General features: G+C 40.2%; 4 protein-coding genes across 6 annotated transcripts; 1 reads left to right on the top strand and 3 right to left on the bottom strand.

The window, feature by feature from the left end:
- Positions 1-1,110: 1,110 nt before the first annotated feature.
- On the bottom strand, positions 1,111-16,028 carry gnai1 (guanine nucleotide binding protein (G protein), alpha inhibiting activity polypeptide 1). The gene is made up of 9 exons (XM_080886020.1): positions 15,571-16,028; positions 9,616-9,658; positions 7,594-7,735; positions 7,118-7,275; positions 5,400-5,528; positions 3,999-4,128; positions 3,642-3,795; positions 2,812-3,033; positions 1,111-2,310 (listed from the first exon to the last, which is right to left on the bottom strand). Exons 1-8 carry the CDS (start codon positions 15,686-15,688, stop codon positions 2,843-2,845), a joined length of 1,065 nt encoding a protein of 354 aa, XP_080742146.1. The 5' UTR covers positions 15,689-16,028; the 3' UTR covers positions 1,111-2,310; positions 2,812-2,842.
- Positions 16,029-19,736: 3,708 nt separating this feature from the next.
- cd36 (CD36 molecule (CD36 blood group)) lies at positions 19,737-26,572 on the top strand (the record flags this gene model as incomplete). Its single annotated transcript, XM_080887451.1, has 12 exons — positions 19,737-19,859; positions 20,240-20,400; positions 20,534-20,678; positions 23,624-23,779; positions 23,863-23,954; positions 24,126-24,175; positions 24,286-24,355; positions 24,585-24,772; positions 24,886-25,004; positions 25,102-25,175; positions 26,005-26,059; positions 26,155-26,572. The coding sequence occupies 12 exons, from the start codon at positions 19,737-19,739 to the stop codon at positions 26,326-26,328; spliced, it is 1,407 nt and encodes a 468-aa protein (XP_080743577.1). The 3' UTR covers positions 26,329-26,572.
- A 2,683-nt stretch (positions 26,573-29,255) lies between these two features.
- Positions 29,256-78,632, bottom strand: sema3c (sema domain, immunoglobulin domain (Ig), short basic domain, secreted, (semaphorin) 3C). 3 transcript variants are annotated; one of them, XM_080886511.1, is made up of 18 exons: positions 78,448-78,631; positions 74,210-74,385; positions 58,006-58,166; positions 57,278-57,340; positions 48,668-48,787; positions 46,326-46,416; positions 44,018-44,137; positions 43,786-43,928; positions 43,587-43,701; positions 42,969-43,038; positions 41,086-41,230; positions 40,566-40,788; positions 37,612-37,700; positions 36,062-36,103; positions 35,653-35,810; positions 34,693-34,760; positions 33,796-33,926; positions 29,271-31,835 (listed from the first exon to the last, which is right to left on the bottom strand). In XM_080886511.1, the coding sequence occupies exons 2-18, from the start codon at positions 74,343-74,345 to the stop codon at positions 31,413-31,415; spliced, it is 2,298 nt and encodes a 765-aa protein (XP_080742637.1). In that variant the 5' UTR covers positions 74,346-74,385; positions 78,448-78,631; the 3' UTR covers positions 29,271-31,412. The 3 variants fall into 3 exon arrangements, with proteins under 3 accessions (XP_080742636.1, XP_080742635.1, XP_080742637.1); XM_080886510.1 differs by having other exon boundaries at positions 29,256-31,835; positions 43,587-43,928; positions 74,210-74,382; positions 78,448-78,632; XM_080886509.1 differs by having other exon boundaries at positions 29,256-31,835; positions 43,587-43,928; positions 78,448-78,632.
- Positions 78,633-108,704: 30,072 nt separating this feature from the next.
- On the bottom strand, positions 108,705-110,110 carry fam180a (family with sequence similarity 180 member A; the record flags this gene model as incomplete). The annotated part of the gene is made up of 3 exons (XM_080887258.1): positions 108,705-109,215; positions 109,597-109,694; positions 110,077-110,110. 3 exons carry the CDS (start codon positions 110,108-110,110, stop codon positions 108,886-108,888), a joined length of 462 nt encoding a protein of 153 aa, XP_080743384.1. The 3' UTR covers positions 108,705-108,885.
- Between the last annotated feature and the right edge of the window lie 34,069 nt (positions 110,111-144,179).

Genomic DNA, 144,179 nt, shown 5'->3' on the forward strand with positions numbered 1-144,179 from the left:
ACAAAATAAAACTAGTACCGGTACCGAAAAAAAGAAGATTTATTCATAACACACGTGAAAAGACCCAGGAAAACAGAGTTAAAGATAAAAACGATAACAAAATAACGCTGAAAACCGATAAAAACCCTGAAAACCATACATTTCACACCTGAGCCTCAACTCTCGCGGCCCGGTACCAAACGACTCACGGACTGGTACCGGTCCGAGGCCCGGGGGTTGGGGACCACTGTCTTAAAGCCATTTCTAAACAGCAAGTTCCAAGATGATCATTTCCAACAACTGCACAATAATACGAGTTATTTGGCTACAGACCACTTTTATTCCAGACCACTTTGCCAAGGTCTGAAATAAAACCCAAATGGTTCCCCTAAGATTAGAAGAAATTAGGATGTTCAGGAGTAACCCAGGAACCACCAAGGTTCAAACCTGCAATTCATTCCTGGAACACCAGGAATACATCACTGTCCACAATAAAGTTTTCGATCTTTATGGACTGAGTTTGCTGACTAAGGAAAAAGTCCCTGTTCCAAAACAGACACCCTAAAGCTTCAATGAAATTTGCCGCTGCACATATGGGTCAAGCCAAATGCCTTCAGGAGTAAACCTGAGGCTTTCAAACCCAAGTACCACCTGTCAAGCATGGTGGTGGTAGTATCATCCCAAACACAGATCCAAACTCTTTTTGGAATGGGAAGCATCTGAAATGACCTTCCTGAAGACCCAACAACCCTACTGAAAGAAAGCTCTGTGGCAAGAAACAAATCAATTTAAATTAACTCCACCAATTCTGCCAAGAGTGGTCAACATCCGGCCAAGTGTGTGGTTGAGTTGCAAATTGCTAAGGGACTAAATTTGAGCCTATATGTATACATTTGATTGTTTTTTTACAGTAATTAAAGATGTATGTTGTTTGATCATGTAAAAAGCCCCAACTTACCATGACGTTCGTGCCCATGAATGTATGTAACCTTTGGTAGACTAGAAAAAAAGATGTTTTTAAATCATTTTAGTAACCCTGTAAACTTTAGTCATCAGGGAAAAAAAAAAAAAAAAAAAAAGAAAAGCCCCCAGATGTCAAAGAAAGTCATTATATACGATACAGCAGCCACATTGTTTGTAAATGGTTTTTATTAGCAAAATAAGGGAGATGAGTCTACAAAGATTCTCCTTCCACGGAGAACATACATACACTGACAGTTGTGGCAGTTTCTTTATATGAACAGATCCAGGATGACATTTTACATCACTCTCTTGCCAAAGTATTGCTGATCTATGATAACAGACCAGGCTTCCTTGACCATCACAGTTTCCAGGATCCTCAAGCAGTGTCTCTACTCTCAAAAATCATCATTAGCCAGGATCCAAGAACAGCGCCTGAATTTTAAAACATTTCAGACCTCATCCTCACCTTCATAATCTATTCTGAGATTTAGTTTCTCTTCTCAACACCAAATTCTCCATAGCCCCCCCCCCCAAAAAAAATACATTAAAATATACAGTAAAATGTGCCTACTCTGGTCTTAGTACTTAAAACACTTAAGCATATTATAAGCTCAGTGCCTCAGCTAACCATTTTTTGAATGTTTGGGAAGAATGGATATTTTACAGATAGTTTAAAAACCAGGACCCCATATTTGTGGGGTAAATGTAACAATATAGATCGCAGTATTGTACTGTGTGATTGGCTGATGAGGCCTTCCATTGTCAGGGTGGGTGGGAATTAGGGGACCGTGGAGGCTACATGTTGGTCACAATGGAGACCCATGTACCTTATAAACTAGAGGTAAATCCTCCTGAAAGCTCAGTGGTGTGCACACAGAAGATAGCAGAGACACTAACATATGAAAACAGTTTACCTCTTAATGACTAGAACAATTCAGCAGGCAAAAGAACAAGCATTTGTACTACGACCGCAGTAAAAGGCATGCGAAGGCACAAGTACCAACAAACTGGACTCAAAGGTTGCACCCCTTTTCTTCCCTTTTGGTTGCGGGGAAGGGAGAAAAGAAGCATTTCCATCAACAGTGAAGTTTCATTTTCCAGAGACAGTGGCAGAAGGAACAGCAAAAAAAAAAAAAAGATCTTTCTCAAAAACAGAAAAACAAAAAAGATGAAAAGAATTTTGCAGTGACGCCTTTACAATGATACAAACATCCTACACAAATGTAACGCTAGTTCCAAAGGTTCCAAGACGAAAAACATAAATAAAGCTGTTAAAAGTGGCATATAGTACAGCACTGGTCCGTGACTGATTTTCCCCATTCTTCTCATCTTCCCCACTAAAGATGCACAATAAGCTGGCTCCACTGCCTGAGGACACAAGGGGAGAAATAAAGAAACATGAAAGACGAGTAGATGGAGGAGGGGTGGTGGTTTAAGGAGAGGCTTTGCAGACCTCGACCTTGCCGCTATCGTTTCACATGCATCTAAATTAAGCAGAAAATGAATTCAAGCCTTTGAAAATAAGACGGCACAAATTTGCACACATCATTGATTAAATGATGGATTATTTTCCTTCTTTATGCTTTGAATACTTATATTCTGGAAACAAAAACACACACACACACACACACACACACACACACACACACACACACACACACACACACACACACACACACACACACACACACACAAATATATATGTGTGTGTAAGTTTTTAATCATCATGGAAAGATGTAGATATTCAAATAAGGCTCCAGTGGTTTACTCAACTCCCACTCCATCCTGGTGAGCACATAAGCAGTTGTATTCCTTATATGTGCCCTCATCCATGACACACGTGTGCGCCACATGTGAGGGCTTACTTACCAATAATAATAATAAAAAAAGGTTGTCATCTTCAGAAGAGTCCACAGTCTTTCAGGTTGTTCTTGATAATGACGTCAGTAACAGCGTCAAAGACAAACTGCACGTTCTTGGTATCTGTGGCGCAGGTGAAGTGGGTGTAAATCTCCTTTGTGTCCTTCCTCTTGTTCAGGTCCTCAAACTGACACTGGATGTAGGCAGCTGCTTCCTCGTACGTGTTGGAGCCTGAGAAAGACGAGGAGGTGGAAGTGAAGTAGCCCGGGAAGTTACCATGTAAGGAAGGGACAGGGAAAGCGTAATTTTTGTACGGCGCTAGGAAATGAATAGCATGGCTGGGCTTTATCCTGCTAAGTGTGCTTCCTTTGTATGAAAAAAAGAAGAAGAAATAAATGGCTAAATTGTTATGCCAAATGCTGGTATGGCCCTACATCATGATCAGGACATCCCTAATGGCTATAATGCTTTGATAATCCACTAATTAGGATGCATTTGAATTATTGTGTATAAAAAGCAGAGATTGAAAAGAAAATTCGGCAGGTTTATGTAGACGAACATGCTGGGTTGAAGCAATAATTTGAGAAGGTTACTGGTGGTGGCCAACAAGTAGTCTGGCACATAGATGCTACACAAAAACAACATTTGGGTTAAGACTGATTACTGAGATTCAAAGATCGAGTGGTGGGCAGATTATCTCTTAGCTATAACTTTGTATTTAGCAGGAAAGTAAACAGTTTTAAAATCTGCCGTAAGACTTTGTTTTATAACAACACCAACTGAGGGTATCCTGAGCACAATGTGAATCGATGAAAAAGGCTTTTTACTGCCAGACTCACCAGCGTATTCTGGGTAGCAGATGGTAAGAGGGCTCTTCTTGATTTTCTCTTCAAACAGGTCCTTCTTATTGAGGAAGAGGATAATGGAGGTGTCTGTGAACCACTTGTTGTTGCAGATGCTGTCAAACAGCTTCATGCTCTCGTGCATTCGGTTCTGAGGAGAAAAAGGAAAGTGACGATGGGTCTTTGTGCTTCGCTCAGTGATCCACGAAGATGTCACGAGTGGAACCGATCCTTCGCTTCTACTTCTATGACCATTGTGATTATAATACGCAAAGACAAAGTTCCTGCTGTGTGTGAACATAGAGTGCCTGCTATTATGTCATGTTCCATGAGTCACACAGCTGAACCACTCACCATCTCTTCATCCTCAGCCAGCACCAAGTCATAATCACTGAGAGCCACGCAGAAGATGATGGCCGTCACACCCTCAAAGCAGTGGATCCACTTCTTCCTCTCAGACCGCTGACCTCCTACATCAAACATTCTGGGTTGAAGACAGGAGTGGGATCGTGTGAGCATGTTCCTCAGCATGACAGCTTACATTAGAGATAGTGCTTGTGAAATCCAGAGGTTTACAAAAAAAAAAATGACTACTATGGCGAGTAGTGATAAAAGTACAGAAAACAAATGACTTTGTGGTTATAAATGAAAGATGAACTTTAAAAACATTACTACAGAAAACACTGAGGCATACAACAAGTATAAACACAAAGAGAGATTGAGAATAACCAAGCCAGGCAACTCGTACTAGTTTCCTTTTCATGCAATATTACAGTGAATTACACATTCAACTTGCTAACTAAGCTAGCTTCATGAGACTAGTGTTATTTAACTCCACAGACATACCCTTATGGTAACATCTGGCTGACAAAACAAAACAAAAATAAAAAAACAAAAAGACAGCTAAAGCCAAAATGCCAAGCTTGAGCCAGATGTGATGGTGGCTACTTCCATCTTTCATATACAGGCTATCAGAAAAGCACTTTTCTGGTTTTACTTGAGAGGGCAATGTAGGTACTTCAATTCGTGAACAGGACTATGATTTTCAATTAAGGCTCATCACAGATATCACTTTATATCTACAGTTTTTTCCACATTTTTAAGAAAATCAATCTGAGCATACATTACGTGAGACACCTTTGTGCACCGATGTACAAAAACACACAGCTGTAGTGCAATAAGAAATATCAAGGGAACCATTCAAGGCCTCATTTAGCTTCTGTAATAGCTCCTACTGGTGTATAAAACTGCACAAGTCCCATCTGGAAATACTTTAGTTTTAAAGATGGAACAGGAGGCGGGCTTTTGAAAGGAAATTAAACCATACTTGGTGTTCAGATTAAATTGGAAGCAAATTCAACCAGATGAGTACCTAAACTAAATAAATACTTTGTTCTTGAGAAAACCTGTAAACTCCCGCATTACATAAAGCAATATCTACTTTGGCTTTTGTAAGTGAAGTGTGCTTTTATGGAGCTAATTACAGCGATGTGACGCTGAATTGGCTAAAAACATTCCTGGTATCATGACATCACCAAACCTCCTGCGCTCACTTCCTGTCTGTGTACATTAAAAGAGGGTGACAACTGAGTCATCGCTGATGTGCGCAACACCTTCGCAGACTGTGTCACAACTTACAGCTGTGAATGCATAAAGGGAATTTCTTTTGGAGTGAATGAGTCAGTAACAGGAAGGAAAACTAATTAAGACATCTTGTAAAACACTCTGAGCCAGTTGTTACAACAAAATTCTCACTTGAAGTGCAGGTCCTTAAATGTGAAGTGCGTCTCAACAATGCCCGTGGTTTTCACTCGGGTCCTCAGGACATCCTGCTGAGTTGGGATGTAGGTGGCCTGGGATATCCTGTCCAAATCGTTCAAGTAGCTGAGAGAAGGACATAAAGAAAAGGACATGAGGAGGGGAGGGTTGGAGAAAATGGATCAAGGTCACCTGTCTCTGCTCCCAGTGCAGGGAGGTGAAAACCAGGTTAGATTCTATATTCTGGTCGTAAAACTAGTCATTTTATGTACACATTTCAATACAGCCCTGTTTTACACATTTGAATTCAGTTTTTCAGTAGAGACAAAACAACAACAACAAAAAAAGAGGAAGCTAGTGACAGTATAGAGCATTTGCCATTGTGTCTAAATTTAACAGTGGTTTTGTGGTTAGAGCTGTTGCCTCACAGCAAACAGGACCTTGGTTTTAATCTAAGTCCTGCTCTTTATTAGTGGGGAGTGTACATTGTTTTCGCTGGTTGCGGGGTTCCCTTCTATGTGCTTTGATCCCTCCTACAGTCCTAACAACTTGCAGCTGAATTGGAAACTCCCTACGTGTGAGTGCGATTGTCTCTGTGCATTAGCCCTGTAATAAACCAGCCATCTGTCCAGGGTGCTGTCCCACATTTTGTCAAATAAAGTACCTGCTGGGATAGACTCTCATTACCTTGTATGGGAATAGCTGTGTACTGAAAATAGAAGGGTGGAATTCTATTTATTCTTTATCACTTCGAGTAGGTTTTTGCTTTCTCGACAAAATTCTTGGACATCAGTGCAAACAAAAACAACATTCTCTGCCGACTGTAGTGCTGCAACACATGTATGAAGATAGAACATTTTGCAAACAGAGTAGAAATATTTTTAATCTTTTAAAATATGCAATACCGTTAAGTATATTAGACAAACTAAACACACTTTGGATGCATTACGTTTTAAGTTGATACCTCAAGGTTACTGGTGATAATTTAAAAGGAAGGAGGGGGGATTAGTAACCTGTAGTTGTTAGCAGAAGCAAAGTAATCTCAATTTCATGCAGACAAGCCTGCTGTTTGTCCTGCAGGATATTATGTGGAGTGAAAAAAAAATAATTCAGAAAAGCCCCTGGACAGCAGGATAAGCGGAACTAATTAGAAAATGGACAACTGCTGCAATATAACTGCTGATGTTTGCTCTATAGAAGCAAAACAAGGTAGATGGCTTTCCAACCCTGAAAAATAATAAAAGGAAAAAAAAAAAAAAGCTGCCTTGTGATAGAATTTGTTGAAGTGCCAGGGGCAATATATGCTAGGTTCCAACTAGTAAAGACATGTTCAGCTACAGAAATTTCTTTTTTTTTTTTACTGAGTTTTTAAAATCTTTAAGCATGTGCTAAATGTTCCTGTGCTGAAGGAGAAGGTCAAAGATTAAATAGTCTTTGCAGCCATCGCTCTTCAGGCACGGTAGAGGAAAGTAAATATTGACAGATTAAAAGTCCAGACACATCAGCCATACAAGTAGCTCTCTGAGTATGGTTGAAGGTTGGGGCAGCGTGTGTCTGGCTTCTGTGTTTACAGTGGAAACGCGCTCATTTTGGGCTCCTGGTCATCGGACGTGAAAGACTTTGTCATCGCCCGTCTTTTCTGCCGATGACTCACGGCTGTGGTGAACCCGGCGATTATTAACGTGGTTGCTTATGTGTTGGACTGCGTGACTCACTATGCTGCCGAGTCGTTGAGCTGATATTCGCGGGAGCGGCTGAAGCAGGCTTGAACACCTCCGTCCTTCCAGAGTCGCTTGATGACACCGGCCAGCTCAGCTGTCATGAAGCCTTCCTCTGCTGAGCCCGCCAGCACAAACAGTTGCCGTGCATCATCCTGAGAGAGGAGTCGGGGTGGTGTCAATATCATAAATCAGCCATCTCAGTCATTACACCACCATTGTGATTCACATGAGCTATCAAGCTAAAACACCAGTCACATTTTAAATACATCGCAGGGAAAGCTACAAATTAAAAGACCCAAATAAATGACCCTACTATTTTTATAATGTTATGTTGAAGGGCGTGTAAGCAGACTATTGTTCCTATTGACAGTGATCACTTAATGTAACTACCTGCTTGTTTCCCCAACACCACAAATTTACTTTGGGTTTCTACTCTAAACAGACCAAATTACAATCTTCTCTCTACTCACAGCTCTTGCTGGGTCACCGAAGTCGATCTTGAGGCGCCCCATGGCTCTGATGATGGCGATTATGGACTGGATAGTGTTGCTGTAGACCACAGCCTTGTACTGCTTGCATTCCTCTTCTGAGTAGCCTGCCTCATGGATGATCCTGTAGAGAAAGGGGGGGGGGGGGGGGGGGGGGGGGGGGGGGGGGTACTGGTTAGCAGTGGGCCTAACCAATTCTTCCTGCTGAATGATGTACAATTTTTTTTAATCATTTTTAGAAATCCTTCTTCCTCTTTAGCTCAAATTTAGTATCACTTAGAAAAAAAAAAATCCCCATCTGCACAAATACTGCCTGGCCACAGTGGCCCTGAACTCTTTGCTCCTCATTTCTGGCTGCAGGAATTATTATCCAGGGAAAAGAAGCTTTTATTCACCCTCTTATAGTTGCACTCAGTGTTGGTTACTAGACAAAAGCATCAGCTGAATTCATGCTACGTAAAAATAATATCTTGAAGTTCTTTCAGTTTATTTCGCACAAAAATTCTGAATAGAGCTTTGGTTTTGCTGCTCAGAAGGAAAGGCTTTATGCCATACTTCTGGCAGTCTGCAAAGCCACCTAAAAGCCCCAAACCAACAATGCGTCAGTCAGTCTTTCGGCAAATTCCATCTTCCTTACACCATCGCTGGCTTTCAGCCCTGAGTCCATCTTTTGCTCCTGAAGATGGGAGCTCTTTTAATGTTGGTTAACTTAAAGTGCCCATTTTCACTGAAACACGTCACCCACTGGAATCAGGTGGCTCCAGTGTTTTGGTCTGTTTTTGAAGTGCTTAAAAACATGATAGTGCAGATGTAAGCCACAAGCAGAAAGATTAATCTGCCTTTTATTTTCTTAAATATCATTTTATTATTATCATCATTTTGTCTATAAAATAATAGAAAATCGTTAAAAATGATAATAGTCATTTCCTAAAGCATTTTTTTGGTTTTGCAGATTAACCCACCAAACCCTCACAAATTGGAGCTGAACCTCAAACAAAACCCAGAGAAGAATGGTGGTTGCTGAACCATGAAAAATACAAACCAATGGTATTACAGCATTGACGTCTAAGCACAGAAAAGGTTCATAACATCCTTAACTGCGTGATGGTGGTCACATCTACTCATTATAGTTTAGATATTATATTCTGACTGTATCGTTAGCATGATCTTTGTTAAAGAGTGCAGGTCGGGGGAGACAGAGACGCCGATCACATTGGGACTGACTGAAACTGACGCTGGCTTCAAAATAACTGCCTGGTTGCATTACAAAGAATGCTTCAGTGGCAAGACTTGCTCCTAGAAGGCTTTAATTTAACTAATCAAATGACTAAAGAGCCTTCAGCCAGTTATTTGAACTGTTCCAGCTTTACTTATCAGATGATGATAAGATGATGTAATTATTCATTTTGTCTTTTAACTGAATTTCTTTAGACCAGCTACAAACACACAATTCAGCTCTATTAACACTACACTAAACATAATGTAAACACTTTCCTTAAATCACTGTTTAAATCTGTCTGGGGACTGAATGATGATCTCTTGCTTGTCAATAACAAATAAAGTAATATTACAGTAGGACAGGTGCTGTAAAAAAAAACAAAAAAAAACAAAACAAAAAACCCAAAAAAACTGTACAAATATATTGTGCTTCTGAGATGTGGATGGCTGGTGATTGACGATGCAGCCATAAACATTTATCAAAAATGCATTTCATATGCAGGACATTCGCACGCACGCACGCACTGATGTATGCTGCTGTGTTGTTTCCATGACCATTATGCATGACACCTGTTTGTACTGCAACTTGCAGGGCGTATTACCACCCATAGAGACTATGATGGGTGTTTGACACTGTTTAGCTGAGGAAAATGAATACTCTTCCAGTGTGTAATCTAGTGTGGTGTCAGTTGTGCATCTCATCAGAGAAGCCAGTGGAAGAAGAAAAAATAGAAGCGAGAATGGAGTTCATTTTGCTCGTTCAGTACAGGAGAGAAATGTACTCACTTCATCTGCTTGACAATTGTGCTTTTCCCTGATTCGCCAGCACCTGGAAAAGACAAACATAAATAAATAAATACAAAAGTGGACTTTACTTGAATATATCTGAAACCAACCCTTATATTAACCAGCCCACGAAAGTCTATGCCTTTACACGAGGATTCAGTGCGACCAAACAGCATGACGGGAAACCGTGAAAACGCAATCTGATACACGATCACGTCAACCAAAGGACAACTCCTAAACAACACTGTGATTGTATGAGTGCGCTTTGAGGTCTGTGCATGACTTTAGCGTTTAGGTTAAAGATTCTCTCTCAGCTCCGGGCAGTTACAGCCTCTAATACCCTGATTCTTAAATCCCCAAAAATGGGACTGAATCTGTTGCACTGTAAGCTGAATGCTCGCCTGGGATTTCTATCAGCATTTTGTTCACTTGGTATGAAGGCCGTGGGCGCATAACTAATGATAAGGAATTATTGACAGCAGCAGTGAGGTGCCTTTTCAGGATGGCAAGACACTAGGCGCTGACCACTAATCAGATTGACGTCAGTTTCCTTGATTGATGAGACAATACTAGTGGTGGAGTAGCGGGTGCTCATGAAGAGAATGCAACCGTCGGCATGGCTTTTGTGGATCTCGAAAACCTCACAGTGTCACGATGACTCCTCTCGTTATTTCTGAGCCACAGTCACCTGAAGAGACCATGTGGCTCTGTGTGGGTCACATGTGGGTTTTGACTGCAAGTCCACTACCTATAACACATCCTTCTGCTCCCTTTCCTCTACCACACCAGTCCAGTGGGTGCGCCCTTTTACTGATATTTCTCTTTCACTGATAAAAGCCCATATGCGATATCTTTACAAACCACATTCATTAGACTTGCGTGTTCTAATGGGTATTACCATAAACTACATCAGAACTGCTAATGCACAATCAATGTCCTCATATTACATATATATAGTGAAGCAATTGGCCACTTCTTGTTGACGTAACACTCCTCTGCCAGTAGGGAAGGTGTTCCTAACCACTAAAGCGTGGCCATTCCCCCAAGTAAACACCCACAGCTCCTCTCTGTCAGCCCTAGAAACAGAATAAGAGGAAGTGGAATCATATCATGAAATCTACCACTATCTTTTACCTCGTGATGGAGTCAGCAGGGACAACATGGTGTGCTCTTGCATAATAAATCACCCACTTAATCTAGTTCCACTTTCTTTGTGATTGCAAAAACAAAACGACGAAGAAGAAGAAGAAGCAGAAGAAGAAGAAAAAAGGGACATATTGCATTTTTTAGTGCCACTTCTTGTCCAGCCTGCCTGTATATACACATATACATATACATATACATATACATATACATATACACATATATACACACACACACACACACACACACACACACACACACACACACTTACTGCAGTATACACAGCTTGTGACTGCATTCCTGCGAACTTTCCTTCAGTAACAGCTGCATGCTGGCAGAGCACTGGCACTTCACCTTCAGTATAATTGGACGAAATTCACCTGAGGACACATTATTTTAATTACGTGTCACCACTCGGGTGCTGGAGCGCCCCTGAGGGGGTTGACGGTGCAGTGGCAGCTCCCCGTGCTCCGAGGCCAAAACACTCGGCTGTGTGAAGCCCTGCAGGACTTGCGCACAGACGGTGCAACCGCTGTTGCCTGAGCATGGCTTGCTGGTGAGCTGGCACAGTTGCACCCCTCGGCCTGCCCAAGACCCATTTTGACAATGTCGCTGGGAGTACTTTCCTACAGAAAGGTTGCACTAAGCATGAAATAGTTCAGAGCTGAGAAGAATCAGTTAATTAAAATCAGCAATTACTGATCATTCGGGATTAAGAATGACCATATTTCGGTACCCTTTTAGAGGGATTCCTTCATATTCAAGACGACAAATTATCAGTGACTCTTGAGCGAACTGTTGCTTAAATTCAGTGCAAATCACGAGAAGAACTTTCTTTATTATTACACCAAAGAAAGTTTAAAAAAGACATCTATGAAACATAAGCCACGTGTTTATACAAGTGAATTGACCCTGGTGTCTCAACAGCGACATAATCAGGGTGTGGCTTTCGTCAAAGTCTCACTATTTGAGGAACATAGAGAGAAAGTCGAACCGACTCGCTCTCTCCTTCACTCACACACACAGACCTTTAAGGGTTACTTTAGAACCACGGGCCTGACCTATCGCTCTTCATGCAGAGTCATGTTACACGCCCACAGCTTTGATACACCCACCCTAAAACAGCTAGAGTCAGAACCACTGGAGCAGCTGGTTTCTGTTTCTAGTGGTTCAAACTATTTTAGGAAAATTCGAGCAAACCCTTGCAGTGAAAATTGTGGTTTTCTTCCCCCCCTCTCTACTTCTTCCACTGAGAACAGAGCCGTTTCTATCTACTGACCGCAAACACATCTTCCCTCCTGGACCCTAGTTGGTCCTTTCCTCAAGTAGGGAGATGGGGAGGATATTTTAGAAGAATGTGATTAAAACGGCTGCCGTGGCCGGGCTGTCTCATTTATAGATTAACCATATGTTGCTGATAAATGTTGTGGAGAATGAGTAATGCGATACATGCAAACCAAAATTGCAGTTAGTAAAAATTCTCTTCATTCGTGCTGGCTTTGGGCTCGGATCGATGGCATGAAGATAAATTTGTGTGGGTCATGGGGTTTAAGCAGTTCAGGGGCTCAAGGAGAGCTTATGAAGTTTGGCACAATGTGCTAAACACATTAGTGATGCCACATTAGCAGCAGGAGCCCAACACCACGGAACCCTTCCCTCTTTTAGTTTTCCACTCTTATTCAGCTGCACGCATGCTTCTTCCTCTTTTACATTCTCCCAGTCTCCTATAGTCATTTTCTCTTTATGATTTAATGTTCCTCTCACTCACTATCCAATTCCTCTTTTCCGCCCCCCTCCCCTCCTTCTCCCCCTTTCGGGGATTTAAGTATGAGTCACTTGTGAAGGATTCCAGGAGCCTCGGAGAGGTGCTACCCGCCGCGGGAAACGACCACGCTAAATCACAGAGATCGATCTGCCAAAAAAGAAAAATCGACAACTAAAAGATTGCTTACCACACGCACGCTGGCACAGACTGACCCATTCGATGTCTAATGTGCTTACAGCAATAAAAGAGTTATTTAACTACTTTGTCATCTCTGTTTACTGTGAGATGGGGGCCATCTTCAAGCCATCTTGCAAAACTGGTTTTATAATTAGTAAAAGAACAAAAATACGGGGGGAAAAAATGAAAGAGAGACCGATGACACGAGTCAGAAAAAGCCCGAGGTTTATTAATAAAATCTTCCCACAGTTGCGCGACAGCTATAGAACGAGTAATTAGGCTGAGGAGATTGTAATCTATTTTAGCATGTCGATATGAATAGTAGGATAATTGGGTCCTGGAGATGATGGAAATAAAATGAGAGCCATATTAAGACTAGAGCTAAATGAAAAATATGTTTCGCAGAAAAGACCACATTTCCTCACTCTGCGAGAGACACCTGAGCCTGCCAGCTGGTTTGGACTTGACGCCCTACAAAGATTCAAATCATTTTTTTCATGCAAATTGAGTTTTGCTTTTTTACGTCAAGGCAATTATTCTTTGCTGCTGACAGGGAGAGACCATGAGCCTGTAATTAACATTTAGGACAGCGCTTGAAAACCAGGTGGTCATCACACCAAATTGTGGCCAAACTGTGGCCACCTGTTGTATACAAATATCTCGACACCGGGTTGAGGTCACCACCACAAGCTGCACAAAAGATTTAATGTTCTTTGAGTGCATCCAGAGGTATACAACAGCATCCCTGAATACACTGTTGACAGGGTGTGTTTAGAGAAAAGTATACTCATGAGTGGCTTGCAAATCACCAGCCTCAAGTCTACTCAGTGACTGTTTTTCTGCAAAGTAAACAATTCAAAAGCCCGACTCGGGTCCCCGTGCTTCACCGCACCGCAGCTTTTTTCATTTTTAATGCTCTCGTCATTAGCACTGTTCTCGTCTTACAGGTCCTCTTTTTCTTTTCTCCTGGCATCTCAAACTCTGTGTGTGTGTGTGTCACTTCAGGCAGGAACCTGAAGAGGCCGAGCGGGTTACCTGGCTACCACACTGAATGGATCAAACACAGATGACAGGCGATGGAGCCAAAGCAGCCACGAGTGGCGCCACGCGACCTATTCTATCAGAAACTGAGAAGTGCAAAAGTAGTGCCACATGTTTTTGTGTATGATACATGTTTAAAAAAATTAAAAAAAAAACTAAACTAAAACTAATATTCTTCCCTACAGCGACATAGCAGAAACTTGACCTTACTTGCTTGCTTTTACTCAGCAAGCCCCATCTGGCCTCCAAACACCGAAGGAATGCAACTGATCTGTAATGGGAAAATATGCACCTACTTGTACAAACAAAACCATACCCTAGTAAAAGCCAATTGTGTCCCATCAAGTTTTACACACACACACACACACACACACACACACACACACACACACACACACACACACACACACACACAGTTATCTTCATTCAAAAATTAAAAGTAATGGTAGAAAATCTGCTTCTGAATTGTGTGTGCCTTCTGTTAGGTATTTGCCTGCTACTGGCATTTCCCTCAGACTTTGTGTCCTGCTAACCCACATACCACATGTGTGCATGTCAACACTTCCCAAAGTGAGCCACCTAAAAAGGGTTGATGGAAAAGTTTTTCACCTGTGGTCTTTGTTTACAAGCAAAACAGTGCTTCCCCACATCTCAGCAACACTTTTAATCTACACACACGTCTAGCTACTAAATGGAAACCGTTCACATAATGGTACACGCAGGGTTGTCAGATGGAGCTAGGAAATGACAAAACACATGAAATAAACGCAACAAATCATAATTATGAAGTGTAATAGTTATCAGTGGGTGTGCTGTGCCATTTAAATTACATCTCTGAGGTCAGTGGCAATTTAACACAGCAACAGCATATACTAGGTGGATTCGGGTACACAAATGAAGATCAATCAAAAATGATCACTGCAAAGAAGTGGCATGAGGCCACTATATCTACATCAGCATCTAACTTCATACAACTTCGGTTGTAAGTTGATCGGTTACAGCTTTGTTTAAATGAGTTCTGCTAATGTTTATGTGGCTTCTCCTAACTGAATCAGCCTTTATTCTGGCCTCTTGATTACTGTAATTTTCTGCATTTGTTGCACAAGCTGTGTGCCTATTGCTTGCAACACGCCTGCTTACGTCTTCAGATGAGAACAAGGAAACAGTGTTATAAAATAGGAAACAATAGGAATTTAACCTATAACGTCCTGAAACGAATTAAGTAAAAACAAAAAACAAAAAAAAAAACAAAAACAAAAAAAAAAAACAGTTTTCAGTCACTCTGACTCAGGCCTGGGCCCCTAATGAGCCAAAGGCCTATTTTCACTGCACTGAACCGGACCAGACGAGAGGAAATGTGCCATTGTTGAAAGGATTTAGTCAATAAATTCTCCACGGAGACGGGCTGAAAGAATTAACGCCAACAGCTGGCAAAACAAAGAAAGAAAAATCTGCCATGCATGTGTAACCAAACTACAAAACTAACCCCTTAAAAAGCCAAATAAACGCAAAATGACATATCACTGGTATTTCGGCCACACTGGTGTCGTTTTTCCTTTTAAAAGGACAGGTTGTGTTACAAGTGAGAAGATTGGACGCTTAACTGTAGCTAGCAAGGAGGAGGGGTGTAAGCTAGCGATGCGGAAACTCAGCAACACTTCACAACTAATGTAATCTAACACAACCCCAACACTGACCATTAACCAGGGTGGTTAACGTGGGTTTCACAGCAGGGTGTGTTCCCAACCGTATCCTTTGAACTAGCAGTTCTGCGGGCGAACACACAGCGAAGTTCGTTCACCGCCCCCCTCCACCCCAATCTTCCTTACCGAGCAGCAGAAGCTTGACCTCCCTGGCTGCCTTCTCCCCGTCGTCCCGCAGATTTCTGTCGATCATTTTACTGCGCTCCACCGCAGCCTTGTCCTCGGTACTCAGTGTGCATCCCATCCTCGACTGTGTCCTTTAGACCCAGCTGGTGTCAAAGAATGTCTAAAATATCATATATACCCACATTAATTGGTTAATGCTGCCTTCACCCCGTACACACGCCCTTTTTTTTAAATGACTGGCAATCGAGCTCTTCAGGGGGAAAGGGAAAGCGATTCGACTTTTCTTAAAAAAAAAAACAAACAGCAACAACTCAGTTTTTCTTCACCCGACTGAAATGTCCTCAGGTTGAAATCCGAGGGAAAGCTATTTCGACAGCGAAACAATTCCTTGCTGATGTCTCTCCCACCCGTTCGCCTCCATTCGTTGCAGCGCTTAGTACTGTGTGTGCAGTTGCGGGTGGTGCGCGCTGTACTGTGTTCCGAAAGCAGCAACGGAATCAACACTTCCGGCTTAATTTTCCACAATAAAAGAAACACCTTTAAACTGCATACAAAATCCCTTAAAATAAGCTTTATGCTATACTTTTACATATTCCGTGCATCGAAAATCAATCATTATATATTTTTACAAGATTTTCTTTCTTTTAATCATTTCATTATTATTTTCTTTTAGCAAGAATAAATGTCAAGCGATTCGTATGAAACTTTTATTTTGAAGGCAATCACCGTCAACTGGAAATGTGATCAATTGAAAAGCATTCCCATAGCACACCCATAGCTTACAACTGCTTGCCCAAATAATTTTATTTTTTTTCTAACTTAAAACTATTATTTTGATTAACAGTATACAACATTTTTATTTCACCATATGTGAAAAATATATATTTTTTTAAATAACCATGACATGTTTACAGTACTATGCAGTGTTTCACTTTAGTTCAATATTTCACCACATCTGCTTAGACTTATTGCAACTGGTTAGGCTACATAACAAGCATGTATTGCTCCCATGGGAACTACACCTCTTACCATAGCAGTCCCATCCCCCACCCATTCACAGCCGGTCACAACCATTGTTTGTGGCTTAAATAATTTAGCCTGGCAGACAAAGTCTGAGCATTCAAAGTAAGCAATGCACTTTTGTGCACACATTCCTGCGGAGCAAACGTCATTTCGTTGCCTTTCTGTACAACTTTTATTTACAAATGTGACTTTTTACGAGTACATGCAAATATACAACACTGACCTTTCTATTTTAGTCCTGTTTAATGTGGAGATTGGTTATGCAGCTCATCTCCTGCATACAGTTTGCTAGTAGATTTTAGGTTGTACACCCTAAGCAGTACTACCACTAGTACTACTAAAAGCTGATATAATTTTATACAAGAAAACAAAGTTATATGGATGTAATGAAAGAGGACAGAAGACTGGTGTGACAGAGGGGGTGCTGGGGATAGGGTGAGATGGAGGCAGATGATCCACTTTTGTGACCCCTAAAGGGAGAATTTGAAAGAAAAAGACTTAAAAAAAAAAGTAACCTATAAAATACTGTATGGCTGTGGTGCATTCATATTCTTCGAAAACATGATGACTAGACATAGTGAAGATATATACCTCAGTTTTTAAAAAAGAAGAAGTTATAAAATACTTTCCCGGGTTTTACTTGCAGCCATAAGCACTGTATCTATTTTTTTTCTCTTCGTTTAACAAATCCTGTAACTTTCTGTGCTTAAAATAGCTGAAAATGTTCCAAAACTACTTGAAATTATCATCAAAATATGAAGAAAGTACAACTTTGAACACATTTACTGTAAAGCATTACCAGTTTGTACCACGGGATGGTGCAACAAGTCAATGTAATGTGTGTCTAACCAGCCAAATGAAAAAAAAGCATTGTTAATTAACACCGGTGTACCCCACCTCATGTCACCTTATGAGACTAGGGAACCCGTCCCAACAGACACACCCAGTCCTGAACTGCCCTGAAGAAGATGATGGATAAATGGATGGACTTTTAAAATGTTTGACTGTTCCAGATTAAAAAAACAAACAAACAAACAAATTTGCTTGTAGGTGTAAGGTGACCAAACATAAGTCAAGGAGCTAGAACAGAATTAATATTTAACATATTTAACAGCAGTACCATAGTGCTAGAAAAGTTACATTCTGTTTTGAAAGTCGCTTCTGTTTAATTGAAGAAGGTGACAGAAAAACATCCTAGACTCTTCAGAGAGATGAAGTAAGCCAATCTTACGGAATATATTTAATGCCCTTCTTTTTAAACATTGCTTACTGTTTTGTTGTGCTGCTCTTCACAAGACTCAAACCCCCGTGGGAGCACTACATGGCTTTTAAATCAATAAAGCCCTTATAAAGGTGTACATTTTTAAGAAATACAGACCAATTTTGTGTGCATCCAAACAGTTTGCTAGTAAGTTTTTTCTTCCCCTAGTTTTAGACATTTTATGATTAAAATTACATGTTTCAAATTAGAAATAACTAAAGACATTAAAGTAAAGAAAAGAAAAAGCCTGTAGGTGTAGTGTGTGCCCATGCAAAGTGAAATCCTGGAGTCACACTTGCAATAAACAATGAAGTCAGTCAGGTGAGATTCATCCTGTTTGACAACTGTATTTGTTTAAGCAGACAGAGACTGGCCTTTGGCAAAGATATGTAATGGAATTATTGTGTAAGCAGGCCCACTGTGCTGAACGTGCGGCGAGTAACGAGGCAAAGGTGGTGCTGCCCTCTAGTGGCAATAACACGTAACTTCAGAGTGCATGTGGTGGAAATCCTGAGTGGATATTTTTTTGCACAGCACCAAGCTGCACGAATTCAGAACGTTTAAAAGAGGCACTCCAATAGATTTACACCTAAGGAGTAATTTGCTTGTCAGATTGGGTAAAATACCCCCTTTAGAAAGCAGTACTTTAATGACTATTGTTACACTGGAAGAGCTTTCTGTAATCGGACAAAATTACACCTCATCATGTCAGGGTGATGTCATAGGGGCTGTTATGGTTTCGGCTTGAAGCGTCACCTTCATAGCAGAAAGCATTTTTAGAATCTGTGTGCTTCCCAGGGAGGGTCTAAAGGCAGTTGCATTATGGGAAGTGTAGTATTCAGTGATTCTGAATAAGGCCTATAAGGAATGAATTTCAAAACAAATCCACGCTAATTTTCTTTCTCACCGCTTATAATATTGAAATGGCACACCAGGCATGCAGTCTTTTTTAGCACGTAGTCCTGTATAGCCAGAAAGACCCATCTATTAATCTATTAACTAAAACAAGTGTGAACGATTTTAGTGCTGTTCACCATGCCAGACTATGTAATTAAAGAAACACAAAAGATAACAACAACCTTTAAATGATTTTTCCATCCTTGCATGATTGTAATCAATATTATATTGCTGCTGAGCAAGCTCCAAACAAATAATGACAATAGAAAATTATTTCAACATAGACTCATGATAAGCATGGGGGGAAATATCTTTGCGAGATAACGTGCAATTCATTTCCAGCCACACAGACACAAATACAGATAAGGCATTATAAATGCACTGTGATAATGGGAATATTCTTAATGATTTATGTGTTTCTTCTTTTTGAGCTTGTGTGGTCTTCCCCAGGACTGTAAATGAGTAGAAGTAGTAAAACAGGCTAGAGATGACTAGATATACATATGGATAAAATATGGATCAGAATAAGAAAGGACTGCTATTATATACTCTTATACATCTTTGTCAGTGGTTTTATTATAAAATTTGCAATAAGAATAAACTAAAATCTAACAAAATCATGTACAATAACAACCTGCTCACGTTATACTCGCACCCCATGTCCTGTTTCAACCTTTCTCCTCAGCCAAACTGTTATCACCTTGCCAGAAAGTGCTTACTCATACCAGGTTAAAACTCCTATCAGCTGAACCATAATCCTGTCTTGTCATTATATAACTTAATTTATCTGGCACCTGCAAGATATGTGTGTGCCTTTACCTGGCCTTTGCTGTTCTGTCAACTCCTCTGATAGTACCGCCTGCCTGTGCTGCACACGGGCAAGCTGCACATACTAGCACACACCACAAACACAGAGACAGAAGGAGAACAAGCAGCCAGGCAGCCAGACGGACGTACGGTTGGAAGGAAGGCAACACACACCACCATGGGCTGCTTTAGCATTAAGTGCGGGCTTTTAGCCGGATCTGTGTTTGGGGCGGTGATAGCCATCCTGGGAGGCATCCTTATCCCAGTGGGGGACATGATCATTGAGAGGACAGTCAAGAAGGTATGGTGCTCATGTTTCACCCTTGGAATCAGGATAGGGAGTGATAGAGAGTGTGAGTGTGTGTATGTGTGTGTGTGTGTGTGTATGTGGAGATCAAGGTGAATCAGGTGAAATGAGAGGGAAGAGGCGTATGTTGTGGAAAGCTGCTCCAAGCACTAAACAAGAAGCCGTGCAGAAAGCCAGGCGTGCCGTCTTGTTTTCGTCTGTCAAAAGCATGTGTGATTTCTTTTTAGACATTGTAGAGACGGTCTAAATCTGAACGATCTTTTAAAATAACAGAGCATCCTCCTTTTTCATGTATCAGGGGAGCTGCTGGCCTGCTGGCAGTCTTGAGGCATGTTAAAAATAGATTGTGTGTGTGTGTGTCTGTGGGGTTTTAGGAAGCTGTCATTGAGCCTGGAACGACAGCTTATGACAACTGGGCAGCTTCAGAGATCGCAATTTACAGGCAGTTCTGGTTCTTTGACGTGAAAAACCCACAGCAGGTCGTGCAGGAAGGTGCATTTCCAGAGGTACAGGAAAAAGGACCGTACACATATAAGTAAGTTGGATTTGTTTTCCTCCTGCATATCATTTTAATTTCAAAGTCATTCGGTATAGTGATATTGTTTTAGTCCTTTATCACATTTATCTCATGGCACACCACATGCATTCATGACCCTCTCCTCATTAAGGACAAGATATCTTCCCAAAGCGAACGTCACATTCAACCCCAATAATACTGCCTCCTTCGTGCTGCCCTTGGGTGCCATCTTCGAACCATCCATGTCAGTGGGACCAGAGGAAGACACAGTCACCTCACTCAACCTGGCAGTGGCCGTAAGTGTCAGGGGCTGTGCATAGTGATTCCCAACTTGTGTCAGCTCTGCTTTTAACAGTTTCTGTACCCTCTTTTTTTCTTTTCTAATGCCAGTACGAGCACATGCCAAGGCAAGCTGTGCTGGCTTGCTTTTCAAACATTAATTTTAGATTCCAAACCTTTTTTGTCTTATGACCCTCCGTATCATTTTGTTTATAACGAAAGAAGGGTTACACTCTACCTTCCAGGATGGTTCATTTAAATCACAAATGAAAGCAAGGATAAAAGAAAGGGCTCATCAATGTATTGCAGAAATTGTGTATTTTCTGTTTCTATTTCATGAACTAATTAATTAATTTATTTAAATTTTTTTTTGTGATACCACTGAGGAACCTGGGGCCTGTTCAAGGAAGCGGATTTATTGCAAACTCTGAGCTTGTTAACGTTGACATAATGGAAATCCTGAGCTTTCTATTCCAGAGTGAGATCTTAAACTCTGGTCTGCTGTGAACATAATAAGTTAGATGTTAGGTGGTTACTTGTTATATTTAGACAGGGTTTTGTTACCACAGTGACTTTATGGACAGCACATCAGCTATACACTAGACTGAAACATTTACTGTACATTACTCTAATAATCCCTGCAATATACTAATAACTTTAAAATAATAAAACGGGACACACTGTAGTTTAAAGGGAGTTATTGAGTCTAGGCTACACATGGTCTGTTAGCATTTTAAGTTGAAAATGTTAACACATATAGTCAATAAGTAATGCTGAGCAACATTTTAAAATGTACGACAGATGTATGAAAAATGAAATTAGTAGTTAAGAAAGGCTTCAGTTACATAGATTGTCAGCGACCGCCTCTGGAAACCTTGAATCGCTGGGGAAAAATGTATATTTCCTGACTGGTGGTTCTTTGTGTCATTCTGAGTAGTTTGGGAATGTTTGCAGCCAAGTCAGTGTCTTCCATGAAAATTACAGGTGACCACTGCACCCATTCACCTTCACTTTTCCTAGGACCAAACCAGTTTCTGGGTGATTTTTGGTCCAGTACCGTATAGATATTTGGGATCAATTTCATGTGTACGACTCTCACCAACCTCTAGAAATCACCTGTACTCATTTTAGTACCTTATCCCAGGTACTATGATCAAATTGAAAACTCTGAAAACTGTGGCGAGTGATCCGAGTAGGTACTAATGGAAAAGGGGATCTAGAGAACAGCTGTTACTACGGGATCACTGATCGATCTGTAGGCCTGTTTGACGAGATCTTTAGTTTCACAGCAAATGCCAGCAACCGCTAGCAACCATCTGCCAACCAGTCAGGGAATACACATTTTTCCCTCAAAATGGGTGGTTTCATATGGTCACCAACAGGTCTTTATGCTCTTTCCGTTTACAGCCTATTCATTACATTTAAAACTGGAAGGTAAAATTTGACAGGATTTAAGCCTTTAATCTCTTAGGGGAAATTTAAGTTGGGTTAGAAATGACTGAGTTGATGATGCTGAAAGTTACAATTCCTCTTTTCCCCCTGCTGTACAGATCCACATTTACTTTCTTCAGTCCACAGGACAAAAATAGAGACTGTTCAGACTGTGCTGAAATTAACTAACTAGCTATTCTGGAACCCAAAAAGCTGAGTTTCCTAAATCAGAGTTAATCAACTCAGAGTTAAGGGTTAGACTGAGAGTTCATTAAACACACCTGCTGGAACAGGGTGCTGACCTCCAGGTCTGTCTGGAACAAGTGCACAAATTGGTAACTGAATATTGAGGGCAGCATGGTGGTGCAGTGGTTAGCATGGTGGTTGTTGTCTCTCTGTTAGCCCCGTGATAGGTTGGCAACCTCTCTAAGGTGTTCCTTGCCTCTTGGATAAATGGAAGAGAATGGATGAAAAATAGAATATTACTTGCTAGATGAATGGGGCTTTGATTAGCAAAGAAGTTGACCTGAATTTGAAATGCATTTAGCTGCACTAAAATAGCAAATCTACACTAATCTTAATTTTAACATTATACATATATAACCCAATATACTTGGGTTGGTTAGTAAGATGTTTACCAGCAGATAGTATATGGTATAGCCAAAAAAGCTAATATGGGAAGCTAATATCTCTGACAGCTCCAACAACTTACTCTGACAACTTTAACGCTTTAAATGAATAGGCGGCTTAACTGCCACGTTGCCCTGGAAGTTTGCAAAATATACAACATGTTTGCATATTCACTCACACTCTAAGAAAAGGTTTTGAAATGCTTAGAATAGCTTTAGTGGTACTTCCTTTTATAGAGGCGTAAAAAAAAAGTTCTCAAGAATTCTCTTTTATGAAAAATTATAGACACCTCAGTGTTATCTAGTATCACCTTTATCATCACTATCTTTAACTAATTGTTCTCTGTATGACTTTATCAGTCTGTCACGCTGTGTTGGGAGATTTTTGATCCACTTTACTTTATAATGCTGCTTAAGCTCATCTTAATTTATTGTCTAAACTCAGTTTGATATTCACCTTTATACTTACACACACACACACACACACACACACACACACACACACACACACACACACACACACACACACACACACACACACACACACACACACACACACACACACATCTCTTACTGTGTTTGAGGGTGGAACATACAGACAAGTGGCAAGTCAATGGCAATTTTTCTTTATGAGCAGTTTATGAGTGTTCTCTCAAAACTTTGATAAAGCTTTAACAATGAGTGTGAGTTTGCTTGTAGTGCTTGCAAGTAATTAAGAAGAATCACTCTCATAAAAGAGGATTATTTTCTGCCTTATATCCTGAGACAACAGCTGCTCTTGTTTGCACATTTAATATATGTACATAATACATATGGAACCATATTGCTTTTTTGTGTGTGATACCTTCATTGATGATAGCATTTTCCAAATGTAAGGGTTTGTGTTTTGGATTTTCTTTCAGGGGGCCTATTCATTGCTTCCTCCAGCATCACATATCTTGCTAGACATGGTCATAAATAGCACAAATTCTTCCCTATTCCAACACCGTACAGTTAAGGAGCTGTTGTGGGGTTACCATGACCCAATATTGAAAGACACCATCGGCCTATTTTCACCTGTAAGTAAACACTTGTACCAAATGCCAAATGCAGCATAAAAATCAATTATTTAACAAATTTGAATGAAATATGTTTTCCACAGTATAATGGTACCACTGATGGCCCCTACAATGTCTTCACTGGAAAGGATGACATTTCAAAAGTGTCTGTAATTGACAGATGGCGAGGAGAGACGTGAGTACAATTATGACTAAAAATACCGCATTTGAAGTCTGTAACTTTGATCAAAATTAGTTTAATGGATAATTAGATGTTACATTTTAACTACAACCATTTATTTATTTTTGTTGTTAAATCCAATTGTCAATTGTCAGTGTTTCTGACAAATTCAATCTTGTCCCACAGGAAATTAAGCTTTTGGAATGATACATATTGTGACATGATCAACGGGACAGGTACGTAGGATAAAGTAACATGTGTTCATGTACATGTAACGTATTTCTACAGCTCCTGATGCAGATGAATTACCCTTATGAACAGATTTTTCCCTGATTCTTTTCCTTAGATGGTTCTTCCTTTGCTCCGTTTGTGGATAAGGATGTACCCCTCTATTTCTTCTCATCAGACATCTGCAGGTGATAAATAATTTCATTTGTAGGTAAAATTTAATTTGATCGTGCCTGATATCAAGATCTCTTGGTATTTCCTGGAAAGGCAAGTGTTGGAGCTTTACTGTAACCTTTGGACTTTATCCTATCAGTAACCACTAGGGGTCAGAACTTTGTTATATACTCCTGTGTGAATAAAGTTGCTATGTGGAGCCAAAGATGAACCTGAATTGACTTCTTATCTGTTTGTCTTCAGGTCTGTGTCAGCTAGCTATGAGGCAACTATGAATCTTAAAGGTATTGAGGTCTACCGCTACAGCCTCCTACCATCCACTCTAGCCTCTCCTGTGGACAACCCAGACAATAAATGTTTCTGCAGAAATTATGAAACCACCAAAAACTGCACCTTGGCTGGAGCACTGGACATGAGTTCCTGTTCAGACGGTCAGTCAGCATACAGCATATCATGATTCAATTGGAAATTCATGCATCCTAAAGTTATAAGGATTTATCAGTCTGCCCAGCAGCTTTTAATTCTCTGTTTGTCATCTTAACAGGTAGACCAATCTTCATCTCTTTGCCCCACTTCCTTCAAGGCAGTGAATATCTACGGGAGGTTGTGTTGGGCCTACACCCAGATGAAGAGCACCATAAAACTTTCCTGGATGTGGAACCTGTATGAACCAATGCTATTTTATTTGATGTTTTTTTACATTTTAGGAACAACAGGAGTTTGTAGATGCTAACTTTTATTTATTGTATATTTCCACTAGATTACTGGTTTTACCCTTAATTTTGCCAAGAGAATTCAAGTCAATATGATGTATGGACCAGCAAAAGACATTACGTAAGTTATCATTCACCTTTTTAAAGGAATTAAGAGGTGAAAATTTGCTGTTTGTGTAGATTCAACAAATATTCCGTGGAAGGATGCAGACAGACAGAACACAATTATGCCCTTCCAAAGCAATTTGTAACCCTTACATGACTTTTTTCAGTATGAAGGTGCCTTTTTGCAATCTTGTATGCCAGTTAAAGAATTATGAAAAATGTCCAAAAGGCTACAGTGTGGTGGGTTGAGTTACCAACAGTGTAAAGAACCCAGGACTAAGCAGTCTAACTAAACAAAAAAAAAATAAAAATAGAGCTACTGAATCAGGAGAAAATGACTTGGGCTAAGGAAAAATGGGATAACTGTGGGATCCTGGCAAGTGTTAGGCTATTATTTAAGTTAAGCTCAAGCATTTGGATAGCTTGTCTTGCACTGGAATGTGAATAATTTAGAAAACTATCGGCTATTGTCTTTACACGTGCCGTAGCTAACAACATCAGTTTGCTAATACATAGCATTAACCATCTTGGAGTTAATTTGACTTATGGTGTTACAAAAATAGCAAAATTAAATGTTTTTAGACAGTTAGAGGCATTTTACTACTGTTTCAACCAAGCGATAATTGAATATAGTTATTTAGGTGCTTTTTATCTGTCTCAATGCATCTCTTGCCATAAGCTAACTATGGCTAATGGTAGCTTTAGAGAAATTACATGAAAGAGCTATTTATATTCTTATATTTATATAAGAAAGTGACTAAGCAAATTTCCTAATCTTTAAAACTAGCTGAAGAAATACATTTTAAGAGCAGTGAATATGAATTAATTAACTCTTTGTCCTGCAGGGTGCTTAACAAAGTGAAAGATCACACGTTATTACCTCTTGCTTGGATGAATGAGGTACGTAAAAGTAAAAAATTATGTGCGAAGCCTGTTTGTTCACTTTTTTTTTTAATAAGTCGTTTTTTCATATTCTGTGTCCTTTGTGTAACCAGACGGCAACGCTGGATGATAAAACTGCTGACATGTTTAAGAGGGAACTTCTCTCCCGCATTGATATGTTGGAGATAGTACAGCAAGTCTTGCTGATTGCAGGTGTGATCATCTTTTGTGTGTGTTTAATTGCCTTCTTCTGTGTGAGGAGGAAAAGCAAAGCAAACCTTGGATGAATGAATCATTCATTTTACTGTTTGTTGTATGAGCACAGTGCATTGAAGCTGCTACATCAAACGTTTTGATATAGACTCGCACTTTTTTGGAAATTTTTGCGTTATTTTGAATTATTATACCTCCTGTGATAACTGGGAGGGATACTGTGATTTTGTAAAGCTGTAAAGAACTCATTTGCCAAGTATAATTTTAATTGCAAACACTGTAATATTAACTGTATCAGGGATTTCTAGAGGGAGAGCACATGGAAACTACTCTTAACTGTCAGGTAATGCATCAGACCTCTGAGAAGAGAGACATGGAATAGTTTGCCATCATATGAAAGAAATGTACATGAATTTAAATATTATGTGAATGTATGCTTTGCTGAACTAGTGTATTTAAAATAAATAAATACTGGAAAAGAGAGACTGTTATCCAATACCCTATTCCTGCATTGTTCTTTATAATTACCAGGATATGAAAGCAGATCTGCCGTATATCCCTTTTGGTCAGGATACAGCTTGCATGGCCCCCATGGCTAAAACAAATCTCTGCATCACTTGCTTTACCTTGAGTGGCCTATAAATCAGACAGAGTGATAAAATAAAGCTGGTGGGATCACTATACTCTGGTTGTGAATGGAACTTGTGATTGCTTGGTAGGAAAACAGTATTTCTGCCACTCTTTAGTAGTTTTAAATGACCCTCTGCAGGGTCCTATGGGTGTCTTTGAGTCTGCTGTTCCACACGAATCTTGCTTGTCACTTATACTGAGAGACTGCTATGACACCACAGACTGGGATGTGCTCCTGAGCCCACATGGTGAGGACATAGAGGGGGCGACACACTGTCTTACAGACTACCTCAACTTTTGTGTGGACACAGTCGCCCCTGCTAAGACGGTACGGTGTTATCCTAATAACAAACCGTGGGTAACACAGGAAGTCAAAGCTGTCCTCAACATGAAGAAGAAGGCTTTCAGGAGCAAAGTGAAGGAGGAGATGAAAGCAGCACAGCGGGAGGTGAAACGCTGCCTGAGGGAAGCAAAGGACACCTACAGGAGGAAGGTGGAGCAGAAGTTGGAGAGGAACAATATGAGGGCGGTCTGGAATGGTGTGAAAACCATCACAGGCCACAACACCAAGAAAAGCACAGTGGGGGGGACTGTGGAGAAGGCAAACGAACTCAACAACTTCTTCAACAGGTTTGACCAGCCCACAACCCCCCCACCCTCACCCTCACCTTCACTACAGAGTCCTCTCCCCACTCTCCTACCTCCCTCGCTTCCCCCCCTTCCTGACACCATGACACCCCCCTCCTCCAATCCCTCTCTCAGCAGCAAGACATCTCCCCCCCTCCCCTCCTCCCAAACATCTCCCAGTGTCACAGTGGATCAGGTCAGGAGGCAACTGAGGAAGCTTCGCCCCAGAAAGGCAGCAGGCCCAGACAAGGTGTGTCCTAGGATGCTTAAGGCGTGTGCTGCTGAACTTGGGGAGCCGCTACAACGAGTCTTCAACCTCAGTCTGCGACTGGGGAGAGTGCCCGCCCTATGGAAGACATCCTGCATCGTCCCGGTCCCCAAAAAGAACCGGCCCAATGAGCTGAATGACTTCCGACCGGTGGCACTGACGTCACATCTTATGAAGACTCTAGAGCGGCTCTTCCTCAACCTCCTCCGACCACAGGTACAACATGCCCAGGACCCACTACAGTTTGCATACAAGGTGGGTGTCGGAGTGGAGGATGCCATCCTGTACCTCCTACACAGAGCCCACTCACACCTGGATGGGGGAAAAGGCACGGTCAGGATCCTGTTTCTTGACTTTTCCAGTGCCTTTAATACCATCCGGCCCTGTATGCTTCAGGAAAAACTGAACAGGATGGAGGTGGACCCCTGCCTGGTGGCTTGGATCTCCGACTACCTCACCGACAGACCACAGTACGTCAGGCTGAAGGACATCACGTCTGACACAGTGGTCAGCAGCACAGGAGCACCACAGGGAACTGTGCTGGACACTCTGGTGACAGTGGCAGAGAAAAGGACACTAAAGAAACTGATGGACATTATGGACAATGCTGGGCATCCTCTGCACACGGCCATAAACAATCAGAAGAGTCTGTTCAGTGACAGGTTGCTTCTCCCCAAGACAAGAACTAACAGACTTAAAAACTCCTTTGTCCCACACGCCATCAGACTGTTTAACTCCTCTCTGGAGGGGAGAGGGAGGGGAAACAGGAGGACAAAGGAGGGGGGAACAACTAAGCTGCAGTGCCTCTGCACCTCACTGTACAATACCTTGTGCAATACTTTTTGTAAATAGTCAACAGTGCAATAGACTCAATACTTGAAATGTGCAATTCACTTGTATTTTTATTTTTTATTCCTATTTATTCTATTTATCCCCTTTGTATATTTTATTTATATTGTCTCTGTATTTATATATGTGTGTGTGTGTGTGTGTGTGTGTGTGTGTGTGTGTGTGTGTGTGTATATATATATATAACAGTTCTGTAACTGTAACTTCGGTCGTTGCTGTGCTTTTTTTGGAAGTCGAATTTCCCAGAGGAACCCACCCGAGGGATTAATAAAGTTCTATCTTATCTTATCTTATCTTATCTTATACTGTAAAGCGTTTTATTGAGATTAAAAAAAGGCAAGTCTCTTTGCACTTATATTTGAGATTTGGTGTACAAGGCCTGTTTGAAAGTCTGAATCCTCTTAAGTTTCAGAATCAGAATACTTTATTGATCCCTGGGGGAAATTATTTTTTGTTACAGTGCTCCATTTTAAACCAACATTAAGACATGACAGACAATACGCTAACTAAGAATAGTACAATATATACATATATATACATGTTTCCATGTCCAGGTATGATCTAAATATTTGGCAACTTTTAATGTTGTCTGTTTGTGAAGTACAGTGCTGTTAGTGCTTTTGCTACGCTTACATCACTCTTGGATCTACTCTTATATCCACTTGCATGAGTGTTTCATGTGATTTCACCGTGAACTTTAAATTGAAAGTGAAACTTAATGTCTGTGTCAGGCTGTCCAAATCTTTGAAATAAGCATCAGTGAATACTGGTGATGATATTTGGTATCCAGCTACTACCCAGAGACTAAATTGCAGTTTTCAGTGGAGTCCACAGGGTTACACACCAGAGGTTCAACAAAAATTTAATTTCAATCTCCCTACTAAATCCTCAGGCGAGCAATTTTGTCCACTCAGACAAAGCCTTCAAACTGGTACAGGAGTGGAAACTTTTGAAAAAGAAAGCATGGAGTCCTACTTGAAAGTTTTCTTGCTAATCCATGACTGTTGGCATTTTATTGTGTTTTTCTATCCAGGTATACTATTGCATAGTGAATCAAAATGTGATGGCACTTTAATGCATTCATAATTCCATTAATTTTCACAAGACCTCCAGTACCACAAGCTGAAATCCAGACCCCCAAACAATGACAGAGCCTCCACCATGTTTAATGGATGGCTGCTCACACTCATTGTTGTACCTTTTTCTGTACATACTGATACACTTTGAACCAAAAATGTAAAATTCAGACCCGTTGCCAACTTTTGTACAGTACTGTAGTATTAAAAATGTACAGGACCATTAGAAGTTTGTCTTGTGCTGTGGTTGTACAGTAAACACTAAGATTTGTTGGTAAAACTGGGAGTGATCTGAACAAATTTATTCAGGCTACCATGACATTAATAAATAGAAATACATATTTTTCATAGGACTAAAATTACACTGTTGACATGATGCTGGAGAGATCTGTACGAGAGAACGCTAGAAAGTCTTTTTCTCAAAATCAAAATAATACTGTATGCCTCTACAATTTGCAGACAGTCGCAGTTAGTTGGCGAAATATGTTGAAATTATATACACATTTAAAACACAATACCTGGCACGACATTAAATTAAAAGAATGAAACATCCAAACAAACAGAGAAACAACAACAAAAAGCTCTGTACACAAGCAACAAATAATCGCTATCTACATTAACTATGCTTAGGAGGAAAAAATTGGCTTTTCACATATGTTGAAGGCTCTAAATCACAGACTACCTCACTGACAATTACTACTTCTGAATTAAAAGTATGTCCAAGTTGCTGGAGATAGCTCAGAAAATGTGGATCCAATAACGGATACTGTCGTGTTTCAGCAGCTGCGTAGTTTTACACTAATTAAAATGTGCGTATCTGCTAGCTTGGTTGCTAAAATCTAACCGAGGCGAGGATTTAAGACACCTTCTATGAACATGCGTCTGTGTTGGAAATGAGAGAATTATGATACAATATGCAGATTAAACATGAGGCACATATTCATACAGCACATGTACATCTGAGTAGTAGGAATAAATATAGACGACATGTATGCAACAAGAATTGCCATTTGGGTAGCATCAGCACTGGACGTAAAGCTTGGCCTTTGAACTAATAGAGTTTTAACTTTCGTCCCTTCAACACCACACTTTTTATTGCCGTGGGCTCTTAGCATGACCATTGTTTTTGTAAACAGTATGCTAACTACATATATTCTCAAAGTCCTGTAGAGTGTCCCATAATTTAATCGTTTGGTTAGTTAAAAAATAAAATATTCAAAAAGGAGTAGCATCTAATAAACATGCATCTGCCTATTGTTTGTCCCTTTTCAAACAGCTCCATTTAACACGAGCTTTTTAAATGACTTTCCTCTTCTTTCAAGAAGCACAAATTGACTGTGAGCTGTTGTCCAACTAGTTCAAATTCTACTCCCGCTTTAAAATATAGCGGCGACCTGACATGTATTATGGTTAGCAATGTCAGCAGAGACAACAGATTCTTAGTGGCAGTCATAATAGGGCTGCTTTGATTTGTGTTGTGACTGTGAAAAAAAAGAATGGCTCATGTCACAGCCTTCTGGTCACAGTACCTCATGCAAAAAAAAGGACATATTGCTATATAACATTTCCCCATGCTTCTCCCTCTAATGTCTATCAACTACAGAGCTCTGAGGTTGAGATGAAAGTTGGAATATGGGGATCTGTAACTGTTTTGTGGGGACTATAGGAAGTTGTGCATGTCTGTTTTTGCAGCTGCAAGCTCCTTCTGTCAGTCCTCTGGGTGATTGCGTCTATTGCGGCTCTTCCTCCGGTCCAGCAATGGTTTCAGTTTGGCCAAATCCCCTCTGAGAGGTCCGGGCGGCTCCGATGGCTGCTGCTGCTGCCTCTGTTGGAGGTTCTTGAGCTCCTTTCTCTCTTTGCAGTATTGTTGCACTGCCAGGTTCTCTGCGGGACTGAAGGCTGCCAAAAGGACCTTGGGGTGCAAAGAGCTGGTCCATGCCCAAGGCGACTGCTGCTTGTCTGTCAGCATGCTCACCATGGCTTCACTCAGCACATGCAAACGGATTTTGGCGACAGTGCGTTTAAAGCCATTCTCGGAGGTCAGGCAGTAGTAAAGACCCTGGTCGGACAGCTGCACAGAGCGGATGAGGAGGCCGTGCTCGGTGGAGAGGACGCGGTCACTCAGCTTAACCTGCAAAAATATGCAACAAAAATCCTGGCTAAAAAATGCAGATTTAAGGGATCACTTAATGATTAATAAGATAAGATTCTTTATTGTCGTTATTCAAGAATGTACAGCAAAATTATGGTGCACCGCCAGGATAAGGACTCTTTGCAATCAGCTAATGAACACCTATGAGAAGACTAACATTTTTAACATTAATAAAGGGACTATTGCTTGTAAGACCGTTGTTTATTCCTCTAGTATGGTTATTTTTTACTTTAATTTGTCACTCAATAACGTAGGGCACAGATTTATTGCATGACTGGAGACATTATAGGAGAGAGACTCTTAAGAAATCCTGATAAGAAGCCTGTCAGAAAATTGTGCAATGGCAAGGATGACCGTTGTATGACTTGTCACACCCTCAAAAGTCAAATTAGGAAACATGTTTATTCATTTATGCATGTGCTTTTATCCACTGGCTAAATAAATGCCTGTAATAAATATCTTGGTGCTATCAAGAGGGATGGCGAGTGGCGAGACTTGACTAGGACATTCAAGTCTCAGTTATTCATGATTACTGATTAGAAGATCGGAAGACAGCAAACTGTGAATGTATATTTTTTTTCTAAAAAAAATTGAAGTACCCCAAATTTTATATGTGTTTACTGCTCAAAATTATAGTCAATAATGACTAAAAGTACGCCTGAAATGTTAATTTAAACCTAAGAGCTGTGGGAAGTTTAAGTGTTGGTTTGGCCACCTGAAAGTTAAAGTTAAAGACTTAAACTTCATTGCAAATGCTTTGGTCACCAGGATATTGATGTCATTGCCTGTACTTTATATAGAATGCTTCTTACTTGTCTGTAAACCCCTGCCAACTACTTGCTAAGCAGTAACAAAACTGTGAAGAGTGTGACTTAAAGTGGAAACAAAGACTATTTGTCTTCATAGCAAAAGCTGCTACATTTAAAAAGGTGTTGTTACAGCAGTAAGGAACAACCTTTAATTTGAAGGCGGAAATTCTCTGATTCAGATGTGGTTCGCACTGTTAGAAGTTTAACTATAACTCAGAGGTTAGTTAGCAAGTGTTTGCAGACAAGGCCTTCCATGCAAACTACAAGCCACTGTGGCAATCTGTGCGATCAATGCACTAATAAGGGAGTTTTGGGGGCAGTGCTCTCCTTGCAATCGATTTCACCAAGTGACAGGCAGCAACCTACACCAACCACTTGCCAACCAATTAGGGAACACACATTTTTCCCTAGGGACTAGAGGTTGCCAGGGAGTCACTGCAATGACAGGTATTTTAGATATATGTGCTTGAAGCGCTTGAAGCTTCATGAGACTCGTCCTTACAGCTTACCACTGCATACAGCATACTACTTCCAAATCAGTCTGGCCTCAATTTGGAAAAGGCTCCAGTGATTACACATCATAAAACTGAAGTGATTTATTTTAAGATCCCCCCCCCTCCCCCATGCAACCCTGCTCGACAGAGGTGAGAGCTAAATGCATAAAAGATGTGTTTTCATCATGCCCAGCTTTGTTTAAACTTTCGCTGCCTTTTAAAATGCTCCCTCTATTTAAGTGCCGTCAAACATTTGCAAAATGTTTCCCCACTGAGCATTGAGTGTGTCGAGCCATTAGTAAAGGCCCATATCATGTTTGATCTGTATCAACACTTATTACGATGCTCCCCTGCCAATAAGCATTAAGAGTGTCATTCCTCAGGCAGTGCACATCCTGATAACTCATATGAGCTCACTGGATTGTTACGACATGTTTAATCTTTGCTGTAATATTTAACCAAACACTGGAGCAACCCCCTACGGGCTGACAACAGGACATCTAATCAAATCGCTTGCATCGTGAAGGGTTTATCTTGTTAAATTCTGCAGCTAAAGTGGGCCGTAACATTGACCTCTTGGAGGTCAATGTTAATGGAATTATGAATGCATTAAAGTGCTTTAAATGTCAAACAGACCTCTTTTCTTCTGTCATTGTCTCGCTGAATCAGCCAGCGAATAGACGCCTGAGGAGACTTGGGAAGACACTCCAGAAAAGTGGTGTTGTTTTTTACGCCGTACTGTGTCATCTCCACTGCGTTCCTGTAGGCTAACAGACACAAAGACACACACGCAGACACAGGCAGACACATGCACAGGGTCAAGAAAGGCAATTCATACGTCATTTGCTGACAGACACAAAGAGCACAGATGGACTCAAATCTGTCTCAAGCCTCAACAGTGAGAGCGAGATGTTGACTCAAAGCTTAGTCTGACACCTGCGGCACAACCGAACCCCACCCCAGACTTCATTTTCCACTAACAATATACACTTTGACGTATCAAACCAATTCACTTATTAACTGTGTCATTTTTCTCCTATCTAAACGGTTCATCACTCAGTCGGGTGTATGACAGGGTTGCGACTAATTAGCGGTAATGGCCATATGGCTGGTTCCCCACGCTCGTGTTAATTTAGTAAAGTAAACTGTTCATGGAAATTGAACACTCTGGGGAGCCGATTCTCTCCTCTCATTAAACCGCACCTGCTAGTGGACTGGATATATATTCATGAAGAATGAAGTCTGGAGTACGAACTCAAAAATAGGCCTAAATGCTAGCAGAACACACACAGAAATATGTGCAGGCACAGGCTGTGTGTAAACCTCAAATGAACTTACATTAGGGAAGAAAACTTACAAATCCAGTTTATCAAAACAGCATTAGCATTCATGAAGAGTCATGTTTCTGGCCACCTATACAAATATTAGTCTAATAACTAAACCTCTTTTAGCTCTGTTTTGAATCTTTCACATTAATCAGGATGCCTTGAGCCATTGTTACCTTTAAAAGGATATTTCCGGAGCTTTAATTACCTTTTAAATTGAATCCTCTACACTGAGTGAGTGGATTTCCATGCATAATATCCTGCCTTCTGCTTCTCCTGAAAGAAGGAGGGAAAAAAACTTGGTCGATGGCTTACAAAATAAAATACACAATCATAACAACCGTCCGTCTGTCATATTGAAATGGTGGAAGAAGCAGTCGCTGCCAAAACAATATGAGGAAAATCTGACCATGTTCTTCCACTCGGTGTAGAACACTCATATATAACAGCTTGAGGAAAAAAGCAAGTAAACAGCTGACACATTTCAGAGACATTCTCTGCAGAAAAACAGAGACGCGCCTTTTGTTCTACGACCAAACTAAATTTGGCCTGCGTCTGACTGAACTGTCAGGAGACAGGCAGCTGGTCCTTAAAGGAACCAGAGAGACACCGGAGCAGAGGCGAGGTGTCGCTCATACCTCCTCGTCTGTGTTATGTCTAGGCGCCGGAAGGGAAACTACAAAAGTGGAATCTGGCTTACACAGAAGTGTGCACTGAAGGATTGCAGTCATGTGATCTTTTGGCCTTCACAAGTTTTGAGCAAAACGTTCTATTCCAGTTTAACGTATAGCACATCAGTTGCTTCCCATGCTTTGGAAAGTCGATTGGTTTGATATTTGCTGTAACTTCACTGGCTACTGTAAACCTCACTGTAATAATCCTGCAAATTGCAAAATGTTAAGTATAATCAAAGTGAACAAAAATAGTGTTTATAATTGAAAAATGTAAAAGTCGCTAATGTTTATTTAAGACTCGTGAAAGTTTTGCCTCCATGAATGGGTTTCCTGTCAACACCTATCAGTGCTTATTACCACTGAATAATTTGTTTGGGGGCTTGCAGAATGTTTTTTCATGCAATACAAGAAAGCAATCCTCACTGGGTACAATTAAATTTAATACTAGCAGGAAACTGTAGCTATAAACCCTCAAACTGGAAACGTTTGTCTACCTTTTGCCAGTGGGGTAGAAGCGGGAGCAGCTCAGTCCATCCCAGGCACAGTAGGGGTCTCTGGCGAGGCAGCAGTCAGCGCAAGCTGAGCCGTAAGCCTGACAACGGTGCAGGGAGACCTGCGAGACCCCGAACTCCGAGCTGGCGTACAGCTGTTGCTGCAAAATAAACAGTTCAAATGTCAGCAGCCCTGTTTGTCTTAATAAGTGGCCGGCTGACAGGAAAATGAGGCAGGGCGCAAGAAAAAAAAAAAAACGGCTTATTATTTCCGTGCCTTTGGGAGGCTTATCACGCACAGGAGATTACTGTTGAATGCATTACGTAGTGGCCTTGGACAGTGAATGTTTTTAAACAATATAAGTGCACTTAAGATAAGCAGATGCATACATAACATATTCAGAATGCTTACTTTTTTAGAGGATATTCTTAAGTTTGTAACAGGAGCCTTATTCTGAAAAACAGCAAAGACAAAAACAAAGTTCAGAGTTTGTGTGTTGATGAAATAAACGTAGAACTTTCTGGAAAATATACATTTTAATTCACAACACTTAGATGAGAAAACAAATACCAGACTTTATGGTAATTATATAGCAAAGAATGGGCGCTCTCAGAGTTCTTGTTTCATGAAATACAGTCCAAAATAAATCAGGCCCTATGAAGCTATTGCCTATAGAGTGTTCTACAGGAATAGTTCTCCAGGCGTCTTGAAGGAACCTCAAAGCTCTTCGTTGGATGTTGGCTGCTTTTGTTTCTATTCTGTGTTATGATGATCCCACACTGCTTCAATAATGCTGAAGGAAGTCAGGGCTTTGGGGAGGCCAGTCCATGACTGATAGTTTTCTATTGTATGTTTTTCTATCCAGGTATCCTTTTGCTGTAATGGCAGTATGTTTGTGATTGTGTTCATGCTGGAAGATAAAGCTGTTGCCATCTGCTTCCCAGATGGTATTATTAATGCATACTCTCTGCATTTATATTTCCATCAATTATGATAAGATAAGAAGCCAACAATCAGTCATGAAAGAGCCTCCACCCTCATTTGCCAATGGCAGTAGACTAACTGTTGTACCTCTTGCCTGACGTCTTCCCTACATATTTATGATGGGGTGAACCAAAAAAAACGAAAATTGGGATTCATCCCTTCATAAGACCTAATAACCTGATATTTACTTTACAGATGTTGATATTTATGATATTAACTTTATAGACTTCAAGACACCTCTTGATCTTGAAAAAGAGCTTGCAAAGCAAACATAATCACAAGGACTGCAATGCTGGTGCAAAAAAGCACAAATCAGTCTAGAACAGGGGTAGGCAACTCCAGGCCTCGAGTGCCGGGGTCCTGCAGGTTTTAGATATCACCCTGGGTCAACACACCTGAATCAAATGATTAGTTCATTAGCAGGCCTCTGGAGAATTTCAAGTTATGTTGAGGAGGTGTTGAGGTAATTTAGCCATCTGAATCAGCTGTGTTGGATCAAGGACACATCTAAAAACCTGCAGGACACTGGCACTCGAGGCCCGGAGTTGCCTACCCCTGGTCTAGAATAACTCTGGACAGATGTCTTTAGTAGCCTGAGAAATAAATTATGTCTTCTAAAGAGACAAATCTCTTTAGATTGAAGTCTATGTGTGGCACCATTTGGTAGAAAGATCAAAGGAGACTTTTTCTTCTGATCACAGGTCTATCACCTAAGATAAAGCAACATATGCAAAGGTTCACTTGAGGGTGACTTCCAGACTTGGAGTATGCTAGCATGTTTCTCATCACTCTACACTGCTCTGCACTACAGAACATCCATCTCGCAAATGCCACCCTGCCTTTTGTCTGTCTGCCCTTGGTCTTTGTGTAGTGGCCAAACACATCCTCCTCCCAGTCCCTGCCTTTGATTTAAGGGGAGAAAGGGGATTAAAGTGAAAGAGAAAAAAAAAGAGAGAAGGAAGAAATACAGAGCAGACCTTAAACACTTCCAGCTCCTCCAGGATCAGATCGTCATGCAGGGAATGGTTGCTGGGTAGCACAATCACCTTCTGTATTGTACCTTTGTCTGAAGGGCAAAAAAGCACACGTCTCATGAGTTCCAACCACACACATGCATTTAACTACCGTGTGAAACAGATACGGCTACGCAGCAATGAACCTCTAGAGTTGTGAGGCATCAGTAAAAGCAGAACACGACTGCTGGTGGAAAAAACCCCACCAGCTCCACCAGCAGTCTGTTTGTCTTTGCCCATGTTTGCTTTTGAATTAGGCATGATAGCCATGACCAGTTTCCAAAAACAAAATCAGCTGTGACAGGAGTGGGAATGGAAGCTCTTAAGGCAGGTCAAGGACCACAAAAAGGGCAAAATGCAGCTCTATCCTCATCAGTATGGCTCTTTTGGCCTGGGAATTTGAGCAGCAGAGCAGGGAGGAGGAGGAGGAGGAGGGGGGTACAGTAACAGCTCCTGGAAATGCCTGATAAGACCGTCTCCCCCATCCTTGAGACAAAGCGCCATTTCAGGAGCAGATATGGGTACGCGGCACTGGCTACTCTTCAAAAATCAAGGCAGGAGGAACAGAAAGGAGAGGCTGCTCGATAAACACCGGCAGCTGGGCGAGAGACTCCCAGAGCAGTTTGCTGAATGCCAATGTTCACACGTGGACAATTACAAGCATGAATGCACACGCACTTCTGCTAACAAACACACATTTTTCTATTATCTAAATCTGGTGTTTTTAAGCACAGAAACACACTGGCATATATTCGACAAATATTCACTACACAGCAAGCTGTTGCACAATATTGCATGTCAACTAAATCAGAACTGTAGAACCGTTTTGGAACTGCATCACTTCGAATGCTTAAGTTATACTTCTGCAGCAAAACTATGTAGAGCCTATGCAGCTAATGTAAGTGACTGATATTGTTACCAAACTTTATGTTTCACATATTAGTGTTAGATTATGGTATAGGCTGCAGTGTAGGGTTTCAGAAGGTTTTGCACTTATGATGCACCGACAGCATAGATGTAACGATTTAATGGGTCTGGCATTTTTCACTTTTTTTACTTTGTCAGTGAGGTTTGGATCATTGGAATATTTGTGATACATGACAGGTTTCTGGAGACTGGGTGTCATCTTGTCAGCCAGTATTTTGGTATATCTGCTTATGGCATTCATGTTGTTGTCTGTAAATATCAGCCCACCACTTCCTCAGCCTTTTGTACTCACGCAGCGCCATAAAACGGTAGCACCACCATGATAATACTGTTATCACGTGGGTCAATGGGTTGAAAATGAGAAAAGTGTTGATCATACATTTAGGCTGATGAGAAAATAATCACATGTTACTCTGCTTTATCTCAATGATCACATGCAACTTTTAGCATTACATTTTTTTCTGTCAGGCCTTTTTTTTATAGCATAATTTGTTCATAAAAATTATTTCTGCAAGTGCAAGCCATTCTAGCATTTTCAATGACTTGACATTTAAGTGATGTTTTACAATGGTGTCCCTCATTTAACCTTATACTCAGGAGGTAGCGACTTTCTAAAAAAGTGGCAATCCATTATAGATCCTCCTTCCTTATGTAATGGAAAAAAATCTACTTTTAATGGACTTTATCTTTTGCTCTGATCTATCTGTGCACTGATTTATACTGCATGCAGCGCCATGTTGACCTGTTTGAGCTGAGTGGCAACAACACAAGTACTCCAGCTTATCTGTGTATCTGATAACCAGCTGTGTCATTGAGTTTCCAAGCAATAACCTGTTCAGAAAGAAAATGTCACTATCAGCCTCTGTGTACTGCATGTCATTGTAAATGAATTTATAGTAGCACTTAAAGCTCACCTTCCTAGAACAGGAATATGGTGGTGCCACAGTCTTCGGAAAAGACGATGGCTATATTTGAATGTGCTGATGCCACGATGTAGGTCTTATATGGAATCCAGTTTGTATTTATTTTATACACAGCGTCTTTGCACCGCAAACATTGATCTCACTTCAATTAAATATATTTAAATGAGCTAGTAAAATTAAAATATTGAGATGCTGGTAGTCTGGCTGGTTCGTTTTTATATTTTTTTGTGTGAAGAAACAAAGAAAAATGCATCCCACTGCTCTTTAAGAGGCAAAACACCCATCCTGTAATACCTGGACTATTATGCCTCTACTACCAGGGCTTTGTTGACCTCACTTGGACCTCGTGCATCTTCTCATCAGGTGGAAAAAGCCAGAGAGGGGCTTAACTTCTTAAGGAAGTTAAAGCACACTCACCTCCCTCATCACCTGCTGAGCTGACCCTCTACTGGTCAGCAGTAGAGAACCTTCTGACCTGCTGTTGCACAGCAGGAAACAGGAAAGATCTGAAACAAGTGGTGAGGGCAGCAGAGTGTATTATCGTCTAATATAAATAAGACCTTCCTTTGGTTGTGTTTACAACAGCTGACTGTAAAAGAAAGCTAGTTGTATTATAATGGACCACACCCACCCCAGACATCAGCCTCTGAGGAAAAGATTAAGCTCAATCAGGTCCAAAACTAACAGATAAAAAAAAAACCAGTTTCTCCCCATTGGCAGTAACCAGTAAGCCCCTCTTCGCTCCCTAAAGCTCTGTTGACCTTTAGCTCTGTTATCTTTATAGTATAGTCTCTTTTTGTCTTTTGCTGTCAAAACAGCTGAAGAGCTACGAAATATTTGTTCTTTGTTGCACGAACAATGACAATAAAGGACTATTCTATCGTATTTCAACACAAAATTACATCTATCGGAAATATTCTGCATGAGACACCTGCCTAAGGTATTTTTTAAATACCAGAACTAATACCAGAAAGCTGAGGCCTGTAGAATGCAGTCATATTGTTTTTGTCACATGTGTACAAAAACCATATTTAAAGTGTTTCTGTATCTGAACTGCAGAACGCGTACCTGTGCCAAGGAAGAGCACCTGGTAGTTGCCGTCAGCGGCCATGACCTGGTCCACAGCCACTGCCGTGTATTTATAATCAGCATTCGTACGAACCACCAGGGGTCTCCTCCCCACCGGATAGATGGCGTTAAACATTACAGGATGGTTGCGGACAAAGGTCACCACATCATCTGGGAACTCCTTTGTTGTCTGAATGTCAGGTGTGAAGGCTCCACCAGGACACTGCAGAAACATAGGGCGGGTTTGAACAGTGCAAAAACAAAATCTCATTCATTCATTTCCACAAGTTCTTTTTCTTTTTATCAATTAATGAAAATTTAAATAAACAGAAAATAGTATTGCAAGTCCTGCTGCAGAGAAAATACCTTACTTATTGTTTAATGGCTTTAAATTGTTTGGAAATGTTATTTAGAATATAAAACAATATGATCATACGCTCATATGTTAGTAATTATCGGTTATCTTATCATATCATGAAAAAGCAATAAAAAATGACTGTCTAGCCTAAATGTAACTTACAGTTCCAGGCCTTGGGTAGGGGATGCGCCCCTGGAATGCAATCCACTGAAAGTTGGGCCCTTCTCTATGAGCGAAGGGCCCGTTGAAGACTGTGAGAATGTCCGCCATGTTGTACACGCACACTGCTGAGCCTTTAAACACGGAGCTGAAACGACATGCACAACCTGGGTGAGACACTGCAATAGGAACCAGTATTCACCATCTCAAGACCCTCCCAGATGAAATATTCTGAGGTTGTTTATTAAGGTCTCCTTTTCTGAGTTGAGCCTGGGTGAACTTGCTGTCACGCTCCGCTGACAACAGCTCACCTATTTCCTCCTCGATGGTCTGATGTGGTTTGGCTCAGCCATTTAAAACCACACTGCTTAACACATAAAAGAGACTTTGTTGAAAAGGCGAACAGAAGCGTATTGTGCAAAGTGGAGAGAGGGAGGAAGAAAGCAGGAATAACACAGAGCTCAGAGACCTCGAGGACCTCAGTGTTTAGTTTGGCTGTTTTTTTTTGAGCCAGGAGACACTACTGCAGGCTCTACAATCCTGAGGTAACAAGTGGATCGAGGGTTGTGGGAGTGTCACACTTGGTTAAACAAACAGACCCAATTAAAGATCTGACCAGAAGTATCGAGTGATCACTTTTTCAAACTTCCAAATTTGCCTTGTTGCCCTGCTGGCTGTGCTTTCTGCTGGAGGAGAGCAGTTTCAGTAATCAGTTTGTTGAGAACATTTTTTCAGTTACCACAGAAGCTCATGGATTTTTTCCTTAATCCTCTTTCTTTGTGTTTTTTAGTATTTTCTTTCCTATTATGTCATCCATGTCTTTTCCTCTTTTTCACTTACTGAGGTCCCCTGGGCCATGTATGTGTTCACTGTTTTGGTTTCTATAATTTATTTTCACAGTTTTTGCCTTCATTGACTTTTGTTGGTCAACTTTCTTCCTTCCTGCAGTGTATTTGATTTCTTTTTGTTCTTTTTTTAGTTCTTTTTGGGCCCATTTTAACAACTTAAACACAAACCTAATGATCTTTCACTACTAAACTCCTTGTACATATCTGAAACTGTCTTTAACTTTGTATAATTAAATGAATTTTAATGCTTTTTTAATCCATCCATCCGTCCGTCCGTCCATCCATCCTCTTCTGCTCATCTATTTTAAGGTCACAGAGGTGCTGACAGTGTAAAACATACATATAACCTCCACATTGGACAAATGAACTCAAGATCTTCTTGCTGTGAGGCAATAGTGCACCACTGTGCTACCCTGAATGCTGAAATGCTAGACATATATACCATACTGTGGCTATGAAATGAAATGAAAAAAAATATTTCCAGGATTTCAAAAATTAAATAAGTATCTAAAGATTTTTATGTTGTTATTTCTTAAATTTCTGATATTATAAAAATACTCTGTGATATCAGGCTATTGTCTTCCAATATTTTTCTCAGATTTTTTTTATAATGTGTGTTTATCTAGTTGCTAAAAACCATGGCTGGGTTTCAGCTATTTAAAAAATGCAGTAACTAAATTCTTTGTGCACTCAACAATCCTACAGAGTATGCTTATGGAAGACATCCAACAACATCATGTCATATGAATTCTAACATTCACATGTGCTATAAATGTATCCCTCGCACTTGGTCTGCAACATGGCACAATGCTGCAGAGGATCTTGAGGAAAGAAAATCAAGGAATACCATATGGCCAAACCACCAGGACACTGTAATTGATAGTTCATCATCTGAATAAGCTGTTCTGCCACGTGACACATGATATTTATATGTAAGTGGCCCTTTGACAAGCACATCCCCATCTGCTGATATCCCCTGAATGATTACCATACCTCCGAGGCCTACAGGAATGTTACAGTTGGCTTCATCGGCCTTACCTTGTGGAAGTGAACACGCCAAACACCAACAGGCCCTTGGGCAGATCCGTTTCCAGCAAAAACACACTTTCTATAAGGGAAAACACACAAAGAGAAAAGCACACACCTTCCAGTTTAATACCTTCAGCAAATTCCCCAAATCTCATTTCACATCATCCTACAGATAAAAAGGCCAAAGAGAGATGAATGCCTGATAAATGTACATGTTGACAGATGGAGTCTGGGTCTCAAATGCTACATGCTGATGTTTGAAATTTGAGGCTAAGGCGAAGAAAGTACTGGATGTGCTTATAGTTGAATACCAGGTAACCAAAAGCAACAGAACAATTGTTTTGAAACTGGACAAACGGCTGAAATTCTTATCCAGACCAAACATGGGACGTTCCCGGGATTGTTTATGGAGAAAGCAATCTGTTTGAAACCTTGGAACATAAATAGCAAGCTTTTGGAAATTAGCAATCTCTTTGGTTCTCGGCATTATATTTTTCAAACAGTAAAATTTGTTTAAACTTGGTCCGCAGACCATGAAGACCCCGAGCATGAAAATGATGTGTCAAAAGTAATACATTGATAATAACAGGGTGCATTGCTGCAAGTATGTTCTTCTGTTTAACTCACCAAGTTCATCAAAATGGGTTTCCGTGCCATCCTCCTCCACAACTGAACAAACCATCCTGGCTTTAAGAAAGGTGGTCCATTTATTGACCAGGCTGCGCTGTCCGCCAATATCATTCTGCCGACAAAAGCCGCACATAGCAACGCAAAAACACAAAAGAAACTGTGCTGGTTTATTTTGGCGAAAGCAAAAGGGACTTACCGGACACACTCTGGCCACCATGGTGTGGATATTCTTAGTATTTCCACTGTTATCTGTTAGCCTCTCGCGGAAGAAAAAATACAATTTGGAGTCATTGGGGTCTGTTCCATCTGGTATGAGGTGGGCGTCGATGAAAATGGGCTCTGAGTGAAACAGTAAAAAAGGTAAGAGGCCTTCTAGATCTTATTTGTGTGAATTCATACTTTACATAGAAGCTCTGACATGTGCTCACCACTAAGCCACTTAGAGTTGTGCTGATCTGTCCGCACTGCATTTCTCTTGGTTAGGCTCCTGAAGATGGCAGCATCTGTCCCCATGAAGTCAATGTACATGCCTGAGAACAGCTCCTGATCTAGAAGAATGCACACAAGCCCAATCAACAACATTCCCACACAACAATCCTGAAAACATTACCACAATACACATAGAGCCTTGCATGACTTTGGTACATTCAGATGCTTTAGTAATATATTTATACCATTATTATTTTTTGAGAATGAACTCAAACCCAAACGCCTATAGCACTAACGGCACTTACACTCTGCGTGTGTCCTGCTGTTAATAAGCATGTTCCTCACAGCTGCTTCATGCTTTTTAGCATTCCTTTTCTCTCACTTAATCGTCTATCAGTTTCGGACCATATGTTTTGGAGGATGTGGGGCAAGTTAGGGGAGGATTAAGGGTATGTGGCCCGTATCCAAGCCAGCTAGCTAAGGGGTGAGTGTTGACAGTACTCAGACAGCGACACAGGGTCCAAAACATGAGGATTTGGAAATGAAACACAGCTTTTTATTGAGCCCAGACACTGCCTCAGATCTTTAGGGGCTCTGCGTGCTGCATCACTGCTTTCACAGCACTGCCTTTGACCCTGGCTTTGGATTATTCTGCACCCTTCCCTCTGGCTCCCTCCCGGTGATCTCTGACATCGCTCACTGGCTGGCAAAGCTGCTGCTGACATGGCAATACTCAGGTGTCAGAAAGCAGAGCTGAGGGTGGACTGTTTCGCCTTTAGACATGTCAACAGCAACCAAACACCCCTTGGCCAATCAGAGATCAAAGGAAGGAGAAGTGGAGAAAGGGATGGGTTTAGCCTGACTTGACTGAAGTATTAACCTGGGGATTTCTTGTGTATTAAAATTAAACTACAATTTTAATTCACTTCACTTTTCTAGTGAGAAGGTGTAGGCTACAATGTTTGTTTGAATTCGTAGACCCATTTTTCATAAAAGGAAAATTTTATTTTTATTGCATTTCATATTGTGCAAACTGCATTCTGGATATAAACAACCACATTATATCAGCTCTTTGAAAGCACCTGCACAGAGAGCATCCTCATACAGGCACATCACGTCTTTAACAGGTAACAATCTGTTTTTGCCTGTTCATGTTTCTAAAGTAGAATCACTGTGGTGTTCATTTTAAAGTCTCTTTGGGCTGGTTTTCATCTTGCTTTTGATGGCCGCTTTGTTTTATAGGAAAAAACTAAAGAAACTGCGTGTCCTCTTTAGGGCAGTCATTTGTTTTGGTGTGTTTGAGTGTAGCCCAATTGGTTAACTGGTAATTATGTATAATACATTTTGGGTCATTTTATGAAATAACAAAAAAGTAATGTAACAAGTAGTGTAACAATTAATTCCTCCAGCCGAATTACTTTGAAAGAAAAATGATGAGTAATGTGAAATACATTACTTTATTTGAGTAACGTCCCCAACACTGCCCATGGCAAACTGACGTTTGAGGTCAGAAGACACGCTGCTAACTTTAGCAGTGTGCAAGTGACATGGCACATAGCCATGTATATAGAAACTTTAAAGAAAGGTTGGGTATGCACACCAACCTTATAAACAGTACATTTGCATAATGACTGAAACTAGCACCACTGAAGGAACAATGGGCTGGGAGGTCAGTTTCTTCATCATAATTATGCAAATTCTCATGACCATTGATCAACAACTAGTGATCAAAATATTTCCCCCACTTAAAACGCTACGTCCAGATGAACAGAATCAACGTTTGGAGACAAATTAGCTAATCTTGATTAGCTTTTGGAGACTAATTATCTATTGTTGATATTATTTGTTCAATACTTGCTAGCCTCTATGAGCTAGCCTCCAGTTTGAAAAAGTGACGCCAGTTTCAAAGTACCTTCCATCGTATAACTTCTATTTGTTCATTTGTTCAAGGCTCATTTGATAATTTGCCTAAGTAAAATGTTTATCAAGGACTCTTGAACTTCATTTACAGCCAAATAAATAACAATGCAGATTATAACTTAGGGTGTAAACCATAGTCATACGGCTGCATACGAAATGAGCCTGTCTTTGGTCGTCACGTCACAACAAAGGTATAGAAAAAGATTTCCCAGGCAAAAGGTCAGAGTGGCCATCTTTTAAATCTAGTGGCTTATGCATACTCTTGTTTTTGCTTCAAAAAGTTCACTCCAAAACAAAGGAAATGTAATTTTGTGGTGAAAAATAATGTTGTTTTCAGGGGTTTTATAAAAAAACAAGAAAATAGTAGATAGCGATTGAGGCACCTACTGAGCATGACAGAGACTGTATTCACTTGTGGATTGAAGGAGCACCTCCCTTTTCCTGACTCTGTCCTGGAGTCAATGTGAAATACTTGTTCCTGCCACAGAGAAAAAGAGGAAGTCAGACATTTTGGAGACAGTTTTATATGATACGTTCTTCTGTCTTGTGCTCTCTACCGCTATAAAACTGAATATTTGAGTGCAACAGTGTATTTTGCGTCCCACAGAGTAGCCCTGCTCAGAGCCTCCTTTAAGGAGACACAGAGGCTGTCCTGCCCTGGTCTACCTTAACTGCTCCATGTGGGATAGTAAAAGAACATTCCGTTTGGGAGGAGAAGAGGAGGAATTTCCCTGCTTATTTGTTGGACAGCCAACTCCTCTTCTCAGGCGGAAATGCTGCCAAGTTTCAACAGCCTCCTTGCGGCAGACTGGACAGTCCAAGCACCGCAGCAACCTAAGTAAATTATAGCACTTCCTGTCCCATCTTATTTAGATCTTGCCCATGGCGATGGTGCAGCTTCCTTGAATGGGGATGACGTCAGCTAAGCACTGTTATTCCAGGAAAATATGCCTGTTCGCCAAGAGGTTCTGGAAGTGGATAGACTCCATCTGGCAGGTCCTGTCATTAACCTCTACACTGCAAAAAATAGCCATCTTATTAATTTTAAAGCCCCTCTCATCTGAAAAAATGTCTTATTTATTTGTAATTCATTTGGCTCATTGACCTTTGTTAAGCAGCGTTGTTCCAAAAAATTTGCACAAAGATGAAGGGATAAACGTGCAGTTCATCATCCACAGATTATTTGATATTAAGTTCAGATTGTTTTTTTCCTTTTATTAGAAGGAGATCTATAAAGTAATTTTTTTTTCAACAAATAAAAAATGCTTATACCTCAAAATATGCTATGTGCACTCGTGAAAAAGCAGACTTACGACACCATATAAAGATTTAAAGACTAAATAAAAGATTATTTCCCCGACTAAGACTGACATTTATCGCAGTATGTAATTCACTATGTGTTTTAGGAGTACTTGAAAAACTAAGGCCGAAAAACACTAACACGTGCAAAAAAATCTTGTTAGATCCATTCAACAGGCTGCAGCACGTTCACAACCTAGAGCAAAGGTCCATGATGAGAGCTCACTATCAGCTTCCCACTACAACAGCTTGTTACACTTAACAGATCACTTTCTTTGAGACACTGACATGTTTGAGTTCAGAAGTTGCAAACATAGCAGTCTGCCTGTCAAACAAAAACCCCAAATGACAAAAGGCCCCGCGGTGAGGAAGGAGCCTGGTTTGCAGCTCTCTCGCTCTGCTTATTAGTGTTTGGCAGCAGCTGACGGTCTGTGGCTGAACGCTGCTCGCTCGGTGAGCACTTTTCTCCTGGAGGGCTTCCCCGCTCTTACTTTCAGGGCTGTGTGGCTGGAGATTAGAGCTCAGAATACAGCCATCCATCCTTGACACTAGACCTCAATTTTCTCTCTCTCAGCCTTAGCATCTCTGCTCTCATGTGGCATCAAATTGACTACATGAAAACTGTGCTCAAAAAAAGTTACGAGATGTATGTTTTTTTTTAACCATATGTTGACACTTCCAACTCCTAGGAGATCTGTGAAAACAATGTTGTGGTATGATTATAGCCATTTTTTCTCATGCACCAATTGACATCAGCTTAATGTATTTTCCGCACTTAGCGATTCTGAATTTTGCTGTTCTCATTCCAACAGTCAGTAATACAAGGAAAATTCAATTTTCATGTTATTATAGCAATCAATCAAAAACATGTCATGTTGGGTTCAAACCTCTAAATAATTGTACATAATTTGATTTGTTGCAAAAAAGGGGTAAACAGACCTCTTGAGGCATTTTTTATGATTACTGTCACACAGTGAATAAGATTCGCTTATTTTCTCTGTGTGCTAGTACTCACACTAATTTCACTCATCGCACATTGTATTAACAGTCGACTAAAGTTTTCAGGAGCTAAATAAATTACATCATTTTAATGATATTTGCTCAACATAGTTGACACAAGCTTGTTTTGGAAATAACAGAGAAACCAAAACTTCCATAAACTTTACAAAGTGTCCTTAGCCTCACTTGTGCACCATTACAACCCAGTCATTTACAATATATTTACAGATGTACGAGAGTGCTAGACTTTATTTTATTTTTCCACTCTTGAGATCATGTCTGTGTATAATCACTCTGCACAATGAGAATTTTAATCTGTAACAGCTGTTACAGTGCCAGTTGCAATGATCACCTACTCGGTGCTCCCCCAAAACATTTATTCCTTCATGAGTTTGCTTTTCTAATGAAGTGCTTCCTTCATTTATACCCACCTCTGGTCTGCGGCCCCTGTTGACATACACACAGACGGGACTATACGCTCCACTGCCACACATGAACAGATGAGTTCTGTTATAAGGCTGCACCACCCGGATGAAGTTCCCACAGCCGTGCTAGAAAATAAGGATAAACAATGAGAGGCACATGCTAATGTAAGTGATGTAGATTTAAGAGAACAAATGAGACACTTTTTCTCTAAAAAATTCAATTTTGAATTCATAAGCTCTTGCTTAATTTAATGAAATCAGGGATTTAGCATCTGTATCCTTTGCTGATCCAGTAAGAAGGGGCTTTCTGGTATTAAATGTAAGCTAATGTGAACTAACTGACTTTATGACTCTACTTAGAGAGACCTCAAATAAACTAAACTAAATGAAACAACTGAACTGACTCTTTAGACCAGTGGTGTCAAACATGTGGCCTGAGGGCCAAAATTAGCCTAGCAAAGACTTTAATTCTGCCTACTGCCTTTACAATGCGTCCACAGTGAAATAAAGAACAAACAGAAAAATATTTAACAAAAATGTTGTTTTATAATTACAGGGCAGTCTGCGAAATGAGCTATCAAAACTTTTTCTGTAACTTCAAAACATTTTTCTTCCAATTTAAGCACAAAGAGCCATGCTGACTAATTTATTTCATTAAATAGAGCATTATTTCTTTATCATGTACAAAAACTGAGATGTGCTGTTGAAATCACACTTTTCCTTATATTAAGAAATCACAGTGATTTTAATGTGGAGATAAACTTGAGATCAAAGTGTGCTGTATGTGGTCCCTGATGTAAAATAAGTTTGACATTCATGCTTTAGACTGTTCTTTACTTAATTTTAATATTAATTATATCAATAAACAGAGGAAAGGTATGTAGACTAAAGAGATTTTAATACGGTACTATCTTTAATCAAAGGCAGCCTCAAGTGGCCGTGACAGGAACTGCAGTTTTTAGGTCCTACAGCACTGGCTCAGGATTGGTTGTGCCATAAGAAAAGTTGAATGTTTTAACTGATTTTCATTTATAGCCATGGTGCACTTAGTCCCACAGGTATTCATATTTGAAGTTATATTTAATCTTTACAGTTATTACAGCAATAACAAAGATAATCACTGCTGCCTTTTTTCTTTAATCCCACAGATTGGACCAGACCAGCCACTGAGGAGAGACCTAATTCGTGTTATATAGCCAAGGAGACACACAAATAAAGAACCTATTTGTCGCTCTGGAAGTATTTCTTTCCCATATGCGGGAGTAATTCAAACTTATCTCACTGTTGTTGTGACGGTTATAAAATCACATGCTGCACAATAAAAGGATCCCGGAGCTCACAGGTCTGGTATTAAGGGCAGTGGAAAAAACGTGTCAGCGGTATATGTGACATATCTAGGTAAGACTGACTACTACTCTCACTTCATCTCTTCATCTCTGCTTCCACTTTCCAAACCCCACAGCTGTAGGTGTGCTGGACTTTGTGGCTAATTAAGCCCGAGTTTGCAGAAAATGAGTGGAGAAGTGAGGAGAAAGAAGTGGGGAGAAGAACACATGTCTAGGGAGCTGTCAGGAACTTGGCCAAGGCTGCTGGAATGACAGCTGCTGCGACGCATGGTCACTGCACAAGGCTCCACTGAGAGCGATCAATGCAAAGTAACAAAACGTTTTTACTGACACGCACCCACATCTATCATGTTTCGCACTGTTTTTTTTGTTGTTGTTTTTTTTTTAAATCTAACTCTCTGTCTGTCTCATCAAATCCTTCTGAGGCCTTTCAAACTCAAATATATATGAGCTATCATGTTTGATTTTATGTGTCCTGACATAAATACAGCCTTCTTTTAAAGTTGATACATTTGACAAAGCAGCAAACAGACTTAATATCCCCCATGATGTTACATGCGTGACCACAGATCGTACTGTAGAAGGGAAACCTTATATTTATAACAATAACATATGTACAAGGGCTCTGATAAAAGAAGAAAAAAAGCTTGTGAGAGGGGAGACTGTGTACGAGAGAAAAAAAAAACTGCAGTGTGGTGTAAGAAGAAAAGAAAGGGAGAGATGTTAAAGGAGTTGGAAAAAGTGACCAAGGAAAAATGGTAAGATGGAAACAGAAAGTAAAATCTTTAAAGGAAAACTCGCAGGGATTCAATAAGAAAAGGCATGACAGAAGGGAGAAGAGGCCATCAAGTGGCTCCACACAGAGATGGCTCACCCAAATATTTGTGGTAGCCTGTCTGCAGCAGGCTTGCTATGAGTCAGCGCAGCACAAATCACTCCATGACTGGAAACAGCTTTTTTTTCTGTATCTGCAACAGCATGTTGAATAAAACCCTGGCTCTGTTAGCCCAGGGCCTGTCAGATGATGCAGAGATGGTGGAGAATGTGTGAAACCATGGAGGACTGGCAGCAGATTGACTCTTTTTTTAGTTACATTAAAAATTAGGCCTTTCTTTTGTGTAAAAAGTTAGTTTTTCTCTTTCCATTCGCATGTCCTCAGCCCTGCTGTATATATAGACAACTGTGCGTGCACTTGTTTCAGAACAACCCAATTAGAGGAAAACAGATGCGGAGGAGGAATAAATTGACTCTCGCTGTATGTCTTCATTAAACCTTGTTGTAGCTAACAAGTGCTTCTCAGAACCAGGGTGGCTTATGAAATATCTGCGTCAGTAAGCTTTGAGTCTGTTTTTTTTTATTTTTTATTTTTACACTGATCCGTGGCATTTCAATCGCCTCCACACCTCGATCTTGCACTGACTAACTGTGACGATGCCACAAGGACTCCAGGCCAGGCGGTGACCCTGCAGACATCTGCTGCTTGATAGAAATACAGTTGGATCTGACGCAAACTCACAGATGCGAGAGGGAAATCCCAGGAGGCAACTTCCGCTGCAGACCCACTTGGAGGAGCGGATCTTGGAACAGCTGACTAAACCTTTAGTCAAGATTAGGGGTGTCAAACTCATTTTAGGTTGTGGGCCGCATACAGCTCAGTCTGGTCTTAAGTAGCCTGTGCCAGCAAAACTATTGCTCAGTAACCTATAAAATTCTTCATGTTCTTTTAGTGTGAAGGAGTTTAACAACACGTCTTAAGAAAAAGAAGAGTAATTTGTCCCAGTTTTAATGACACTGTAGTAAATCAAAGAAACCCTGTCATGTTGACTCTTTGGGCCCAACTTTGTTAAATAGGATAGCTCATTATCTGTATTTTGTCCTGTAATTATCATAACTCAGACAAAGAAAATACGTAGAAGTGCTGCAAAGGAAACCAAGGAAATTGTACAGCAGGTAGTGAAAAAACAAAACAAGAAAAAACCCCTTTTTTTTCAAAGCGGTAATAGGACAACGGGGGGTTCGGGAGGTCTAGATTGATTCTTGTCCACCAAATATAATAATAAGGAGCTTTTTTTTTGCCTTAATTCTTGTCAAAGGGAAACAACTTTCTTCTTTCTTTTGTTACAGAGTATAGCATGGTGGAAAAGGATGGAGAGAATCCCCCACTAAGCTTTTGGGTTGGCATTTCTTTAGATTTTGTTTTGTATTAATTGCATGCTTTGGTGGTTTTTTTGTGTTTGATGTGAGGTGTGGGCCACACCCATGTGGGAGTGGAGATTCTACTCTAGTCCAGCTGCCAGCTATTTGGAGTTGAATACAGGGAGCAGCTGATTGGGGAGGATTGGAGCCCTTCTCTATAAAGGGGAGAGGAAACAGGAAGTAGGGGTTGTCGTTGTTTTTTTAGTAGGACACTGGTGAAGCAGGGAAGCCTCGAAGATCCAGGATGAAGTGTGCACATTTTAATGGAAAAGATTTTTAACCTGGCCTGGTTTTGCTTTTAAAATAAACTGAGGATGTTGGAGGGAGGACTCATTCTTATTGGGATGTGAGTGGATGTGCTGGAAGGCAGGAAAACAAACACTGGACTGGAGACTCTCTGTGCCCCTGACAAGGAAACTGGACCAGTTTTGGGGAAGTTCCAGCTCCCAGGATGTGATGTGGAGACCCAGCCTCGAACGAAGTCAGGCCTGAAAAGGTGGGTGGCAAGCCTTTTTGAGGAAGCTGCAGGATTGATACGTTTTTGCTGCTTGTTCTTCCAAGTGACCACCTTTCCCCTGTTTGTAACCAGGCTAACAACCCTGACCGCGGTGGCCTTGGGCCTTGGATTCCTGGCCAGAGTTGTGTCTTCAGCCAGTAGTTTTACCCGGAGAAAGAACAAATAACTCTTGTGTAACCCATTACAGTGTGCGTGTGGTGGTTCGTTACTGGTCAATATTAGAGCTACCACTTTCTTGTACGGAGGCCATTTTCGGCCTTACGTAACACTTTATTTGTGCATTTACATTCAATTTGACAAATAAAGAAATAAAGCTTTCAATGAAAAATATTAGCAAAAGTAAATGGTAAATGGTAAATGGTCTGTATTTATATAGCGCTTTACTAGTCCCTAAGGACCCCAAAGCGCTTTACACATCCAGTCATCCACCCATTCACACACTGGTGATGGCAAGCTACATTGTAGCCACAGCCGCCCTGGGGCGCACTGACAGAGGCGAGGCTGCCGGACACCGGCGCCACCGGGCCCTCTGACCACCACCAGTAGGCAACGGGTGAAGTGTCTTGCCCAAGGACACAACGACCGAGACTGTCCAAGCCGGGGCTCGAACCGGCAACCTTCCGATTACAAGGTAAAAAGTATGTTTTTCTAATCATACTTTAACTGTTCTTATTGTGGGACAGTGACAGATTTAATGCTGAATGATCCAAAAATGTTTAAAAATGACCGTTATGGGATTGTGATAAACAAAACTAAATATTACATTTATTGTTTAGCTAGATAGTGATATAACTAAATTTGAGCTAAAGGGTGCTAAAGAAGCTAAATAACTTCTAAATACGCTACCTTTTTTAGTTAGCATTGGGGATTTAGTTATGAATTATTAGCGGTGTGGCTACCTTGTACTAACTAGCTGTCTGCTAGCAATGTTAGGCTTCTTGTAGGTCACCAATTTCACTTAAATGTTTTTGTAGTGTTGGTTCTTAATATGGCAAATAATATGGTGTGCTGTAACGTTAATTTCATTTACATACTGTCAGACTGATTAACAGATCAGTGATGTGTGTGACCCATCTTTGATCTACAGGGAGTGCAGAATTATTAGGCAAATGAGTATTTTGTCCACATCATCCTCTTCATGCATGTTGTCTTACTCCAAGCTGTATAGGCTCGAAAGCCTACTACCAATTAAGCATATTAGGTGATGTGCATCTCTGTAATGAGAAGGGGTGTGGTCTAATGACATCAACACCCTATATCAGGTGTGCATGTTTTATTATTAGGCAACGTCCTTTCCTTTGGCAAAATGGGTCAAAAGAAGGACTTGACAGGCTCAGAAAAGTCAAAAATAGTGAGATATCTTGCAGAGGGATGCAGCAGTCTCAAAATTGCAAAGCTTCTGAAGCGTGATCATCGAACAATCAAGCGTTTCATTCAAAATAGTCAACAGGGTCGCAAGAAGCGTGTGGAAAAACCAAGGCGCAAAATAACTGCCCATGAACTGAGAAAAGTCAAGCGTGCAGCTGCCAAGATGCCACTTGCCACCAGTTTGGCCATATTTCAGAGCTGCAACATCACTGGAGTGCCCAAAAGCACAAGGTGTGCAATACTCAGAGACATGGCCAAGGTAAGAAAGGCTGAAAGACGACCACCACTGAACAAGACACACAAGCTGAAACGTCAAGACTGGGCCAAGAAATATCTCAAGACTGATTTTTCTAAGGTTTTATGGACTGATGAAATGAGAGTGAGTCTTGATGGGCCAGATGGATGGGCCCGTGGCTGGATTGGTAAAGGGCAGAGAGCTCCAGTCCGACTCAGACGCCAGCAAGGTGGAGGTGGAGTACTGGTTTGGGCTGGTATCATCAAAGATGAGCTTGTGGGGCCTTTTCGGGTTGAGGATGGAGTCAAGCTCAACTCCCAGTCCTACTGCCAGTTCCTGGAAGACACCTTCTTCAAGCAGTGGTACAGGAAGAAGTCTGCATCCTTCAAGAAAAACATGACTTTCATGCAGGACAATGCTCCATCACACGCGTCCAAGTACTCCACAGCGTGGCTGGCAAGAAAGGGTATAAAAGAAGAAAAACTAATGACATGGCCACCTTGTTCACCTGATCTGAACCCCATTGAGAACCTGTGGTCCATCATCAAATGTGAGATTTACAAGGAGGGAAAACAGTACACCTCTCTGAACAGTGTCTGGGAGGCTGTGGTTGCTGCTGCACGCAATGTTGATGGTGAACAGATCAAAACACTGACAGAATCCATGGATGGCAGGCTTTTGAGTGTCCTTGCAAAGAAAGGTGGCTATATTGGTCGCTGATTTGTTTTGGTTTTGTTTTTGAATGTCAGAAATGTATATTTGTGAATGTGGAGATGTTATATTGGTTTCACTGGTAAAAATAAATAATTGAAATGGGTATATACAGTGGGGCAAAAAAGTATTTAGTCAGCCACCAATTGTGCAAGTTCCCCCACTTAAAATAATGACAGAGGTCAGTAATTTGCACCAGAGGTACACTTCAACTGTGAGAGACAGAATGTGAAAAAAAAATCCATGAATCCACATGGTAGGATTTGTAAAGAATTTATACGTAAATTAGGGTGGAAAATAAGTATTTGGTCACCTCAAACAAGGAAAATCTCTGGCTCTCACAGACCTGCAACGTCTTCTGTAAGAAGCTTTTCTGTCCCCCACTCGTTACCTGTATGAATGGCACCTGTTTGAACTCATCTGTATAAAAGACACCTGTCCACAACCTCAAACAGTCAGACTCCAAACTCCGCCATGGCCAAGACCAAAGAGCTTTCGAAGGACACCAGGAAAAGTATTGTAGACCTGCACCAGACTGGGAAGAGTGAATCTACAATAGGCAAGCAGCTTGGTGTGAATAAATCAACTGTGGGAGCAATCATCAGAAAATGGAAGACATACAAGACCACTGATAATCTCCCTCGATCTGGGGCTCCACGCAAGATCTCATCCCGTGGGGTCAAAATGATCATGAGAACGGTGAGCAAAGATCCCAGAACCACACGGGGGGACCTGGTGAATGACCTGCAGAGAGCTGGGACCAAAGTAACAAAGGTCACCATCAGTAACACACTACAACGGCAGGGAATCAAATCCCGCAGTGCCAGACGTGTTCCGCTGCTGAAGCCAGTGCATGTCCAGGCCCGTCTGAAGTTTGCCAGAGAGCACATGGATGATACAGCAGAGGATTGGGAGAATGTCATGTGGTCAGATGAAACCAAAGTAGAACTTTTTGGTATAAACTCAACTCGTCGTGTTTGGAGGAAGAAGAATACTGAGTTGCATCCCAAGAACACCATACCTACTGTGAAGCATGGGGGTGGAAACATCATGCTATGGGGCTGTTTTTCTGCCAAGGGGACAGGACGACTGATCCGTGTTAAGGACAGAATGAATGGGGCCATGTATCGTGAGATTTTGAGCCAAAACCTCCTTCCATCAGTGAGAACTTTGAAGATGAAACGAGGCTGGGTCTTCCAACATGACAATGATCCAAAACACACCGCCCGGGCAACAAAGGAGTGGCTCCGTAAGAAGCATTTGAAAGTCCTGGAGTGGCCTAGCCAGTCTCCAGACCTCAACCCCATAGAAAATCTGTTGCGGGAGTTGAAAGTCCGTGTTGCTCGGCGACAGCCCCAAAACATCACTGCTCTCGAGAAGATCTGCATGGAGGAATGGGCCAAAATACCAGCTACTGTGTGTGCAAACCTGGTAAAGACCTATAGTAAACGTTTGACCTCTGTTATTGCCAACAAAGGTTATGTTACAAAGTATTGAGTTGTATTTTTGTTATTGACCAAATACTTATTTTCCACCCTGATTTACGAATAAATTCTTTACAAATCCTACCATGTGGATTCATGGATTTTTTTTTTTTTTCACATTCTGTCTCTCACAGTTGAAGTGTACCTCTGGTGCAAATTACTGACCTCTGTCATCATTTTAAGTGGGGGAACTTGCACAATCGGTGGCTGACTAAATACTGTTTTGCCCCACTGTATTTGTTTTTTGTTAAGTTGCCTAATAATTATGCACAGTAATAGTCACCTGCACACACAGATATCCCCCTAAAATGGCTAAAACTAAAAACTACTTCCAAAAACATTCAGCTTTGACATTAATGAGTTTTTTGGGTTCATTGAGAACACGGTTGTTGTTCAATAATGAAATTATTCCTCAAAAATACAACTTGCCTAATAATTCTGCACTCCCTGTATAGCTACATCTTGCTAACCAAACTTAATGTTGCTAACTGATAAATTAACGCTTCGTATTGTTGTTAAAATTTGGTCACTGCTGGTGCCAAAAAACCCAACACGGTGATACGCACAACACTAAACTCAAAGCTTCAAAACACAGGGTGATGTTATGGTGACCAAAACTATCTTTTATATAGAGTCTTTGTATTTAGCTGAATGCTAAAAACATGTAAATGAACAACATGCAATCTATGCTGTAATGTGTTATTACAGTAGTGGGAGTCTAAAATAAATCAAGAAATCAAAGAGGTTTAATCTCCTTACTGTAGGGTCCTTGCCTGCCATTTGGCATTCTTCTATTTTGGTTGTTGAAGCAGGCCAAAACAGCTGATGGTTAGAAAAAAAAAAAAGGCACATCAGTTAAATTAGCGACTAACAGATTGAAAGAGGCGTAACATCAATATGCTCATGAGGTTTCATTATATCCTAAGTACATGGGCAAAAAAACACTGTGCAAAATGAGTACAATGAATGCTCGGACATTTTTTAGTTTCCACACAAGTCTCGGTGTCAGTGATTACAGCTTGCTATCATCTGTGGAAATGTGTGTTTTCAAACCCGGGAGAGGTGCTTAAAGGTCGCTCTCAATGAATATATCAAGCAATTTACTTGACAAAAATGGATGCGGTGCAGCACTCTCTGGGGGAACCTAAATGCTTTCCCATCTGTTTATGCACTTCATGCCTGTCAATTACACAGAAGATGATTCCTTCGCTGCATGCGGAATTAGTTATAAGTGAGCATGAGCGTTTTTATGGCTATTTTGAAAAACCCTTAAAGTGTACGGAGGATAGCAAATGCATGGTAATTTGCACACACATTACAATAATATCCTCAGCAGTGGTGTTGTGTTGTCTCTTACACAGTGTTTTTACATAACATTCATGTTTTCTTCTTTGTGCCTGTGAGAAAAAAAAATAGCGCACCATGATACCAACGCTGCAATGGCATAAAGCGTTTCTGTTTAACTGCAACAATAAGCATCTGCTGACCTTAAGTGTGCCATGGGTGATGTTGTTGATGTCCATGGAGAGAACATGGTCCTTGCAGCCCACATACATCCTGTCCTGGTCCTCATCCATCTGCAGCAGCCTGTAGTCCATGGCTTTGTCTGATATACTATAATGTTCAAATGACTCAGAGGCCTGCAGGTCTAAAAGGCACACAGAGAAAGCTGACTAAGTATAACATACAAATAAGCTTGTTTAAACACTGTCATAGGAGAAGCTTTTCCCAATTCTACTAAATTAAACACAGAGAGAGACAGATACATACAAGCCCACACTGATCTCTTGTGTCCACACCGGCGCCTCAAGGATCCAAAAAGAAAACTTTTTAACATTTGGAATCAGTTTCTTAAACACACCTTATAAAAGATAACCACAGCTGCTGCAAAAATATTTGCTTCAAATGCACTTCTAAGTAGCACAGAAGGTTGCTAGAAGCATCAAACTGCTTAACATTAACATTCATAATCTCTCTTCTTTGTATTAGAAACATGTGCAGTAGGGGCAATTCTTGATATAGAGAGGGCTGCAGTAAAGTCCACGCAAGGTAACGCCTAGATAAGATCACATGCCAGACGTTTACAGTGGAGACCCAAACAGACTTGAGGCCGAAGAAGCAAAACCCGACGTCTGAAATCACTCAGATCTTTGGATTTAGAAGTCTCAAATGCTGTTTTGTGACTATATCAACTGATTTAACTTAGAGGGGGAGAGGTTCATATTCATTGAAAGGGTATGTGGGAGCAGTGTGCGGTTTTGTACAGCTGCAAAGGGGGAGCTGGGGAAAGGAGTGTTTAAGGAGCAGGGCCAGTATGAGCTGAGTTGTTGTGCTGTGCTAATCTATCCAGTCGAATGCTGGCTGCTAGGACTTGGGCTGCCACACATACCAACCATGCTGAGGGAACACCAGGCCTGTGCATTACTAAGGATTAGTCATTTGTTAATTTTATGAACTGTATGTGCTCTAAAAGTGTTGAGCAATGTCAAACGTCCGTGTGGTTGGGTGTAAATAAAGACGTTACTTCAGCAGTCCTGCCTGAGGTTGAAGCTAAGCTCAGGGATACCACAGTTGTCGTGCTTTGGGTTTTGAGTTTTTGGCTTCTTTTTTATGTATTTTTGGTTTGATTAGGATTCTGCATTGTTGGAATTTAGCTTTCTATCCACAGTTATTTCTTTTACATCTCTTCCTGATGCTTCATACAAGTTCCTTCTAGTGTTGTTATTCCATGTCCTCGGTTCTTAGCTTCTGTTCCTGAGATCCTTATTTCCTGCTAGATCCAGATTTCCTGCTCTGCAGATGCTTTGAACTTTTTGTACTCTTGCAAGTTAACCCTTATGATGTTAACAGCATTAAAGCTGTTTTCAGAGTTTATTCCTTTTTCCCTGAGCCCTGCTTTCACACGCTGCCTTCCCCACAGACAGCCTTTGACATCTGGAGTAGCAGCTCCTTTTAAAGGTCACTACAATGATTTCACTTTACATAATATCAGAATAAAAAAAACAAAACCCTTAACTTCCTCAACCACAGACGACATATACAAAGTAGACAGAGCCACCATAATGCCACCTGTTGGTTTATGTCAGGGGTAGGCAACTGCAGGCCTCGAGTGCCGGTGTCCTGCAGGTTTTAGATGTCCTTGAACACAGCTGATTTAAATGGCTAAATTACCTCCTCAACATGTCTTGAAGTTCTCCAGAGGCCTAGTAATAAACTTATCATTTGATTCAGGTGTGTTGACCCAGGGTGAGATCTAAAACCTGCAGGACAGCGGCACTTGAGGCCTGGAGTTGCCTACCCCTGAGGTTTATGTACACCGATTCTGAAACCCATAGTTTAGCAATTTGGCACATTGGGTTTTGAAACCAATAATAATAACCAAGCACTGGATCTGATTGACAAATCCAGGATATGGCAAGCTTTAATATTAGGGATTTGTGAATCACCAGCCAAAATAAGGCTTTCTCTAATTGGCTGGATGCTGTATTAAACAACTTGAATAAAGTAATAGAATGAATGAATGAATGAAGTCATCATGAAAGTGTTTATTGAGGTCATAAATCCCATGAGGAGTAGAATCATCATTGTACAAGAGGAATGTTTTTGCAATTAAATGAATTGCCTGCTGTTGGACATTTCCATATTGGCTCCTATTTTTTGTATGCAGTCTTTGGTTGGTTTCGCTGTAAATCTACTGTTTACAAGTTCAATCCCAGTTTGCTGGATCATCAACTGTCACTTAAAATGGAGAAGGCCATTAGTACTACAGAGAACCAGGGTAGCTCTATGTCTATCTTTTATGTACACTCTGTGGTCACAACTTGGCACTTTCACTCCTCTAAAACAGTTTTAGATTTTATGGCTCATAAAATGGTGCAAACTTGAAATCACTTTCCCCCCCTAGTCTGAACATCGAGGACTGGAGAACAAATGACCACTGAAATGAATCTCACTATAATGTATCAGTAAAGATCTATGATTTTTAACTTAACTTTAATCAACACAGTTAAAGGAAAGCTGTGAGCACAGTGCACATGTTCAAGGCAGATGCCGCATGCGGGTATGTTTAAATGCATAGAGTATGGAAAAGTCTTCCTACAGACTCTTTTCTACTCATTAAAAGTGAACATTGTTCAGATGCGCACAAAGTAAACCTTCTCAGACAGTTATTTTCAGCCTATTTGCTCCAGAGATAAAGAATTCTCAACCATACCATCAAAGGCCTTCACTGTCGAAGCCAAACTCATGCATATTTATCACTTTTTCAATCTTCACTGAGAGCAGGGGGTATGGGGGTGGGAGTGGGGGGCACTGTAGATCTACACCCTCCATTTCCTTCCTTCTATTGACCCTTTCTGAGCTCTCTTTGCATTCCCTCCTCTAATCAACAAACAGGTTGTCTATACTTTGCTCCATTGCCTTCGGCTAAAGTCACATTTTCATTATTGTGTGACATATGCTTTTGAGGCTGGAGCCTTTCATCTCAAAGGAGAGTGGCTGTTCTGTGGCACCCCTCGCTCTCATCCCAGGCTGTTGTTTGGTGCGTTGGCCACGTAAAAAAGCCTGGAGTATTTAACTTTAAATAAAGACGAGTTAACCACTTCAGTCACAGGCGAGTTTCCCACGACTCTTCGCTCTCTATTCCAACTATGTTTAGGTAAATTGCCTTACATGGTTAATGTCTTGAAGTGGGAGAGCTGGGTATTTTTAAACATTGTATCATCCGAGTGAGAGCATCGTCTGGTGCCTAATGAAGAACAGGCACATGAACACGACAGTGTTTTTACCTGACTTATGAGAAACCAAATTAGGAGGGAAGGTGTCCTGTCAAGAAGATTTGTGTTTAATGAAAGAAAAACTTTTAGGATCACGCTTCAAAGCAACCATAAGGATAGCATCGTAGATAGCATCACAGAGTGAGCTCTGTGCGGAGGTAATATTCTTCTAATGCTGAAAAGGCTAATGATGTTACACGCTCTGCTCTGGCACAGTGCAAGCCACCAAGGGTGAAAGACTAATTAACAGCTAATTAAAAACAGGCAGGATTCCAGATTATTTAAAAACAAAACAACAACATTATATTAATCTCCTGAAATAGTTTCTTGGATGATATTCTAGAAAGACCTAAATATTCTTCAAGATCTTAGTTTTGTGGAGCATAAAAGTGGCAGCTGTATTTAAAACATGCAGCTCTTCACAATGGAGGGACTAAGTAGGGGTTTAGGTTTTACAGTCATACATTATAGCCTATCCAGGCAAGAATAATCTCAGTGGTTGAGTTAAACCTCAGTGGGTGGAAACTAAAGGATCAGTTATGTTAGTTGTGGCCTTTAAAAAGAGTAGAGGTGGCGAGGAGAAGAAGAAAGACAAGTATATGAAGTTTGGACAATCCAGGGTTATTATATTTAAACTAGCCATAACTAACAAAGACAAGATTTAACTGCTATAGAAGCTGATTTATTCAGGACAAAAGGTAATTTTCTTATGTGTGGCATGTCTGGTATGCTAACAAATGTGTTAGACTACCAATTTACCAATTTAGACTCCACAATAAACCTAACCATGTCTTTGGACCGTGGGAGCTAGCCGGACTACATGGAAGCACAGAGAAAACATGGCAGCAAACACACACACAGAATCCACAACCCACCAGGAGGTTCAAACCCACAAACTCCATGGTATAAAAACAAGAATCCTAACTACTGCACCACCATGCCACCATTTATATCAGCATTCACATTTTTTGCTTAAGTAAGCTAATGTTAGCCAACATGTACAAATATGGTCTTATTTAACAAAACCACCAATAACAAACTAGTCTATGCTTACTAGGATTTTGGGAACATTTAACTGTATCCCACACTTTTTCTTTAAAAAAAATCAGAAGTTAAAAATTTCTAATACTGCTGAACAGTCGGAGTTTACATTGAAAGATTTAATAGTGTATTTTTTTTTAATAAAGTCTGGAGAATATCTTTAACTTAACAATTTGAAATGTTACAAATCTTGATACAATTGACATCAAAACAAAGATTATTCGTAAAATAAAGGCAAATTAACTGAAAACCTAACCGGACCTCATCTAGTTCTCATATTTTCCAGTTGATTTTTTGAGTGCCTTCCCCATCTAATCGAAAATTATTTATTAATGTCTCCTGTGAAAACCAGGTTTGACCAATTTTTGACACTGCTTCAGTCTCACTGACACTAATAAGATGAAGAACTCCTGTTCTTTCTGACAGAACCTTTCCAGAACATTCCACAAAGAGAACGAATTGTTCGGACGGGCGGGGTCTCGGTAAAACAACTGTTTAATATTATGGTGAACTTTGTAGTGTTTTGTCAGTGGGGGGAAACGGGAGACTTTCATGTTCTCTCGTGAAGGTGGAAGACCAGTTAAGCCTGGTGCTGAGACGGGACGCAGCAGGGGTGTGTCACATGGATCCGGCCTATTCAGCTAGAGACAAACTGAAACCCTCTGGAGCCTGCATACCTTTGGATCCAGTATCTTCTCTGTGCTCTGCTTTCAATCTCATATAAACACACGAGTCACGCCTGCAGTGCTGCAGCGTTGTGGACCAGCATTTAAAGTTCAAATTGCCAGATGGTGCACCTGCTCTGTCAGGGAGAGAGGGCTGCTCTGAACAGTCAAGGATTTCCAGAGTCATTTAGTACATTCATTGGGACCCAGTGTTTACAGAATTAGCACCAGCTCATAACCTGTGTACGAGGCATCCGTAGACCTCCCAAGGACCCCTTCAGTCCACTGAGGCATTATATCAAGTTCTTTTTTTTTTTTTGACAACACGACTCTTCTTGTTTTAACCCTTGTATGGTGTTCGGGTCTGTGAGACCCGTGTTCAGTTTTTTTCAAAAGAAAAATTAAACAATTAATTATTTTTTCACGTGTAAATGTGTTGTGTCTTTCCACTCACTCCACTTGATTATAACTGATTTATTTATAACATTTTATATAAAAGAAAAACGAGAAGCACATTAATTCATAAATGTGATCTAACAAAGGTAAAGGGAAAAAATCAACCATGTTTGCTGTTCATATGTCTTGTAATTGGGATGAAGTAAACATCTGTTGAGTAATTTAACATAAAATTGTTTGATAGTGTTAATTTGGAAAGCCAAAACTCTAGCGGGTCCACCAGACCCATGAACACTGGCTGAGTAACAAAAATACGAACACCACACAAGGGTTAATCAAAACAGAAAACAGAAGTTGGAGGACAACTGCATTGTTTTCTATGTCCAAGATGACGAAATCCCCTGGATCACATGTGGTTCTTTTGTTGTGGTTTTATGGGTGTTCTTAGTTGTTGAGATCACACAAATGCTGAGAGGCAAGAGTGTCAAGACTGGTTGTTTACACAGTTACTGAAGCATGACCGAGACACTTGTTGGAGGTTCAAGGTTTACATTTTCTAACTGGTTTATGCACGAAAGACAGAATACATTGGAAGGATTGGGGAGCTGCATTTTTAAATATTTCTTGAAAAGGGCTAAGGGCGTGAACCACGCTTTTAATGATAAGAAATTAAAAAAAGCTGAATTAATGGGGATGATGAAATGGCTTTATCTTTTTTTTTGTTCTTGTTTTTTTTCTTTTCCTCTTAATCTGCAATGATGACACCAGCAAACAAAGACAGAGGAACTGGGTCTGGAAATACTGACAGCTGGTGGGTTTTCTATTATGTATGTAGGCAGGTGGGTTATGCACTTCCCCATGGATGTAACACCAGCCCCCTGTGTCCTGGCTATGACTTTGAGCTTTGACTCATAGTGCCCTATGGCCTAGATGGAAGACCAATTTTAATAGAATTCATCCTGATCGGTCGGATGGACAGTGGGGTTAGCGGAAAAGGAAAACTAGTGCCGGGAAAGCTGAGACTATCTCTGTGACATCTCTTTTTTTCATGAAGTGGCCTAGCAGAAGAAGACCCAACAAAAGGCTTTTGTTCAGTTGAGAAACCCCAGTAGTCCTCCAATATTAAACAACAGATTACTTCCTGGTCATCATATAAGCAGAAAATACTCTTCATGTATTGATAGATGAGGTTTAATGCATTACAATTAAAAGAAAAAAAAACCTACATTAACTTAATTTTACTGCTTAACTTTATCTGTTTAAAAGAGAATTTGATTTTGCATCACCTTTAGAGAGTTAGTGGACTAAAACAAAGGTCTCCATTTTATTTTGAAACTCCATAAAGAATATGGCTCATATTTTTGGAGGTTCAAAAAAAAAAGGAGAACTTTGTTTCTTGCCAGAAGACTCCCCCACCCCTTTTCTTTGAAGGATATCTGAAACAACTACAAGCTGTGATCAGTGTGGCAGTTAATTCAGCCTCTTCTAAGCTGTGATTGTTCATGGGCACAGGGTCCAGTGCAATAACCCAGATAGGTATCCCACAGGGTAACGAAATGAACATCCCTTTTTCTGTGACTGGTGAAAAACGTAGAAGAAATAGAAAGAAAGTGTGTGTAAAATGAAGTGACCTGCCATTGTGTCCCTGTTGGTTGTATAGCAGCAATCAAAACCCAGAAGAGGAAGTTGTGCTGCACAATTCATTTTTTTTCTTCTGTTGTCATTACATATCCAGGAGAGGAAATGTAACAGCCACCATGAATCTTCTCTCAGGTTTTAAATCCACAAGACTTTCCGATACAATTGCCCCCCAAAAGTGCGTGAGATATCAGATATGCGAGTTTTAAAGCAGTGACTCCAGAAGAAAACAATGCTTCCATGGTTCTGGTTGCGGATAATAATACAAGAAGTGGTCTGTTGTAATGTGGCATCATAAAAATTAGAACTTCACAGTGGCTGGAAAATATGTGAGATGTTTATGAGAGAGGCATTTGTAATGTTGGACCGCCTGGTTTCAGATTTTAGGAGCTGGTGCCAACTCACTCAGCTGGTGTCGCTTCATGCAGCCTTAGGGATCTTCATCCAGTTTGATAGGAAATAGAAACAGCGTGGTGTCACGATTCATTTTAAAAGGAAGGCTGTAACTTGTTTGAGTCATCAGATAAGGGAGTTACGTCGTAAAAATCCATCGGCAGGTACTTTTATGTTCACACGACAAGGTGGTAAAATCAGCATGGGAGAACAATATCGGATTATTCTGTCAGGATGTTAGCTTAGTCTTTGTAGATCAGCTTTAATCAAACTGACTAGGTGTTTAGAGAGTTGAATTTTTTGATTAATGCTAATGTCTGAACATGAGCCAAAACATCCATCCACCTAATTAAACACACTTCAAGGTTGAACGGGTTGAATGGTGGGCCAATTACAAACCAACCTTAGTTTCTCTTATGCAAATCAGCCCTCATCAATTGGCTTTTTACCTGAAAGGCCAGTATGAATATATTAACTCCATGCTAATGAGGCTTGCTTTCCATTTAGTTAAAGCAGAACCCGTTCTGTGGTTGTCAGGGGTAGCTGGTGGGAGGACCCCAATCACTCATCTTGATAAATATTGAAGCAGGGGCTTATACCGCCCCCTTTTCATTCATCTCTCCTCACAAGAAGAAGGAGTGGGTTTCATCATAGAGGCCTGACTTCAAACCTGGTGCCAAATGCCATTGCTCTTAGTCGGAACAATGCAAAGAGCTCTTGGGCTCACTTCTGGATGGCTGCACTCACCTAACACTGTGCTGACCAACTCACACATACTGGGTCTGCAAAAGACTTTATCCCGGCAACTGCCAAGCCTGTTTAGAAATAAAAAATGGCTGGTGCTGGAACATTCAGCCATCCATTTTCCTTGGGGATTTACCCGCTGATATACAGTAATGGCTGGTGGCATATACATATGGCAGAAGGGAAGTTAAAGTGTCGATCTAGTACAAGAAGACCACCCAGGACATCGTGTGCTGGCTGACAGAGTCGTCCGATTGTCTGTGTAACTGACATACTCCAAATTCCCAGGAAAGCTGCACTCAGCATGTGAACAGCACTCTCAGCCTTACTGTACTGCAACTGCTGGTCATGGACAAAAGCCCTATTGGAATTATATCTGCTGTGTGTCATTAATTTCCTGATTGTTGTCTGTCATCAGTTATCTACATCCAGACATTTTTAATGTGAATCACATGGCTGAACAGAGTGCGTGAGTTGAAATATATGCCTTCTCTCACGCTGGCGTCCAAAAGCAGACACCATATCTAAACATGACATGCGAGATCGCAGCGTATTTTTCTCCCTTGGCTTTCTGCGTGTGTTTGTGTAGAGTGATGTCAACTGCTGGTGCGTGGTTGACCTGTTAAGGTGACAGCTAGTATTTCGAAGAGACGAAACTTGAGCTGATAAACTGTCCATCATCCGCCCTGCAAGCCAGCTAGCTTGCAATCCCAGTGCCTCAATTAGCATTTATGCAGCGTCCTCAGATGTCACCAACAGTCGATCCTTCACACAGAATCAACTCATGCAGTCGCCATGACTTTTAGCCTGTGACCTCTCACCTGCCCACATCAGGAGTCCCTAGTTACTTCTAGTGGACAGTAAATCTCTGAGCTTTTACTGTCAGGAAGGATCTTGTAGAGAGTCTCAGAGGGAGGGGAGGCCTGCAGGAGATATGGGTCAGAGGATTTTTAGAGCTGTTGTTTTTACAAGGCATATAGGAAAACCATCTTCAGCCACATTCAAGATTGAAATTATATTATACACCAGGGCATAAAAAGTCATCTGGTCCTTAGCAAGTTCTAAAATAATTTAAATACAACCAAGGAAGAAGAAGATCCGCAGAAGCAATTGCTTATGCCTGTCCAGGTACAAAAGTTTACTAGTCCATCTCTAAGCAGTTTGCAGCCAATCATTCTTCACAAGTAGAAAACATTCAAAATGGTTTACAGTCTTCCGAGAAGAGGAAGTCCCACTGAGGTCATCCTAACCTGAGTTTGTATAATGCTCAGAGAAACTGCAAGAAACCCAAGAGCTACATCTCAGACTCAACAGTTAGTATGTTAAAAGTTAACGTTCATGAAAGTACAATTAGAAGATGACTGAACAATGATGATCTTTTTGGAACGGTTGCCAAGTGAAAGCATCTTCTGTCTAAAAATAACATAGCAGCACATCTTAGGTTTGCAAAGCTGTATCTGAACAAACCACAAGATTTCTGGAACAACGTACTTTAACAGATGAGTCCAAAAAGGAGATATTTGGCAAGAATAGACAGAATCACATAAGGCAAAAAGTAAACACAGGATCAGCAGCAAACATCTCAGACCAGCCATCAAGTACGGTGGTGAAGGAGTAATTATTTGGGCTTGTTAGAATACCAAAGTATTCTAGAGCCAAATGTGAGGTGATAAGTCCAACAGCTAAAACTGAGTCAAAACCAGGTCATGCAACAGGACATTGAACCTAAGCACAACAGCAAATTCACTAGCTGGGCCCACGTCCTCATTTTAGGTTTGACAGAGTTTTAGTAGGTAAAAGTGAATGCTTTGACATGAATTGAGGTGTGGTTTGGGGAAGGCCTCGAAGGGGACTGGCGATGGCTCCCGGGCGATGGCTCCCGGGCGATGGCTCCCGGGCGATGGCTCCCGGGCGATGGCTCCCGGGCGATGGCTCCAGCCGGAAGGACCGTGTTTGGAGGCGTGGTCCTGCTCCTGAAATTCTGGTACATAATCTCCAATATACAACAGAATGGCCAAAAAAGAAAATCGTGTAGCAATGGCCCAGTCAGTCCAGAACTCAGTCTGATTGAAATGCTGTGGCAGGATGTTAAGAAAGATGTGCATAAACAAATGCTCGCAAACCCTGCTTCTGTATGTTGGCTTAATTTTTGTGAAATATATAATGACATGCTGCAATATGTCCTGTGCTGTTGCTCATTTAAATTTGTGTGCATTTAAATAATTTTAGAACCGGATGAGTACTAAATGATTTGTTTTGATGCATAAACACTTATCAGAAGAAATCATTGAGGGAATGAAGCAACTGGGTTGGTTCTGTTGTGCTGACTTAAAAAAATGACTGTTTAGGGGTTTCCAGTAAAGTAAAAATAATGCATCTTAAACCTTATTTCAGCATATGAATGTAGCCATTGTCCAATTCAATAAGGCGAGCTTACACTATACTACATACCTGAACAAGTGATGGAAGCAAACAAGCATAATCCTTTCATAAAATCGGATTACTGCTTTGTGTTAATGCCAATCTTTGACTAAAGAATTTTTCATAGACCTTGGCTCTCCCTAAAGAGACTCTGTCTTTGTTCGTATTGATGGCCATTGATTACCTTTCAACATGTTCCAGAGGGGCAATAATAAAACATTCAACAGGGTGTGCAAGGTCAGACTTGGAAACGGCTAAAAACAGGCGGAGGAAGGCAGAGAAAGGCCAGCTGACAGAGGAGCTGTCAAACATCTCACGGGCTGTCAGCCTCAAGCTGGAGCTCACCACATTCCCGAATACCCCTGAAGAAAATGTCACTCAGGCAATTTCATAGAGATCTAATGACACGCGTGTGGGTTTGTGTGAGAATGCATACATACACCCTTAAGAAATATGCCACACATATGCTGGTATTCATATATGCACCACTGACCTATAGCTATTTGTACCGTACCTCTCTGTGTTCTGACAGACTCATGCTTTGGCCTGTCATGAATTCCTCGCAACAACAGAGCATCACTGATTTTTCTTCATTATGTTTACTCCTCAAAAAATGAAGACGCTAACGTGCAGGTGAAATGTGAAGCAGAGGCAGGAAAGCGGAGGCATGTTGGCGCGATGTCGCAGTCAAATACATCCTGTTCTGCTTCTGGCTACTTGTCAGCGTTGCCCTTTGACCCTTTGATCTTTTGTTGACCCCAAGAGAAAATGCACGCCATTATTCAGTCCGTGTCTGGTGTCTGTGCTGCTGAATGATCATGATGCTCACTTAACAGGTAAAAATCTTATAAAAGGTTTATCAAGAGTGGTTAAATCTCAGGCGAAAAAAGTTCATATTTAAAACATCACATGAGAGGTTAATGTACAGTAATATCATCTGGGTCAAGCAAGAAAAAGCCTTGGTTTTGAGGTATAGCTAAAAGGCTTGGAGACTGTGTCTTATAGCTGCATGCGGTTCAGAAAGCTGGAAAAGCACATAGCTTTAACAATGACTCATTGAAAAGTTTGCTACTTAAATGCAATCAAGTCAAAGAATGCACAATCAGGCACTTAACATTAGCACACACTCACTCACTCTGTTAGGTTTACTGACATGCACACGCTCACTCACACCATGTAAACATCCTCAACAGACAGCATGAACAGCACTATATCTGTATGAACAAATGGGGGGTGAGGGGATGCAGAAATGACTCATGAAAGGGAGCGTATCCGCACGTCGACGCCTGCTTCCTGATCTCTGTGCCTGGTTCTGGTTCAGGCCGTGGCACGTGTGGCTCATACCAGTGCGATTTAACTGCAGACATCATTTTAATCAATCTGCCCTTGGTCTCAGCCAGGCTCTCAAACATGTGTGCACCAAAATCTACATTTAACACAAAAGCATATGGCCCATTCACTTTCAAATAAACATTGCTTCATGGCTTGACATTCCAAACGTATAGACTTGTAAGTTAATACTGTATTGAATATGGAAGTTTTCCAGAACAGCGGGAGACTGTTGATGAGGGTAAATGATCCCGATCGTAAACACAGACCGCTGCCCCATCTGCCTACCAGGGAGATAAATGAGCCGGAAAGACATTTGGCACCAGTTAGGCCAACCTCTGATACAGTAGCAGAACAAGTAAGCGGCACATTACTGAATAGTAGCTTATTTTAAATAACACATCTTACAGTTTCAAAGTTTATACAGCATAATAATGTCTCCCACAAGTATGCAGAAACCTATTTACAGTGCACCACCCAATATTTAAACCACGTTTTGAATCACAGGAGTATTTTAGTGTAGTAGTAGTATTTTGTGAGATACCCACAGCAAACCTATGTTGATTTGGTTTGGCTCAACCACGCAGCAGCCTCAGGGGTTGAAAAATTGAAGCGGACAAAAACAGTTGCTCTTGCGGCCACTTGAGGCTGACTCTAAAAGTGTGTCGTTCCATGCTAACGAGCCCAGATTTACAGCAGAAATTAACATGTTTTAGGCTGGTACAGAACATCTCTGTAGCTTTATAGGCAATTTCCTCCATAAAACCATGTCTGGTGTCTGTGCTGCTGAATGATCACGATGCTCACTTTATGTATGGGGCATTAAAAATGTATTAAAGCTTAAAGATATGGCTAAAGTTTGATCTTGCTCAGCATTCAGTTTTAGTAAATGAATGGATTTTAATTATAGGGTGGGAGTACCTCAGGAGGTAGATCACTGGCTTCGTGCCTAATATCCTTGGACAAGGTACTAACTCCAATTCCAAATTGCTCTTTAATGAATGTATCTGAATGTTAGACAGAAAGCACTTAAGCATAAAAAAGTGCTTGATTGAAAAAAGGTTGAGAATAGGTTGTTTGAGCGCTCTGGTAGAGTAGAAAAGCACTTTATATAAACTACGCAGTTTTCACTTCTCACTGTCCAGGGTTAATGTGGTGAAGGTGCATATTTAACTTTGTGGCTTGTTGAAAGGGCACTTTTACCTCCCAGTATCAAGCATTACTGCAGCTGCGGCCTCAAGGCACCGAGGCTTGGCTTCTTGAAAAGGTCTTAGAACTTAATGTCATGGATTGGAAACGAAAATCAATTTTAACTTTGTTCCGATGAGACCAAATCTATAGTAACAACACTGCAGACATTGATCTGAAAGTTGGAGGATTTCTTTGTCTGAGAGCAATTAAGTTTCTCCTCGAAATCTGTAGTCTCTCAGCATTTCAGCCTGATTCTGAAACAGCACATGCATCAAACATAGCATAAAGCAGGCCAAAATAAATGTTGAGAGAACAATAGATACTTAAAGCAACTGAAGGGGAGTATAGCAATTATCTTTTATCACACTTGGTATCCCTAAATAGTTTTGCTATAAGCAAAGGAGGCCTCTGTTTATTATCCGCGGCACGGAATAGAAAAGCACCACTTGAGAGTTTATTATTTGGGTTAGCTGCATTTTTCACTGTTTATTATGCGTTTTTAATTGCGGTCTGGCTGCATTCGCTTGAAGAGTGCAAGAGCAAAAGGAGAGCGGGAGAGAGGAATGTTGGAGACAGCAACTTCTCTGCAGGACGTGAGGCTACACCGGGAGTCCCACAAACCTGCCTTACCCCCGGATTGGATTTCAGCAGTGACACGAGGAGGAAAAGGGAAAGGGATATTCAAGTGTTGTGAAATGATCTATGTGCAGTTTAGCCACTGGTTTATTTTTTTTGTTTAGTTTGCTCCAGCTCACAGTAATTAACTGGTCCTCACATCTGGGAGCAGAAGAATCCAGACTGAATGACTGACCTTTTAAACACCCAGCAGGTGCCAAAACACCTGTGCTGTCCTCCCCGCTGGGACACCAGTCTCCTATACATCTTCCATGACTCTTCATTTATCTTTCTGGCTGCTTTGGACTGAGCACATACTGCCTGACTTGTTCCTCCCCCGTGTTTTTGTAAAAAATGAGCCTCCACCTTGCTCTCTGTAAGACCCTCCTTGCATCTGGTGTTCAGCCATGCCAAACTTTCTTCCAGCAACCAAGAGTTCAAAATGCTTTCTGAGTCAAAAACACAGCTGTTTACTTTTGACTTGGTGTTACTGTTACTTGACTTACTCTTACTGACACTCTGAGATGACTGCTTTTGACCAAAACCTTCCATGTTGTTATTCTTTGGATCAAAATCCTATTTTTAATGTATTACTGGCAAACACCTTGGTCCTCTGCACTCCCAGTGAACCTATATTAAGTGCATTGTCTCAGACAGGGCTGCTCTTTGTAAAGTCAGTGTCACAACTGCTCAAGCACTTGAGTACTGCAGAGAATGTCCCCCAATTCCAGGCATATTTGTAAAGAGCAGCGATACACAGAGACTAAAGGTAAAAGTAGGACACTGGACACTTTTTAGCACAGCTTTTTCACATATTGTTGGGAGACTGCGACTGATCTACTCTGGTTCATTTACGCTAACATAAATGACACACAGGGCATACTTGTGCCAGTGTAAGCAGGAAACAGATGGTTGCTTGCTAATAGAAAATACTACAGAGCAAGGATGGCAAAAGCAAAAAGAGTTTTTTTGCTTGGAACTAGGTAACACAAGGATATAAGGCAGTTATAGCAGGGGAAAACATAGCTTGGAAGCTGTTACAGACAAAATATGGCAGCATATTAGAGGAGCACCCACAGAAAAATGGTAAAAAAAAATGCTATGTGAGCCCAGCTTTAATGACCCTTCAGGACTCGATTAGGCCATGAACACAGGTGTCCAATTGCATCACATGTGAATATTATACAGATAAGCACTCATCAAAGATCAAGTCCTGAGCTGGTTTAGGAATTAATGTGCTTCAGATAGCGTGCTTGAAACTCTCCATTTATGGTCCTCCCTGTAGTGAAAAACTCTTTCACTAAGCAAAACAAATCTAATCTAATCCACACGTAGAAAGAGACTCAATCATTCAAGGCAGACTGATTTTCAGCATGGCCACCTAAGACCTTTTTAGGTGGCTGTTTGGAAACAATAACGAGAAAAGAGTTGAATAAATAATGTGACCAAAGATACGAACGATAGCGATGTCAGCTTTTTTGCTGTCATTAGTTTGGGCTTTTTTTTCTTAAAGATGGCAGTCACATTTAACAACTCAGAGGTTGCAGAGCAGAGACAGTCTGGATCTGGACCACAGACTGGTTCATTTATTTGGAATGAAGCAATAAGCAAAAGGAAAAAACATGAAACCATAAAAGGGAAAGAAATAGAGAAGAAGAAATGAGAATGAAAGAGGAGGAAATTGAACTTTGAAGAGTGTGTTTCTGGGCCAAAACTGGGAAAAATCTAGAAAAAGGGAACAAAATAAAACTACACCTGCTTTAGACTTACACTGCGAGGCTGCAGTCACTATCTGAGTGCAGAAACCTTGCTGATGGACAGCCTCAGCTGCTCTGTGCTGCCTAATCCACATCGAGAGGTACTGAAAGGTGATCAAACGTATCCTTCGGCTCCTGCACACTATCCCTCTATTGCAAAAAGGTTACGGCACCACTAGCTCAGGGGTATGAGTGATCCACTATCCCTTCCATGGATACACGCAAACATGCAGACAGACACATGCACAAAAATCAAACCTCCCCATCCAACCAAAAGAGAATTCAAGAATCCCCAAAATAATCTGTGTCCAGAGAAATAAATGAATAAAACAGGAGAATCAAAACCAGAGGCAGCAACAATGCCCACATGCCCACAGCACAGAGTGGTATGATTAAAGTTTAACTAGGAACAGATACAGGGTAGCTCTGACAGGCGGTGCCACCTCCTCCCTTTGGTAGACACACAGGAAGACAATGGATAGACAAGGACTGTCCACAGATGGAAATTTAAGGCCTGGGGCATATTGGATTATATAGAAGAAAAGGTTTCAAACTCTGATCCATCAAACAAGAATAAACAACTAAATAAATCCTCTAGCATAGTTGCTAAAGATCCCAGGTGAGTCCTATTCCACTCTGTTATAATGTACAGACTTAGCATCAGTTTAGCTTCATCACACCAGAAGATAATCATTACAATTAAGTTGATGAGTATTTTTTTCTTACCTTCAAAGGAAAGGAAGACTCTTGGCAGAGGCTGCGGGAGGCTGGAGACCCCGGTGCAGAGGAAAGAGAGAGCCAGGAAGGAAAACGCCATGGCTGACACCAGAGGTGGCCTGGCCAACCCCTCCGGCCTGCCCATAACTGCACCACTCAGGAACCAAAGCCAGTCACCACTGCTGCTGGAGAGAGGTTTTGGAGAGAAAATAGTGAATTCTGAGAACACGTTTCCTCATACTTCTTCAGGTTAACGACATTCATGTGCCACCACAGGTATTGTAACAAAAATGGCTTATGTACCACAAAAATACCTAAGATATGTCTCAAATGATGTCCTGGTTCAATATAGAGTTAGCATTTTCTTCACATACTATTTTAAGTAGGATTTACCAGGTCAATCATAGTGCATATTCACATATAATCATTAGGAATAAAACACTTTTCATTGTGGTAACTGGGGGGAGGCTTCTGAAGAACATTGCAATTAACCTTTGATGTAGCAAGTTAAAGGTTAGCAAGTTATCCACAAGGTCATATGCAATAAAGATTTACAAAACTATGTGCACTTTCGGCAAACTTTGTGGAAGTGGAAACCACCATGCAAGGACCAGGAAAATTCTTAATAGCTATCCATAGAAAATGTAAATCATTTGGCTTTTTTGCAACACATGGAAAAATTGTTGCTAGAAGGTTACTAGAAAGTTAGTACTACTTAAGAAATTGACTGAAACCACTGGTGGACATGTTCATCAATACAGTAGCTGTGGATGACTGTTGCTCCAGTGGTAAAGCTAGTTGGTCAGTGGCTTGATCACTGATTCCTCCAGTCGGTGTGCTGAAGTATTCTTGGACAAGATACTGAACCTTAAGTTGCCCCTGATGCATTAATTGGAGTACAAGTGTGTTTGTGAATGTTAGAAAGCACTTATGAATGTGTTGCATGATTATTTGTATGATTTTGGTGAATGGGAGTTTAGCAATGTTACCAAAATGTTGCTGGAGGTTTACAAGAGATTACAAATCTAATAGTCTTGTTTTAGCTCTGGTTTGGCATTCATTAATTCCTGACAGAGACATTTGGCTCATTAACCAGCAAACATACAAGTAGCTGAGGCCTTGAAATGATTTATAGCTTTATCTATCTGAGATTCGGTATGCATTATGGGTTTATGCACAACAGAGAGTTAGTTGATGGCTTATTTCAAGCAGTAAATTTCAAAATGGAACTGATTTGATGTATAGGTTACATAGCAGTGCAGCATCAAACTTTGTGACAACCAGTGAAGCCATTAAATTGAATGTAGTCAATTTAATGGCTCTTAATCTTCAGCTTAATGCAGCCCAATTACAGTGACTATATATGACATATGAAGACTGGTTAATTGGTACCACCCAGTGGGATCAAGATTTGAAATGTGATTTTTTTTTTTAAATGATGACAACACCCTACAGCATACAGCACACTGCTAGTTTCAACAGCTAATGCATCAGTTTCACTGATCTAGAAATGCTGAGTTACAGAGAGAAGCACTGAACAAACAACACTGAGTAAAGAAAGAGATAAAAAACAACAACATGTCAGTTAAATCCCATCATTGCTTTATCCTCGCAAATGTACGGCTCTTAAATATGGATGAGTGAAATCTGCACAAAAGAGCTGCTGGAGAAACTCTCGCCACAGCCTCTTCTCATTCCTTTTCCATAACGGGACAAGAGCAGCTCAATTATTGATAGAGGCAGGTACTGTACTGCCTGTGAGGCGCTAACTCCTGCAATGAAACACTCCGCTGCTGGAGAACGGCCGGGCTGTTTTTAACCACTCATTTGGCCGCTCCACCACCTGTGCTGTGCAAAACCACATCGCACTAGACATAAAACAAAAATGACCCTTTCACATGCAAAAACAAAATAAAAATTTCACAGACTAAATCTCTGATGTCATGCCTTATGGATGTGCAATAAAAAATTGATGGCCAAGAGATAAGAAAGCTGCAAGTTCGCTATGAAAATTTCAGTTTGGGGGTGTGGTGTACAAATAGGTTAAAATATGCGTGTGAGGTGGAGTGCAGCATGACTGATATACAGCTTAAGTGGAATTCTGGTGTTCAGGTGCATAAGGATAACATATGGAGGACTGCTGGGGGATGAGATGTCTTTGGCTGCACTTGAGAGAAATAAACCAGCACGGGGCATTACCAGACGGCCCCAGCTGCTGTAACTGCAGCCCTTCTCCTGCTGCATCATCCACACAGCCTCACACATGCACGCACACCCTCCCCTTCAAGCTCAGGCATTCACACAACTTGCCCTGCTCTGGCTTCCGTCCCCAAAAGATCTGGTCCCTGAAAAAACTGGTCAGTTTGTACATAAAGTCCGATGTGCTGCAATTCTGGAATATTGCACAGTGAGATTTCCACCTTCGTCATAATACAATTACAGCAGTTTTTGCAAATCCTCCAAGTCTTAGAATATCGAGTATAAAATGAAACAGTTAAGTTTGTGCTAAAAGCAGAACATTGGTAAAATTACTTAAGTCTAAAGACTCAAGACTTTGCAGCATGCTGTCTTTTTCATTTATAGCTTCTAGACTTCATCAGGTCAAATATCAAACTTGAATATTTTTCACAGCGTTCCAGCTTTAGGTAAGTTTTCCTTTAGGTATGACTTGAATGTTTATAAGTATACAGATGGTGCAAAAATGGTGCAAAAACATTTTGTACCAAACCTTGTCCATGTGCCATCTTTCATAAAAAAAGCATACTACAGTTGATATTTTAGAAAGCAAGATCCTTGAAAATAAAATTTAGAGACAACCCTAATTTTTTAAGTGAGAACTACATTTCCCCATATTTTTAGGTGGACTGACCTTTTGAGCTGCCAAGCTTCCACACCTACCACTCCCTGCTCCCTTCAGAGAGTTGGTGATCTCCCCACGGAGAGGCTCTGGTATAGAAATGTTGGTCTCACAGCTGCTAAACTCATCCTCAAGGGAGTCTCATGTGCATACTGTGATATCCCCAAGCGGTTGTGTTCCGACACTTTGCTATGCCACACTAAATACATGAATGAGCTCACTCTCCCTCACACTCAAGGAGCACTGTAACGCTCCCCTCGACGAAAGGGTTTCACAGTAAAGGATGTTTTCCTATTTGTTGCCATGAACAAAAATAATAAATTCTGCAATTAATTTCTCTGAGCTCTTCGGACGAGAAATTCCAGGGCGTCAGTGTGCCAGGAAATCTCTGTAACACCAATTAAATGTCTTCTCACAAAGCAGGTCAGTGAAGTGAGCGAATAGTTACATTTCCAGTGAGGTGTAACGATTATTGTGTTTATTGTGCTCATTGCTTGGCTGGCAGCCTAATGAATTTTCCATTTTGCCATTTTGGAGGCTCAAAAACTAATATTGATGAAAGTGGAAAACTGCATGGATTATCGCTCCCATCTGCTCCTATTAATGCTTTAAACACATGAACCCAAATCAGCTGTGAGACGAGTGGGGACGAGTCCTCCCGGTTGGAATCAATTTGGCATTTTGATCAATACAGGAAAAATTAAAATCACAATGATAAAGAAGTTTTGTCCTAGCAGGACGGTGTGCGTTCATACCACACCCTGTCATTCGGTTGTCAGCAGCTCTATTACAGCCACACATTCCCCTGCACACATGACCAGCAGGCACAGCTAAAAGTGTATATTTCAACTCTTAAACTTCACACAAGCACATTGACTAAGATTAATCTTCTGATTTCAAACCCTGTGACTGACCACAACTTTTTTTTAAAGCTCTAAATAAAGAATCTATATAGTTATAGACAGATGCTGGTGGAGACTTAAACCAAAGATTTAAGCCTTTTTAGATGAACGAGGAACTAAAAAATGTTCATAAAGTCATGTTTTCCATTTTACTGGCTGCAGCGTAATAACCAGCCACAGTGTATTTAAAAGGAATTGTTCACCAAGCACATGAGTGGAAAATAAAGCATGACACAGAAGTCTGATGTAATACCACACATGATCTCAGAGAAGCACCAAGTCATAGAGTTTACTTGCAGCTTTTTTTTAAACTAATTCTCACTGGTGGGACTCTGCACCTGTTAGCCTGCTGCCTACCACCTCCTCTCTGCATCCACTGCGAGATCCACTCCACTGCATAAAAAGTACAGTGTGGTACAGGCAGTACAGGCAGGTAAACCTTCTACCTTTAGAAAAAGGAACACATCAGACCTTTGCCAGTGACTCACCTCTCAGGAGCTTCCTCTGATGCTGGTCCAAGTTTCGGAAGGCAGGATCGTATTTCTCGCCTGTTTCTAGTATCCTGTAATAACACCAAAGAAGAAAAATGCTGCTATTCCATCTAAGTGCTCAGAGAGCAGACTTGACTGAGAGAGCACAGGAGAGAGGAGAGGAGAGGAGAGAGGGAGGAGAACGAAAAGACAGAGAGAGCGGGTGTCCTATTACACACTCTTCACTGAAGTCCCCCCTCCTCCTCCTCCTCTTCCTCCTCCCCACCCCTCCTTTCCACGATCGTCCTCCCTCTCTCCGTTAACTAGACAGCAAACAGATCACATGCGCAGCTTAAAACATCAGAGAGGCAGAGGACGTTTACCTCACCACAGTAAGAGGGTGAAGCCCGAAAAGGTCAGGCACACTCACATCACAAACAGATTGCATTGCTTTTAATCTGTGGGTGATCCACTAGTTAGATTGCCTCCAGTGATACCAACGAAATCAGATGTTTTCTGCTCCTTTCCACTTTTATGGGCCTTTTTTGTTTTCCACTGGGAAACAAACTATTTTAATTACTGGGTACTTGAAACTTTGCAAATCAAATAATCGTCAGATAAGAAGCATTTTCTCTCTGAAGATGGTTCAAATATGAACTACAGTCATGCTCACCACTATGCATGACATCACTAAAGTCAGGTGATGTCTGTGTAGTCAGCTGTTATGTTAAATATGACCCACATTGCCCAATAAGTATAGCAATAGTATTGATGGTCTCTTTTAGCACTTGCCTGAAAGTGATGGGAACATATTGAGTTTGCAGATCATGAACAGAATTATGACCATGAACGAAAGAAACTGTGGGATTTTTAGAAAGATCTCAACATCAATAAAGATTTCACTTTGTTTTTACTAAATTTAAGGGGTTTTCATCTAATCTGGACATCAGGGGAACACCTATAAGCCAATATAAGTGCCATGCTTCAGAAGAGCATTGCCACCCTCTGAGCAAACTGACTATCTTGGATGAAAAAGAAAGAATATTACTTTGTTTTTTTCCATCAAAGTCTTTGAAAAGACAAAGAGCAGTATAAAAGTGATATTTTTCTCTTACCCTTGTTATTTATCCGGTACACAAATATGATTCACAACAGGCATGAAAACAGAACCACTCTAAAGTGTGCAGATGACTCTTGTTATTGTTAGTCCAGCTCCAGGATAATGAGACCAGCCACGGCCTGTCATTGATTACTGTGTTAAATATCACGATCTTCAGTTAAACATATATGACAAGAGATATGATCACTGATTCTTAGAAAATATACTCATACACAAGATTAAATCATTAATGGAAAGATGTTAGGGGAATGTTCTCACATTTAGAAATCTCTTAACTCCAAACTGAACTGAACAAACGGTGCAGCTGTGCATAAAAAAGGCACCAATGTCTGTTGAGTTTGAGGAAACTTTCCAAAATCCACATTGATAATTTTATTTCGAGTCTGTTTTATTCTCTTCCTTGGTTCCATGGTTTGGATACATATCTGTAAAGAACAAAAGCAGATTAAATCAACTTGTTAAATGGTTAAAAGAGGCCACAGCTGAGCCCAGCGTCCCCGAGCACCAGACAGTCACAGCAGTAGGCTGGCTCTATTATATTTGATCACTCGCACTTTTCACACTGAGCTCCAGTTTCCAGCCTTTCAGTCCCAAAGTTCAGAACAACAAGGTTTAAAAACAGCTTTGTTCCAGATTCTCCATTATTATTTATTAATTTTTATTCCTCACTATGTTGCGTATGCTTGTCTGTTGTCTGTGTTTGTGTTGAAAAAGTGCACGTCAGGATGGATGACTCATTTTACTGCAGACCAGATGTACCAGCGGGTGCAAATAAAGTAACCTGAACCTGAACTTGAATGTGTAGCGATTCTGATAAATTGAAAAAAATCACTGTTAACACACAGTTACTTTAAATGAGCTCAGTGAGGAAAGCTTGGCCAGCATGGGAAGCTTATAAAGCTATATTGTGTAAGTAAACCCTGCCAAACCTGCTTCAACGTAATTATTTATTCCAGTACAGATTTTGCAGCTTCAACTCAAGGCGTCAGGAAGACTTGGCCCTAAACCCGAGCGCTACAGTATGTAATATCAGGTACCACTCACAGCAAGCCTTTGATTTAACCTTGTTTCCACACTAAGCTGCAGAGAGATACCATGCAGTTTCGATTTTTGTAAAATTCATGTGAAAAGGTGTTTTTTTTTCTTCCCCCTTAGCTGGGTGTCACATGTCACTTCAGTGCAGGTATATGAGGCAGGATGTTAAGGATTTTCCACTTTAGCACAGGGGTTTCATGGAAATATTTGAGCAGATTGCTAAAAATCAGAGCACAGGAAAGACAGAAAATAAAAGGTGGTGTGTGAGCCAGTTCTCTGATGAATACATCTGATGGTAAGAAAAAGTAAAACAGGGGGAGGAAAGAGAGGATCACTGGTGGCTCAGACAGGAGGAAATAATTACCCCTCTCCTTGACAATGGAGCCAGATTTACGCCTCTCCAATTAAAGTGTCAGGATGGCCCGCTAGAGGGGTGCAGGTTTTTCATTGGTGCATGAAGACTATATTGCAAGGTCCTCATAGGTGGAGGAGGAGAAGAATAGAAAGAGGTGGGTGAGAGCAAAATTGAGATGAGGCGTATCTTTTACGGTCCCCGTGACAGAGCCGCAGCAGTAAATTAACTTGATGAGAGTGGAGAGCCAAAGTGGGGGTGACAAATGGCAGACAGGTGTGCTGTCTGACATGACATATGATTATAGAGGACTTTGTCATACAGTAAGTGATTGTAAAAGAGATGAATTTGGTCCAATGTTTTTATCTTTTATTCCCAAATATTATGATAAGTGTCTTGAGTCTGGCCACTTAGCGTCCAGTCAGAGTCTCTGTTACACAGACTGTATCTGACAAGCGCTGTGCTGTGTTTCTGTGCGTGAAATGGTCTTCTCACTTAATCTCTCGGCCATGCACACATGTGCCTTTGAAAAAAACCTGCCCCTAGTTAACGGTGCAGATGTTATGCATTTGTCATGCTGATGTTAAAAGCACAGATCAAGGTTAGGGGAGGACCTCCTATGGCGTTCGCCTTATCACATGCACATTTAAACACTTGCCAACTCACATGGTCGGCACTAACACATTAATATACTGTCAGCACCAGTGTTATGTTTGATTCTTTTAGCTTCTTCTTCTCTTTTTCCTTTTACAGTTTTGTATTCGATGACTTTAAAAAACACAGTTAACTGAACACAGTAAAGCCCGCATATATTGAGCTATTTGTTTTTTTATGTTACTATCAAATGTTTCAGATCTTCAGTAGATTTTAATATCAAACAAAGATAATCGACGTAAAAAGTAAAAATTCAGTTTTTAAATGATGATTTAATTCATTAAGGGGAAAAAAGCTATCCAAACCTATCTAGCCAAAATAAAGTATTTAGTATTCAATCATGTATTAACTGTGATTAATCAAATGTGTTGGAAAGCTGAATTTAGTTTGACTAGCCTGATTACTCCTACTACTACTCCAAGAGCCTATTGATGACTCATCCAGGAGGGGAAAAAAGAAACTAGAACAACATCTAAAGGACTGCAGGCCTCGCTTGTCTCATTTAAGGTCAGGGCTCATGATTCAGCAATAAGAAAGAGAGATCACAAAGACTTGTCTCGTATTTGACACAAAAACATCCTGATGATCCCAGAGACTACTGGGAAAATATTCAGTGGAAGGATGATTGCACGAGCAGCCATAGTTGATGGAAGCATGAATTCTGCTCTCTACCATAAGATCCTGAAGGAGATTGTTTGGACATGGATTCGCCTCCTGAAGGTCAAGCAGAGTTGGGTTATGGAGCAGGACAATTATCCAAAACGGACCAGCAAGTCCACCTACGAATGACTTAAAACACGAAGCTAAGCAAAGGTTTTTGACTGGCCTACACAAGGTCTCAGATTGAGATGCTTTAGCAGGCCCGTTATTCTCCAATGTAAAACTATTCTGCAAAAACAAGTGGACCGAGATACTTCCAAAGCAATGTAAAAGGCTGAAAAAACAAAAACAAAAAACCAGTGCATATTTTTTGTGCCTTAACTTCTAAATTCTTAGGTTAATTTTAAGTTAATAATTACAGTTGGAATCACATTATATTTTATTGTTTGTATTTGCTTATGATTTCCTCCTGGATTGTTCTTTTATTCTGTTTCTGGGAAGCTGATTTAGAGAAGTTCATTACTAATCTAAAGTAAAAATAAAAAATAAACACAAATTACACAAATTACAACTAACATAAAGTTCTAAGTGTGAACATGGCAGATTTCCCTGCTTGATAAAATTACCTTTAAGACATATCTGGGACATCTAAAGACCTACTTTTTCACAAACTTTATGAATATTCTAATTATTTCTATTTCAAAGCTGCTGGGCACAAGAACTCTTCACACAAAAAGTCCTTTCTTAGTGCTGACAGTATCTCAGTGTCTATTCTGACATTTTGTCCAACATTCTTCAAATGCTGTCTGAGAACTTGTAATGAAAGTTCCTATTAAACTTGCATTAGCACAGCAATACCGTGCACTGCTTTTGAACCTCCAACTGATCAGTTGGCCGTGCCACACGCATTTTTTTCTGCATAAGTCAAACCAGATTATTTTTCTCCATCAGGGCAGCTGCTCTGAGTTTACATATGTTCCTTCCATCTGTGGGGCTGTGGCATACTTCTGTGAAAGTGAGGAAAAACAAAAGGCAGAGATGTGAATAATGGCACACTAATTAGCTTGCTAAGCACCAAAGGGCAGATCTGATAAATGCTAAACAGGACTATGCAGAGTCCTTCACGTTCAACAGCTCACTTTGAGAGATTAATCAAGAAGTTTAGTCACCCCTGCAAAAAGAGATGAGGAATTCTGCCAGAGTCACGCTCTGCGTCAAAACATCTGGAGAGAAATCTCTCAGTGCCTCTTTCTCAGCATCTGAAGTCATCAACTGGAATACACGTATTACAGTACAGTGGTGTAAAGGGAGTCTCGAGTATGACTTTCTCTGTGAGAGGGCAATTTTAACAGAAAGATGTCCGCTGTGCATGAGCTCACATTGCAAATTAAACATAATATCCAGCACAGACTGACACAGAAAAGATGAAAACGGCGAGGACAGACAGAAACACTGGTGATGAGCTAAAGAAAGGAAACAATTAGTGAGCTCATTAAAGTGGCTCATTTGTCCACTGACTAATTATTATTTGTTCCGTCTGACCTTGAATCTGCCTGGATGCTCTCATTCAGTTTTTCCACTAAATTTTTTTCCAGTGTTATAATGTGCTCACAGTATAAAGTCACAATTTCTCAAAGAAAAACAGAGATCACTGTAAAATCTATGAATTAAAATAAGTGCATTAATTTACCTGATATATATGCCATCCTAAACCATTGCTGACTTGGAAAAAATATGCTAATTACTGTCCACTCACAAAGAACAAATTGTCCTAACTTAGCTATCTTAAGTAAACAGTACTGACCGCGTATTAGATTTTACAGTGATGCCCACAATGCTCTGTTCAATGAAATGGTAAGGGTGTGAGAAACCCACATATTTGATCAGGGTCTAACTTATCTTACTGGAGATATCACTTGTTACTTTCCACAATACCTTGTTGGGATTTGTGAATGATAGGACCTGGCTAAAAAGTCTTGGGACATCCCTCATTTCGTCATAACTTTTTTGGAAAATGACAGATGTTTGTAACAATTTATTGAAACTTCTAAACATGTAAACATAGTATATAAAGTCAGAGAACCTACACCGAGTGAGTTAGAAAGAAAAGCGACTGGACTTCTTTAAGTTTCTTGAAGATGTTTCACCTCTCATCTGAGAAGCTTAAGGTAAGCAGCCTAAACTCTCTTAGCCAAACTTTCTTACAGTTTCTTCAACTAGTCTTCAGAAATAAATCTGGAGGCCTACTTTTGCTCTGTTTGTTGTCAAGATGACCCCACACTGCTTTGCTTTTTTGTGTTTTGAACTCTGGGTAGACCGACCCATGATTGGTGGTTTTCCATGGTGTTATTACTATCCAGGCATGCTTTTATTGCATTGTTATGCTCAAAAATAAAGCCACTGGCAATCAGACACTGCAGCCCTAAACCATGAAAGCTTCCACCTTGTTTTACAGATGGCCACAGACACTGCTCTACTTCTCTCCTGACTTCATCCATATATACTTACAATTACTTACCATAAATGTCACATTTGGATTAATTACTCCATTACTCCAGACCTGTTAGCATAACTCAGCCTTTTCTGCCTGTTTCCCTGCCACAGTGGCTTCTTGACCCCACCCTTTCACTGAGGCTATTTCTGATGAGGTTTCAGTGAACAGTAAATGAATGAACTTAAAGGGCCAGATGCATCTCTTAGGTCTTGTGTCAGGTCTTTGTTGGACTGTGTCTTATTTCCTATTTCGTGATACTGTTCTTCTGCTGTAGATAGTTTGCACAGGGTATTAAGCTAAGCCTCAACTGGTCATGTAGATGGGCTGGACTGAAAATCAATAACATAACCAATATTTAAAGACAAAAACTTGCTCTGAAAGCCTTGAAAAGTGTTGCTCAAGACTACTTTAAAAATGATAAGAAAGTCTATATAAAGAAATGAGTGGTGACTCAAGACTTTTGCATCATACTGAGTATTTTAAGATAACCTGCAAACAAAGCCTGGAAGATTTTAACTCTACGTTCCTTAATGTCGTCAAGATGTGTCAACAATATCAAACTATTAGTATACACTACCTTGTAATTTCCTCTGTAGCTTAAAGCCCCTCTGTCCCAGTTCTACCTGGCACACGGGTAATTTCTCATATATGTCTCTTCTCCCTTCTCTGCACATCATTTCCTGTCTCACACTTTTCCATCTTAGTGGGGGGGGGGAACACTGAATCAAATTAAAAGTTCTCTACTTGAGGCATTAACTTCCAAAGAGGAACTAATACAATCTGGCTATGATTTATCCCCACTTCCTGCTTCTTGTAGCTGCTGTACATGTGCATGTGATACACATTTCCACAGCAGCACAGAGTTCAATCCTCATATCTTAATGGATTTTATAGTGAACAACACCCACATCTTTATCACTCTAATAAACTTAATGAGCTTACATATTGAACAGCCTCTGTTACAGTGATTGTGGCTTTCAGGGGCAGCTTCGAGAAGCCTCAACTGGGATGTACGCTTACTCGTCTGTAAGCCAGTTTCAGGTTATTCTCAAGTTCTCTATCAGGACTTGGAAGTGACATCCAATAGTCATTTCTGATTTTCTGATACAGAAACAGTCTGTCACATTTGAAAATATTTTACAAAGACTGTCTTGAGTTTAGGTTTAGATTTCCCCTAAAGTGGCTTCCAAGAAGGGAAAAAAATATCTTCTCACTGTATGACTGCACATCTGTTTTCTCATGATTAGAGTCATGTCGTGCCTCTTATGCGTGGAATCATTCAAATTCAAGATGCCACTTTTTTATATGCACATCACTGAAAAAAATATTAATAACTGTTTTTTGTTTATCATTTCAAATCAGTATCTCTTGGGGTTTAGCAAGACATATTTGGTATTACTTGAAATTGGAAATCAAGCTCCTTGGATGTAAAAGATAGACCCACTGCTGTAGAGACTGATTACATCTTTGGCAGGCCCTTTTTATGTAATACATCAAGTGGACAACTCAGCCAGCAATATGTTCATTTACCAAAAAAAAACAAAAAAAACTGTACATATAAATGTATGTGAGAAATGCATGAGATTGCGAGACATATTGATGAATGCAAAATACGATAAGGCATCGTTAAATGAAATCTGTGTGGTATGAGGTGACATTAATTGAAACATCCAGTGCAACAGCTTTTTGTCAAGACCAGGCTGGTAATGCTGGACAACATTCAGTTTAATAACAAAACTTTTTGAGCAGAGGGGATTTTTAATAAACCGCAACAGAGTTCAGTGGTGGGAGGCCAGCATGATATGGATATCTGGCGCATATTCTGGATAAGGCTGATAGTTTGGGGATTACACTGTACCAAGAGGCTCTGTGTTTGGAATGAGTGCTTGGACTTGTGCAAGTGACAGCTGCTGGGAGGAGAGTCCTGGAAGCGGATCCTGGGATAATGGAGTTACTGGAGAGTGGCGAGGTTGTAAGAATGATAGGTTTGGGAGGGCCATTTGCCACACAGAACTGGGGATGCACGAGTGGCAGCACCAGTACAGAGGAAATGGATGGATAAATTGGATATTTGGAAGGCTGATGGTGTTGGATACCATTCAGGTGGTGGATTATTGGATGTCTAATACCCACTGAGACAGTCTCTGGAATAAAGAGCGTATCTCAAGAAAGGGGCTGAGACTAGAGCTTGTAAGGGACATACACAGTAGACTCCAGACAGAAAAAGAAGAGATGTATCCCTAATGAAAGTCAGAATGAAACTGGTGACAGTAAATATAAAATACAGCACATATAAGCAAGAAGAGACACTGACAAAAAGCTTGGGGCTGACATTTTGGGAAAGACAGAGTTTATTATGTCAGAACAATTATTCACACATCCTGGATACATGAAATAAAAGTGCTTGTTTAGTGGAATGTCCTACATCCTTCAATGGCAACACATTTACCCAGATATGCATTTAAATTTGGCCTTACTTGTGAAGCATTAACTCCTTTCTGGCGGCGGATGTTGAAACTGCATAAAGAGGGTGCTGAGGATATTAAGCTAAGCCACTCTGAGGCAGCACAGATGCTCTGGGTGTGGGTCAAATGTGATAAATAAGAGAGACAGCATTCAAATTGATGTAAGTGGTCTTTCGGGCAGGTTTAGCAATGTTTAACAATTTGTTTTTGTTAAATGTCTGAAAGTAGGTTTGATTTGAAGAATCTCAGCAAAAATAGACTGTGAAAAGATCTGTAGATAGTCATAATGAAATCAAGTCTTCATCATTACATACACCTTTGACCTTTTCACTTCCAATGGCTATATATTCAATTTTATCAATGCATGTAATCCTGAAACCCAGGATGGGCTATAATTACATCACATCAACACACTGAAAATTAGGTGAAGGCCATTTTTTTCTGGTTCACATTCTCTTTCTCTGTCTCTCCAGAGACGTTGACACCGTGTATCAGTTGGAAGAACAGAGAAAAAGTAGGTAAAGGCTTTGGAGTGATAGCGAACAATTATAATCATCAATGAATATTAAACCCTACCTAGCTGCTCCTGTTATATATCTTGCAGTTATGCTGGAACTTCTACTTACCTTTTAACAAAGAGTCCAAGTCAATGCTTTTAATTGTGTTTTGAAAATTTGGAAACTGATTCTGCAGCTTCCTCCTGCATATTAACTCTCATTCTTTATGTCTGCTTGTCTTTAAAGAGACACTAAGAGGCTCAGTTGGTGCTAGTTTTTAACCCAGTGTAACAAGTGCTCCATCATTCAAAGTTAAGGAAATAGGCAACATATTGCACATGTACAGGTAATCTGACATTGTAATCGAAATAGATTAATTCCTCTTTTGCTCTTTTCCTTTATAGTGAAAGGTTGCTATTTGCAGTTTGAACACACATTCATTCAAATCGAGGCCATTAGCTTAATAAGTTATTGTAATGATGAACGCGTCAGTGAGACAAAGACAAACTTTAAAATTGAGCACGGGAAGATGGAACAAAACCTAATCACAGAGTCCATGTTGGTCTGTCAGCTCCTGCTCATTAACTTGCCAAAGCAGTTCCCATCTCATTACCGAGTCGTCTGCTACATTTTATTGGATTTCTTCACTCATTTCCCTGAACTGTCACTGTGTCAGACTTCCTCGTTTTACACAATGTAAAATTATATCAGACTTGCACCCTACAAGTGCAAATTCTCTGGAAGAACAACTTAATGATGACTACATTTTTTAAACCTATATGTAAAATAAATTATGAAAAGATATATAAATGTAAGATTGGCTAAGTACATGGCTGGCTACAGTAGCTTTTCCTGTTTGTTGATTTTGCAATACCTCATGCTAGGAACATGTTGGTTTAACCTACATTTAAACTTTCAAATCAGCAGCGTATTCCTGATTTGGCCAGTGGTATGAACTTTGACGAGACCCTGCAGTGATTACTTTGAATAGTAAACACCCTCAGTCACTGATAGAAATGAGATAAAACACACCATCTGGAAGGAAGAAAGTATTCTGACGGTGAAAGTAAAGCCTGTTGCAACAAGCACAGTCCACCCCAGAACCATTCATCATAATTCAGGACAAGTGACAGCACATAGGAGGGCGACAGAGATAAAAATCTTGAGGTATCTGCTATCTTTTTTCATCTGAATTCCTTCTGTTCGGCTGTCACTGTGGATCACTGGCGTGACCTCAGATCCCTCTGTACCACATCCACAGGAATTTCAATCAGGTAAAGAGGATATTTTTCTTCTTGATCATTTCAGAGCAACAACGTCACTCAATAGTTGTCGCTCCATTCAGTGTGGGTCAGGATCATTTATACTCTGTGGGCCTTCTCAGCTTTAAGCTCAGTGTCAGTTTTCAGCAGTCATGATTGTCCAGTCGAGCCCTAATTAATAGTTGGGGTCAGCTGTCTATCACTGACCTGGTGTCAATCACATATTGACTGACTGATTAGTGAAAAAGGAGAAGCTGCTTATGTTCTGCTTTTGCTGCAAGTCTGTCATGAATTAGCATGCAGGTCTCTATCTTAGTTCTCTGAAAAAGATTGTAGCAGTTGGATGAGAGGGTGGAACTGAAGGGTTATCAGTTAACTAGCTGACTAGTTTATGATCATAATTGAGTGCATAATTGGTTTGGCTGGAGAAAAACAGGATTGAACTGCGGATCAAAGTTTGGTCAACAAACGGTTGGAAGTCAAAGGGAAATGCTTCACTGTTAGGTTTCCAGATTAACAATCATCAAATGTGGACATTAAAACCAAAGAGATCATACTTTGAATGCAATTTTGTTTAATCTAGAACATGTGCATTGTTAAAATCTAAGATATCAAGGAGTGCTATACCAGTAGCAGTGAAGGCAGGAATCAATGTAGCTTTGAGTCCTAGCCTCAAGCAGGATAAAGGAGATGGATAAAGAGGTCTATTAAGCTTACTTTTTTATTACAAGCTCTGGTTTGTTTTTTCATTTTCAAAATCCAATTTTTTAGCCACAACTCGCGCTGACTCAATAGACGCTGCTTCAGCGACTGTTTTAGCCTCACAGTATTCAAAAGTTTGCAGCTTCAATATCCAATATGGTCATTTTTTAAATCTGATATTTTATTACATATTAACTTTCTCCTTAGTAACAAATGTATTCTGTTCTGCGACCATCACTGAGATTATGGAAATGTAGAGAAAGCCATTTAAAAAATAACATGTACAAAGTGTTTAACTAAATGGGGGCTAGTGACATTCATCTTGGATAATGTAAACAGCTGAAGTTCCTTTAAAGACCCTTGATGATCCTTTAAAACATCAGCGGACGGCTAAAGGGGGCATTTCAATACAAGCATGACACTGTTTGAAGTGTAAAGATAGATGGAGCATTAAAAAAATATAGCAGTATCTTAAGCTATCTAACTATCTATATTTTTTAGGTTCAAAATCGAGTACCCTTTACCCCAATATGAATAAATCTCAAGGTTTTGCACAAAAAAACCCCCTATCAACATCAACTGTGATCATTTTATATACATCAGCAGACGGGATGATAGGATTCATGGAAGCCGCAGCCCCCACACTCTACCTGCATTATGAACAGATGTGCCAGAAGCCAGAGCTCCTGATTCAGCAACCCGTGACGAATGGCTGAATTTCACCAAAGGCCAAGGGTCAAGACATATCCTTTACCCGACCCTGGCATTAGAGACAGATGCATGATGTCAGTTCCCATGTGTTGGGACCGGTAAGGTGACTGCAAACCCTTTGACACACCAAAGACTTCCCCATGGAGCTGCAATCTCGTCAGTTCCCCTGTGAACCGTGAACCTTCAAAATGCCAGATACCAACCTCAAATTATCTGTCCCCAAAGGACCTATAGACTTTCTTCTATTCACCCTCACCCTGCATTACCAAGACCAGTCAGCCCCCAGACACCCACCAAAGCCATTCACCTGTGGAAGGAAGCACATAATACAAGAAGAGGTTCAAGTTATATCTCAATCTGTGATTTTGTAGGTCGTCGTTCTCTGTATGTCCTGGCCTTGTAACTCTTGGTTCAGAGCAGCTCCTTTTTTATTATTTATTGAACACAAGGCACACCCTTTAGTGGACACACTTCCCATAAAATACTGCTGCACTCTTGCCCTTCCGCCAAATTCTCTTCAGGATACATTTTCATTCTTTAGCAGTAAAATGGAAGGAATTATTCAATAAGTAGTTACATTATGGGTTGCAGTTAAAGAGATAAAAACCTTTTTGTATTGAGCAGATGTTATGTTATTATCTCTATGATTACCACAATATATTTCACTGGAAGCCTTTGGAGGCTCAAGTGCCCTGGATATTGTTTTTTTTCCAGTAAAAATGTGGCTTATTTTACTTCCATACAAGATATTGTTTTGCTTTCTGTGCAATATACTTTTTAATGCCTTTATTTTACAACCATATTATAATTCTCAATAAAACAATGTACTCAGTATAGATACCAAATACTGCACACACCTGCTGTAAATCCACGTAATAAATAAATCCATGTGAAACCAAGGTCCATTTATCAGATTAGAGTGCCTGCACGACAGGACCTGGGCGGATATACTGGCCCCGTGTCACCCACCACATATAAATTGGGCCTTGTGTAAACTTCCTGCTGTTTTATATGCTTCCTGAGGTCAGGGGTGAACTGACGAGCATGACTAATTTCAAAATAAATCAGCATCTGAAAGCATTCTGTCACCGGCACAGTAGAATTGAATTAGCTTTCATTCATTGTAAAGGTTCTCAATTAGCCCAGTTGTTACTCATCTTGACGGATGTTGTTTTTAACCATGAGTTTGCATGCACACGCTGCACAGAGTGTATTGGCTAACACAAGTACAAAACTGAACTTATCATGTTGTAGCGTATAGCACTTTATTCTAGCACTATATGTTAGTTTCTTCTTATAAAGAACTATATTTGGAGTTTTTTGAACCAATAAATTGCACAAAAAGCCAGATATAGTAAAAAAAAATACAAATTAAAAGTAATTTATGTAAACTGATATTTAAGTTATTTTTAAACAACATGTCAGCAGGTTCGACAAGACATTTTCATCTAAAAACAAATTTAATTTTCTGGCAATTAGTTCATGGTTCAGGCTTTAGGGGTTTAAGCTTGTTTTCGGCTTCCAAGTGGAAAAAACCTTAACTTGCTATTGCTCACAGCCACTCAGGCATTTATAGTCTCAGAAGCATGAGTCCCTCTTATTTTGGTATCCTCCAGAATGCCGTTCTCATCCCTTCCCATTATGACATCTGTACTCTCATCAGTCACTTTGTTAAATAGTACTGGTTTGGACTTCCTTTTGCTTTCAGAACTGCCTTAATTCTTTGTGGCACAGATTTAACAAGGAGCTGGAAATACTCCTTCCAGATTTTGGTCCATGTTGACACGATAATATTACACAGTTACTGCACATCCAAGGTGTACATCTCTTGTTCCACCACGTCTGTGAAGGTTCTCAGTCATCCAGGTCATCGTAGTCAAAGGAGCTTGCAAAGAAAAGCGTCTGGACATCTGTTCCACCACACCCCAAGAGTCCTCTATTAACATTAAAGTGGAGACTGTGGAGGCCATTTGAGTACAGTGAACCATTTTTCATGGTCAAACAAACCAGTTTGAAATGCTTTGGGCTTTGTGAATTGGCATATTATTATGCTAGAAGCAACTATTAGAAGATGGGTACACTGTAGTCATAAAGGCCCAGTTTCCTGTTCTTAGTTGACAGGACTGGCATCTTTTCTGCATATTTTAGTTATAGCAATTGGTTATTTACTCTTGCCTTCCTATCAGTCTCTGAAATATGCGCACTAGCCCTTGGGACACCTACAGCCACATTTAAAGCCACTTAAATCGCCTTTCTTCTGCATTCTGACTCTCAGTTTGAACTTCATCAACTCATCTCGACTATGTCTACATGTGCAAATGCATTGAGTTCCTTAAATTGGGTTGGCTACTTAAATATTTACATTAACAAGGAGGTCATCAGGCAAACTGAATTAAGTGGCCCGTGAGTGTTTTCTATGGTTTACAGTGAAATGTCTCAATAATTAGTCAGTGGATTACAATGAAATCTTGTCCTTACTTTGAATTAATTGCAAAATCCTCACTCCACCTTACGCTAGAGCATTGTTAGATCAAAGTTTTGTTTTTAAATATGTCACTGAAGTTAGTCCAATCTCAACAAAACTAAAAGACAGACCCATTAACTACTTTGCATTTAGTACTAATGAGCAAATACCTTCAAGTATTAAGTAACTATCAGTAAGTTAAATGTATCTTTTTCACAGAGTCCTTCAGTGTAAACCAGCTGTTTGTCTTACCATCTCAAACTACCCGTGTAGGCATTCCTGAAACAACATAAAACTGTTTCTAATGAAAAGGACCAACAAAGGCAAACACATTTCACGTGCAACAAGAGTAATAAAATCTTATCTGGGAGCAGTTCTGTCCTTTGTGCTCACTTTCTGCTGATATTTGCATGTACTTGCGGTTTGGATAAAGATAGAAACAAAAGTAGAAAGTAGTAAAAAGTGCCGTTCTCTAAGTTCTCATGGTGCCTGCTTCTATCACCTTTAAGAAATACACCATTCCAAATTCTACCTGTTGTTAGGAAGCATCTAAAAGCATGTAGCCAAACTGTCTTTGTCTTGCTGATATCTGTCGGCTCTTTGCAAACACACACCCTTCACCTCTGCTGTTTCTAACTAATCAGGACTAAAATAAGGCTTTTATTACAGTGGATGAATAAAGTCATACAGGCAGCTGACCTGCGTTCTTAACATTGTTTACTGTTTAGTACCTGTTATTTGTTTGTGCTTTCAGTGTGGGGGCTTCTAAAGGCCACTTAAACCCTAAGTGATACATAGATTGAGGCCCAGACAGTTTAATCAATATGCCCGGGATTAGTGTTAAAACGTTATCATCTGAAGAACTGCCTTAATTAGCGCTACTGCTTTGCTTGCTGGAACTGTTCAGGGCATCTTTGGCATAAAATGAGAGAAAAAGATTGCCAAGTGTTGCTTTCCTTTGAGTCATATTGGTTTATATAAATTAATCGAATCATGTTTTTCTAAATCCCACAAATCCTTATCCATTATTCTGCCATTACAAAGCAGAGGTAATCATGCTGCACTTGAACAAGGTACTTTTACTGAAACGCAGGGAAGTGAGATGACTTCAGAATCAGTTTAGTCTATACATGGTTTATCACAGCTATGAAAATAATACACACAAGAAAATGTCATAGGCTATATATGATGATATTGGTAGAATAGTGGCTCCTGCATTACCGATGTGAGCAAGTTCAGCAACTTGGAGCCTATCACATTTTTTCGATGTAGGCATTGTCCTTGTGCTAAACAATGAACTCTAATTATGCTGCTTATAAGTGGACCTTTCATTGTTGTGGTATGTGTCGCTGCAATATGTAGTCACTTATAGGAAGGTGACGATCCAGGTTTATTTTCTGGGTCCTCATGCCCCAAACATTCCTCCAGCCAGGCTTCCACAGGACAGCATAGTCTGAGCCCCTCCTGATGAATGAGCTCCTCACCCAATCTCCAGAGTACAGACTCCACTAGGTGGAAACTCATTTGCACCGCTTGTCACCAGCATCTCATGGTTTCGGTCGCTATCCACAGCTCATGGTCAGAGGTGAGAAAAGAAGCAGTAAATTGACAGCTTCACCTTCAGCCTCAGCTCTGCCTTCACTACAGACTGTACCGATCTGCCTGTCAATCTCCTGCGACATGTTTTCCCTACTTTAAAGAATATGGCTCATAGAGCAGTTCAGGAAAATAAATCCACAGTACCAGTGTGAATTGTTCAATTTTTTTTTTTACCATTATAGAGATTATAGCATGAAGGTAATGCAGTATTTTAGTACAACCATTAGAAATGAAATTTTCCACTTTCCTTATCTAGTCTGAGTAATCCTGGCTAAGTTTGAAATGCATGGAGAGAAGATTATATTGTGCTGGGAGGATATGGCTATGACTTCATTTTATACGGCAGGCAGCTGCTGTGTCCAAGGACAAGCCTGCTTAGTTAAAGAGAAGGGACCGCAGCAAACAATTATGAACATATGTGAGCAGGAAGCAAAAATTAAGTTAGCTTTTGAAACAAAGGCAAGCAAGACTATCATTTGCCAGTCATTAAATTTTAGTACAGATTGTTGTTGTTTGGCTTGCCAAAGTTAGCATGATCATTAATCTAATGTTCTCAGTCTAGCAGCCCCTCCACCTACATGTCATTTTGTCTGCTATACAATTCAACTAAAATAAGGCCTGTCACTCTCCATTTTCTTGATTACCTCTGCAGTGTGACCTCTTACAGATTTACACTTAACCTGGGATGACATCAGGTCCAAATCAATAATCAAACAGTACACGTCTAAAAAAAAAAGAGCATTTTTGCTTAACCAGTGCCCATGTTTTAAGTAAATGAGCTGCAGGACAGCAGCGAGAAGCCAAGATGTTTAATTAGTTCGACCCTGCAAGTGCCACGGGACCATCTCCACCCCGAGCAGATGAATAGTCTTAATTGGCTGAGTGAAAGATCAGGAATACTCAAAGGTAATTCCATTCAAGGCTTTGATTGATTAGGTCAGAATTAACCTGTACACCCAGTTTCCCAGGGGAGTGTGTGGCGGAGATCTTTGTCTCAATTGCAGATTGGTTTAGACATCCATCTGGTACACGTGAAGCCATCCCCATAAAGAGACCAGTTACTTTCTAGAATTACCACGCTTAAGATTTCATGCATGCATGTCAGCAAAATCTCATAGCCAGCAATAAAAGTTTGTTTTATTTTTTTGACAAAGGTGGCGGGTGATAAAGAAGAAAAGAGATGTAAAAACCCATCTTTTTGGGTGTGTTTCAGCTTGAAAAGCACTATGCTGAGATAGTTATTAAACCTCTCTTGCTTTAACTCTTTACCATTTGAACGCCTGCTGGGAATAACCCTTAAAGCTCTTTTCTGAACTGTGTGGTTTCTGTTATATTTCAGGGCTGATGTAGGACAAAATGGGGTCACCAGAAGTCAGTCAGGGTGGTCTCTGCCTATTCAACAACGCTTGGAAAAACCCAGAAACTATTCTAAAGGTTGTCAAACTGCACCTATATTGATATATACTGAGGTGTCAAATGTCGTCTTTATGGGGGAAATAGTAAAATTGTTTGTTGTTTACCCTTTGAGGTATTATCACAAAGATCACAGTTGCTTGCAGCCTAATTTTTAAGAAACATGATGTTTATAAGTGGCAAAATCCAGGAGAAAAACTGTCGTGCCTAAAAATTGTTGTACTTATTGGCTTTAACCATATTAGTGTGGGCTGCATTTTAAAAACAGCATCTGTAAAAGTTGTAGTTTGAAAAGTAAGTGACCATAATTTCAATCATATTTGCTCTCAAGGAAGATAATTACCCATAAACATAACTGTGGCAGAAACTATAGTCTCCAGCAGCCTCACAGCTTATACTCACATTTGCCAAGCACACAAAAACCAACAGAGCAAATCTGAGATATGCTCTTTTGACGTGCATGTTAGTGGCAGCGGTCTGTAGCTGCAGACAGCAGGACAGGAAGCTTATATTATGTGCAAATTTGAGCCCGACACCAACAGTAATAATAATACATTTTATTTGAAAGCGCCTTTTAAGGACACTGTACAAGGTAGAATAATAAAAGCAACATAAAAGCAAACAGTTTACACAATCATAAAAGCATAAGACATAAAACAGATTTAAAATAGCAGAGTGGAGAGGTTATGTGGGATAAGCTATTTTGAACAAGTTAGTTTTGAGTTGGGACTTAAAGAGAGAGAAGGAAGAGATATTTCTTAAATCAGGAGGTAGGGAATTCCAGAGTCGAGGAACAGAGCAGCTGAAAGCCCTGCTCCCCATGGTGGCCAGACGGTGGGAGGGAACAGAGAGAGAAAGGGAAGAAGAGGATCTAAGACACCGAGATGGGGCGGTGATCCGAACCAGATCAGAGAGATATGGAGGAGAGAGATGATGAATAGCCTTAAATGTGTACGAGAGTATTTTGAAATTGATACGATATTTGACCGGGAGCCAATGAAGCTGCTGCAAGGCAGGAGTGATGTGGTGGGTAGAAGGGGTCCTGGTGATGATACGGGCAGCAGAATTCTGGACACGTTGGAGCTTGTGGATGGATTTTTGAGTAAGACCAAAATAATTGAATTACAATAATCAATCCGAGAAGTAACAAGGCTGTGGACAAGAATGGCAGTGACATGTGGGGTGAGAAAAGGACGGAGATGATTAATGTTGCGCAATTGAAAATATGCAAACCGAGTAACATTATTAATATGTGAATTGAAAGATAAAGTACTGTCGAGGATGACACTCAAGCTTTTCACAGAGGAAGAAACGAAGACCGGCGAGTTATTGATAGTAACAGAGAAACTGTTGGTTCTGGATAATGTTGATTTAGTGCCTACCAAGAGAAGCTCCGATTTATTACTATTGAGTTTGAAAAAAATTAGAAGAGAACCATGAATTTAGTTCGGCTAAACAAAGGGTGAGGGAGGATGGGGGAAGAGCAGAATCAGGTTTAGTGGACAGATAAAGTTGGGTGTCATCAGCATAACAGTGAAACTGAATATTGTATTTATGAAAAATGTGTCAGAGCGGTAGAAGGTGGATAATGAAAAGAAGGGGCCCCAGGTTGCTGTGTGTTTAGTCGAAGGATTTCCATCTCTAATTTTGTTGACTCAAGTGCCTTGAGTTGGGATTTAACTATTGTAGTTTATTGTCTCTAGGACTGAAAAAAGAAACCACTATAGAAGTGCTAAAAACTGCATTTCCTCGAGTGGCCACTTGAGATTGACAACAAAAACTAAACATACAGGTTTATGTTCAGAGAAAGATTTTCAATCAAACATGGTTCCGTGCAGTCCCACACAATCCTAGCACTTTGCACAAGGCAGATTAACTATCCTTGAGGGCTGGTTGACAAGTTGGCCAGAACAGGGAATGGAGGTACAGCAGAGTTGACCAGGAATGGGAGAAGCATTGAAGAATCATTCAAGACTAAAAAAAACAGAGCACAGGCAGTAGCAGCAGCGGGCGGTTTTCATTGTTTTCACTCAGTTTTACTTCAGCTGTTTGTATGTTATAAATTCCCTCCTCTCTGCTGTGGTTGGTCCATCAGCCCACAGGCCAGTTGTACCACATATTTCTGACACTGCCTCCGTCTGAAAACAAACATTCTCTGCAGGTAAGTCGGCCAGTCTGTGACTCCCCGTGTACTGCCTGTGCGCTACCCCTGCTCAAGTTACCCTCTGCTGGCTCGCTGTTAAAATGCCCACCTTAATTACACTAAAAAGCAGGTTTTTAGTGCTGTTAGCCAAAACTAAACATGGTTTTTCTTGCTACTTTTAATTTCCCAATTTATAAGAAATGTGAAAACTGACCAAACAAGCATACTAGTGCTAACCAATAACTTAGTAGCCCACTCAATTGTCCATGTTTGTTCACTTTTGGCACCCACAGTGTCACGGTCCCCGTGTCTCTCTGGTTGGCCCACGCTGGCTACAGGTTTTGTTGTTGTTAGTTTTGGTTTTTTGTCTCTCCTCCTCCTCTCTGCCTGGGTGGAGCTCATTACGGGCTGTCACTCTTGGCCCACGCACCCGTGTGATGGTGTCCACCTGCGGCTGATCTGGCTGATTTCCCCAGCTGCTATTTAAGGCAGTGGCACAGAGCAGCTCACCGCTGGAACGTCGAACCACCTGAGTTCGTGCTCGCGGCATATTCAAAGAAGAATCGCTTACACGTGTTTTATGTTGTGGAACTAACCTTTGACCTTCTGTCTGTAGATTCTGGACCGAATCACCGGACCTGTCCAAGTGGGGCAGTGTGTGGAGTGTTGGAGCGAGTGCGGATGAAGAGGAGTGCGTGTGTGCGGAGGAGCGGTGGCGGTGACTGAGTGGAAGAGGAAGCGTGTGTGTGGATTCCCCCCCCCCTTCTCTCCCTGGAGCCCTGGACCCCCTCCCAACTCACTGTACATATATTTTGCACTAAGGTGATCCCTATTGTAAATAAATCCCCTTTTTGTTTCCTTGAAAGAACTGTCTGCGCGTGGGTCCGTTCAGTAGCCATGACACACAGATGCTAATATGAAACTTTAAAATGCAGAGTCCACAGACTAGCCGATAATGTCATCGTGGCTACATCCATCCTTTAAGTACAGTCTATAGATTTTGATCAACATAAGTAAATCATATTAGAGTGAAATTGAAAACAAGTGAAGAAAATTAAGCTGGAAAACTGAAACATACGAAAGGAGAAGGGAAGATTTAGTGTGCCAGAGTATTAAAGTTTAAATGCTGCCTTAATACAAAAAGTCAATCATGTGCACACATAAATGTGGAAGCAGAGCAGTCGTCCTTGATGATGACAGCAATGATGATGATGATGACAACCCAGCTATGGGTGGGCCACAAGCCAGTGTACTCCTCGTGCTGGTCCCAAGCCTGGAAAAAAAGGGAGTGTTGCGTCACAAAGGGCACCAGGGGTAAAATGTTTGCCAGATGAAATCAATAATCAAGATGTTGAAGATGGAACTGCCAGGCAGGAGAAAAACAGGAACACCACAGAAGAGGTTGGAGAGGAGGAGGACATGCTGAGGGTTGGTGTGACAGAAGAGCGATGATATAGAGGCAGATGATCCACGGTGGTGATCCTTTAAACAGTGGCCAAAGGAAGATGATGATGCAATTTATTTGTATATCCCTACATTTTCCTGTATATTCCCAATGTTTAGTGGATGGGTTTGCATTACTTCTATAATGGTTACAATATTAATCTTACAATTTAAATGTCCTCATTCGTGTACACAGAGGAAACAAGATAACAGTATGTAACACTGTGCGCTCTTCCTGTAAATTTGCCAAGTTGCAGGAGATAAAACAGTGAAGACGTATTGACAGAGCACGACAGTAACCAACATTACAGCAGCCGCAGCATTATTGACTTAGTACAAAGGGTATATTTAATTAACTCAAATGGATTGCAGTGTTATTTACAGGCACGCTGTCCTCAAACCAAGAACTGCATAATTATTATAATAGCAGGAGTTATATTGGCAGATTATCTCATGTAGTTCTTCATATAAGAGGCATTGCTCCCGGCATACTAAGAAGTCATGGACTATATGACAAAGAATCTAAATGAAATCATTGATTATGAGGTCAATAATGAAAACAAACCATAACATGTGCATTGGCTGTGTAGTCCGCTAACACAGTTTAATCCTTATGCTTTTTAAATTTTTTATTATAAAATACAGATGAAAAGCTTATGTTTGTAGTTCATATATACTGGAGTCAGCACACTTCTTTATGCTTTCCTGGCACAGATACCAGACAAGGATTTCCTGAGTGAAAACTGCTAAATTTGTTGCAGGGGCAGACGACTGGAGTGATTTTCTTGCATACTGAAACAAGTAACACATTCTTTGTGCATAAAACATCAATCATAGCTTTTCTGAAAGAGAAGATCCCACATGTCCAAGTTAAAAGTTCAGAATATCTGATTTTACAAAAGAATTTGAATGAAGTCAGATTATGGGGAGAAGGAAAACGCAATGAGAATACCGTCCCACGTGTCAGAGGGAATGTCTGTGCAGTGAGTGGAGCTTTGTTGTCCAAACTGAAAGCATCTGTTGAGCCACTTTGCGACTAAACACACATCTGTTTCTTTAAATTGAATTGCTATAAAAATTCAACTGAGGTCAGTGAATCATTGTTTTATATCTTTTTTTAAAATCATTTGTTCCTCCTAAAGATGTTTCCTTTCTGAAGAGGAAAACAATGCCTCTTCTAAAAGTTTGCATGGTGTGGGGGTTCAAAGCAACGGCCTTTCTTCTGAGGTCAGCTTGAGGACAAAAACATTTACCAGCACAGTTTATTATGCCACGAGAGTGTACACAGATGATATACAAATCAGATGTGAAGAGAAATGAGAGTGTAAGCAAATTGTTAACTTTGGTATATGACTCCCACGGGGGCTGTACACCTCTTCACAGTCAGTTTGACACCAAACACATAATGGGGCAGGCAGGCGGCTGCTGATGAGCTGTCCAGGGCGCGCGCACACACACACACACACACACACACACACACACACACACACACACACACACACACACACACACACACACACACACACACACACACACACAAAGTGTTTGTTCTGTAAGAAACAAACCCTTCTATCCTGCTCTCTGACATGTGCTTCCTCAAAGTGTTTATGCTGAAGCAGAAAGTCCAGGAAAAGCAAACTAGGATGGGTGGCATTAAAACAATCAGACCAAATGACTGATCAACTCAATTAATCATTAATTCTCCTTTAAACAGGAAAATGTGAGTCAAACTTTATTGAACTGAATTAATTTATAGTCACGGTTCCTGGACACCTGCTGTGGCCATATTATTTACCACTATGCGCTGAGTTCAATGGAAGGGAGGCTGAGTATAAACAAAAATAAATTTTGGAAAATCTGAAAGAAAACACATTTAACTGTGTTTACTTGACAGATTGCACCCGTGAGTCCACCGTTTAAGCCTTGCCTGGCTACTACAGGCTCCAGGGCCGTGCCACGTGTCTAACTTTGTGCTACAGTTAGTTCAAAAAAATCAACAAAGTTTTAAAACTTGCAGATCTTATCAATTAAGAGGAATTTGGGGGCAGGCCTACAGTTCTGCACGTTAGAGTGCTATAAAACCTTTAATGACACTCTGTGTTGAAAGCATGCCTGCTCATGCGGCTGTAGAGCACAAATGTACAGGATTTCATTACAACGAATCAGAGGAAAGTGATGTAAATTAGAGGACTTTTGCTGGGTGGCTGGGGTCAAAGAGCGCTTTAAGCCCCACTTATTTTAGGTCTCACCCTCTGTTTCCTTTGCAATCACATTTCATTAGTGGGGTCATATTTTTGAGAATCCATAGAATATAATCAGCAAGTTCGCAATGAAGGGCAGTTGTAATATGTTTCACCTGAAACACATTACATCAAAAATACGTTCTTCTATTATTATTTTTCTCCTGTTAAAAGAGCCCCTTAATCCTATGATGTTGAGACAAGGAGCTGTGTGGAGGACATGAAATGGAAAAAGCCATTTGTCATGACCAGTGTTGGGTAAGTTACTTTAAAATAGTAACTTAGTTACATTACTAGTTACTTCTCTCAAAAGTAACTCAGTTACTTCAAGTTACTCGTTACTTTCAAAGTAACTAGTTACTAGGGAAAGTAACTTTGGTTTTACTCAGAATTCTCTTGTTAATGTGTTTCTTCCATAACTTTGCCAGTCTTCTAGCTTGCTTACTTGCCACAAGTGCACTGTGCCACCTACCAATAGAAAGGATATGATAACGTGCATATTTCCACGAGAGAAATCCCACGCCTGGACCGTCATTGACTGCTGCCATGATTCTAGCCTACGTCACAGAGTCATGTGCGCCTTTTACATCCAACACAAAAACTGCAGTCGTGGTGCTTTCGATTGTACTCAGAACTCAGAAATTCTGCCTTCTGAATAGGAAGATGTAGGTAACACCAGACTGCAGATGAGCTGCATACAGGGCTGGACTGGGAAAGAAAATTGGCCCGGGCATTTTGACTAGAAACTGGCCCACCATTATAGGAAAAATCATAAAGCCTTTGAATGAAAACAAACACTGTTGTGACAGTGATGTTCACTGTATTGATGGTATATATGCATCAATCTATCAATCGTTTGTTGTAAGATTCAGATAATTATTTTTTAAAAGCTAGACATTTTAAATGAGAATAAGAAAGAAAAGTATTTCTTTGTGCCCCCCATTCCCTGTTAATGCCCTACATGCCCCCTTGGCCACACTTTGCTAGATCCGCCCCTGCACAGTTACCAGCTGTCAGCTACTTAGAAAAGGATCCTGGGGTTATTTGTCTCTCAGAAACAGTTCATAACTTCCCTTCAACTCATTCATGTCACCTAAAAGGTAAACCTGTTTCTCCATCACCTGCTCAGCTCTGATGATTCAGTAAGGACATCTCCTGGTTTCATCTTCATGTTTCCCTCTCACCAGATAACCAAACCATATCATGACCAGCAGCTTTTTTTTTTACAGCTGTGGCTCCAGCAAACATCAGCTGATACTAGAAATTAATATTAAATAAATTCTAACAGCAGCTGATCAAGCTTAAACGTGCTGCTGTTGTTTAGCGCGACATCCGCTGGTTTCCTCTTTCGGCGCAAAGTGGGCGATAAACAAACAAGAGAGCCGATCAGCTGATCATTGATCAGTTTTCATGACTGAAGTAGAAACGGGAGGGGAGAATGAGAGAAGAAGAGGCAGCTGTGCAGCGTAAAGACACAGAATAACTCCAGCTTTGTGCCTTTTTCATTGTAGCTGAATTACGGGACAAACTGTTCCTTTTCACCTCAATAAGAAACGCGTAATATTTTCTCTGAATACCAGACGGGACGGTTGGCAACTCTAATAACTTATGAACAAAATAAAGTTCAACATCATTAACTTCATAGCACCACCCAGCTGTATAGAAACTCCGTCATGCTAGCTAGCACGCAGTACGGAAAAAGTCAGAATAACGAAAATAAACTCCACCTAAGCTTGGTTTATATCTGACCCAGAGAGACTGCAGGTCATAACTTCTTACCTGAAGTTCAGTTCACACTTGGACCGGCGGCCGCCTCGGGTCTCTTTTCCTTCTGCGTCCCTTTTCCTTCATCCACCTGCTGGCCTCCACCACTTGCTAATGTTACTGAATCTGTGGAAACTCCGCGATGCCACCACACGAAGTAACGAGTAACGACCCTATCTAAATCCCAGTAACGAGTAACGCGTTCCTGATTTTGGCATAATAACTAGTTACCGTGCTCGTTACCACAATAATAACGTAGTTACTGTAACGCGTTACTTAATAACGCGTTAGTCCCAACACTGGTCATGACCAACATTTCCAGCCGGGTGACGATTTAAAATGTGAATTTACTGCTGTCTTGGAGCTCGGCCAAGTGGTTTTGACCGCTAGAAGAAAAGAGAGGACTATTTCACATTTGTGGTGAATTCTACTAGCTACTGTTTTGGGCTTTAGCAGGTTTTTCTGGGTTCTTTGGTGGAGTGAAACTGACTCTGAACACAGCTTGACATATTATCCCATTACACATGTATCATATATGATGTAACACTGGTGTTAATCTGAATTACTTCTGTTGGATGAAAGTGCTGAAAGTGTTTTTGGTTTAAAATCTAAAGGCTAGGTTAAATTGCAAACAGCTTTATACAGATAAGAGTAAGGTGACTGGCCTCCTTTATAGCTCATCATACTTATACTTATCGTTAAATGTAACTGTTAATGCGAAAATCCTCCAAATCACAAATATTTCAGGAGAGTCTAAGACCTCATCCACATACAGCAGCAGTCTTAGTGTCTCATGAGCCATCGGAAGAGTCCCTTTGAGACTGCTCCACCTGTGACGGGGCTGCACCGTGCTGAATCAAATTAGTGACTTGGGGAGCCATGTTGAAACACAGCATACCACAACTCCCGTGTGAATCTCAGACCTCTTCATTACAGCGGCTGATAAGCGAGCATTAGCCTCTATCTCTAGGCCCGCCAACTTTCTCCCATTTCCTTATCAAAGATTCCGCGATGCCCAAGAAAATATTTGGTGGGAAAGCTGAAATGTATCCCACAACTAAAAAGGCTTTGCAAGCTCTTAGTGGCAGATCCTCATGATTGGAAGGACATGATAAGATAAAACGCTGTGGACCAGAATACTGAAACAGCATTTTGTTTTTAAAAGGTTTCAATTCTACATCCAAATGTATCAGGACAGCGATTATCCACGCAGCATTGTTTCTTTGTTACGCTCTCCCAGCTGTTGTGATGATTTTGTGGAAAACTGTGCTCATTACTGGAAGCTGGAGCAAGCAGGAGGTTTTGAGCAGGCTGCCTGCTCTCACCCATGCAGTGTAATTGGCTCTCCTACTCAGTGAGGTATCTCTTAATAAAGCAGCCTACCTCTGTCTATCCATCTATCTATCCCTGGCGCCATCTTTCCGCTATGCTCAGCAACATTAGCCGCATGAGAATAACAGGGTTGCAAGAATGCCCCAAACCTATTTCCAGATTCGTGGTTTCAGTTGACAAGCTGCTATAATACTAAATCCTTAGAAGCTGCACTATCATAGCCTTAAACTTGGACTCGAGGCAATGCAGGGTGGAGCTGATCTAACTACTATTAGCCATAAAAAAGGGACGATGACACTGGCATGACAGGGGCTCATGGGCAGATGCTGATGACCTCAGAGCCCACAAATCACCACCCGTCATGCAGTCTTACATCTGGATGCTCACACTGTGTTTTTTACTCCCACTTGGGATGACAATTTGCTGCACAACAAATAAAATCTGTTTGCTTTAAAAAAATGTCTTCGTGAACATAACATGTCAAAGATTGTTTGGACTGTTTTTCAAAGAAGAACAAATGGTATTAATTTATGTAGATTTAGAAAATCCTGAATCGCTGTTTTATTTATTTATTTATTTATTTTCATTTCAGGTATTGAGTTGTTTAAGTTGATGGAGAAAGCACGGTGGGTATACATGTGACACATTGTAAAGTCCCATCTCGCTCTGTTTGCGGACTTGAAGCATGAAAATATGCCTGACAGCTGCGGGGAAACATATGCAGCTGATAAGCTTGAGTTAAAACAACTGGGTATTCATCTGGAGGTGATCAGAGGATAGTTCTACCAGGAAAGACACATTCCAGTTATGATGAGATTCAGCTCTAATTAAGCGAACTCCAACAAAAACACGTCCTCCAAAGAAAAATAAATCTAATTAGAAATGCCATGCTGTCGTTTTCTGTCTCCCGCACTTTGTGTCAACATAAAAAGATGTATTGTAATGCATACGAGAACTCTTCGAGAAGCCTTACAGCATGCATAACAAAACACTGACTGTAGAGTAAGAGGAAGTGAGAGTACAAGATATGCTGCTGCTTTCATTATATAGTTCAGTTCTCCCTTTTTACTCATTACTCCTCATTATATCTGCTGCACAAGTCAACAACAAAAGGAAACATCGTGACAGATACCACGAGCCAAGATCTGGGGGAACAGATTGGAAATGCTGCCACCTAGTGAGCATCTTGAGGCAATAATAATTTAAAAAATCCAAAAAGATTTTATACCATCTATCCATCCATCCAGTTATATTCTGCTTTATTTTAGGAAAGACTGTAGTTGAAATGTTGACATACTCACTGGATTCACTGGATTTCATTATGCTATTTCTGAAAATGTATCGGCAATAGGAAACAATTTTAAATTCCTTTAGAACACATCTATGCTACAACCCTTTCATCAGTTTTGGCTTGAACAAACTATACTAAACAGCATCCTATGTCCTGTAGACATGAAACAGCTTCTGTTAAAACATGAGAAATGATACACCAGATATTTGTATATTAAGCTGTGATTGTATAGAAATATCCTAAATGATCCTATATGAAGACATGATACGGGCGTTATGGACACTTTAGAGACATGCAGTATCAGATGAGGAGAGCAGTTCTGTCAGCAGCCACTTGGTGATGCTCTCTCAACATGCAGAGGGCTCTACTTGACATTTAGGGATAATACTCTAAATGAATAAAATATTGCAGACTCATTTTTCATGAAGCAGACTGATAAGTCAATAATCCACGCAAAAGCCTGATTTTTCTTATTAAATCTGCACCACAATCACAGAGAAAGGGGAAGGAAATGAAGCCTAGCAGAGCACTTTGTGAGATCATTTTAAAACTTTATGACAATTAAGGATTAGATTGCACAAATGGAACGTCATGTCCCCGATATTTTGTATATTGAATGTGATAACAGAGCAAAATTTAATTAGAGGCTCGGCAAATATTCCACAATCTCACAATTCCTCTCTAAGTCAGTCTGGAAAGTCACTGGCAACATGGAATCTGCTTGAAAATTATAACATCTGCATTAAACAACGTAAACTGACAAAGCGAGTTCAAAAAACAAGCCGTGTCAAATGCAAGACTCATCGGTCACTATTATAGTTAGAGTGGTGCCGAGGGTGAAGGCTGATCCGTCGCCTTGGAAGGAAATTCCTTGCTGCAGTCTTCCTGACTTCCTCATTAATCAGCCCCCTCTAGTCAGTGCCAATGAATGCTGACATGCTGAGAAAGACACTGAAAATGCTGCGATTAACGTATACATTTACAGAAGCTGCAACTGAAGATGCGATCTGGGTGACAGGGAGTGACGAACATTTCCACGGTTACATAAAAGTATGAATTGAGCAAAATACTGTAAGGTGTAAGCAAATGTAAAACTAATCAACTCTGGAGGGAAAACAACACAAACCAGATATCTGCTTTCTATCCCCTTCTTGATGAGTGAACTGCACAAAAGCTTAAGTACCTATTTCCCATAATGAATGGGGAAATGGGTAGCTCTGAAGCACATATCCATCAGATATTTTACAGACTGCAGAAATGCAATCAAGCGTATTGATGTACACAGACTCTTAAGTATAAATCCGTGGGTTTTATTCAAAGGGCTTTTAGTGGCAAATCAAATGAGCTGAGCAATCTTTTCCAGACAGAGCAAAGCATCTTACGCCTTCTAAAGTTATCTGATGGCATCAAACATGTACACAGGCATGGCAGGGGGCTTGAGGTGACTTCCCATGGAGTTGTCAAACTAATGTACCACTTTGATTTAGTATTTTTTTTGAAAGTAGGTCAAAGATCAGTATAATCAGAAAAATCAGAAGGAAAAACTTTGAGGTAATTGCGCGTATGTGTGTACTTATGTGATGTATTTTCATTAAACTAAGTTTGAGAAGTTTATTTGAGCACACCGGGACGCACTTGATTAATGAGGCCATCCTCTGGCTTGTATGCATATGCGGGGCTCAAAAGCATTGTTGATTTAATTTGATTTCTTCACGATGTACAAATAAGTGGGCTCAGAAATAATGCATTAGTGAGCGTAAAACAAACACACACTCGGGAGCTGAGACGTAACACAACTGATGCAGTAACAAAACAGAACTAGTTCATTAAGAAACGTGATAGTAATTCATTATTTAGCTCAAAAACAGATTTAATAGTAGTTAATGGTTTACCTTTATTAGTATGCTTGGCTTTTTTGGTTTAAACCTTATATTTTGGATATTAGACTGATGGTTTGTTACAATGTCATTGTATTATGATATTAAATTAATCATGTGTAGGTGGAATCTAGTTAGCCTAAATAGCCTATATTGTGAGAATATTTGTGACTCAAACTGCTGCAGATTATGATTAATTACTCTGTAAATCACTCTAAAATAGTTTGGGGGAATTCTAGACTCAGGGGGTGGGTCAATGCATAGTAATTTTGGACATTGAAACATGTCTAAAATACCTGGTGTGACTGTAGGGATAGACTATACACTGATTTTGCTGCAAAATGATAACAAACCGTCTTTGATGATCATTACATTTCGAGTTGATAGCTAAAAGAAAAGGGACTTCAGCCATGACCACTTCGCTTTGCTGAAGGTTGAGTCTCATTTGATGCCGTGGATTTACATGATCAGAAACAAAATCCAGGAAAGTGAGAGCAGCCGATCTCTGCAAGCCCATATCATCTGACAGCTCAGCTATGAGCTGATGTACTGGGACCTTGAGGTCTGCTTGATCTAAACTTGTGCTTAAATAAGTTTATAGAAAAGTAAGATACGCTGATCTTTTGAGAATTAAAATTTTATTATTTACCTCACATAGGGTAACAAAACAAAACAGAAGCACATGATATAACTTTTCAGGAGTTTGTGGTTTGAGCTCTTAATTGGAATTAGCCCAGTCAGATAAGACTGGAAGTCAAGTTTGAAAGCGCTGATAAAAGTGAGTTTGGACCCTGAGTTTAGTTACATTTTTTGGTTAAAAATTTAATTGCTTATATAATTTTATATACATTTTTTGATATTTGTATTTGTATATACAAATAGTTTCATATAAAAAGCAATATAATAATCTAATTTGTTTTTAAACTTTGCAGGACACTGGAAATGGCATGGATAAACGGCATCTCCACTACTGAAAAAAATATGGACAACTTCTTTCCTCAAAAGGGTTTGAGATCCTTTTGAAGAGCTTGGAACAGCTGGATTAGGGTGTCGGTCCATATCTCTTTCTGGTGCTTGTTGGTGATACGAGCCAGGGTCTGAGTGGTGTACACTAACGTCAGCACTGTCCTCTCAAAGTCCTGCCAGCTCAGAGGTTGGCGCCGCTGGGTGAGCTCGGCCGTCAGACGCCTGATGTCGGAGAGCCTTTTAGGCAGTACTTCCTCACAGATGACTTCCAGCTTTTCCACACTTCTCAGGGAGGCCAACTCCTCATCTGGAATCAGCAGGGTGTGTCCATCACCTTGTATCTGCATTCCACCCAGCAGAATCTGGGAGATAGATAGGCATCCACTAAATTCACATTCACATATATAAGCAGCTAACTGAAAAATGGAGTTGCTAGCAAGGTCACGTCCTGTTAACGGCTATTTCAATCTGTTCCAAAGAGCCTAATCATCTAAATATTTTGAAATGAGCCTAAGATGGCATAAGAAAGTAAAATATCTTTTTCATCAATGTCACCAAAATATCTCACATTCCTGCTAATGATTAGGAGCACAGCAGCAGTACACAGTGTTTTGTTCTAATCAGCAGGGTGAGGCCACAAATGTGTTATTTTTAGAAGTCTTGTGCACATTCTAAGCATACTGGTTTCCATTAAAGAAACACTAGCTCATGAACTATTTCGGGGCCGCAAGAACTTAACTGACCTCAAAAAGCAGCTTGATGTCCTCCACCGAGTGCTGGAATGTGGGGTTGATCAGTGAATATGTTCCCCGTTTTATCCTGTATGCAGATGGGTACAGCACTAGAACACACAAGAAGAAAAAATTGGATTATAGAATCTCCCTTTTCAAAAATTAAGGCAGGACATTATTTATTGTGACATTTATGCGGGAGGGCCAGAGGTTGAGTAAACACATATTCATTACTGTTCAAATATTATGTATGTGGTTGAGACTTGGGCTCCAGCTGTGAAGAGATCAACTGGTCTTTGACCTGAGCCACAGTTGCTACAAGCACCAGCGGCCTGGTGCCCCCAGAGGTGCGATATCTGCTTATTGACTCGTGGAAGGGCAGGTGTAACTGACCTCATTTGGTCAGGCTTCAAAGTGTCAGCCCATATGTGTAGCAGACGGGGGATCTCATAATGTGAGGTGTCCTGATACGGCTGGAATGAAACCCCTCACTTTCAGCTAGAAACAGTTGCTGCTGCCGCCTCATTTCTGTGATAAAATTGAGCAAAATCCATATTTTCCTGGAAGTGATAACAAGAGGCTAAACCTCACATCTAGAGGTGGACAGCAGCTAACATTACTCACATACTTTCCTAAGTATCTGATGTACTAACAATTAAGCACGGGGCTATTTTGGAATATTTTGTTTTTACCCTAATTCAGAGGTTTTTAAAATTCTTTTTAAATACACATTGTACAGTGTGATGAAACTTCAGAGTTCATAATTCTGGACCACCAGAGTGAGCTGCTCTATAGAGATGTGAAATTGGAAAGAAAAATCCAGCAGAAGCCTAGCACAGGATCTAGAGGAGATTCATCAGGTCCTTCAGTTGATCTGTCTGCCGATCACTGAAGCCTGATCAGAAATGGTCTCAGTGGAAGAGTGGCTCTCAAGAAGGAAGGGGAACAGAGAGAAAGGGCTGGGGTAAGTTAAATTACACAAGAACTGATATGGTTAATCCCATTTTACAACTTTTGTTACAAATCGAGTCAATTAGTTCACTGGTCTAAAATGAAAAATAACATTATGGTCTAAATTGTCTAAATAACATAGTTGTGTCTAAGAAATGATTTGTGAACTTCCTTAATCTAGCAACACATTTGCATTATAATAAAGAAAGATTAAGAGTCACACGAGAATGTGCAGGGTCTGTTTGTAATAATATAACTTTGAATACTGCCCAGACTTTGAAAACTTTTTTGTGTATCTCTGTTATCTCTCCAAGAACCATTTTTGTTAATGTAGCATCAGGAGAAGAAACTGAAAATCAAATTTGATTTGCACAGAAGGAGGTCCATCCATCCATCCATCCATCCATCTTCATCCGCTTTATCCGAGGCTGGGTCGCGGGGGCAGCAGCCTAAGCAAAGGAAGGAGGTTTCACAGTATAATGAATTAAGGTAAAACTTCCTCTAGGGTTCTACAGCTGTTCAGCTCTCTTTTTCCATTGCTACCCATATTCTGTTGCCGTCCAGTACTCCATTCAGCGTGTAAGCCAACACACGGAGATCTTAATGAGGTATACAGTATATAAACACTGGCATTCATGTGAATTTGGATGTCATCCTTCCTCTCTGCTACAGTGGCATCTATGGATTCCTGCTTCACCAATTCTGCAGTAATGATCAGCTTGACTGCCTGCAGCATCGCTGGCCAGATACATTTAGCTTTATAGCAATTGTCAGGCCAGCCAAAGCCACACAAATTGGCAGAGCTCCCTATGTACCTGCTTCCTGCTTGGGCGACTGCCAGTCTCAGCTCTGGCCTCCCTTTCGCAGCACAGCCACTGCTCTCAATGTAAAGAAATGTGTAGCTCCACATTTCCATGTTGGGGTTCCAAAAATCTGGCACATCTGTGTAATCTTTAGCATGTTACCTCAGTCCTTCCACCTGCCCCACCGTCAGGGGCCATAGCCAGACGTTGTGAAATCTCAGATAAACATTGTCTAACTCCACCTTTTCCTATAATATGAATTTGGGTTTCAAGGATCAAAACATATGTACTTATTGTAAATTCCAAATGCAGATGAAATGCTGTTCACGACCCTCATCATAATGTCAGAAATCAATAAAAGTTCAAACACTTCTAATGGAGAAGTTTGAACTTGTTGAAGAGTGACTCTGAAGCAATATAATATGCAACATGCACAGTTGTTCCAACCCCCAAACACCAAAGACAAGTAGAGAGAAGATTTCCCCAGATCAAGTACTAACATCCAACTCTAAGTGGATGACAACTTGTAGGTGAAAATGTATACTCCTCATTGAGTATGCAGCTCCCAAATGCATCAGGTATTGTGGAGGAGCGATGCCTGTGCAGACATATTAGTTACCGAATAGATACGGTAGCTTCAGCGGGCCATTGCTAAAGTAAACAATACAACACCCGAGGGTGCTCATTAGAACAAGGGTTATATCGTTAAAGGATTGAGGCGATGCGGGGAAATGACAGCTTGGAGGCCAGCCCAGCGCTGATTTACATCTAAAATTAATAATCTGTAATTTACATAAAAAGGCTCTGCTACTACTACAATAGTCCTTTGGCATGTAGGAAAGGGTGTGTTTTATGTTTATAGCAGCTCCAATAGCACTTTGGAATAAAAATATTATAGCTTGTTATAGTTGGAGCTGCATTAGTGTATATGTGCACAGGCAATAACAGTAATTCTAGTCATTCCATTAAATTGTTCGATTTCTCCCAGCACAATATTGTGAGGGCGATACTGACTTAGAGGAAAGATAGGTAGGGGCACACACTGGATATCTAAATGAATCATGCTTAAAGATTACAATGAAAATGAACTAGCTTATAAGTTTGAGACACTGTGACTGACAATATGGCCAATAACAAAGAAAAAGGGCACATATACGTAGAAAGGAGCTAATGAAGGAGCACAGGTGGTTGTGAAGGTCAGGTAGAGATAACAGATGTGAGAAATTGAGGCCACTGCAGGATAGATATTCAAGATATTGTTCATTCTGTTACAAGCAATAAATAAATTATTGTCATTTAGCGCCTGCCCTCACTGCAGGACAACTGCAGGACAGTCATCTTTGCATTGTGGATTTTAGCTTTGAGGAACTGCATGAACAAAAATATGTCACTGTGGAATTTCACATTCCCCAATGGATGACCAAATAGAGTGCATAATAAAGTAAATGGGAAAGAAATATTTCGACACAGCTGGTGAAGGGCAGACAACAACAGATGATTAATGGTGCAGAAAATGTACTGAACTTTGCAGTGACAACATATAAAATCCAGGAATTTATCATAGTGAAGGAGAAATAATGATATTTAGTCATTTTTGATAACCGCTATGCAAAATCTTTGATTATGCCGCGTTAATGTGCAATATTTATGAATGTGAAAGTGACATCTCAGCTTTAATCACTACGATTTTATCACATGTAAGTGAGGAGGCTGGTGAAGGTAGGCTGTCCATATATGTTAGAGCTGGATTTTCCATGAAGTTGTTTTTGGTGGGTGGGGGGTCGGGAGGTAGGGGTCGGCTAACGTGCAGGCGAACAAACCATCACGAGGTGATTCATTCTTATGAGCAAATTTTTCTTTTTTCCTCATTTTCAGCTTGAATGTTTAATATACTGCTGATGTCCTTTATCACAACATATCAGCTTTCCCTGCTGCTTGTTCTAAGCCCATTCACCCGTCATGCTCCCCTCCCTCCTTCGGCGCTCCAAACAATCAATGTTTGGATGGGCAGGCTTCCCCCCAGTGTCATTATGTAGAGGCAGGGAACTTGTAATCTCCCGCTAACTGCTTGCAAGGAGATGATGGAACAACAAAGATCCATTAATTAGCTGGGCTAAATGGTACTCCTGGCTGGAAGGATATCTTGACGAAGACAGAAAGAGAGAGAAGGAAAAACAATCAAAAACAGAAAAAAAACCCCCAAATGAATGTCTGGATCCCTCCAGCGTACGATAAAAGAGGGTGAAAAGGACACAGGATACAATGAAATCTTCCCTGCAATGGACCATCTTCTACATTTCACTATATCTTCAAATAATAGAAAATTGTAAAATCCCAATCCATGACAGTATTGTAATGAGAGAGAGATTTAAATTCTACCATTTATGATGTAAACACAGATCATCATAAATACTCCGAATAACTGTGAGGCCAGCAGTAGTAAAGCCCAGCTGCAATAAAGTCATGCAGTGGTGCCAGGGAAGCTGATATATACTGGGGACAGTAGTGACAACTGGAGATATGGGAGAAAGGTTGCAGTTTCTCCTGGTTCCCCATCACCCACACTCCACCTCATGGAGGTGTGAGCTTAGCCTTTAATAACCCACACAAGCCTGGGCACATTCCCAACTCATCACTTGGTTAGTTTCTTCTGTGATTAGTTGGTGTCACGTTTACATACAGTGCCCTTTAACATTGTTTTTCAAAATATGCTAATGTTGTGAAGAGGCCTATAAAACCTATTGCAAGAAGAGATTATTCAAGGTCACATGATCCAGCTGTAACTAAGCTTCATCAGATTGGAAAGTTTTAGGCCTAATCTTAAAAGTAGAGAGGGTATCTATTCTCAGTACCAGTGTTCAATAGCTCTATTGTCTTATTCCAACTAAAGAGATGGGTTTGCAACCAGCAACTGCTAAACTACTAAAGTTGAAGTCATGTCATGAACCGCTATGTGTCTAAAGGTTTTGTAGATCTGATGAAGCAAAACAGGAAAACAGGTCTAAATAATAACAGCTTCAATGCTTCTTATTTCAGAGAATCAGAAAGTCCAAAGTCAAGTCCAAAAATCCTTTAGTCAACGAAGCATTTAGCTGGGGAATCCAACACAAAGAACACAAAGCTAAGGAAACACACAACTATATGCAACAAAAGACAAAGGAATACTGAGACAACATATATACAAAAGGTAATGCAGGAAGAGGAGACGGGTGAGGACCAAAACCAAGCTGAAGCCAATCAGGGAATCAGTGAGGACAGGGACAGGAACAAAAGCTACACTCAACATGAATAAAAACAGAACCCTTTAAAGTAAAGACAGACAACAAGATGGAGTGAACATGAAGACAAAGGTGACAAAGACAAACAGAGATGAGACAGAAGGAGGAACAGAAAAAGGGGAACTAATTAAAAACAACCCTAAAGTTACTGTTTTAACAGCAACTGAAGGAACAAATAACAAGGCTAGAAAGACAAAACTTGTAAACACAAAGGAATTAATGAGTAAAAAAATTAAACACTAACAATAACAGAAACCTAATCCAAAGATCACATAACTTCAAAACTACAAAGAATTCTGAACTTGAAAATTCAAAACCCTGGGTCCAAAACCGGGTGACCACTTGTTTAACCATTCACAGAATGATCGCAGATCAGTTGCTCACTACTTCCTAAAACTTGTTGGCTTGTTGGTGGTTTAGTAATTGGTTGAAGACCAAACCAGACCTGAAGGCCAGACAGAGATTGTAGAGTTTGCATGGAAAGTCCCTGACACTCACCAACGCTGGCCGAGCAGTACTGAAACTGTGAAAAGTGAGACAGAAGCAGGAAACATTTACTTTCAAGTTAAAAGCTGTGCCTAGTGTTTGCAGACAATCCGATGTCTTTACTGCAAATTCTGCTAATCACCAAAGAAATCACAAAGAGATTTTTGGTGCAGGACTCTCTTCGCTGTTGATTTCACCTACAGACACAAACCTAAAGACAGTACTTGCCAACCAGTTTGGGAATACTTTTCAGTTATGTATGACAATGTTAGACTGTCATACTGGTGTCATACTGCAAACTGACCAATGACTGATTGTCATGAGTGCTATTCACAGAGCGCTGAATGGCTACAACCACATCGTTGTAAGATGATGAATGATGAAATATATACTCTTAGGCTCTCTCTTGGATTCAGCGATGGCTGCCCAAATCAGCGCTCCTCACTGTCCTGAATGTGCACATCCTCATCACTGAAAGAGCGGCTGCTGGCCTGTACATGTAAACAGAGCAGTCCTGGACCGATTCTATGCTGTGCTATCCACTCCAGTGTCAACTGAGCTGCTTGCAGTGAGATTGTAAATAGAGAACTGCCGTTTCCCTCAACTCCAGGAACATTTCTGAACATTAGCTTCACTTTCTTTCTGCTCTTGTTTTCAGCAGCAGTGGGCAGTTGTTGACAACACAGACAATTAATGCATGTTCAGAAACTTTTTATTGACAGTGTCACTTTGGATTTTTGATTTATTGCTGAAGGGGGAAAAAAGTCTTACAAACTTTTAATAAAACAATGATTAAAAAATGATTTCCTGGATTTTGGTGATATGGTATAAAAATGTAAACAATTCTGAACTTTCTTTGTTTTTGCTGGCTTCAGCATCATGTGACTTGTCTACAGATTTCAAGGCCTGCGAGTGATGAGAAAGGAATTTCCTCAGTGAGTAGATCCAGTAACAACAGGCCAGTCATTTTTCGCTGGAAAACGATCTGCTGATGTCCTGCAAACTGCAATGTTCCTGCTAACTGAAGAGGATAAACACATTCTTTCACAGCTGGAACCACAGACTCGTACCAGGACTCAGCCATCACAATTTGACTCTGTCTCTGTCTTCTAGTAATATTTTAAATGATCCCACAAATGAAAACAGAATAATTTGTGAATGCAAATATACTCAATGGTGATAAAATTGCCATTTATCTCATAATAGAGAGACACTAATCAGACTCTTAATAATTGCGCATTTAGACCTAATTACCAGAGCTTGTGTGCCAACATACCTTTCCTGTGGTGCTGACTGGCAGCACAGTAGCTGCACAGGTAAACAACAGTGAGTAAAGTCCACCACTGTGCCATGCTGATGCTCACAACCAAGATCCACTCGTACAAATCAGTACACACTCCCTTCTTTCTGAGTTCTGTCTCTCAGTCATAAATGAACATCTCAACGATGGATGAGAACCCTCCTTTCCACTTCATAGGCTTTGTGCATAGGATCATCTTTCACTGTGTTCAATTTTCTTTTGTCCCCCCCCCCCCTTCCTCATCTACTTTCATTTCTTTCTTTTTTTTTCGTGTGTGTGTTCTCTTCTCAAGCCAGGGTGTCTGGGCTCTCATCTGGAATTCATCAGAATTTTGGGAAAGCCTGCCCTCTTGGCTGGACTTTTCTTACAGCTACTGGATGGCTGCTTTACTGGCTGAGTGGTTCAGCCACTGAGACTCTTCAGTTGACCAGGCAACTGAGCAAATGGTTGAGTGGCTGACGAAATTGCTAACTGAACATAATCACATCCACTGAGCCACAATCAAGCCAGTTATGAGAGCGATGGACTACTCAGGATAATAACTAATTTGACCACATTTATCCCATCACACTGTAGTCAGAGGTCAGACATGGGACAACAGCTTTTTTTTTCATTTATTCACAACATTTGAAGAAAGAAGCAGCCTGAAGTCCAAATAGGTTGTAAATAAGCCAACAGTTCTAAGAAATAGTTCTTTTAACCCCCCCCCCCCCCCCCCCAAATCTTCTGGATAGCAGACAGTGACAGATGCTATTTGGCTGTACACTATGATGGAGGTTAGTGCAGTTTATCTTCCACAAGTGACATCAAACCAATATTTGAGATTATTTTAGCTTCATAAGAAAATGGCCCAGGTGGGTGCTTAGAATAGAATAATTCTGGTGTTTGCCTTTTATTTCCTTTAAGTATGTCTGGGTCACCTGAGGGTTCCTTAAGCCCCTTGCTTACTGCCCTACTACTTTATAGCCTGTGTACTTGTGATCCCAAATCTCAGCATTCGATTACTGCAATCTATAATAAATGCTAGTGATTCTATTTACTCACTAAAAATAGAAACTGTCCCCCTTAAGTAGATTAACATTTTTGTTGTTGCTGTATGCTTAAATTCTTGGTTATTTTATTACATTTTTCAAATTCATCTTTCAAGAAACAAAGCCCTGCCTTAAAAGAAGTGTTTAGATGCAGGTAGGGACCCCAGTTCTGCCGCAGGTGTATTCCTGCTAAAAGGGAGTTTTTCCTTCCCACTGTCGCCAGGTCCTTGAACAAAGAGGGTCTTTTGATTGTTGGGGGTTTCTCTCTATCGTTGTAGAGTCTTTAACTCACAATATAAAGCGCCTTGAGATGACTGTTGTTGTGATTTGCTACTATGTTAAAAAATGGATTTGAAAAAGTTGAAAGTACATCAAGAAAACCCGACTGGAGACAAACAACTAGTCAACATCAACAACGCTGTGAGGACCGCTCAGAGCATCTTGATTAAAGGCTGTCAAGACTCTCTCCCCAAGTCTATATTCTCTCCTCCACAGTGCCTTCTGCTCTTTGTTGTCACAGAATATGTGCAATAAACACGCAGTACGCCTTCTTGTGCCAAGGCATATAATAGCCTGTGTAGGTGCTTTTGGATTTCAGATAGTATGCTTTCTTGGCTGATTCTCTAAGGCTGTGTCTGCTAAAATAAAGGAGATAATATTCCAGTGATGGTCTTGCGTAAAAGCAGTTAAAAAGACAGACACTTGTGGCCCTGCAGTAGATTAGAGAGCAATAATTAATTATTCAAATAGAGTCTAACGATATCAAACTTAAATGCTTATTTTAACAAAAACAAAGGTGATAAGAGCTAGTTTCTTATCGACACTATGCCATTTGAATAAAAAATGAAGTCTACTTTCTGCATGAAGTTAACATCCACTTTTTGAATGGAAAGCCACTGAAGTTTCACCATTTGACAGAAGCATCAGTAGTTTATGTCAACAAATGCATTTAGATATGATCGCACAAGACAAATAGTTCTCTCATTTCATTTGAGTAGTAAATGAAAAGTCAGTGAGACGTTTGGGAAAACTTTCAACTGATTTTAACAGTGTGAAAAATGATACAATCAGTGAAGGATTCATGCATTTCATTTTAGTGTGCCCAAAAAAATCTGATGGGAAATAAAGTGAAGAAGGTGCATGGAAGGATTATACAGCATGCAGCATAACAAAAATATATTTTTTTAAAAACAGCTCATCCTGCTTGATTAGGATACATAAAGCATAGAAATGGTAATTTAGTGATATTAAGAAATTTGATTCATTTACACAGCTCTGAATTTATGTGCTTTTGCTTTACTGCCACCATATGTTTGCATCTTTGCTAGTAGCAGATGGGCGCCCAAGGTATAATGCCCTCAGCTTTCTTTAACCTACTCAACACAAAACACAGTTGCAAGGATGAGAACTCTGGAAGAGTGCCTCTGTGGGCAAGCTGTAAGTCTCGTTCGCATGCGATTCACATGAGTAACACGTAAGGCGCAGGCAGATGGCGTTCTGAAGGGCAAAACAAAAGCCCAAAACATAATTCTCTGCTGCTTATGTCCTTTGTGTTTGCCTGCAGGTGCACAGATTTAACTACTGTAAGACAAGAAAAATGGTAATGACCCCTGAGTGCGTGAGGTTGTACAAACACAGTCCGATCATGTGCAGTGTGAAAGAGAACCAGTTCTCTTGTCTCTGTAACCATGAGGGGGCAGTGTTACAACACAGATCCTGAGTGATCCACAATTTCCCAACTTATCCAAGATCCTGCAGTGATTGCTGCTGCTCCCCAACTCTTTTGACGATGGTGCATGAATTCCAAAATAATTGAATTCTATTCAGATAAGGTCTGGCAACGTGAATGCAGCCACTTAAGAGAGATCAAAGAGGTTGTTTGGGTTCAAACCAGGTGGGGACCCTCGAGACATCCTTTAGTTTAATTGCTTCTATGCTGCAAATCAGTGGAATGCCTCAAATATGCAAATTTACACGAGGCCACTGCACATCTGAACTTGCACGAGGCTTGCTTAACAGTCGAATTGCTATCACGCGAAAAGTCTGCAGCTGCAGTTTTATGTTATAATGCAATGAGTCAGGATAATAAATAAACACATTGTGCAAATAAAGAAAATGCTGAGATTCGGACCGCTGGGGCTTGGTACCATTGCCCAGCTAAGAGTCTGTGACTCATTGGGAGTGTTTGGAAGAATAGCGAAAACTTGTCATTTTATGATGTAGGTAGTTATTGGTTTGACATATTGCTGCAAGTAAAGCCTGGAGACCACAGCAAGCGACTGCTTATACACGTTTAAACACATTACCTGGGGAAAATGCTTCCAGAGCATATACAGTACTGTTAATATACATGCATATAATGTTGTTCAGTTCAATGTTTCTTTTTAGTTTTAATCCTCAACCAAATATCTGCTGAGACACCTTCCTTTTTAATTATTTCACTGTAAATGACAATTGGTTCTTGCTTTGTGCTCAAGGTTGCAAAGAGGTAAAAATAAAATAAAAATCACAAGGACCATATTAAAATAAAATAAGAAATGAAAGTAAATATCAGAGACAAGATTGCAGAGAAAAGTGCATCATGAGGATAAATACAACTTAGGAGTCCAGGCTTTAGAGAAAGAGTGAGAAAAGTTTGAGAACAGTTAGAAATGAACTCTTAGAGTTTAAAACCAAGATCTATTGATTGACCATAGTTAGTGGCAGCATGGCAGCCGTCACAACAAGTGAGGCCAGTGTGAGAATGGGCTGTCTAGAGAATCTCTACCTACCTGGCAGGAGGCACATCACACTTCAAAACAACTCAACAAAATACTGCGAGCATGTGAGTGCTCAACCACAATGCCTAATCATCATACCTCAAGCAGAATAATTACCTCGACTGTCCATCACACCTCTGCAAACAATTTCATCAGGGCTCGTCAGCACAGAAGCACAGTCACAGCACTGAGTCTTTAAATGGAGCTAGCATGTCTTGGACAGCTTGGAATGTCACGATCAGCCCTCGTGGGTGCCGGGTGTCTCCAAATCCTAAAAAGTAGGTACTTGTCTGCCTGATATATCCTACACACTAGAGAGGAGACAGCTACAGCAGCATGTTAGCCTAAACAGGCCACCTGTCACATTACTTTGGCATGCAGTATTTATTACCAAACAATATCCCAATTAGCCATGACAGGAAACAAAGCTTTGTAACACTTGAGAAATTAATAGAACGTGTTTGCAAAAATCATGTTGCTAATTTTCTCCTATGTTCTCCTGTTTGACCAATTAATTTATAATAGCCTGATTCATAGTCAGCTGTGCAGCCATTATTACAATGCACGAGTGTAAAACAGCAAAACAACATAAATAACTGTCTTCGCAGTTTAAAACCACAGACACACTCATTAACATGATGTATAGCATAGATTTTAAATTCTTTTCTTTCTTTTTTTTTTTTCCAATAAAAGCTACCACTTTCAGACAGTGGTGTTGGGGAACTATGAACACAGAAAAGTAGCATCAGATTTTTATCCACCATGCAATACCATCTGGAAAGCATCTGATTGGCAACAACTTCAATTTTCAGCTTGACAATTATCCCAAACACATTGCCAATGCAGTAAAAACGTACCTGGACAGAAAAGCACACAGTGGCTCACTACCAGTCTTGGGTTACCAAGAGCCCGGACTTCAACACTACTGAAACATGTGGGAACGTCTGGACAGAGAACGTAACAACATCCAAAGAAAAGGTTTGGATGTCCTTCGAGAAGCCTGGATAACTATTTCTGAAAACTACTCAAAGACATTAGTAGAAAGCTTGATTAAAAGAGTTCAGGCTGTGCTGAAGAATGAAGGTGGCTTTAGAAGGGACACACATCCAGAAGTTGCAGTAGTTGCTGCAGAGAGGGATATTTTATTTCAAGCCAACAGGAAAATAATTACGGAAATAGTTTAAAGAGACATTACGAACACATAGAAATGCATATTAGCTACGCAGCATAATTTTTCCCAGCACTGAATGCCACTGGAATGTACTTCATGCACTTCATACCTTTCTTTGGTCACTAGCAACTTGGCTTTAAACATATTATCTCCCCCTGCTGGTACTGCAATTTGCCGCAACTTGTGCATGCACGTCCATTTCACGGTAAAGTGGGAAATGGACATGGTGGACTGGCGTGTCTATTGTATGCTTTGCCGTGATATCGGGGTGTCCATGTATGTTTGCGTGTGCCAAATAAATTGATTCATCTTTAAACAAAATATATTTAATCAAATGAGGCGTACTCAGAACTTTTGCACAATACTCTCAAAAAGCTAACATAAAGCCAGATCAGTGTCAGATTATAGTCATTTAGGCAAATGTGTTTCATCTTTTATGTTCCGCATTAGCAGCATGATACCAAAACCTGCTGAAATGTGACTGAATAAATTGATACTGCAAATTGGCTAAAATTAAATCAAACAGCTTTTGGTACCTAAAAGGTGTTTTGTGCATTCACATGTAGATTATCTTCATAGAGTTAATTCAGTCTATGCTTTGGAACTGCACCAAAATGGGCAATGCTATTAATGCCTCTGGGCTCCCCATGAGCCCAGAAGGCCACAATCACTGTCTTTGTTATAATTTATATAATTGCACAATTTCTTCAAAATGTGGACCCCTGAAATTGCAGATAAAAACTTTTGTATTTTACTAAATCAGCCCCAGTCTTTAGTTTTAATACCTTTAATATTTTAGATGGTGTTATGCTGACATGGTGAATATTCTTTTAAAAAATACATTTCATCAAATTATCACTGACTAACTGATATGCACTCAAAGTAGGGCAGGGAAATAATCCACTGAAGGGAAAATTAACGGGCTCCCAGAAAAAAAAAAAAAAAAAACACCCGGGGAAGATGTGTGCGGCTGCTCAACAGGGGCCCTCAGCTCATTTTACCCAAGGCCCTTTGGCCGATTATGTTTCTAATGAAAAATCATGTCTATGCATAAAATAATGTTATACGCTGAAAAAAACCCCTCTTCTTGTGTACTTTCTGGAATGCAAGAGGAAAAGAACAAAATGTTCACAGAACAGAAATCAAACATTTAGTTTGACTAAGCATGTTTGTAGTTCTTAAAAAATAAAAGATCCATGTTCATATGACAACAGAATTAAAGCTGGGCTATCTTTAATTTATCATATAAATTTAATATCCATTAGATTTCTAAACGTAATGTTTTAGGTTTTGCAACCAAAGGGCTAAGTTAAATTTATCTTAAATTATGAAGTTAATTAGCAAACTAGGCAACACTAATTGCTTGTTTTCGCCTTCAGAATAATAGTATGGAAATCTGACTGTGGTGTAAGGACTTTTCTGTCATGTGAAAGTAAAGCAAAGCTAATAATTCATTAATCTCAGGATCAGGAAAAGTTTACAGGATTTAAAGGAAAGCCAACCATCTCCCCGTGCCCCACAGCCGCCCAACTGGTTGCTTGTATCTCGAATAACTATGGATGTGTACACTTCATTTCCTGTAATCATGCGCCGCTCATGCTTGCTTGTGCGTTAGCGGATTTCAGCATGTTAATGAAAGGTACTCATTGAGTCATGGTGAAAGACAAACGCATGGGCAGAGCAACATCACTCACCATGATCATGACCGATGCATGAATTGGTCTCACGATTTCCAGTTACAGTTATTAACTGGTCATGAGTAATGAGGAAGCAGTTTTCTGGGCCTCATCATAAGTGCCTCAGTATTAACACACTCGAGAGAGGGGAGTCACGATGTGAGCCACAAGCATAGAAACACACTGACTCAAGCTTACATAAAACAAGGTAATGAGAACGCTCCGGCATATTTATTTATTTAGTTATGTTTTTAGGAAGTACTTGTGTGGATACTTATGAGGAAATTCAATTAAAATAGTTTTCAAAAAATAATTCAAATTGATGTTTGTATTTCTAAGTTTTACTTGATTGTAAATACAATTTAATCTTTACCTTTAAAGGGCTTATAAATCAACCTTATCTAATGTTATCATAGAAATAGGATAACCGAATAAGTTTTATGTAGTAAAGCCCATTTGGCAAAATGAAAATGTGCTCACAGCAAAAGTATGGCCAACATTTGATTTTGGAGGAATCTTTACTTATATTTACTTGGGTTTAGGGATCAAGACAGATCTCGGGCTGCCTTTCTTCCGACTAATGCTAACTTGTTCTTGTTCCGCCTAACAGGGAAATTTGCAAGCTTTCAAATACAAGCTCTATTCTGTGGTTGATGGATAAAGTCAATTAATTAATTAATCTAACTTCTGCAGCTGAAGCTTGTTGCCAACTATACAGCAGATTGCATTCATTGAAGCCCGGTATTCTCTTTGTTACGATTTGAGTTGATGAGCTACAAATGCTCCAGATTAATAACATTTTGACAGTGAGAAAAGCTGAAACGATCTCTGTCTGGAAACAGGATACTGTTTTTAGAAAGTTTTTAGGACTCTATTGAGTGCTGTAGAAAAGTTAGTGCAGCCAATTATTCAGTAACATGTAGAACCACCGTTAGACAAAATTGTGGTCTTTTAATTTCCTACCACAGCATTTCAATCAGATCGCGGTCTGGACTTTGACTGGGCCATTGCAACACCTTGATCCTTTTCACCTATTCTGATGTAGATTTAATGGTTTGTTCCGATGCAACTCTGCAGATCTACGCCATGATGGCATGCTCTTCTAGAGAGAAGTGGTTCTCTCATGGCAGTCCTTCCAATAAACCCAGTTTCTAATGAACTTCAACATTTAACAAGCTTAACTGTTTAACTAGTAGAGTCATTCGCTTTTTTGCAGTCTCTCTCTATCCAGATGTTCCCAGATGTTATGGTGAATTTGGTCCGATGTCCACTCCTGTGGCATTACGTTAACACATACTCTACCTAAATGATCCTGACCGGCAAACTGCCAATACTTCTGTTTTGATGGTTACACCTGCTGATGATCAGTTGATCAAGTGTATCTGGTTAGCAGATCCTTACCATTTTAATTCTCGTGGAAGCAATAAGGATGTAGTTGATATAGGGGCTGCACAGTATCTCGAGAAAACTTCATCATAGGAAACAGTGTAAAGTAGTTCTAATAGAATTAAACTCAGTTAAATACTGTCCCCCACTTATATGTATGTAAAAGATGCGTCAGTAAATGTTTAACGTTTTGTAGGATTGGCTTATGTATCTAAAGTAAAGCTTCTATTATGTCAGTTAAAGAAATTTCAACCTGAACAAACAGTACTCCAGAAGGTGTATGATCGTGTATTGTGAAGACAGAGATGAGGGAAAAGGCTAGGGGGAAATATAAGAAAGAACTTGAGGTCCTGGTGAGCTCTGATATTACTCTGAGTACAAGCTAATGAGCTGTTCAGACAAACAGAGACTGCAGAAGGAGTCTAGTGGTCAATTTCATGAAAAACACACAGTCAAAATTCCCCCTGAACACACTACTACATCTTTGTTTTTTCTGTGGGTGATTATTACAAGGTAGAAGTAGTCTCATTGCTTTCCTGCCAGTAGAACACATAATAACAGTATTATCTTCCAATATAAAACAGAGCTTTTCCTGCAATTATGGCAAACCTAGTTCAAAAGTATTATACTTTTCTTCTTGTTCTTTCTAGGGTGTGTGCATCTGCATGAAATAAAACATTACATTTGAGTCTTTTTCAGCATGCCAGACAGGCTCTGCATCAGTCTCTATTAGACACCTGTGTCTCTTGTGGCAGCTTCCTTGACCTCAGCGGATGAAAATGTTTCTCCACCTGTACAGAACAAAACTGGACTCCTGTGAGACATCATGTGTAAGAATGAAAGATGGGAAGTGGTAGACACAGACTGAACCCAGCAAATGAGGTCTAGGGGGCTGTGTAGTGTGTGTATTAATATTTTGAGTGTGAGGTGGGAGGTCAGTATAGGGAGGTGGGATGAGGTGTTCATTCTTTTCTCCGATATGGAAAGCTGTGTAACACATCAAAGCATGTGCAGCCCAGATTCCAGATGGCCGATAGCAGTCTGTGGCCTTCTGATGATCATGCATTGCTCCATTGGGAACTGTTAGGGGGGCTGGCTTCGGCTACTTGTACCTGGAAGACGCTAAATAGGTCTGATGAGGAAGGAAAAGATGTATCGTCATAGACTGAACGTCATAGAAAACATGAACTTGTGGCACGACAGCTATTTTATTTAATGAGAAGATTTGTAAAGGACGGGAGATTCTGAACCTGGAGGTCACAAAAAATGCTTTTAAATGAAATTAAATAAAAGCACAGGCTCAGATGAGTGAAAGACAAGAAGTGACTCAGACTAATTGAAAAACCCCTCTAAATAAGAAAGGTAAAAAAAAACAAAACATTTTGTAAAGTGAGGAAAAAATAATAATAAAAGATGAGTAGGGAAGAGCAACCAGGAAACACATAGTACAAAGACTGACTGAAAAACAAAAAGGCTTTTCGAATGGCTACAAATCCACTCAGAACTATTGGTAGAAGCTGAAAAAGCTTTAAAAGAAGGTCAACAGAGAGTAAAATAATTAAAGTTCAAAACATGCCAAAAGCCTATATGGCCTTTGGCAAAAAGTACTTGGTTTATGGTTTGACTCAGACTTCCTGCTGGGATGCCAGAAATTCAAAAGAAAGAGTCTTTGCACACATGAATTCTTAAATACTTGTATTTGATCAAGGAAAAAACAGCATGCGCAGCAACAGTGTGAGGTACTGCTCAAGGTATTTTATACTTTTAAAGTTCAGCTTTCCAAAATGTCTCATAGGCTTCGTATCAAGGAAAATTCTTTAGTAAGTTTTTACTTTAAAATGTGTTTATAGTGCTATATTGTCATTTACATGACAGGACAGACAGTAACTAAAAACATAAAGAAAAAAGTAAAACCACTTTGCAGTACAAGAAAAAAAATCAGTATTTAGAAAGCAGAGAGGAACATGAATCGTAAGTGTTTAGGTTATTTAACCTTTCCTTTGCTAAGAACAGGAAACTGATGCGTTTACCAAAATTGGACGTCACAAAGCTCAAATCCTCTCAAGCTGCCTTGTTGACATGACAGTGAGTTCACTGTACTCAAAAAGCCTCCACAGTCACCAGATGTCAATCCAGCAGAGCATCTTTGGGATGCGGTGGAATGAGAGATTGTCATCAGTGACGTGCAGCCAACAAATCTGCAGCAACTGTGTGATTCTAACATGTCAATGCCGACCAAAATCTCAGAGGAATTTTTTCAAGCAAAAATGAAAATAATAAAAATCAGTGGCTAACTTCCTTTGAGAAAAAATGTATTATAATATCAGACCTCCTCATCCTTTTTCTTTCTGACTTATCCATTAGTATAAACTTGCCTGCAAGCACACTGCATCAGAGGAGAGGCAGAGAGGCTGTGCTGCTGGGATCACAACACTGTGCGTGTGTCAGATTGCTTTGAACACAAAAGATTCAGTGGTGGTCTGAGCTCATAATTCATTCCCACATTTTGCGAGTAATTAAAGATCCATTGTTGTAAAAAAAAGGACACCGTCCTGTTGAAGGCATTCTTGCGTCGCTGAGGGAGGTTTTAGTGTTTTTTCTGAGTAATTCTGTGCTTTTTATGTTCGAATAATGCTGACTATTCCCTCTGAAACCTATGGTTTCAGCCTCAGATGGAATCACAAAATCCTTATACTTAAAGATGAAGTTGGGTCCATTTGACACAGAAGTTAAACATGGGTTTAAAAGTGAGCTTGGAGAAATCTTATGTATATGTCGTAGTTCCACACCCCATATGCATGCATATACATAGCTAAAACCTATTTTAAGGAAGAGCAATCAACAACAATCACAAGTTGTATCTATTAAGTGCCACTTTTTCAAGTGACCTGGATAATATTTTTGATAGAGAACATGTTTTTTTAAGGAAATCTGAAAAAATGGTATTGTGACAACCTATGAATGCAAAGTCTGATAAACTAAAAAACACATCTTTCCAATGTGTTTCCTCTCTCAGCTTGTGACTGGATTTTCTCTTTGTCATTTCAGCCTCTGACAATGCTCATGCTTTGACTTTCTGAAGGCTATCTGATTTCAAAACAACATCTGGAGGGAGCTCAGCTTGAACCTGCTTTTCTTTCTTCATTGTGCGCGCATCTTTGTGACTGTCAAGCAGACACAAAGCCAACCAAATCCAAATCTCTTCCTTGTTAAAATCTCACACTTCCTTTTCCCTCCAATCCTCTCAAAGCTGTCTACCACGGCGCAAAGTGCCTTGTTAGATCTGATCTGTTGCTGCTTATCCTGCAATATCCCCAGCTTACTAAATCTGGATTATACAATTAAACTCCACAGTTTTGCATTTCAAAGCTTAAGCCCTTCATCAAAGCATAAACAACATACAGAATTATGAAAATGAACAACAGCTTAAAAAAAATTGAAGCCCGCCTGCACTGGATGTACACGTACAGAGGAGGAGCATGTATCCTCATCAGAAATACAAGAAGCTGGCTATTAGTTTACAATTTTGTGCTCATGAGCTGTTTCTCTTTTCTCTTTGGTTTCTCTTTTCAGGTTATTTACTGTGAATGCGATCCTTTCCCCTTGTCTGCCGGCTCATTCATTCGTCTCATTAGCAGTACCACTGTAAAGTCAGCTCTCAAAGCTTCCTCCATCAAGGCTTTTCCGCTGGAGCAGACTTGCTCTGGTTGCCTTCCTCATTCCCTCACATCCTCAGGAGCAGTCAGTGACAGTAAATAGCCGGGGATCTGCCTCGCTCTGCTATAAAAAGAAATTACACTGTTATGTCCAAAGTTGGGTCTTGGTCTTGATTCCCTTTGAGGTGAATTTGTTTTGCTTGTTAAGGAAGAATTGGGACCACCCAGTGGAGCAGTAAAATGTCCAGATGTCATGATCTAACGGTTATATCTGTAGTCACAGATTTTGCCAACAAATCAGTGCCTTAGAGAGCCATTGTGATTGCTCTGGGCACAAAAGTAAGTGCACTAAGACAAATGTAACTTGTTCCATTTTCACAGAACAACATGCCTGTGGAAAACAGGAAGCATTGAGTTTGTGTTATGTATGTTAAGGCTGTCAGTGCGCTTCAAATAAAGGGATCAATAAACTCTCTGAAATTTTCCAATAGGTGATTGGTTACTGGAGGTTGTTGGCAGTTTCTGTGAAATTAATTGCCCGCGCCAGAATCATGCAGGGCTTGAGACCAGACATGCACCCCCCAGGTTGCTAAGGAAGTTTGTGACCAGATGCAAAAGCCTGTTGTCAGTCTGTAGCATGAAATTGGCTCTTAGGGATGGGACCCAGTTCTCTACAAGAACCGATTCCTAGTAGTCTAATTCCTTGGAATCATTAGTCTGCTTAGCTATCGATCACGCTTATCGGTTCTTGTACTTGGGCTATAACGAGCTGACTTCAGTTGTCGGAGGAGGAAAAAGTAGTGGAATTTACAGCCTGGATATCGACATTGCTTTCATTTTTATTACACAAAAGGACAAGAGTGTAATGTTAATGTTCAAACTGCATCCAGGACAGAAACAACTGCATTATGTTGCTAACACAAATTTGGCTCATTGCAAGCACTCAGGTAAACAGCATGCTAATACTAAGCTAGCCAAAAAGTGAAGTGAATTCACTGAGTGAATGCCGATCTCAGCCCAGCACTGGGGTCAATGAGCAGTCATTGGTGAGCTGCGGTGAAGCCAGCCTACCACTGAACTTCATCAGGTAAGAAATGGATGAGCAGTCAGGCTGCAGTCTTTGTTTCTACCTGCACATGTTTCTACAGCAGAATCACCATGGCAATCGCTTTGTAGTTTCGTTGTGCTGGTTCTCATCACTTCTTTGCGCTCTTGGCTTTGTGTTCATAACTAAATACTAAGAAAAAAATCACATGTGTGTTCTCATTAGGGATTTGTGTGTGGATTGTAGTAGACTGTTAAATAGTAACTATGAGACGATGTGTTGCAGGTCATTTTACAGAGTAAGATGAAAGTAATGTTATGAGTAATTAATTATTTTCTCCTTGGAGTAATTAAGTAACACACTTACTTTTAATAAAACTGTTCTATGCAATATGTGTAATTCATTACTTTTTTGAGTAGTGACCTAACAAAGAGAGGAAATCCAACATGCACAAACATGCAATTAATTTACACAAATGTAATATCTTTGATATGCTTCTTAGTGATAGTGGTAACTCAGCTGCCAGAGTGGCTATGACTCAGGAGGTAGAAGGGATCGTCTGCTTACCAGCAGTTCCTTCGTTCTGCATGCTGCATCCTTGGGAAGATGCTCAACTCCAAGTTGCCCCCAGTGAATCCATCATAGAGTATGTGGATGAATGTTAGACAAGGCTCTTGGGGATCAAATAGGAGCACTGTATAAATATGTGTGTGAATGAGGCTTGTAGTAATCGTCACTATATTTAAATGGTAAGTGTTTCTACGCAGGTCGGTGTCCTCCTTTTAAACTGTAGGAAACCGTGGGAATCAGCTTGAAAGCTGCTTTCATTAGTGTGGGAACCTCCAGCAAACACATGCCAGTTAGTTGGAGAATACATATTTTTTCCCTAGCAATGGGGTTTTGTAGGGTCTCTGACTGGTTTCTAGGTCTGTGTGATGGGCTAGTAAATTTTTTTTCAGCTGCTTTTGTTTCTCTCCAGGTGTGACCCATGAATAATTTTGAGAAAACACTGTCCAAAAATCGAAAGCAATTCCAAAGTAAATGACTTCTGCAATGGCCAATTTCCCATTGATTAGAGGTCTAAAAGATGTCATTAACATCTAGATGACATTTCTCTGTTTAAAAAAAACAGCAGCCCACATTTAAATCCCCACTTTTTTAATATGACCTACCCTTCAGAGCTAATCAATTGTTGCACAGAAACAGAGGGTTATGTTAGTTATGTTGGATTGCTGGGAGATGGTCACATACTGTGATAGTGCAGGGATATGTATAGTATTGCTTACTATGCAAATAATAATGATGGAAGCTAATTTACATTTATATAAATAGCCAAAACCTACCTTTCTTTCTTTCTTTCTTTCTTTCTTTCTTTCTTTCTTTCTTTCTTTCTAATTCTACATGGTTTTGGCTTCACTGGGGGGTGGGGGTGGGGGGTGGGGGGTGCCAGTAAAAGTGACTTAATTAAGCCTTTCTCTCAACATGGGGCTGACAGGCACATAAACTATGTTAATTAGTAAGGCTTACAAAAGCTGGTAGGCATTTTTAAAACTTTGGACAATGCAAAGTAAATTGTCCCTACTGTGATGCACTTCTGTTTAATAAAAAACTGTGCTAACGGCTTCTTATCTAAGAAATTAAACTATATTGATGTGCCTCCATTATCCCAACCAATTTTTATATACAAGCCACATCATTAAACCACTGACAAGTGAAGTGAAGCGCATCAATAGTCTCGTTATATTCCAATGTTAGCTGGAAAACTTTAGGTACTGGCATTCATATATTCATATAGTTAGGGCTGGACCAGGTGACCCTGAATCCTCCCTTAGTTATGCTGCAATAGACGTAGGCTGCCGGGGATTCCCATGATGCATTGAGTTTTTCCTTTCCAGTCACCTTTCTCACTCACTATGTGTTAATTGACCTCTCTGCATTGACAGAGACAGAGATTAGTAACAGATATGAATCTGTTACTAACCTCTGTCTCTCTTCCACAGCATGTCTTTATCCTGTTTTCCTTCTCCCACCCCAACTGGTTGCAGCAGATGGCCCCGCCCCTCCCTGAGCCTGGTTCTGCTGGAGGTTTCTTCCTGTTAAAAGGGAGTTTTTCCTTCCCACTGTCGCCAAAGTGCTTACTCATAGGGGGTCATATGATTGTTGGGTTTTTCTCTGTATCTATTATTGTGCGATCTACTGTACAATATAAAGCGACTTGAGGCGACTTTTGTTGTGATTTGGCGCTATATAAATAAAATTGAATTGAATTGAATTAATTTGGATACTACTTTGACATGTACCACCGACATCTGACATTCTCCCGCATACACTTGCTGCAGAAGTGAACCTATTCTCACAAATTTCTGTAACAACATTGGGTCGCAGCTGTTGTGGCAACATGAGGATCTACCCTTTATTAGCTAGATGGCTTTTAGGTTGTGGCTGTTTGGTGTGTGCCTACTGCCTCTAATTATAGTCTTCCACATTTCTGCAGTCATTATACCTGCATGTTTTTTCTATTCTGCCATATAGTGGACATTGCCTTCATAAAGAAAAACTTGTTAATCAGACTATATGACAACTCTGCATCTTCATTCCCCACCTCTTTATGAAATTACTTCCTAGATTTGCTTCTTCTGAAAATGATCTGCATTGGTTTTTAATGATACTTATGAAACATAAGCTGACTTTTCTTCAAGCACTTTGTTTCCTTACTATACGGGGGCAGGTGAAGGAAATAACAACAAGACAAAGACACTGGACACCGAGGAACTGTACACCGATTTTTTTTCCACTTAAAATCCTCAAACTATTGAAACCATGCATTTTTTGTGAGGATAATCTTTGGGATTCATTGTAATCTTTCTGTGCTTGCATACTAACCCAGAAAGTGAAAAGGCACTGTCCTAAATGTGTCTCTGCTCCCCAGCATCTCTCCCTGCTCTCTATCTGTCCATCTTGCCTACTCATAACTTATTCCATTATGTTTCTCGGTTTCCTCCTCGCCCCAGCCCCCTGAGCGTTTCCCTGCCCTCTTTCCTTTCTTTGTCTTTTCTTTCATTTTCTGTTGATTTCCATCCCTCTAATCCTTCTTCTTGGTGTTAGGATGCAGGGTTTCTCAATTGCAGCTTCAAGGACAGTTTTCACGTCTAATCACAGACAATGCCTCACAGATATGACGATTGTGGGGATGACCCAGCCAGTTGTTTCTGATTATTTGTCCTCTACTGTCACGCCTCTTGCTCGGCCCTCCAGGTTGTGTTCTGGTGACCCATGGCAATGACCGTTCTCTCCCCAACAAACAGGCTCAGATACTGCACCACAGTCTAACATACTCATACAGTAAACTCATCTACATGTGTGTGATCTTGCCATAGGCAAGGGATTTGCAAGCTTGTGTGGCATTTCCTATAAATTAATGCATGCTTTTGTGAATCAAGAGAATGAGGCCACCAATGGGGTTGTATAGATTTTATTTTCTCTGCTGATACTCCCCAGTGCTCAGGGGAACCCTGACCCTGGCAGTTTGCTGGCAAGCCGAGGCTCCCATTGATCACTTCTCACACAGTAAACAAACAAAGTCCCATCATCCCTTGCAGTGTCTCTGAGCAGAACAGACTCCAGGGCACAGACTGGCAACATTGGGCCTATAATCCTGCATTACCCGGCTGAGGTTTACTTTGTGCCGATAAAACTTTACTACCGTATCGTATATAAAATAAATCAAATGAAGAAAATTTATTAGATCCAAAGGTGTTATCAGCACAGACTACAGCACACACAGTATCAGAATCCCAAAAGAATTATTTTGCAATAGATGAGAAAAGATATTGGATTAGAAATAGAGTAGCTTATTTATTTATATATTAATAAAAACTCTGTTATGATCAATGATGCTGGTAATTTTAAATGACGTGTCTGGAGATGTGAATTTGTTTTTCCCTACGGGTTTAATGCTCTTCTCCAAAGAAACCCATGGGGTCAATGATTGCATTTCATGCCTTGAACTTCTCACACTGTTAACATACCCATTTAATCATACCTGAAAGTATTTTATAGGCAAAGGCAAAAATAAGAAAAAAACTTCAATCCTTGGGATTCAAAAGACCAAAGTAGAAATCATATGATAATGACATTCAAACAATTTCTTTGTGATGTGATACTGGGCAGGTGACCTGCAATGCAGAATTGCTAAAACTGCAGTTCCTTAAATGGCCACCAGACCATATGCATTAGTTCAGGGGTGGCCAACTCCAGGCCTCGAGAGCCGGTGTCCTGCAGGTTTTAGATATCACCCTGGGTCAACACACCTGAATCAAATGATTAGTTCATTACCAGGCCTCTGGAGAACTTCAAGAAATGTTTAGGAGGTAATTTAGCCATTTAAATCAGCTGTGCTGGATCAAGGACACATTTAAAACCTGCAGGACCCCAGCTCTCGAGGCCTGGAGTTGGTCACCCCTACATTAGTTAATGCCCATCTTTACTCAAAAATACATATTTTCAAAACCTAGTAAAACTCTGGTATTTACATTTAATATGGATTAACATTACACATTTAATAGGGACATGGCTGCATACATTTAGACTGTTTGTTACTCTTTGAACATCTTAAATTTAATAACTGAAAAATAACATTGCTTGCTCTGTGATTAATTATAACCATTATTAACTATAACCAGCTTCTTGTGCCCATGAAGTCCACCCATAGAGTCTTTGGATGCACTTTGATAACCAAGCTTGCTAGCTTTGGCTGATGATTAAACGCTCAGCTCTTGTCTAATTATTGTCACTTTTTCTCAGAAAAGGCCAAGATGGTGACATACATAATGATGTTTTGAGGCTTCAAAATAGGAATTTGGAAAGGGTTTTCATATGGTCGTTAAGTGTCTCTTTTTTAATTTGACTCCATTCCAGGTAACTCTGCTCACACATATTTTGGACTAACCCCTCTATCTGAACACCAAGTTTGCTTGTTTGTGGGTGTACTCCCATCCCCCCAAGAAACCCTCACCAGCAATACGCAACATCATGCACTTACAAATGTACTTTCAGCCCTTGTACTTACATGTAAAGCAATAAGCCTATCCATCATGGGGTGGCCAACTCCAGGCCTCGAGAAGCGGTCTCCTGCAGGTTTTAGATATCACCCAGGGTCAGCACACCTGAATCAAATGATTAGTTCATTACCAGGCCTCTGGAGAACTTCAAGAAATGTTTAGGAGGTAATTTAGCCATTTAAATCAGCTGTGATGGATCAAGGACACATCTAAAACCCGCAGGACCCCAGCTCTCGAGGCCTGGAGTTGGCCACCCCTGCTATACATCTTTTAAACAGAGAATAAATATCTAATTCAAACAAAAGTCTTTATATTCAAGCAAGTGCAGAAACACCAAGAAACTTTACTTTTTTAAATTTTAAAAATTAACTGCTACATCTAATGTTTGATATACTACTAAAGCAACCCAAGAGTTTCTCAAGGCAAAGAAATTGAATAGTTAGGGTTCCTCCTCTTCTCCAGGTGCACACCTGCCTTCTCTCTGTTTCTCCTCTCCTGCTCAATCTGTCTTTCCCTATCCTGTGTCCTCCACATCTCGCTACAGATTTCATCCTGGTCCATCAGGACTAAACTGAGAGCTGAGCTGAGCTAATTGAAGAATTGGAATTGTGGAGTTTTGGAGAAACTCAACTGATCAATGAGTTGAATCAGCGCGTGAGTATAATAAAGAGACTTTGGAGAAGCTCACCCTGCGAAAGGACTTCATATAGGACTTTATTATGAACCCTTGAAACTTTGTACAACCTACCTGAGTTAATTCCAGAAAAGTTTAAGTTAGAATTCCAAGCAATATTCTTGCCTATTGTGTTCGCAAAATTTTTAATGAAATGTGTTTTTTCCAGTGCGTCTGTCTTTTGAAAATCCTAACATAACAGGAACATTTTCAGTGGCCCAGTCAGTCACCTGATCTCAACCCAACTGACAATGCTTTTCAGGTATTAAATACAACACTAAATGCAGAAAAACCCACAAACTTGCAGCAACTAATGGCTGCTGCAGTAAAGGCAGCAGAACATAAAAAAAAAACATTTGGTCCTATTTATGGGTGCTAGAATTGAGATTTCCCTCCAAGTACTCAAAACATTCCTTATATTTAAAGTTATATTTGTCTAATTACTTTGGGGCCTTTGGGAATGGGGGACTGTGTATAAAAATGGATGTAATTCCTAAACAGCTGATGTAATTTGTTTTTTTAAAGCTCTTTGTTTAAAGATGAAAATCTGCCCTTCAATCATGTATTGATTGTTTGCTTTAAAATCGACTATTGTGGTGTATGGAGGCAAGAGTACAAAAACTGTCTTTGTCTAACAAATTATGGGTCTAACTGTATGCTGACATTACAGCGTCTCCTTTGGGTACCCATTGCTCAAGAACCTTCATACCTACAGGTAGGAAAATTACATCCCGGAAGACACCATGTGACGCTATGCGACAGCTTGAATTGTTTTTCCTTTGAATGCCAACACATAAATATTAAGTTGTCTTGAGCACAAAAGCAAAAACTTCCACCTGTGATGATGAAGTAGCATTAAGGTGAAACTGTCTGGATGATTGGAGGCAAACTAGACATAAACAAAACACCATATAATTAAAGGTAACTATATGGTAATTAAGCCGTATACTATCAGCTTTCTTGACAACATGATGCAAACCTTTTATGTTATGAAACAAAACAACAGAGAATATACATTCTCTTTGTGTTGCTCTATTTCTGGCATAGAGGAAACTATAGTTTCTTTATTTTCCACAGTTTCCTGATTGCAAATGAGGTGACAGTGTTCTTTGTATGCTCAATTGCTCCTCGGGTTGCTTTTTTCCTCATCTCACAGCGATGTCTCCCTGCGATCAAGACGGATCAGCCTTGCAGAGAGAGGGAGAGAGAGAGAGAAAAGAGAGAGACCAGCCACTGTACCATTCACACATTATTTGCACTCACTACTCTTGCACTTGACAACATAATTACCAAAGCTCAGGCCCTGTGCAATTAAAAGCCAGTGGCTGCTGACAAACGGGGGTTTGAGTTAAGGGAACATGGCAAAGATGAGTCAAGATCTCAGCAAAGGTGTTCGAAGATAGCAACTGTCCCAGTGTTTTGACAATGCTGACAGTAATAGAGGAAGGATCATGAATAACAAGGAAAAGTTTTACCATCTTAGCAACAGATGTTAGTTGCCAGACTATTTAGATTCCATTCATTAAAAGTCCTTCCAACCATAAACTTTGTTTATGAATGTGCTGAGAGAAGAGGCTGGCTGAAGGAAGTGAGGAACAGTTTGGGGGGCTTTAAATAGCAGCTTCTAATGGTTTGGCTTTTTTTGCACTATTCAGTTTAATATGACCTACAAACATTGACTTTTCAAATTACCAGATGGTCAAGGCTCACAGAATTAAACTAATGAATTATTCAGGCACCTCTCATTAATTTTAAGTCAAACATTTTAAGATTTTTCACTTACATGCTGGCCTCGGGCACTGATGTTGTGAATTGAGCATTGCCTGGAAACTGCACTACACAGCTCCATTTGTAATTACTGCAACTTGAGGTCAGGTCATTGTTAAGAACTGTGACGCTTCAACATGAGCTGTTTCTGTTTTTTCCCTCATTCAGGAAGATGAACTGGTGACCTGTCAAAAACCCAGTGTCAACTTGGACAGACCACAACTCCACCACATGAAGATGAATGGCATTTGATCATGAATTTTGAAATGCTAATAACTAGTATTTCAATGGGCAAAATCAAACACTATATCAATAAACCCATGTCATACATGCAGTCAGTGGACACTTCATTAGATACACCTTGCTTTTAGAGTTGCATTCAATTTCTCAATGCCCTGTTTTTCCTGAAGGTCCAGAATGTGCCAGGAAAATAAAAAAGGTTTTGTGTTGTTTACACCAAAGTCTGTCCCTACCATTGGAATTTCACAGGACTCATGAGTCCACGCAATGATTTTTCAGTCTTCTACTGTGTAATTGTGATAACTGCGTTGAGCCTGTGCTCATCTATTCAGACCATTCTCTCTAAAACTAATAGATCGCTGTGAAATACTATGACCAGCTCATCTTAGCAATAACCATTTCACTTTTAGTCACTTAAATAACCTCCCCCCCCCAATTTTGATGCTCCCCACTTCAAAATCTTCAAATAGCATGATTAGGCTTGTCTGCATGTCTAAATGCATTGTGTTGCTGCCATGTGATTGGCTGGTTAGAGCTCTGGGACGATCGTGGCTATGGGGCGTTCGTGGCTATGGGGCGATCGTGGCTCAAGAGTTGGCAGTTCATCTTGTAATCGGAAGGTTGCCGGTTCGAGCCCCGGCTCCGACAGTCTCGGTCGTTGTGTCCTTGGGGAAGACACTTCACCCGTTGCCTACTGGTGGTGGTCAGAGGGCCCGGTGGCGCCAGTGTCCGGCAGCCTCGCCTCTGTCAGTGCGCCCCAGGGTAGCAATGTAGCTTGCCATCACCAGTGTGTGAATGGCTGGATGACTGGATGTACTGTAAAGCGCTTTCGGGTCCTTAAGTACTAAGTAAAGCGCTATACAAATACAGGCCATTTATCATTTACTCTGTATTAATGAGCAGTTGAGCAGGTATATCCAACAAAGTGGGTGGCGAGCTTAAATATATGTATCCTGGGACTGTGTTGACTGTAAATCCAGCTTTATTTCCAAGCAAGTACAAAGAATTATCAATCAACTCTGCAGTCTCCATGAACTACGTACCACCCTTCAGTTCACTGTTTATGGTCAACTTCACTTTTTTGGTTTTCCTTATTTATTTATTTCATTTATTTATTCTTTTTGTAATTTGTACTTATTGTAGCAACCAGCCCAGCATGAAACGGCATTAGAGGATGAAAATGAGGACAGGATACCATTTGGCTAAAGCTTAAGTTGGGAAATTGGTGGTCCCCAAACAAAGCTAAAAAAAGTGTATAATTTTTTTCTGTTTGTAGGCCAATTCTGCTCCATTTTGTACAAATTGTCTATTTACTAACCTCTGTCTTTGTAATGGGACATACCTCGATGATCAAATGCAGACACTAAGAGCATCTAAGCACTCAGGCTACTGAGAAAGTATATCTATCTATATACTGTCTTATGCGAGTCCTTAATAAAACAAGCGCAGGGCAGTTAAATTCATTCTGCAGGTCAGATGACTTTGTTACCAGCAGATAGAAAAGTCCCTTGGCTTGGGGGCTATTTAGATAAAGAAACACAAGCACTCACATAGGTTTGTCTGTGAGCCTGAGTGCACGAATGCAAGGCCAGGGGAAAATGACTGCCACCTGTGATGTGTGTTAAGTCTGACTAATTATGTCCCTGTATCTATTTTTATGGTAATATGTGCAACCCTTCTGTGCACTGAACATAAATCACAAATATAGTTTTTGCTTTTTAATGAAGAAAAATTACCAACTTGTGGCTGCACAGCTTGTTAGACAAACAAAATGACTCAAAGTTCCCGGTGGGCAACGTGGCTCCAACCTTTCCAAATGAGCTCTCCATCACATGTAATCAATAATTGTCAGCCCTTGCTCTGCTCTGAGTACTGCTGCTTTCAACTATTCCAAACTTTGCATTTTTTCCCTGCCTTGCCCACTGAGTCCGCAGTTAAACATTAATCAGGTGATTTGGGCCAGCAGGGCCAGTCTTTACAAATTATTTAACTGTAAACCCTTAAACAATATTTTAGAACTGAAGAGAAAATATAAGAGAGATGAAATAATGGCAGCTTTTATTAACTAAACGTTTGTGAGCAGTGAGCTCTATAATTAAGCTGACCCAATGTAAGTTTATATATCTGATACTCTGCCAGAAGTTTTGTGCTATTTTGTACTATTTGTTTACTTTAGTACAGAATCACTTCTGCAGTGTCAAAATATTCCAAACAATCAGCCCTGAAATAATATAAATTACAGTATTTCACCCCTTGAGAACTGGCTCATGATGCAGAAAGAAGAAATGTAGAATTTTCATTAGTGAGTTTATTTGTTTATTGGAATCTTTTGGACAGATATGATATTTGTTTAATTATAAAAAGGGCGAGAATTACAGCTCGGGTTGGAAAACAGCTCATCAAATGAAAAGGTAGCCAGGCATTAAAAACGAGATGTTTTGCAATATCTGGCATGCTGGTGCTTTATTGTATTTGTATCAACAGAGGAAGTTTCTTAGCGGAGTCTTGGTGTCACGTCGGGAATGGCCGATGTGTTTGAGGAGCGTGGACCCGAATGCAGACACACGAGGGACAGGACTAAAGCTGATCAAAAAGCGAGCTGTTTATTTTGGCCAATAACTACCACAAAAAGAAAAGCAAAGGCACACAAAGGTGCAAAACTAAACAATAACCTAAACTGGGAAAAAACTAACGCAGGACATGGAAAAGTTCTAATGATCACCATAAACCTAAACACGAGAAAACCAAGACTAGAGAAATATGACAGCCATAAAACAAGAGGTGAGAATAACAGACAACCTGACACCAGACAGAGGTACACAGGTCTAAAATACACAGAAAGGTAATGAGGGAAGTGGAAACACCTGGGGAAACACACCTGACACAAATGAACATGACACCACAGGGGAAGCAAAACGAAACTCACTGAACATGGAAACAAGACTTTCAAAATAAAACGGGAAACATGAAGGGACATGAACTGGGGCACGCAAGCTTGACACAAGAGACAGAAAGAGGGAGCGAGAGAGGGACACAGGAGAGAAAGGGGGAACCACATAGATGTGGAGAAAACACACGACAAACAGAAAAGACTCATAAACAAGAGACAGGTGAAACATAAACTATACTAAAACTCAACTAAATCCTAACTAATAATAACAACACAAGAACTTAACATATTTCCAATATAACATAAGATTTAAAAAATACAAAATAAACTCAAAATGCTGGCTCACAGACCCAGCCCCTGACATTTGGCCTTCTATTCTTGAACTACACCTTTTTTCTGAAGCTGTCACGACTTTTCAAACTTGCAAGAAAAAAGAGAAAGAAGACATATTTGTTTTCTCCATACCTATTTCAGAATCTTGTAAACAAGAGCACAGATGATGTGCTCAGCTTAAAAGCTCACTCCCTAAGCAAAACTCTCAGCTGATATTTTCACACATTGCCTGTATGTTAGATGCAGTTTTTAATCAGTGGGTGACTTTGGATTTTTTTTTTTTTTTTAAAGCATTAACAACAAAGCAACACTGACGATCTCACCACTTCAGTCTGAGGTTATTATAATTTAAATGGAAAGTTTAGCAGTGTTTACTCCAGAGGCAGTGATAAACAACAACAAATGACCTGCTCTCTGGAGTTAATAGAAATTGTCTTAGAGGTGAATGTGGTCAGCCCAGTAGTATGCAAAGTATTAACTGAAAATGATGAAATGTCACATAGAAACAACATTTACATCCTGAGATAAAAAGGCACGTTGCCAGTGTTATAACTGCCCCCTACTTGTTTACATCTATCTCACTTCACAGCTATTTCTGTTATTTTGTTTTTGCCAAAAGCATAAGCCAATTCCATATTTTAACTAGTTTTTTTTCTTTACAGTAAAGTTTTGCTAAACAAATTTCCTGATCATACTCATACTTTAACAGGTATTGATACCTGGAAGCTACCTAGTAGTAGCAGCACGATTTGCAGGTTACTCCTGTGGAGGGCTAATAGGAACATGGAGCGTGGAGCTTGCTCAAGGAGCCACAACCCTCCCATTCAGATGATCCTTTTGCATTTTGACAATCAAGAAATATTACAGTACACTCAACATGAGTGCAAGTAGTCATATGCTGTCAGGCTCACTCTCCACTTTTTGCTGCAGCGTTAAGTGGCAGTATTAGTTGGGCCACTTAGTCAATTGATGATTTATTATTTCCCTGCTCACCTTAGCTGTGTGCTTACCTTTGCCCTTCTTTGTCGCAGAATCCGCCATAGGTGTGCCAACCTGGCTCACTTCTGGAAGATCTTGCCTGTCCCACTCTCAGCCACTGAAGAATACCTACCCAAGTTCATACATAGACATCCTGAGAATCAACGGCTGAGATATTACTCTTAATATACATTATATATCCTCCCATACAGGATCCATCTTATCTTAAAATAATCAGGTCCCATCTTATCTTAATGACCTCATAGTACCATGTCTGTTGAAGGTTTCTTCCTGTTTAAAGGAAGTATTTCCTCCTCACTGTCACCAAATGCTTGGCCATAGGGAGTCATGTGATTGTTGGGGTTTTCTCTTTATTATTGCAACATAAAGTGCCTTGAGGGGACAGTTGCTGAGATTTTGTGCTATATAAATCAAATCAAATTGACTTGTTATCATTTTTAAAAGTCTGCTTCTTGTGGTGCTGAATTGTAATGTAAATCATCTGCGGTCCTGTTTTAAAAGCATACTTGAAGTCCCTTCCTTGAATAATAATCTCTGTATTTTCTCAAACTGGTGCAGTTGTTAAACTGAAAGCGTTCCTTATAAAAGACTAAACTCTTTCCAGTATGTTCTGCAGTTGTCTTGTGCACAAACCAAGTCAATGCACATTTAGGAATTTGAGTTGAGTGCTCTATTTGTAGTCAGACTGATTCTAGTTAATAAAAAATAGCATTTTGTGATTGTTATTAACCAAAGAAAGATGGGAGTATAATTGAAATCTGATTAAGACTTTTCAGACTTCTCATCTGTGGAAATGTTGTGCTCTAAGCCTGTGCTGCAGAACTGTTAAAAATAGGTATTCAAAAGACTACCAGAACAATATTTGCGTCATTAGTTGAGCTGTCCCAGCTTGTAAATATATTTGTGATATGTTCTGGTAGTAGCTTGCTAATGAAATATTTGAATAGGTCAACAAACTTTAAGGCATAACATAAACCATAGGCAAAATAACTCTGACAGGTCCAGATGCAGATATAATGAGAGCAAGGACAGGCAGTACAAGTAAACTATTTCAACCTGTGCGTCATCCTCACCCCCACTCCTACTCCTACCTCCTCCCCACCATTAAAACCTTCTAGAAAAGGCAGATATTTTGAATAAATGGAGTGTAAATAGTTGAGATTTACAGCAAAACAAAACAAAACATATAACTAGAAAAATTTGCATTTCCTGCGAAAATGCAGTGTGGATGCTTTAAAGCTGAAGCTGCATGCAAAAAGTAACTGAAAAAGCTGAAAAGTTGCAGAAATTGTAAAAACTTTTCAGAAGCAAAAGAACTTTGCGAAAATGTAATAACTTAGCAGAACTGCAATATCTTAGAGGAAACATAATACTTGGCAGAAATACAATAGCATAGCAGAACTTAGCAGAAATATTGTAACTTACCAGAAACATGATAACTTCTCAAAAATACAAGAATTTAGGAGAAATAGTATAACATAACAGAAAGAATATATTTAGCCAAAAATACTTAAGCATTACAGAAACACTATGATTTAGAAAAATAGTACAACATAGCAGAAATACTGTGATTTACCAGAGACACTGTGATGAACTATGAATATTGTAATTTTAAATTAATACTATGCTTTAGCACAAATACTATCATTTGACAGAAATATTATAACATAGCAGAAATACAATTATATAGCAGAAATGCTGTATTTAGAAAGAAAACTATAATATAGTAAAAATAGTATGATTTGGCAGAAATACTATATTTAGCACATATACTGTAACATGACAGAAATTCCTCCAATTAGTAGTAATACTTTAACATAACACAAATGTTATGATTTGGCACAAAAATCATGATTTGTCAAAAATACTATGATTTAGCAGAAATACTATGATTGAGCAGAAGTACTAAGATGTAGTAAAAGTACTTTGATTTAACAGAAATACAATTATGGAGGAGTAATACTTTAAAATGGGAGAAATATTGATACACACACACACACACACACACACACACAGAGCCTAAAGGGAAGAGTATTTGTGCCATGGAGTGTTAACAAGAATGTGAGGTCCATATTAGAAAAGCTGGTAAAATCATAAAGGTTTGCAAAATTGTAATAAATGATGAATATGAATAACTGGTCTGTGACAGTGTATTAATTTGTAGGGAAAAAACATGTTGACCAAGGTGGAATCGAACACACGATCTTTGGCTTGCAGACCCGTGTCATTACCAACTACGCCACTGGGAAAGAGAGCGGGCACCTTGAAAAACAGGGTGATGAGCAGTCAGAATTAGATCGCGGTAAGAGGCGAAAAACGCCGTTTTTTGGAGTTACAAAACGTTGTGTAACTCAAAAACTACGGACTTTGGTGTACTTTGACTGCGATTTTCATTGCTCCTTGTACAACCGTCGCTGAGAGATGACGAGAGAGGAAACGGAAGACCTCAGATATGATTGGCTGGCTGGGAAGCCGTGCAGGCCCTGATCTGTATATTTGAATGTCTGAGTCCTCACAGAGGATTGGCTGCCTGGGGACCTGGAAGAAATGTATAGAAATAGTATGATTAAGCATAAATACTACATTTAGCAGAAATACTATATTAAGCACAAATCCTATAAAAAGCAGAAATACTATATTAAGCATAAATCCTATAAAAAGCAGAAATACTGTACTATGATTTGGTAGAAAAACTATAATTAATCAGAAATACTATATTTGGCAGAAATACTATGTTTTGGCAGAAATACTATATTTACCTCAAATCCTATAAAATAGCAGAAATAGTATGATTTAGCAGAAATACTGTATTTAGCACAAGTACCAAAAAGTAGCAGAAATACTATGATTTAGCAGAAATACTATGATTGAGCAGAAGTACTAAGATGTAGTAAAAGTACTTTGATTTAACAGAAATACAATTATGGAGGAGTAATACTTTAAAATGGGAGAAATATTGATACACACACACACATACACAGAGCCTAAAGGTAAGAGTATTTGTGCCATGGAGTGTTTTTGAAACTTAACTACTTCCTCATATTTTCACATGGAGCAACCATTCAAAACTTTAAAATGGTCTCAAATTATT

Source organism: Rhamphochromis sp. 'chilingali' (genome assembly GCF_963969265.1).
Source record: "Rhamphochromis sp. 'chilingali' genome assembly, chromosome: 7".
In the NCBI taxonomy this organism is placed as follows: Eukaryota; Metazoa; Chordata; class Actinopteri; order Cichliformes; family Cichlidae; genus Rhamphochromis; species Rhamphochromis sp. 'chilingali'.

Coding starts and splice junctions, on each gene's coding strand:
- gnai1 (XM_080886020.1), bottom strand. CDS start 15,688: ATGGGATGCACACTGAGTACCGAGGACAAGGCTGCGGTGGAGCGCAGT. Junction 9,659..15,570: donor GGTCAAGCTTCTGCTGCTCG/GTAAGGAAGATT, acceptor TGTCTTTTCCAG/GTGCTGGCGAATCAGGGAAA. Junction 3,034..3,641: donor CTGCTACCCAGAATACGCTG/GTGAGTCTGGCA, acceptor CGTCTTTCTCAG/GCTCCAACACGTACGAGGAA.
- sema3c (XM_080886510.1), bottom strand. CDS start 74,345: ATGGGCAGGCCGGAGGGGTTGGCCAGGCCACCTCTGGTGTCAGCCATG. Junction 44,138..46,325: donor TACAGTCTCTGTCATGCTCA/GTAGGTGCCTCA, acceptor GCATTCTTCTAG/ATCAGGAGCTGTTCTCAGGC. Junction 41,231..42,968: donor GGCGTGTTCACTTCCACAAG/GTAAGGCCGATG, acceptor ATGTCGTTTCAG/CTCCGTGTTTAAAGGCTCAG.